This window comes from Lissotriton vulgaris, chromosome 5 (genome assembly GCF_964263255.1).
Source record: "Lissotriton vulgaris chromosome 5, aLisVul1.2, whole genome shotgun sequence".
NCBI classification, from domain to species: Eukaryota; Metazoa; Chordata; class Amphibia; order Caudata; family Salamandridae; genus Lissotriton; species Lissotriton vulgaris.
In genome coordinates, this window is record NC_141693.1 from 1,469,745,396 (window position 1) to 1,469,889,574 (window position 144,179).

General features: G+C 46.8%; 1 protein-coding gene across 1 annotated transcript; it reads left to right on the plus strand.

Annotated features, from left to right (window-relative positions):
- Window positions 1–19,679: 19,679 nt before the first annotated feature.
- Window positions 19,680–90,098, plus strand: NUCKS1 (nuclear casein kinase and cyclin dependent kinase substrate 1). The gene is made up of 8 exons (XM_086923431.1): window positions 19,680–19,967; window positions 39,300–39,343; window positions 46,123–46,216; window positions 46,354–46,415; window positions 47,089–47,241; window positions 47,416–47,562; window positions 48,373–48,522; window positions 87,189–90,098. The coding sequence occupies exons 1-8, from the start codon at window positions 19,951–19,953 to the stop codon at window positions 87,458–87,460; spliced, it is 939 nt and encodes a 312-aa protein (XP_086779557.1). The 5' UTR covers window positions 19,680–19,950; the 3' UTR covers window positions 87,461–90,098.
- Window positions 90,099–144,179: the final 54,081 nt, after the last annotated feature.

The following is a 144,179-nucleotide window of genomic DNA, read 5'->3' on the forward strand; positions in this document are numbered from 1 at the left end:
TTTACAGGTAAAAGTTTTGATAGGCAGGTGCCTAACCTCCATTGGATGAACAGTTTCCGTGCTAAAATGGGGAAAATAATGTCCATAAAACCTTCAAAATTATAGGAATTTTTGGAGTCTAAGAAACGATCTGTTAAGGTGCCCGTTATTGGGTGGAGATACCTGAATAAATAAGCTTTTTTCCTTATGTATCTCCACCAGTCTTTTACGGGAAACCCTTTGGCAGCCTTGTTCAGGAACGAGATTGACTCGAGATCGCTCGAGATTGACTGTGTCCCTGTGGAGGTGAGCTCGCTACAGGAGTAGCTGGGAGCCTACGCGCTGTTTGTTTGGGGCATTCCTTGTCTTGGTGAACCGGCCGCAGAGGAGGTGAGAGGCGCGGCGAGCGGGACTGCGAGGTCCAGCATCCATAGTAACATCGTCAGCTGGTTCCTCTTCCCGCCACGCCCCCCCCGCCTGGAAAGCTCTTTACTTCTCGCGGCCCCCGCTTCGCGGGTGCCGCTCGAGATTGACTGTGTCCCTGTGGAGGTGAGCTCGCTACAGGAGTAGCTGGGAGCCTACGCGCTGTTTGTTTGGGGCATTCCTTGTCTTGGTGAACCGGCCGCAGAGGAGGTGAGAGGCGCGGCGAGCGGGACTGCGAGGTCCAGCATCCATAGTAACATCGTCAGCTGGTTCCTCTTCCCGCCGCGCCGCGCCCCCTCCCAGTGCCACACCCCCCTGTCATACTTAGGCGCACCTAGGCACGCGCATCGCGGGACGCGCGCGGGGCGATGACCGGGCAAAGAGCGGGCCGTTTTAGGCCGTTAGAGGCCGGCAGAGACCGGACCGGGCCACCCCTCTGACGCTCTCTTCCCCCCAGCCCCACTACATTTACTCTGCAATGGCGACCAGAACCTCACGGAGTAAGTCTGCTCAGCAAGGATTAAGTACTTTGGAAAAATTCTTCCCAAAGGCGAGTGTTCTAGTTAGCAAATGCCAATCAGTCACAGAAACGCACCTTGAGATGGGTTCCGAAAGCGTGTTTCTGGATCAAGGGGATGCCTTTTCTACAGATGCTAGTACATCTATGCCACCGGACGCCACTCATATGTCTCTAATGGACAGTATTGATCAGACCATAGAGTCGGTCCTCCAGCAGTTGAGGACTCCCTTAGCGCAGAGGGATAGGAACTCTTCCCGGCCATCTGGGATTTCTGAACACTCTGCCACTCCGGACAATATGGGAGCAGACATGCAGGAAACGGGACAGGCTGTCCTGCTCATAGAGCCTGCAGGCAGTGGAATGGTACAACCCCCAAAAAGGAAAAGGCCCAGGAAACTAAGGAAGGCAAAAAGGGCCAAAGTTGATATTATCGAGCCTAACCAGGATGTCAGTACAGACATTTCGGCCTCCCCTGACCTTACCCTGTCAGGGTCTAGGTCAGATCACCTGGCCTCCCCAGCACCTGAGACCCCATCTTTAACCTCGGGCCCATTCATCTTTGGTGGGGTAACTCCAAATAGTACTGATACAATAATCAACTCACTTATAGTAACCATTAAGGAATTGCTAACCCCTATTTCAGCCAAATTGGACGCCATAGAGAGTAGACTTAAGTCCTTGGAAAACCTCCAAACAAGGAAGAGCCCTGGGTCAGCTACTGATGTACCTGTGGCTGCCCAGGTCTGTTCTGGGAATAGACCGCTGTCCCCTGTATTGTCCCAGGTCCCTAATACGGTACTGCAGAGTACAAATGGTGCGTCTGCTTCTCAGAAGCACACAGTGCCACCTCCAGTGCCTAGGCCCCCTGTCCCGGCTCCTAGGAGATCTAAGCAACCTCCTGCGCCATTACCAGGGGTGGCAGTGAATTCCACTAATGGCCCCATTGGTGGTACCACTCCCCTCCCTGATAGGCGCAGGGTGGTCAATTTGCCCCCAGAAGCAGTCCCATATACAGCAATTATGGTGGGAGTACCTGAGTTAACTGGTGATACTAGGGAGCCTCAAGACTCCTTACGAAATAAAGTCTTAAGCTGGCTTAGTATTAATAGGCCGCTCCCACCAAACCTGAAAGGTGAGGTCTTGATGGTCAGGAGGATCCCTTGGATTGGCCTTACCCCAAAGAATAGGGCAGGGGATTGCATTATCGTAAGTTTCAAAAGCCCACATGTCGCCAACTACATTTGCAATTGGCTTGTAAGGCCTGACAAGTCCAATATTGAGTTAGTACCCCTATCACACTTCTACCCTAATGTTGGTAGCACTGAGGGAGGGTGTGAGAAGGGGTGGACTAGAGTAGGCTTTGCTGTAGATGGCTCACGTTATAGACCAAGGCATTACTTACCACCTGGACAGGCCAATTTCATTCATCATAACAGATTTTCTTGCCTAGATCAGGTCGACTGACCACAAACCGGGGAGATCTCCTTCAGCCCTGGGAAGATGGTGGACGAGGTGCAAAGTTGGGGGGGACCGAGAATAGCCCCAGTAACTGAACATGACCCACAGGATATTGCTAAAGATCGAACGGCTAACATGGATGATAGTCTGGGCCAGCAGGGGCCCCCACCAAACACCGGGTTTGGCCACATTTTGCAACCTGGGGTCGCGGAATTGGTTGGGCCATCGTCCTCTGAGGTGTGCAACATTGCTCCCCTAGACATCTACCCACCCCTAGCCGCTGTGCAAATTCCTACCATAGATCAAGGTACTATACCATCAGACCCGGGGCTGAGAATTCTCTCCTGGAATGTGGCAGGAATTGCAAATAAGGAAGGCTCACCGGAGTGGGATCTGCTAGTGGGTAGCAGTGATATCCTCCTTTTGCAGGAAACATGGGCGAGGGGTAGCCAAACCAGGAGAGGGTTTGAAATATTTGAAATCCCTGCTAAATGGAGTGGGAAGGGGAGACCGTCAGGTGGCTTGGCAATCTGGATTGCGAGTCACACTGGATGTCAGGCAGAACAGGTCCCTACGTTCTCGCAGGACATTCAGTGTGTTCGGCTCAAGTGGCCTGGCAAACCTCCGTGGGCTATTGTTAATGTCTACTCGCGACCAGTTGCCGCTCTAAATGAATCACCGACCCTACATGATCTATCCTCCTTTTTGGGTCAACTTCCGGGAGACTTCAAGGTGGTGCTTGGAGGAGACTTCAACTGCCACTTTGAACCCCTGGAGGGTCTTCTGGAGGGTGCCCTCACGACCGAGGATGATTACTGGGGGGTTCCACCCTCGTCTTCCCCCCACCCCAAAGCCTGGTCCCCCCTAGCAATACAACTCATGTCCCTTACCCTGAACTACGCACTGAGGGCTTGTAATGGTCGTACCCCTTCCGACACCCCCTCAGTGTGTACTTTTAACAGGAGGGGCCATGAGTCGAGGCTTGATTACATCATGCTAGATATTACGCTCTGGCCAAAAGTCCTCGACTTTAGGGTAATAAAGAGGTCTGATAGTGACCACAACGCCCTCTGTTTAAACATCCAGTGGCCCTTGCCCCCAGCGGGCATATCCGTAGAAAGTGGAGGAGAAGATACGGGGGATTTGCTCCTTACAACAAACAGGCGTCGGGTTAAGTGGGGGAAGATTGTGAGTTCAGAAGAGGCTATTAGCAAGCTATACGAGTTGGCACTCCCCAGGTTCATGGAGGTGGAAGCACTTCTAAATGAATCATGTACCCCGGAATATAATGAGAAACTGGGCAACATACATCTGGATTTAGTGAGGGACTTGGCCGAGTTATTTCATCCAGAGGTGCCAATCAGAAAGAAAAGGACCCACGCTCCCACTTGGTATACCTCCTCCTGTAGGGCAGCAAAATCTGAACTTATTGCTGCAATAAAAGAGGGGTCCAATAAGGACAAGGTACGTGACCTTAGGAAGCATTACAAATCAGTGATGGCGACTGCCAGGACTGAGTGGGACTGGAACCACTGGCAGGACCTTCACGATGCCCTAAAAGTCAGGGACTCTAGGAAATTTTGGGCCCTTGTAAATAATGGGATAGGGCAACTAAAAGAAGCAACTGAACCCAACATTGCCCCTGTGGTGTGGGAGGCCCACTTTGGGGCTCTTTACCAAGACACTAATTCCTGCCCTGACTCAGCTGTGTTGGCTCCCTTAGGCTCCCATGACTCTCGCATGGAACTATCCCTGGGGGAAGTGAAGGTGGCCCTAGAGCACTTATCGTTGGGGAAGGCACCAGGTCTGGATAGGTTACCCGGGGATCTTTTTAGGCATCACCCGGACATCTGGGGCCCTTACCTCCTCATCCTTTTTAATGCCATTCTAGGAGGTATGGCAATCCCCGGGTCTTGGCTGGGGGCAGAGATTGTCCCGATCCACAAGAAAGGTTCCACTCTGCTCCCCGCCAATTACAGGCCTATTAGCCTAATAGATGTACCCCAAAAGCTTTTTGCGCGCCTCATCCTTAACCACCTCTTGGACTGGGCGGAGGACAATGACATCATGAGCCCCCTTCAGGCTGGCTTCAGAAAGAACACGTCGACCATGGACCAGATCTTCCGACTCCTTCTCCTATATTGGAAGACGGTCACGCTAGAGGGAGGAAGGCTGTACATGGTCTTCGTGGATCTGAGGTCAGCCTTTGACCTAGTCCCAAGAGGGAAACTATGGGAGGTCTTGCAAAATCTAGGAGTACCCCCCCACCTCCTTAGTATTATCATCAGGTTGCACGAGAACAACTATGCACAAGTGAGGTGTGGGAGGGATGGCAAGCTCTCGGGTAAATTCCCGGTCCGTCGAGGAGTCAGGCAGGGCTGTGTACTGGCGCCGACCCTGTTCTGTCTTTTCATTAACAGTGTCATCCAACATCTTGACACTGTTAAGGACAACGATGCTCCGCTCTTGGCAGGCAGGAGGGTCCCGGCAATAATGTTTGCTGACGATACCCTCCTGCTTTCCAAATCCCCCATGGGTATTCAGAGGATTGTGGATGGTTTTGGCCTTTTCTGTCACCAACATGGGCTGGAGGTGAATACGGAAAAAACTAAGTTTATGATTTTTAACCCTCCCGCCAAGGCCAGACCAAACCCTAAACTGGGGGATGTTAGTCTTGAGAGGGTTTCAACTTTTATATATCTAGGGGTCACACTCCAAGAAAATTTGTCCTGGGACTGCCAAATAGCGAGATCTAGGCTGAAACTCTCCCAGCTATCGGGCGCACTCCTGAAGGTGGCTAATAAGTCCACCTTTAAGCCCGTAAGCCCGGCCTTGGAAACATACAGGTCACAAGCAAAGGCAGCAGCCATGTATGGTAGTGAGTTGTGGGGACACAAAGCAGGGAAGGCTCTGGCAGGGGTGGAAAATAGTTTTCTGAGACGCTTACTTGCTCTCCCGCAAGGAACACCACTCCTCCCCCTAAGACTTGACCTGGGCCTTCCCTCTATTGCCGAAGACCTCCTGTCAAAACCTGTGAAGTTTTGGCACCGGATATGGAGCACCAAGGAACTGCACCACTACAGACAAGATCTTATGCATGTAATGAGACTGAATGCTAACAGCAACATTCCCTGGCTGGCTTTTATTAAGGCGGAACTCTTTAGCTTGAATCTGTCAGATTTATGGGATGACCCAGTCCAGGGCTGCCAAAGGATCACGCGTAAATCTCTTGTACAGCTGTATAAAAACAAAAACCTCGTTGACATGGACAATGCTCATAATAGCGGCACCTTGACGGGACGTTTTTTAGAATCCAAAAATTCTTATGCTTTTGAACCCTTTATGGATTTTATTTTTCCTTTGCTGGCAAGGAAATTGTTCCTTCAATGGAGGTTTGGTACACTCCCCACCAAAGTATTTACCAGCAAATGGTCCTTAGGGGGTGACAAACTTTGCCCATGCTGTAAAGACCAGGAGGAAGACGACCTACACATAATGTTTGTCTGCCACGCTTATCAGAGACCTAGGAAGCGTTGGATAGCACCGTTGTGTCGGAACCTGGGCTTCAGGAAATACCTGCAGGCCTACAGGGTCATGAAAACTAACACTCTGGGCCACATTGTCTTTGCTATGTCAAAATACTTAATGGCAGCATGGACAATAAGGAAGAAAATGTCCCCATGAACTGGAACTACCTTGCATTTAGTCCATGTGGGTTCAGCAGAAAGCTTTTTTATATGTAAATACTGTCTTTTAAATATATGTATTGTATTTTATTGCATCTTTTATGGCCTATGTGGCCGAAATAAAGAATTTTTGGAATTGGAATTGGAATTGGAATAACTGCCACACCTGTAACAAATCAAATGGCTAAACCAATCCAATCCAAAAATTCTTTATTTCGATCATTTAGACCATAAAAGATACAATAAAACATTCAACATTTAAAACGTTCACCATTAAAAAAGAACATTCCCTAATATAAACAACATTACAATTCCTTAGAAAACTGTTCATGAGATTAGTACTTTACAGTTCATATCAGTGGTCAGACTTTTAAGAGTTTATTTCTTATCTGGTACATGCCTAGTATGTATTTGGCAACTGCAAAGACTATGTGAGGCAAAGTGCTGGTTTTCAATATTCTGTAAGAGTGCAAATGGCTCCTTATGCCCAAATTCCTGCACAATGGCACAAGCCAATATTTCCTAGGTCTATTGTAGGCTGGGCAGAAGAACAGAACATGAATTTCCTCCTCATCGTGATCAGCGCACCCCTGACAGATTTTATCATCACTCTTTGTCCATTTACAGGTAAAAGTTTTGATAGGCAGGTGCCTAACCTCCATTGGATGAACAGTTTCCGTGCTAAAATGGGGAAAATAATGTCCATAAAACCTTCAAAATTATAGGAATTTTTGGAGTCTAAGAAACGATCTGTTAAGGTGCCCGTTATTGGGTGGAGATACCTGAATAAATAAGCTTTTTTCCTTATGTATCTCCACCAGTCTTTTACGGGAAACCCTTTGGCAGCCTTGTTCAGGAACAGCCCATAATTCCTGGAGTCTTAGGTGATAAAGTTATTTCTTAATGAAAGCCAACCAAAGAATTCTGTCTCGCTTATTCAAGTTCATTACGTGTATGAGATCTTTCCTGTAATGAGCAAGCTCGCTAGTGGTCCACAGCCTGTGCCAGAATCTCAGAGGTTTAATTCAAGATCCTCAGCTATGGAGGGAAGACCCACATCAAGTCTCAAGGGGAGCAGGGGTGTGCCACGGGGGAGGGCCAAGAGGCGTCTTAGGAAGTTGTTTTCTACACTTAGAAGTTCTACCCCAGCTTTGTACCCCCACAACTCGCTACCATAAGAAGCGGCCGCTTTGGCTTGAGTTTTATACATTTCTATTGCCGGGCTAATGGGTTTATAGGTAGAAGTATTAGCAACCTTCAAAATTGCACCGGACAATTGACTAAGCTTGAGCCGGGATCTTGCTATTTGTGTCTCGGACAAGACGGAAGTCCTCATCCTGGGATCCTCACCCTCCGCCTGGGACGACTCCTGGTGGCCCCCCGCCCTAGGCAGCGCACCCCAACCAACAGACCACGCACGCAACCTAGGCTTCATCCTGGACTCCTCCCTCTCCATGACCAGACAAGTCAACGCCGTCTCCTCGTCGTGCTTCAACATCCTGCGCATGCTACGTAAGATCTTCCGGTGGATCCCCACCGAGACCAGGAAGACGGTCACCCAGGCCCTCGTCACCAGCCGTCTGGACTACGGCAACTCTCTCTACGCCGGAACCACCGCCAAACTCCAGAAGAGACTCCAATGGATCCAGAACGCCTCAGCACGACTCATCCTGGACATCCCCCGTCGCAGCCACATCTCCGGACACCTGAGAGACCTGCACTGGCTCCCGGTCAACAAGAGAATCACCTTCCGTCTCCTCACCCACGCACACAAAGCCCTACACAACCAAGGCCCAGGATACCTCAATAGCCGCCTCAACTTCTACGTTCCCAAACGCCAGCTTCGATCAACCGGCCACGCCCTCGCCACCGTCCCCCGCATCCGAAGAGCCACCACAGGGGGACGGTCCTTCTCCTACCTCGCCGCCAAGACATGGAACTCCCTCCCGACCCACCTCCGCCAGACCCAGGACCACCTCACCTTCAGGAAACAACTCAAGACCTGGCTGTTCGAGCAGTAGCGGACCCCCCCCCGTAGCGCCTTGAGACCCTCTGGGTGTGTAGTGCGCTATATAAATGCCCTGATTGATTGATTGTATCTCCCAGGAAAGGTTCTCATGTAGGGTTACACCCAGATACTGGAAGGTTTTTACCTTTTCCAGTTTGACTGAGCCCAGGGATGGATTCGGTCTGGTTTTGGGGGAGGGATTAAATATCATGAGTTTGGTCTTCTCTGTATTGATCTCTAGACCATATTTTCTACAGAAAAGACCAAAACCATCTAGGATCCGCCGCATCCCCATTGGTGATTTGGAAAGCAGGAGAGTATCATCGGCAAACATGATGGCCGGTACCCTCCTGCCTGCCAAAAAGGGAGTGTTGTTGTCCCTAACAGTGTCGAGATGGGATATGACACTGTTAACGTAGAGGCAGAACAGGGTTGGCGCCAAGACGCAACCCTGTCTTACCCCTCTAAGGACTGGGAACCTGGATGACAACGCTCCATCCTTCCCACACCTGACCTGTGCAAAATTATTAGTGTGAAGCCTAACAATGGCATGTAGTAAATGGGCGGGAACACCCAGCTCCTTTAGGACCTCCCAGAGCTTCTTGCGAGGGATCAAGTCAAAGGCTGACCTCAGGTCCACGAACACCATGTATAGCCTCCCACCCTCGATCCTCACAGTTTTCCAATAGAGGAGTATGAGGCGGAAAATCTGGTCCATGGTGGACGTGTTTTTCCTGAAGTCAGCCTGGAGGGGACTCAGAATGTCATTTTCCTCCATCCAATCCAGAAGCTGGTCCAGGAGAAGGCGGGAAAATAGTTTTTGGGGGACATCTATGAGGCTGATCGGCCTGTAGTTGGCTGGGAGGAGAGGAGAGCCCTTTTTGAAGATGGGCACTATCTCTGCCCCCAGCCAAGTACTAGGGATCTCCATACCTCCCGCGATAGAATTAAACAAAATGAGGAAGTACGGGCCCCATATCTCTGGATGATGTCTAAAAAGGTCACCGGGCAATCTGTCTAATCCTGGGGCCTTTCCCTTTGCCAATCTCTCTATTGCACAAACCACATCGCCAAGGGTGAATTCTAGTCCAGCTGCAGGATTGGATATAACATCCAGGTCCACATTAATGGTAGGTTCAGTGGTATCTTGATACAATTTGCCAAAGTGATCTTCCCAAACGGAAGATGCAATGTTCGGCTCCACTGCAGCCTTTGGTTCACCTGTACCTATATTTACTAGGGACCAGAATTTTCTAGAGTCCCTCGCTTCTAGCGCTTTGGAGAGATCCTGCCACCTGTTCCAATCCCATTCCGACCTAGCCTCTGCCATGGCTACCCAATAGTTCCGCCTAAGCACAGCGACCTTTCCCTTATCAGGACCTGCTTTTAATGTAGCTATTAATTCTGACTTAATCTTTCTGCAGGAAGAATTATACCAGTTAGAGGTTCGGGTCTTTTTCTTCCGCGGGACTACCACTGGATAAAAAACCTCACTAAGATTTCCCACAAGGTCTACATGAATTTGGGCTACTTTCTCATTATAATTCAGTGGTCTGGGCTGATTAATTAGTGCGTCCAGATCATTGAGTTTAGGGAGAGCTAATTCATAGATTTTAGTTATGCTCTCTTCCGAATTAAACAATTTCCCCCATTTTACCCTACGCCTGTTAGAGCTGAGAATCAGATTCCCTGGATCGTCTCTGGGATTTTCGGATGATGATACACCAACAGGTACAGGATGCACCATATCTAATAGAAGTGCGTTATGGTCGCTGTCTGTTCTTATGATTACCTTAAAGTCTTGGACCTTAGACCACAGACCAATATCCACAAAGATATAGTCCAGCCTCGATTCATGGTCCTTCCTATTGAAGGTACACAATGAAGGGATGTAGGACGGGGTACGTCCATTACAGGCCCTTAATGCATGCTGTAACAACGCAAGTTTTAAAACGCATTCCATTACAACGCATTACACTGGGGGGGTTCTGGATAGTGAATAGTTTAATTTACTATTCCAACAACAGTCCCCGTGGACACTAGGGAAGGTGTTGGATAGTAAATTAAAACTATTCCCTATCCTAGAGCGCCCCCCAGTGTAATGCGTGTAATGGTTTTAGTTTTAAAGTCTGCGTTGTAATAGCACTTCGTGCTAAAAGTTGCGTTATAAAGGTTGTTCCCCAAAATTTAGTGTTATGGTCATGAGTTGTACTGCAAGCGGGGACCAAGATTTGGAGTGAGGGGATTGAAATGGCGGAACGCCCCAGAAGTCATCTTCAGCAGTAAGAGCACCCTCCCTTAGACCTTCCAGTGGTTCAAAGTGGCAGTTAAAATCTCCGCCCATCACCAACTTGTAATCACTGGGAAGTTGACCCAGGAAAGATGATAGTTCTTCTAGAGTTGGTGATTCCGCAGTCACACTAACTGGGCGAGAGTAAACATTAATAATTGCCAGATTTAGCACATTAGGCCACCTGAGTAGAACACACTGTATGTCTTGTGAAGATGTCGGAACATTCTCCGCAATACACCCAATGTGACTAGTTACCCAGATCGCCAAACCACCCGAAGGCCTCCCTTTGCCACTCCATCTGGCTTTCATTTCAAAAACTGCATACCCTACTCTACACAGGGGTTCCCTGGCCCATGTCTCTTGGAAAAGACAAATATCACTACTGCCAACTAAAGAATCCCAGTCATTTGTGTGTAATTTATTAGCAATACCCGCCACATTCCAGGAGAGGACTTTTAGAGTTTCGGTTGTAGGTTTTATTCCCAGCCCCCAATGCTCTCTGGTTCAATATCTGGTAAAGGAACTGCGGGCCCTTGTAGTGATGTTTCTAGTAGGGGTAGGGCAGCAGATGGTATGTTTAGGCCAGACGGGGCTAGACATGATCGACTATGTCCAGATACATTACCCGATAGGTTACTTACTCGGCCCCGGAAGCAGGAAGGGGTTAGGTTTACCTGAGGGGTTGGGACAATTTCTCGAATGATGACATTTGTATCGCCAACAGAAACACTGGTGATATTTCGGGTACATCTTATGGGTGCATCCTTTCGAAGTCAATCAACCTGATCAAGGCAACTAAATCTGTTTGGGTGTACGTAGGTGCCATGGGCAGGAATAACATTACGGGCGGGCCTATATCTTGACCCGTCAACAGCAAACCCAACTCTTGTCCAACCATTGTTCTTCCTTCCGGTCAAATCACGTACATTCGGGTAGAAGTATGACAGTGGGACCAATTCTATAGAAGTATTTCCTGAACCCCCTAGCCAATTACATATATAAGTTGCAACTTGGGGGCTCTTGAAGCTTACAATTATGCAGTCCCCCATACTTTTCTTGGCGGTGTACCCAACCCACGGGACCCTTCTAACCATAAGAACCTCTCCTCTGAGATTAGGTGGTAAGGGCCTTTGGATATGTAACCAACTGATAACCTTATTGCGTAAAGAATCATAAGATTCTACTGCGTCATTGGTAAGTTCAGGTACCCCCATCAGGATCACAGTATAGGCTGCCGCCTCCGGAGGTAGGTTAACTGCTTTACGCCGATTGTTAAAACTAGGCGGCCGAAGTGGGCTGTTTCATTTGTTGGCCTCTCCTGGCCAAGTGAACTGGCCGGAGCAGGTAGCTTCGACCGCCTTACAGTTGGTACAGGAGGCAATTGCCTGGGAAGGGGTACATGGACAGAGTGTGGGACCGGGTCTGTACTCCTATTTTCACCAGTGGTAACTATTATTGGATTAGGGCCCACAGTAGTTGAAACAATAGGGGAATGGGAAGTCCCAGCTTTATCCACATGTCCTCCATGTGAGCTTACTCTTACTCTTGGCCCTATCTGGTCGCCACCACTACCGCCTAGTCTTTCTATAGCTAGAAGTCTGGCCTCTATAGAGTCTAGTTTAAGAGAGAGGGGATCTAGGAGACTTTTAAGGATACCAGTGAGTGTGCTTATAATATGCTCTGAAGTATTGGGAACTACCCCGCCAAAAACAAAAGGACCAGTGTGAGTAGTGATAGGTGTGGGGGGGAAGGATGCTTGCTGTTTCCAAATCGTTCCCCGTTACAGATGTTCCAGGGAAAACTAGGCTGTCCTCTACGGTATTCACAGGGGATTCAACTTTAGTCCTTTTAGCGCCATTGGATTTTCTAGATCTTTTTCTTTTCAGGGCTGCGTCCTTTCTATTACCCATGTGTTCGGTTAACGTGAGACCATCCCCATGAGCCCTAGATGGAACTAACTCCACAATAGGGGAAGATTCCACCTCGTCAGTGTTACGTGGTGAGTCTCGATCCCTTTGGGAGTTAGATGGTGTCCTTAGCCGTTGTAGGACAGTCTCTATGGTTTGGTCAATGCTGTCCATAAGTGATAAATGCGTGGCATTGAGTGATAAAAATGACCTAACATTGGATGATGACCCCGGTGAAGCCAAATGTGATTGCTCTATACCCTCCGCAATTTGGTTCTCCAGCACAGTGAGACCCTTATTGACCACTTTGTTAGCCTTAGCTAGAAAATTATCTAAAGTACCTGAGGCCATATTGTTGGCCTTACTTCTTGTTTCTCTGGTGGCCATTTTATTAGCTCCAAGTATCTCGGGAGCCAGACGGGTCAGTCAGTAAACCAGGGAGTCGGACGTTAGAACGTTAGGGGAGTAGCCCGGTCCGGTCTCTACTGTTCTCTAACGGCCTCAAACGGCCCGGGCTTTGCCCCGCGCGCGTCGGGATTCCACTTAAGTACCGGCAGAGGCTGGAGGCGGAGCACGCCCGGGAAGAGGCACCAGCTGTGGTTGAAAGGGAGAGTGCTGGTCCTCGCAGTCCCGGGCGTCCGCAGTTGCTCCTCGCAATCAGGAACTTCCCCGTTTTCTCCAAGGCACAGCGTAACCGAGTGCAGGTAACTCAGCAATAGTTCCTTTAACCCCAGGCAGGGAAACGAAGTTCAACAATCCAGTGACTGCTGCGAGCGGCTGCCGCGAAGCGGGGGCCGCGAGCAGTAATGAGGCAGAGGCTGGAGGCGGAGCACGCCTGGGAAGAGGCACCAGCTGTGGTTGAAAGGGAGAATGCTGGTCCTCACATATATACTTCATATAATTGTCTTCATAATATATTGAGACATTTTCTTCATGTCTGCCCCATGCATTTCGGGCATCTGCCCTTCATCAGGGGCCTAACTTCTGTATGCTCAAAGTTCGGATCCACATACGGGAAGGTAATAATCGGAATGTATGCGGAGAACGATCATAATCTCTGTGACGGATGGCAGTAGTAGACACCAAGTGAAGGCAGATGCCCGAAATGCATTGGGCAGACATGAAGAAAATGTCTCAAAATATTATGAAGAAAATAATATGAAGCATATAATTCAACTGACAAAGAATAAAAGACAACTACTCTTGAATTACAATTATTGACTTTTTATTGAAAAAACAGAAGAAATTTTCTCTCCGAGTGCTTCAAGGAGACGTTACTCCCAAGGGATCTAACGCTATTTCAGACTTAGTGACTGCAATACACACCGAAGGAGAAAAGTGGTCATCAAGATCCAAAATTGCTAATTTAAATACATCTAAATCCCATTCAGTTCTTTCGTGCCTATGCAATTCATTAAATATGCGTAACCCTTCAGATCCCAAGGAACACAATAGCATTCTTTTTTTCTCTCAGGGGAAAATACACCATTGACATCTTCCAAGTTCGCAATATAATTTAAACAAGCATTTACAATGCAATGGTTTCGCCTTTGGAAAAGTTAGAGTTATTGGCATTGTAAATGACAAAATTTGTATTTATGTGTTGGTTTTGAAAACAGATAAATAAATGGAATTGCCATTTACATTGCCATTAGCTTAATCTCTGCAGTCACTCTGCACTCTCTAGCACTCCCTAGCACTTCCTACTCACTCTGCACTCTCTAGCACTCCCTACTCACTCTGCACTCCCTATGCACTCTGCACTCCCTCTGCACTCCCTATGCACTCCCTCTGCACTCCCTCTGCACTCCCTCTGCACTTCCCATGCACTCCCCATGCACTCCCCATGCACTCTGCACTCCCTATGCACTCTGCACTCCCTATGCACTCTGCACTCCCTATGCACAGTGTTTTAAAAGAATCAAACCAAAGATTAGTGACGTCTAGGGCTAACAAACATTTACAATGCAATGGTTTCGCCTTTGGAAAAGTTAGAGTTATTGGCATTGTAAATGACAAAATCTGTATTTATGTGTTGGTTTTGAAAATAGATAAATAAATGGCATTGCCATTTACATTGCCATTAGCTTAATCTCTGCAGTCACTCTGCACTCTCTAGCACTCCCTAGCACTTCCTACTCACTCTGCACTCTCTAGCACTCCCTAGAACTCCCTACTCACTCTGCACTCTCTAGCACTCCCTACTCACTCTGCACTCTCTAGCACTCCCTACTCACTCTGCACTCTCTAGCACTCCCTACTCACTCTGCACTCCCTATGCATTCTGCACTCCCTATGCACTCTGCACTCCCTATGCACTCTGCACTCCCTATGCACTCTGCACTCCCTATGCACTCTGCACTCCCTATGCACTCTGCACTCCCTATGCACTCTGCACGCCCTATGCACTCGGCACTCCCTATGCACTCTGCACTCCCTATGCACTCTGCACTCCCTATGCACTCTGCCCTCCCTATGCACTCTGCCCTCCCTATGCACTCTGCCCTCCCTATGCACTCTGCCCTCCCTATGCACTCTCTTCAAGTTCCAACAAAATGGAGCGGTCAAATGACCACATCCTAGGAGAGACCTTGGACAAACCTTCCAATCTTAAACAAACTGCAGTGTGATCTGATAAGTGTATAGGAGAATAGTTAATCGATTTTACTACATTCTTCCAAGACTGACTGACCAAAATGAAATCAATCCTTGATTTGTGGTGATATTTATGATTGTAAAATGAAACGCCTAGCTGCTGACCTGACCTAACCCCCCATATGTCCAAAAAACCATACTGTCTCATTCCTTCTACTAGAAAAGACCTAGTTTTAGAGGCTATTTGCGCACAACTGTTAGGAGATTTATCCAAAAAAGGATCTAACACTATATTAAAATCACCTGCAAAAATAATCGGGCTGAGTAGAGCAGTAAATGTAAAAAAATGGACGCGCTGTTGAGCTTGACGGTCTCTGCTTTAGTTTGTTTGCTGGCCTCAATGTATTGAACTTTTGTTAGATCTTCAGTACGGTTTGTGTTCCCTGCGTCCTCAGATGGATGAAGTGACAGAAACAGCTCAGTTAGAAGAGCGTTTCACTGTAGAATTAAAAATCTCCCCGGCTGTAGTGGACACTCCGTTTTCCTACTCTCTCCCACCTCTGCCTGCTGCCCTCCTCGTATCTCTGTGTCCAGCACCCAATACTTCAGTCTCTCCATGGAGTCACCCCCTTCCTTCATGTGGCTAGCTTCACAATTCCCCGTCACTCAATGCTACGGTAACGAAGCACCTTCAAGTTGCAGCAGTAGCCTTTTGACATATAGGCCCTATACAAACGGTAAATGAATAATATAATGTACGTCACCACAGGCCGCTGGTTGAGACACTTTAGAGGTAATGGGTAGACTACACGTGGTACTTACATTGTTCGAGGTTCTAGTTTTGCGCCAATATGTGAGAGATGGGGTGTGACGCAGCAGTGTGTGCGGTATTTACATATCTTCATTGCCTCTCTTGTTCATCCACGCTGCCCCTGGTGCCTCTGGGCGTTGCTTCCAGGCAGTGACAGTGCAGCTGGCCCCTGAAGATGTATTGCACGGTATACACACACTTTTACACATGGCAAGGATGAGACAGGGGGCCCGGCTGCACAGCTGTCAGACCGCCCCCTCCCAAACCCCACCCCCACCCCACTTCTAATCCCTCCAGATCCCAAGCAAGGCCGGTTGGCAGATTTTTATGCCCTCGGGAAGCTCAATACGATAAAGAACCTTGTTGGGGGATGGGGGGAGGACGCCTCCCTTCTCTTCCCTGGAAACAGTTAAAGGTGCTCTGCGAGTTGCCCTGCAGCCGGGTCCATGTGCAGCAGCTGCGCGGCTCTCAAAGCGCTCTTAAAGGCATACACAGAGAGGAATTAGTGACTACTCATCTGCACTGCTGGCAACCCAATGGAGACAACCAACCCCGGAGACTTCTTTCAGGCTTTTTTTTTATCACGGAAGCAACTGTTCGTGATGTTTTAAGAGTGGAGGATACAGCACTGATTCTTTTGCAAAGTAATTATGTTTACAGCCATCTTGCACTGGTTTGCTTTTTGGATTTTTGAAAAATCTCGGATTCGATCCCGAGTTTCGGCAGAACCTTTATGATGAGTAAGAAATCACCCAGTTTTGCTCAAAAACGTGCAAAGAAAAGGTGGATTTAACAACTTTAATATTTTATAATTGGCTTTCATCTGGCCCCGCAAGTGATGATAGAAGCTTGTAGCCAGTACAGTGGTGTGCATCTTCCATTGTGCAAATTTCCAAGGCACACATTTCGATTGTGTCCGTCCTTTTCGTGTTTCCTTCTGGCGTGGGTTTCATTGCACGAGCGGACATTGCGCACGCATATGATTTGTGATAGGCAAATCCTACAAGTGCGATAAGAGAATCCGGGCAGGTTCTGGGTGAGCTTGCATTGTATGTTTGAGCTTGTGAAGGGGGCAGCATGGACGTTTCCGGTTCAAGGAATAGAATGGACACTTTGATAGTGCATTGCACATTCTCGTGCACAACACGCAAGCACCTCTAGGATTCTTCGTTATCTGGCCACCAGATTTTACTGGAACCTTCTTTCTCATCAGAGAAAAAGAAAGGTTCATGCCGGCGAGTTTAAAAAATAAATAAATAAATACATTAAAAAAAAGGAATATTTAAAAGGACTGTGTCGAGTAGGCAGCGCTCCCAACAAGGCGAAATGAAATAAATAAAAGCACCTGCGGGCACACGGACAGGGGGCGCGGGGGGGCGGGAACGGGCACAGGACAGCGAGGGGGGGGGGGAGGGCGGGAACGGCGCACGGACAGGGGGGGCGGGAACGGGCACAGGACAAAATGCATAAACTTACAAAGTGAAAACACATGCTCCTTACCTGATCGCCTTGTGGGAAATTAACATGGAGAAACAACCGACATTGCTAAGAAGAAATATGCGCCTGTAAATTGAGTGACCTACCGCTCCTCTTTCGAAATCGGTGTACATCGCTTTATCAAGAAGGTTTTTCTCGCTGCTTCTCTCGGTGCCGATGAGCGTGGTGTAAACGTAGTCATCGGTGCCTGCAAACCACTGGCTTCCAGTCGCCACGGTCACAGTGTAGGACGGCATTGCAAACTACTCGCCGCAGAGCAGTGGTGCGTCCTCTTCGACTGAAGGGAGTATGCCGAAACTGTGAGGTTTCGCTTTCCTCCTTGAGGCGCTGAGGGTATCTTGCCCTGCCTTAGCACGGCTGCCTGCTGCCTTCAGCTATGCCCTGATATTGGTAATCTCTTTGTTTCCCAGCACCTTTTGCTGCCAGGTCTCACAGAGAAATAATGTCACCAGCGCAGCACTCGCTGTAATGGCAGTAGAGTTATGAAAATAAGCGTGGAGCCCTGAAAAGCAGAAGTTGTCTGCCCCGCCCCCTCTTCCGCCGTACATAGAAAGTTTGGGAAGCATGTTTTAGTTTTACAAGGTGCATTCTGACTGCGCTTAACTGGTAGGTTCTGTCACGTATTGAGTACCTGTACTTTTCTAATTTGAAAAGGAGTAAGTAGAAGCAATAAGAGTTTTTGAAAGATTTTTTTTTTGCCAGCATATGTCACAAAGATAAAAAAAAAAGAAACAGCCTAAATAATGTAGGGGACATAATATTTGCATTAACAGTTTTAAATAAAAAAAAAAAAAAACAAGCACCTACGAGGACACGGGGGGCGGGAGAGGACACGGACGGCGGGAGGGGGCGGGAGAGGACACGGACGGCGGGCGGGAGAGGACACGGACGGCGGGCGGGAGAGGACACGGACGGCGGAAGGGGGGCGGGAGAGGACACGGACGGCGGGAGGGGGGCGGGAGAGGACACGAACGGCGGGAGGGGGGCGGGAGAGGACACGAACGGCGGAAGGGGGGCGGGAGAGGACACGAACGGCGGGAGGGGGGCGGGAGAGGACACGAACGGCGGAAGAGGACACGGACGGCGGAAGGGGGGCGGGAGAGGACACGGGCGGCGGGAGGGGGGCGGGAGAGGGCACGAACGGCGGGAGAGGACACGGACGGCGGAAGGGAGGCGGGAAACGTGCACAGGACAGCGAGGGGGGGGGAAGGATCACGGCGCATGCACATTTCTAAACAAAATGCTCCTTACCTGATCGCCTCGTGGGAACTCGAATCTTGCAGCCAACTCCAACAACAAACACTTAGCAAAAGAAGAAAACAGGCGGACTCCCCCCAAAAAAATAACACACACCCACCACCGTGATGACGAACAGAAGTGGGTGGAGAGGGAAAAAATGTCGGGAATGCCCCCGAATCTGGTCCGGCCTTGACGGACAGATCTCTGTTCCAATGGCTAGCCTCCATTTATGGAGCTAGCCAATGGAACAGAGGGGCGTAATCAAGTCCCCCTAACTGAAGACTAGAGATTTCTCTGGGGGCGGAGCTTACACTCCGTGCCCCAGGCGAAACCTAAAAATATTCTTTCCAGTCCAGCCATGGTACTTCAGGTTCCCCAGTAATTCTTTTGGAGAGTTAATGTATAAGTTAGATAAATTGACATCTCCTGCTGCGTTTGATCTTGAGGAATTTGCTTCAGTTGACATGCTTTACAAACAATTGGTGATAAATATTTGAGAAAAGGAGGCCGTTCTGAAGGTGTAGGTAACACACTATCTAAAGCACAAATGTAAAGGGTGGAGCCAAAATGTGCCAAATAAATAAACAAATGATCGGCTGTGCCCATTGCTTCGCCAAAAATTGTAGTAGTTCCATTGTTATAATAAATAAGTGTAGCAATCACACTTAATATGTAGAAATTTAAACAATTTATTTAAAGTAGAAGAGTACAAAAATGCATGCAGCTCAGTGGGGAATAGCTCGCAGAATGAATCATAACATTCTTCAATCCTGTTGGAACCAATACATTCCATTACATCCCATACACTCTTTTACATACTAGGAATTGTAACAAGAGATATGTTAAAGCGATATACCCATTACTTCAAGAGCCTTCCCGCCAAATTTACGCCGAATCCTCTGACGAATGTGCTGACACAAAGCGGCAACCTTGAAAGTTAAAATATAGCTTTGTGTCGGCTTTACAAACCATGACGAGGGGAATTATATGGAACAGAGTTGCTAACGCCCGGAATATGTTTTCAATCAGCTCAAGCTCGCGTGTCGAACATGCAACAAAAATTGCAAAGACCACCCGTGACCCTCCATGTTGGTGTTTCAGTAGCGCTTTCTCAACTTAACTTAGTGTCTATCCGCGCGCTTCTCTGTCCTGCTCCATGGAAGGCGGGAACAACGCGCCCCCTCCTTTCCCACTGATGGACAGCCGGCCGCCCGATCGGAAATTCGAAGCCGCCAATAGGGCGCGGCGCATCTTACTAGACGGCCCAATGATAACTGAGCGCGAGCACTCTGAGGGGCGGGAGTACTTGATGTAGCAGCAAGGTTAGGCTGAGAAGCTGCAGTTTTCTGTTTGTTTTATTTCCTTCCATTTTACCTACGGGGGCTTGTAAGAACAAGGGAGGAGGAAACGCCATCGCCCCCGGTCCTTTCCCAAGGACCCTCCGTCTTATTGGAAACCTTCGAGTTTTAATCAGAGGCCGACCATCCGTCCAAGGACCAGCAGTATCCGAAACACCGTGAAACAAGCGTGCGCCATGGCGAGGCCCGTCAGGTGAGTCTTCCACGGGAGTGGAGCCTTTTTCGAGTGCTCCGGTACCAGAAGGCCTGGATGCGCCTGAAACTGTGATTAAGTCAAGGCGTGTGTGGCCGAGTCCTTGTGAGACGGGTACTTGTGAGAGATAGTTAGCCCCAACGGTTGAGGCGCTAAAGCCTGTTCGTGTATGTCAGTGTGGTTTGGGGTGCAACTTTGAGGAGGGTGAGGCTGGAGCATGCCATATTGACCTGCTTGAAAGCTTAGCACATACTTTCTGCAGGAGCCTAGGAGGTACATTTGGGTCAAGCTACCTACCTGGATGCGAGATCCGTGAACGCATGATTGGCAGGTACGCTGTCTATTGCGCAAAGTTCGGGCGCTGCGAAAGGTTTTTCTCTCGCCTTTAAATCTATGGCTGGATCTTGGAGGGACGCGACCCCCTTCCCATTGTATACAGGCTCGTATACCTGCCTTAATACGTTTTCATGCCCGCATGTTTCACGATGTGTGCAATCACCTTATCCTAGCTTACGGCTGCATTACCCTGTCTTATCATCTGGCCTTTCCGCACCCGCCTGGTGGTGTCTGTATAGGGAACAATCACACCCGTGTTTTCCAGATTGTCCCCCACAATTGAGAGACATTTTGCAAAGGCAACGCAAGTCCTTGACCTGAAGACATTTTCTCAATTGCAAAGAACACCGTGAACTAGGGTGGGCGTGGCCATATTAAACCCAAGAGGCGGTACTCCTTTACTTAGAAGGCGGACGCTTCTGGTAGGCTAATATCACCATTCGAAAATGTAGGGGCTAATTTACTAGCCCCCATGCGCTGTCACCTTGTATCACGTAATAAGTGTCGCACCGATGGCCCAAGGCGCTTATAAACCAAAATATTTGTAACTGGTGTGTAGATGTGCCAGTTGAATGTAAAATTATTTCCCATTTAAATTTGTGGTCCATGTACTTATTGTGACCATTGTTTAGGTGCGTGAAGCAGTTTATGTTTTCATTTATTTTTTAATTCTATTTTGAAGCCCACCTTCACTCGAAGGCACCTCGGCTATAAATATAGTTCAACTAATAGTTATGACTGGGCTGTAGGCGGAACGGGGTGTGCTGTGCTTCTGTGAGTGGCCCAAATCACCCAATTTGCTGTTGGTGTACAGTGTCCCATTCCTCTTAAGCCCACAGCAGCCTGAGCCACTCGCTGCATCCAGTCGGAGGGAGGTTAGTCATATCTTGGCAACCTCCTTTAAGGTTTACTCTACATCTGTGCTGAATTTTCTTAGTGTCCACAACCGTTAATGAATGATATCGGCAAGCTACCTCTTCACCCGTTTCCATTATTTATTTTGGTACCGCTGTGGAGTTTCAACCCGGATGCTCGCCGTTTGACGACTTGGCATGCCATTTATTTGGTACACTCAGCATCACTTTACTGCTTGTCTTTTTTCTTAGGAACAAGCCTGTACAAGTTTGCCCTTCCACTTGTTCCTCCACGCCGTGCTGAATGCAAGATCATAGTTGACACCATTTCCACTCTCCCAAGACTCTCCTGAAAAATCCTATGAAGTCTCGATTCTATTAACCTTCCAGAGGAAGCATTTGGCATTCCAATACCAGTCAGGTCAAGTTAATTCTAGATGACCCCTATGACTACAGCTCCTGCCTATTACCCACATTCCATGCCCTCGGTTCATTTCCCTACGGGAGCCTCAACAATTCAATCACCCCAAAATTTACCTCCTGGCAACTTGGCTCCAGCACCCTTGATCGTGCTAAGAGAACACCAATCCCAATACATTTAGCACAGTGAATCAAATAGTGACTGGGACTACTGAGTTCTAGATCGATAAAAGTTTTGTTATATCACCAAAGTCTCAAAGTAAACAATACAGGGTCTATATTAAGAAAGAGAAGATCTGAGGACCATGGCAGAAATGTGTGATTGCGTATGTAAGAAAATAGGAAGGGATAAGTGGTATTATTTGGCTTCACATGGATGGGAGAAGATAGAGGGGGTGTATAAGAAGCAGACTTCAAGTTTGGGTGATTTCAAATCTGGTCAAATGTTGAGATGAACTGACGTTGTATGGACTTGTTGGAAACCAAATTAAAATATAAAAAGGACATTTCAGAAGAAAACAAATGCCATGAAGGCACAGATGCAGAGTACAAAGTCAGAGAATGTAGTTTTTCCACAGCTATGGTGGGCTAAAAATCTGGGTTTTGTAAAAGACTCGCAGGCTATTATTATATGGTACATCCTTTGTTGATACCACTCAGCAAGCAGAACCTATAAAGTCAATAGAATTTATGAACGTTTCAATGTTAATAAAGCTCCTCTGTGACCAGTCCCCTTCCTTCTTTTATAAAACCTGAGAACTCCAACTTAAGCATAATGTCCCTTAAAAAAAAAAATGGAACACATTACGAAACCTCTCCAAAAAAATATTCTTTCTTTGTCAAAATCCCATAGCAAAACCAGAACCTTAAACTTGACCTGATAAAGAAACAATCAAATAACTAGGGATTGGTCCTAACTGGGAGGGATAATATTAGCCTCTGTGCCTTTAATAAGATCTACATTTTCAGCCTACCATAGCTTTGGAAAATCTGTATGTAAAGACAGAGAGAGGCCCATATTATGCAAGTTTAAATCTTAACAACCAAGCCACTTGCTGCACTCCCATCAGGTTTTAAATAGAAATGTCTGGACATAGAATCAGAAGACTAATCAGGTCAAAATGTTTTGCAAATTGCCGCCCATCATATACGCCTTAAAGGCAGCAGCTCTCCTTACAGAGTGAGATCCAAACAAATTTACATCCACACAAGATCTTTGCATTATCTCTTTCACCCATCTTGCTAAAGCTGTTGAAGAAACAGGTTTATGATGGTGTCTAAAAGAAATCGGCAGTTGGCCTACCTCAGAAGGTCTACGCAAAGACTTTCTTCCCTCATACTCCTACACACACCGAACCACACACAGTTTTTCTTTCTTCAAACTAAGGATAACAAAATTGAAGCAGTTGTTTTAGTTCTCTGCTTTAAAGAAAACATACGCCTTCTGGTGCTTATAATCTAAAAGACGCCTCCAGAGCACGCACATCTGACACTCAACAAAAAGATACCAGGCATAACATGGGCAACTTTAAGAACAAATCTTTCAAACTAATATTTTGATTTCTGTCCCAAATTTCTAAGAATCTCAAATTCTTTGAAACATCCGATAAGGAAATTTCCAGAACCTGGAGATTTAGTCATCCTGATGCTCCTCAGCAGCCTTTTCACCATCACATCCTGACCCACAGATAACCCATTCACCAGAACTTGCCCAGCTGCAATAGCCGACCTATAAATATTTACAGTCCTGTAAGCCATTCTTTTTGCAAATAATTCATACAAAAAAATAATCACTTGCACTACATCAACTAAAACGAGATCATGGACCCTTTCCACACACCTGCATACCCATTTACTCCATGCCAATTTATATGCTTTCCTTGTCCCTAGAGAACACTACTTCTCAATAAGTCTAGAAGCCTCTGATGAAAGCCTAGGCTTTCTCCAAACCCACCTGAAAGTTTCCATGCCACTAATATTAACTGATCTGCACTGATCAGACTGAATTTCTCCCTGAGGGCTTTGCAGTATTTCTGGAAAAGTTGGCAGCAACACTGGAAAGTCTACAGCCATTTCCAGCATGATTGGATACCACGCCTGAGATCTTCATAACTGAGTTACTACTACCACTTATACCATCAGTCTCTGAATCATTCCTGTCACCCTTCCGCTTACTGCAAAAGGGGGAAAGGCATAAGGGTGAAGTACACTCTATTCCTGGAGAAAAGCATCTATCTTTGCAGCTTCAGGGTCCGGACGCCAGCTGAAAAACTTCTGCACCTGAGCTTTCAGCCTGTTCGCAAAGATATTCACCAGAAACGTACCCCATAACCTGTACTATTCCCTGAAAACACCTCTGTCCAACATCCATTCGCTCAAATCGTGGAAATTCCTTGAAAACCAATCTGATCGTCAACCCTGAGATGTTCTGCTTGTACATTCGGACCCCTTTCCATACAATACTCCCAAAATATTTTTGCCAAATCTGACAGTCCCTTCAATTGTGGACCGCCCAACCTGTTTACACACTGTCCATCCTTAACATAACCAAACTTTTTAAAGTTTGATCTCCAAAATACATTATTGCAAAAGATCCCGCTAATAACTCCAATCAATTTTATATGCAGCACCTTCCGATCCATCCAGCGACCACCAGTCCTTGATTTTTATTATTTTTTATTTTTTTTGTAACATCGTTTTTATTGCAGAACCAAATCATACATATATCATACGGTTATGGGCAGTTCACCACTGCAGCAATGTGACGGAGAATTTGCTCAAGCGTATCACTTACACAGCCAATAAGCCCACACCCCGAAGGCCGGGCGGCGTCAACTCGTTATACAGCTTTAGCAGTTGCCCCCGGGTTCTTGTAGTCCTTATGCCAAGATATCTGCGGTCTGCTTTTGCATTTTCACCCCTCCCTCCCCCTCACTTCCAGCCCACCCAGAGCCCCAACCCCCCCCCCCCCCCCCCCCCCCTCGTGCCTGTGCCTGGATCTCTAAGTAGCATAGGTTCTGGTGGTTGCAAGGAGGAATATATCGTTCGCTAAGAGTGTGTACCTGGTGTGCTGGTGGGGTCTTCAGTTTCTGAAGCAGTGTTCCCCCCCCCCCCCCCTCTTCCTCTCCCGGTCCATCGCGGAGCGCCTGCACTAATGTCTCCCATGCCGTCGCCCTTTCCAGCGCCTTCTCGTCTGCAGTGCGTCTGGCTAGTTGATACCTCAGGGTGCTTTCGCTCGCCGCCCATTTAAGACCTTCATTGTACCACCGTTGGTATGTGGGTCCCTTCCTGGATTTCCAGTTCCTAGTGATTTCCCGCTTGGCTAGGATTAAGCCCATGTCTATAAATTTGCTAGTCGTCTTATTCTTGGGTGTGTGAGGAAACCAGTGCAGTACTCCCACCGCTTTAGTGTATTGCAATTCCCTGTCCGTAGCGTTATTCATTGCCTCTCCTATCTCCCGCCAGTAGTCCCGCAGTTGGGGGCAATCCCACAGCATGTGTCCCAAATCTGCCTCTGCAGTATTGCATCTAGGGCAAGCCGCGTTCTGCACACCAAAGTATTTCCCCAGTTTCCCCGGGGTGAGGTATGCCCTATGGAGGATGTAGAAGTGTATCAATTGAAATCTGGCATTTCTCGTGCTCTTTCTCGCTCGCCGTAGTAGTTGCGCCCAGGTGATGTCAGGGATCTCCATCTGGAGATCCAGTTCCCATTTAGCTTTCAGTGCCGTGAGTGGTTGTAGTGTTTCTCGCGACATTCGGGAATAGAGGCAGGTTACTGCCTTGTAAGTACCAGCTGCCATCATTGTGTACTGACAGGCCATAGACGTAGCGGGTTCTTGCAACCCCTCCCCCCAGTGTTCCTGCATGGCTCTTGTCACAGCGGCATGCATCAGGTAGTCACCTCCTAGGCAGGTCGAAGCGTTCCTGCAGGGTCTGGAACAGGAGTAATACCCCATCCTCATATAGATCACCCAACATCTGCAAACCTTCATCTTCCCAACCCTGCAGTCACGACCAGTCTCCACCGTGAGCGAGTGCCGTCACCATCCCCAGCGTCACCATACCCAGCGGGATCTCCGGTGCGTACATTCGACGAACCCCTGCTCTCCGCCGCGCCCGGTTCCAGCACAGCCTGAACGTCTGCTCCTCCAGGGATAGGTCTCTGACGAGGAGCCTTTGTTGCAAAGTAATGTACGCAAGCACATGCCGTGGGGTGCCCTAGTCTCTGTCCGGTTCCGGACCTCGATACACCTTCGCTACCTCTTGTGTAAAGGCCTGTAACTGAGCCGCCAGGTAGTAACACTCGAAGTCTGGCGCTGCCATGCCCCCCTCATCCTTGGGTCGAAATGAAGTGTCCAGCGCTATCCTGCGTCTGCCTGCTCCCCATAGGAAGGCTATCACCAGTGATCTTAACTGTCGGAAAATAGAGCCCGGTATCCACACCGGCAACGTGCGGAAGTAGTAGAGCAGCCGGGGAAACGCTATCATCTTTAGTAGGGAGAAACGGCCCGTCACCGAGAGCGGAAGAGTGGCCCAAAAGGCCATGCTTCCCTTCAGCGCATTAATACAGCGGACCACATTGCCGTCCAACATGTCTGCCGCCGAGTGGTGTATATGTGTGTATATATATATATATATATATATATATATATGTATGTATGTGTATGTATATATATGTATGTGTATATATATATGTATGTATATATGTGTATATGTGTATGTATGTATATATATATATATATATATATATATATATATATATATATATATATATATATATATATATATATATATATATATATATATATATATACCTAAATATTGTAAACAGCTAGGCTCCCATTTGAGTAACCGGAGATTGGCAGGTCGTCCTCCCCCCTCCGTAGCGGAAATAAGCAGGATTTGGTCCAGTTAACCTTCAAACCCGAAAGCCTCCCGAAAATTCCGAGGAGCAGCTTTGCTCCGTCCAGTTCCTCGTCCGCATTTGCCAAGAACAACAAAAGGTCGTCCGCGTATAATGAGATGGCCTGTGGCATTCCCCTATAAACGAGGCCCTTGTAATAGCGCCCTGCCCGGGCCTCCGCCACGAAAGGTTCCATCGCCAGTGCAAACAGCAGAGGAGATAGCGAGCACCCCTGCCTAGTTCCACGGCCCACTTGATACTGACTCGAGATGAGGGAGCCTAGCCGGACCTGCGCCGTGGCTGCCGTGTACAACACTTTGGTCCAGCCTATATAATTATCTCCCAGGCCGAAACTCTGCATCACCCTGTAGAGATACCCCCACTCCAGACTGTCGAACGCCTTCTCAATATCAATAGAGAACACCAAGGGCATAGTTGTTTCCGACAGTTGATCCTCGAGTAGCCGTGTTAGTCGGCGTATGTTGTTGGTAGTTTTCCGCGTGGGAATGAATCCTGATTGGTCCCTGTGTATCAGCAGCCTGTTGGCCAGTATTTTGCTCAGGATTTTATAGTCCGTCGTCAACATGGACAGCGGACGATATGAGGAGAGTTTACTGCCCTCCCTCCCAGGCTTCAGCAGAGGGATCATTAGCGCTTCACACATGGACTGAGGCAGCCTCCCTCTCGATTTTGCTTCGTTATAGACTGCTTGTAGTTGCGGGGCTAGGAACTCCAGGTATCTGCTATAAAACTCTATAGGCAGGCCATCTAACCCCGGGGTTTTGTTCCGAGCCATCTGTTTCACTGCACTGCTTATTTCCCCTAGTGTGATGTTCCTGCCCAGATCATCCGCCTGTTCCTGTTCCAGGCGCGGCAACCGCAACTCCTCCAGGAAGGAGTCAATGTCAGATTCTTGACCTTCCGACCCGCTCTCATACAACCTTTCGTAATATGCTCGGAACCTATCTAGGATCTCAGTTTGGGTATTGTAGATGTTCCCCCTTTCTCCTCGATAGTCCGGATCGGGTGGCTGCGCCTAGTCGGGTTAGCAAGCCAGGCAAGCATTGTTCCCGCCTTGTCACCCTCTGCATGCGCCTTAGTCAGGTAGATCTTGTGGTCAAAACTCCGTAGCCGTTCCATTTCCACCGCCACTGCTTCCTTGGCCTTGCTTACTGCGTCTTGGAGCTCGGGGTGATTAGGACGCTCCCGTTCAACTTTTCGCAACTCCTTTTCGGCCCTATCAAGGTCATCTAAGAGTGTTTTTGCGGGCACCCGTAGATGCCCCTATGCAATGCCCTCTGACAACAACCTTAAAGGCATCCCATTCCGTTGCCCTGGAGGACGCGGAACCACTGTTTTCCTCAAAATAACGAGTGAGTCTCTCGCCTAAGGCGTCCCTAAACTGTAAGTCGTCCAAGGTGCCCGGTCGCAGTTGCCAGGTCGGGACTCGGGAAGTTTCGGTCATCCAGTTTAGGGACAGCAGTAGGGGGTTGTGGTCAGACAGCGTGCGGGACAAATACTCCGCGGTCGCTACAGTGGGAAGTATGAGCGAGGAGCACAGAAACGCATCTAATCGAACGTGTAGGTCATGTAGACCAGAGTGGAATGAGCAACCCCTCATGGTAGGGTGTTGTGCCCTCCAAGCGTCTTCCAGACCCCATCTCCCCTGCCATTCTAGCCTGCGTTTTGCTATTCTATGTACTGGTGATGCGTTCAGTGGTGGGTGAGATCGATCTAATGTGGTGTCTGTTACTGAATTAAAGTCCCCACCCACGAGTATTGGACCTGTTAAGTAGCTTGCCTGATAACTTCGTCAGAAAGGCGGGTAGATCTATATTGCGGGCGTATACGCTGCATAATGATATGTCCCGACCTCTGAGCTTCCCATCTACGGCCACAAATCTGCCCTCTGGGTCTATCACCTGTTTAGTCATTTGGAAGGGAACCCCAGCCCGCACCCATATCAAAGCACCCCTTGCGAATGCAGAGTATGTCGTGTTGAACAACTGTCCCCTCCATCGCCTCTGCAGCGCTATGCCCTCCTGCTTCGTTAGGTGCGTCTCCTGCAGTAGCGCTATATGAACTCCTCTGCGGACTAAATAAGCATGAATCTTGTGCCTCCGCGCCATGGTGTGTAGGCCCCGCACGTTCCAGGTCACACATTTCAATGCGCCAGCGCTAGCCATTGCCCCTTGCATACCCGAACATGGTAATAACAGTTGTCTTCCAGGCGCTTATGTTGGCACTTCTCTGACTCCTCCTCCCCCCTCCCCCCAACAACTATTCCCCAAACCCCACCTCCCTCGCCTCGAGCCCCCGAACTACTCTCGGCAACCACCCCCCTAGAACAGGACCCATCTTTATCAAAATAGTTCCCATCCAAACTTTTACCAAAAAGGGTAACCGCCCCAGTCGCCAACACTATATTCCGCAGTCTCTACTGCAGTGACCTTAGGGGCCAGCAGGGCACAGCCCGATTCCGAGGGTGTTTGTTACACTATGACACTCCCGTCTCCTCCGCCCCACAATCCCCCCATTAACACTCACGTGTCTCCGAACTTCTACCAATTAGTGTTTTGGCCCCTATGGGCACAGTCCCCCCCCATGTTCAATGTGTGGTGTAGCCCTTGAAAGTCTTTCCCTTCAAGCTTCTACGATTTCCTCCGATGTGGCGTCCCGACCGGACCTCTAGCCCCACCAAGTTCCGAGAGGTACGTTTCTGATCCTGTTGCCTGTTCCTCAGATTCTGAGTCCTTACATGACTGGCTGCGCACTGAACCCGTCAGGTCCACCACCGCTTGAAGTGCTGCCTTCCTCTCCTCCTCCGTTTGCCACACCGTTGGTTTCCCAGTCCTTTGTCAGCGCTTCCAAAGGTGCTGTGATTTCCTGGTTGGTTGCTTCCGCTGTTCCTCCTCAGCTCTGAATCGAGCGCCATCCGTTCCGGCCTTGTAAGTATCCCACCACTCCCAGGCATCCGCTGATGTGGGGAAAAATGGTGTTTTGTTGTCCACCACAATTCTGAGCTTTTGCTGGGAAGAGGAGTGAGTACTTAATGCCCTCCACACGCAGCTCCCGTTTAATCTACAAGAAGGTAGCCGGAAGCTTCTGCGTCTCAAACGTGAAGTCTGGGAACAGTGTCCTTGTTATTGTCCACCTGGAAGGGACCTGCTTCCCTGGCTCTCTGCAACAGCCAGTCCCTGTCCTTATAGTGCAACAGTTTGATCACCACAGGGCGGGGTGGCTGGCCCGGGGCAGGCGGTCTGGCCGGGACCCTGTGCGCCCGTTCCAACGAGAAGAAAGGGGAAAGCCCTTCCGGCGCCACTTCAGTCCGCAACCAGTTATCAAGAAAACCCACCATGTCGTCCCCCTCCTTTTTTTCCGGAAGGCCCACCAAGCGGACGTTGTTGCGCCTACTACGATTTTCAGCATCCTCCGCTCGTCGTTCCAGCGCCTGTATTCGGTCCAGAGCATCGCCCAACCGACCTTCCATGGTTTTAGGCACCGGGACCAACTCTTGCAGGGTCACCTCCGTGCTCTTGACCCTGTCCTTTAGCTTATCATGGTCTGCTCGCAGGAGCCCCAAGCCTGTCGCCACTTGAGCAATGTCTTGTTGCAGGGCTTCCTTCGTGGCTGTGATCGCTTCCAGGATGCGGTCCTGCATTTGCTGTAGGTCCGTGTGACCCTTGTCTGCGCCATCCGTCGGGTCAGAGCTAGTGGCACCGTCCCCTTTCCCCTTCGTCTTCCCCATCTTGGATTGTGCTCTTGGCGATGATTTTCTTCGGAGACCCGAAGAGTAGGAGGGAGGCTCCCCGTTAGGCTGGGGCGAAAGTTAGGTCACACTTTCACTAGCGGCTCCGCCAGTTCTAGGCCGCGAGTTACAGCCAACTCCCACTGTCGCCTCTCCAGGCCGGCACCCTCTCCGCCTAGTGATCAGTTCTCAGTCGGCCTCTCAGCTCACCAGCGCAGGCCATTCCGGGCAGTTGTTCAGGGTAACATCGGGTCCCCTCCAGCCACCTCAAGGTACGCGCCTCACCAGGGAATGGAGGGTTCTCCAACCTATTCCAGCGCGTCGGCTTGTAGGCCCTCAGCAATCGTTGAAGCTCTGGGTTGGGTAGGGTCACTCTCCTCGCCGTTCGGGCTGCTACCCTCGAGGTCCGGCGGCGCAGTAGGCTCTACCACCGTCAGGGTCTCATGGCGAACCTCCAGTGAGCTCTCCTCCTCAGGCCGCAAGTCCCCTCGGGTCCGCGACCGCACTCGGGTCCTCTCCCAGGACTTTCGGGCCTGCTTGCAGCGGGAGTACCGGGTTTCCACCAATCTTCAGTCGAGGTCCTGCATGTCCCCAGTGCAAGCAGAGCGAACGGTCTATTGAGGCCCTCGCAGGTTAACACTTGGGGTGCCGCCCCTCCTAGAACTAGGGTTCATGCGCTCTACGTCCCCTATCCAAATTTGGGCCGCGCTCCGGGTGCAGGGCTCTGTAGAGGCCGTTCCTCTTTGTAATCAGGGGGGAAGTCTCCCCTCTCTAGCTGATGCAGTGTAGTGGGAGTCCTGTTCGTCGTCCTCGCAGCCCTTCTTTGTTCGCGAGGTCTTCAGCTTTGGTTTCCCGGAGTTGCCGCCATCTTAGGTGCGCCTCGGGGAAGCCCGCCAGTCACCTATCACCGTCTCCCCCAAGCGAAGTATGGGATGTCGTGTGCAAGCTCCTCGGTTGCGGGCTCCTAGCGACCCTTCCGGCGACGTCCCCGATTCTGCCGGCTCTCTCAAAGCGGAGATCGTCGAGCTTCCTCTGTCTGCGACAGCGCCAGTTCAGACCTCAAGCCGCCATCTTAGGTCGAAGCGCCTCGTCCCACGGACCATTCACAAAGTCGGGTTTCCGCGTTGATTAGCGGCAGATAACTGCAAACACTGGGTCCCGTCGCTCCACCGATGCCTTCAGCTGACAGAGCAATTGTTTTCCGTCGGAATCCCCCCTAGTGGGGCCTCAAGTGATCTGGGGGGCAGGCGCTGTCCTAAAGAAGCAGCATGCTGATAACAGTGCTTTGTTTTTAGTAACAAAAAAAATGAGCGGCAGTAAGCCGCTCTGTAATGTATTATAACAACTTTTGTCATTTATATTCCGGCTGGCAGAAGGTGTCAAAAGGAAAGGGACTCCAAATATTCCAAACCGCCACCCCCTTTCTAATAATCAAAATGTGGATACTTTCACACGTTCGAAAGGCCTACCTGACCAGAATGGTATGTTTTACAATTCTATATTTAATTGGGTTTGTAAAACGGTAACAACTTAACTGCAATGTTTAAAAATAAGTCTAGATGTTTTTAGGCATTGCCAGTTAAATAGAATAATTGTGAAAAATTAAGGGAGTCCAGTGATTCCTCCCCTGGAGGGGGATAGCATAAAGTTGGAAGACCACTGCTCTAATACCACAGCTCCTTTCGAAATTAACTCCTGTATTTCCATATATATCAATCTGATCCGTGGAGAAAATTAACCTTCTGCATAAATCTCTGTATTGGATTTTCCACAAACTCTATGTGAAACCCTATTACTGTCTCCAAAAGGTTCCCCTGTTATATGCACCCTCTTTGGATAAAACCGGGCAAGTCTGCTGCCCAATTTTAAGGTGCTAACAGAAGGTCTACTCTTACCTGAAGAAAATCTGGGCCTTTTGTCACCCTGGGTACTCCTTCCCATGTGCCCTCTGTCTTTGAGGTTAAAATCTGTCACTGCGATAGGATTGGTGACCTTGGTAATTCCTGTAACCTTGTGCAAAGGAGCCTCTGGTAATGTCCTGTCCACGGCGGAGGTACCAACTCCTTGTTCTCCCAGCCTTCACAAAGACATTCTCCTGAGAGATCTTTCTGGGACTTCTGAAGAGAGCACAAAACCCCAACAGATTTCGAAATATCTTTAATGAAAGCATCACCAAAGAGCAGACCATTTGCTGATGGCTTCTCTTCTTTATGCACCAGAGCCACCAATTTTAGATCGATTTTTAATAAGATGCGTCTATCATTAAAGATTACAGTATTTGCATTGGCTAACAGCAAGCTGCCCTTTGTGTTCACTGACACAACTCATTCTTACAATAAACCTAGGACTCCTCAGCCATACCAAATATTTTTGTGACCGGTCCACAACAGCTAACACTGTCTTGACAAGACCTAATGCCCTTGATCACTGTTGTAAATAGGACGGTGATAGATGACAGGATACTTCTAGTTGATTACATGTAGATTTAATGTAGGACACAGCTGAGTACACAACCTCGCCAGCTGACCTGACCATCAACTGACACAGGTAGAACACTCTGGTACAGGTTAGAACACTCACAGGTATTCAGGAAGGCTGAGAAGGTGAAAACACTAAGGAAGGGCTAATGACTACTGTCAGCCATATTACAAGAAGAATCAATGTACAACACATCTCCCTCCTTTACAGAAAAGAAATGAAACTAACATAAAAATAAAGCTTGATGCATGGGAGACAACAACAATAATAATAACGGAAAGGAGGCCTAAGACGACTTGAACAAATTTTTAGTTCATGAAGGCAAAAGAGCATATTAGGGCAAAGAGTGTAAAAGTGAAGTGTGAGGTGAGACACAACACTTAAAACAACTAATGGGCATCACCACTACCTACTCCCCTTAGACTGACAAAACAGGAAAAAGATAGTGCACTCCCTCCAATCTGTCTTTGACCAGCAAAACAGGAAGAGACAGTCCACTCTCTCAAATCTGTTTCCGTCCACCAACACTTTACACTCTGAGTTGAAGATAGAGAGTTCAACATACGCCTTTGTGCTTTATAGATACCACATTCTTACATAAACTTTGAATATTCCAAACGTAGGTACTCCTGAAGATTACGGAGTGCAGTATCACAAGCGATGTAAAGAAATTCATTTTCCTTCTTGAAGCTTTCACTTCAAAAGATGGATTCGTCCATCCTTACTGTAAATCTTGGAACCTTTGTCCCAAATACGGGCTTTCCGACTTTGCCTCCGTTGTGGACTTTTTGTCCAAACTCTGACCTAGGACCACTGTTCCCGTTGTGGACTTTCTGTCCAGACTCTCACTTGGGACCTTTGTCCCCGTTGTGGACTTTCCGTCCAGAGACTCACGTGGGACCAGGACCTTTGTTCCCGTTGTGGACTTGCCGTCCAGAGTCTCACCTGGGACCTCTGTCCCCGTTGTGGACTTTCCGTCCAGAGTCTCACCTGGGACCACTGTCCCCATTATGGACTTACCGTCCAGAGACTCACGTGGGACCAGGACCTTTGTTCCCGTTGTGGGCTTTCCGTCCAGAGTCTCACCTGGGACCTCTGTCCCCGTTGTGGACTTTCCGTCCAGAGTCTCACCTGGGACCACTGTCCCCATTATGGACTTACCGTCCAGAGACTCATGTGGGACCAGGACCTTTGTTCCCGTTGTGAACTCACTATCCAGAGTCTCACTTGGGACCTCTGTCCCCGATGTGGACCTTCCGTCGAGACTCTCACCTGGGACCTTTGTCCCGGTTGTGAACATTTTGTCCATCTTGCAAACTTGACTCCACTTGCATGACCATTGTCCATTGCTCTGTTTCCATACTTTGTTATCTTTTACTTCTGTCCCCTCGCTACTTTGGCTCAGTTATGGACTAATTTTGCTCTGCACTTTGGCTTTCAAAGGTTACACGCACCGTTAGATATTAGCCATTTGTCCTTAAATTCTCTGTCTTATAGATCCTAAGAAACGACTGCCAGCCATATTACAAGAAGAATCAATGTACAACAATCACCTTTCCCAACAATATACAAATCTTCACATCTAAATCTGGTGTTACTAACAGTCTGTTATCAACCGAGGGTCTGGAGCACTCAGACCTCAACCTTACTCGTACATCTTTTGGGACCTCTCTTCTCATCCAAAACTAAACCTATTCAGCGACATGCTCCGAGGGTGTCCACTATGGATATAATGTAAGCTTAATGAACAAGGGGTCAAATGTATGCAGACCGAAAGGATCCATAAGAGCCTCTTCCATTTTACTCCTATTACGATCTGATGAGATCTTCTCTTCAAAAGATCCCTGCTCCATGACCTCTGAATCAAAATCAGAAGAACTGCTAATCTCCACCTCCGCGCTCCCAGAGGATTAATTACAAACAAGCCTTTTATGCTTACAGCTTTTGGGACCCTTACTCTGATGTTTTCTGGGCCTTTCCCATGCCCAGCTTGTGTACCCTCAGCATCAACATTATCTCTCACCAGTCAGCAATCCTGTTTTATTTGAGCAGATTTCCTCTTTTTTTTTTTTTTGTCAAACCACGGTTAACATGTTTCTTTTTTCGTATTACTTTACCTCCTTTTCAAACATTTAACTCTGCGTCATTGGCAGACCTGAAACAATTTTCCTCACCAGGATTATCCTTACCAATCAAATCTTCCTATTTCTTTTCCATTCTATTTTAAACTTACATGATCCTTTCTGTTGCCAAAATGTATTTTTCCTTGTTCCATTCTTAAAACTATTAAATGTTCTTTAAATTCTGAAAAAGCTATTTAATCTGTTCTACTGCTGTATTGTCTTCATCAAACTTAAAACAGGGAAATTCTTTTGCAACACAAAGCTCCCGTAACATTTGATTAACCCTGTCCATTTCGTTCACATGAAATGATGTCCACAATAATCAGTGACTCGCATAAAAAACCCAAATGTGACTGCTAAAATGCACTTTTAGTGAAATAAGACAGTACCTACTCCAATTGCTGAGACGCATTACACCAAGCAGTTTAACAGTCTATACTCCCTCAAAGATGGCAGCTGGCTGACTGAGCGTGCCACTGTGAGGTGAGGCGACTGTTGCCTCAACCATTCTCCAACGCTCGCACACAGGTCAACAAAAGCGCACTATTGCGATTTTGTCTTTGTTAAATAAATAATAACATTTCCTCCTTTGTAAAACCAAAACAGTCAGTTTAATGCATATTTCCAGTATCGTAGTGTTCTGGATATTGCTCCTGCACGCTCCCCCACAACCCTGCATACTATGCAGAATGCCTAAATGAAACAGTCCCCTGCGCCTCGCCAAAGAGTTCATCACACAACCTGCTAGACAGCTACCTATTCCACTTGAAAAACCTGACAATCTTTCTTCATTACAACAACGCTCCAACACTGCTGTACGGCCTGCTGTGTTCACAGTGCGTCCTACTACCCCAAGACCTGAAATTCAGACAAGCCACACTACAAGGTTTGATAACCTGTACACCCACAAATAGTCCCACGGCTTGGCAGCCTAAAAGGCTATTTTAGACTACTTACCCCTCATGGACTCCAACTCATTGCTCAATTGTGACACAATAAATTATAAAAACTGTAATCATTCCATTTGCAAGAGAAAACAAATATAATAAACTTATCTGAGTTAGCAGCAGCAGTAAAAGAAGCAAGATGACTGGTCTCAGAGGAGTTTTGTTAACATTGAAATGTTCTTGAATTCTGTTGATTTTAAATATGCTGCTTAGTGGTGGCAATAAAGGATGTACTGCATAATATTGGTCTCTGGATCTGATATAAAATCAGACATTTAAATCCAGTCCCAATAAATGGAACTGTCCGCAACTTACGTAGAATGAGAAACCCCTCTAATGTCACTGTTAGAATCGTAAAGAAACCAACAACATCTCTAGTAGGAAAGGGAAGTCTGCCAATAATAGGACAGTAGTGTAAGGAAAAGTAATTTCTCTTCCCAACACCCCCATAATCATGGTTTTTATACACCATTTATCCATAAACAATGAGTGAAACTGCTGATTCATCATAGCATGACTAGCTATAACACACATTAGACCAATCAAAAGTAAGTTCCGTAGTTACATTTTTATAACGCTAACTCCTTTCTAAGGTAGTCGGGAATCTTCCATTTCTGCAGCAAAAGCAGACCGGAAATGTAAAATACAATATGAAGCGTTATCAGAGTGAACCCTTTAGTGTGCTAGCAAGCTTGCATCGCAACTTCATACAGAAATTTCTTTCAGAAAGGTACATCAGAGCACAATGGTAAGTTTAATCCACAATACATGCTCTCAAAGGAAACAAACAAATTGCATCACGTTATGCGGTGCTCTGCGAAAAATGTGGCGAGAGGAGACTCGCACAGGGGCTTTGTTTGGGAGGGGTGAATGAGCAGGGTGAGCAAAACACTAGAAATTGCATCTATCTAAATTTTTCGCTTCACTGAAATATGACATAACTAAACTGTCAATCACACTTCTGAACATTATAACTTGTTTTTAGTGCAACGTTTATACATTTGAAAAAACGTTAACAGACCTATCCCCAGTGAACCTTTGGTGGGCCATGCCATCCTGTCATCCTTCAGATCAGCCCTCTCCACCAGTTTCATTTTATTACTGGGTTTGACTTCATTTTATGTAGAAGTCATTTAAAATGCCATTGGTCCAGACTCCCTGATTATCGCATGGGCCCTTAACACCACATCTGTCATTTTACTCTAGCTACCATGTTCAGTGCCCTTTATTAGGTCCCACTTGGGCCACTTAAAACCATGTCCCCATAAAACAAATTTTGCAGTATGAAAATGGAGGGTACCCTTTTTTGGCCTATATCCCCCCACACCTGAATAACAATCTTGAAAAGTGGGGGCTTGGACGTTACACATCTCAATTGGTAGACCCGGTGATAAACCTAACCTGTCAATTGTAGCTTTCAAGGATGGTTCAGGATGGGGCCTGATAGGTCTTGCCTCCACAAGTGCATAGTTGACCTGGAACCTCCTCCCACTATATGGAATTGAAGAGAAATTATAATTTTGCTTAAAAAATGTGGAGTTGGGTTTGCATTATTTGAGAGTTGTAACTTTAAGCGGCATTTGGCTTGTTTGGGCATATAATTGGGTAGCTTTGGGCTGGGGACAGGTCTCAAATTCTGGCAGCATTGTCTGTCTTCCTGAGGTTTCCACCACTGTTGAGGACTGTACAAGGGGGACCTCTGTTGTATTACACTTGCCACCATTTTCTATCTATGGCGCTGGATTTGATTGTAAATTAGGGAAGAGGAACTCTGTCTGAGAGGATACAGTCTTCTTCTTGCCTGGTTTCTCAAGTCAGTTATCTGTCTCCCACTTAATTTCTTACAGACACTCAGCCTTGGATTCTTCTGCATGCTAGGCTTCCTTGGTCTTCACCAGATTGCGGCTGCCTGCCAAAACAAAAGAAATTGAGCCCAGTGAGCTTCACCGGAATAACATTTCCAAACTCCACTCTTCAGCATCTTTTAGCCCTTCCTCAATCATCTGTAATCATGCTTGATTCCATCCTCCACTCCCTCCCTCGTGTGTGTTGCTGCTTCCCCCCTATATACCATCCTTCGTTGGTGGTCCATGCTCTCCAACTGCCATTAAAAAAGGCAATGATACGGACATCGTTGGTCGCGTCAAAGTACCCTCCCACCCCCACCCCCACACTCCCTGCCTTCCGTGTTGTTTCCCACCCTGTTTCTGCCCCCCAGCAATAAAAAAAAAACGCTGTGACAAATGACTGAATAAATATTATGTTGGCCAAAGATGTTTGATAAATCCTTATTTGTGGTAGGTACTAGCATCCCAAAAAAGTCTTAACGTTGATATGATTTATCACTTTGATTTAATCTGTGAAGCATTGGCGGAAATATTTAACATTGATAGGTCACCCAGTTTTGCTCCATTTTTCTATCCAACCGTATATCATTCACTGCGAAGGAGCTATGCCTCCTCCAAGCAAATAGAGATCCAAGTCAACGTGCCTAGAGTGGCTGCAAGATGTACTTTGCTTTTAGTCCCATAAATAGGGCACTAACTTATTGACGTGTTTTAAAAAAAAATATATATATATATATATATATATATTTACAGTTTATAAAACTCATCTAAAAAATTTGCACTACGGATACACGATCTGTCCACATTCTACTACTGGTAACACTGCTCAGGTGTGAAATAGATTAGTTTGATTTATGTGGTTTTTTTTAGAACACCTAGCTATAGAAGAAGGATTCATCTGCCTAAATTTAGAGGACATTTTAACGTTCATATAACCCCCATAATGGAACCCTCATCACGCTTCAAATTTGTTGGGTCTCAGTTGAGTGTACATCTAATTCAGCCTGACGCTGCCAAATTTACTGTTTTGCTTCTAGTCTTTGTTCTTCACACAACTCTTCTAGTGTGGTATCTTGTCAGGCTACACTTTGCTGCGTCTTTTGTTGTCTGAGTTTCTTCATGGTTGCCAGAATCACAGCTAGATATTTTAAACCGGGCCTTTTAGGACACCACCTCTTGGGTCCCACTTTCTACATGGAAAACCTACTTTCTTCTTGTTGAACTGTGTTCTGAACAACCCAGTCACAATCCAACCAGTATTAGAGTGCCCGTTGGAGACCTCTAAATCCGTACTTTTGTATTTTACGGGTGGTTAAGCTTTTGTTAATTCGAAAGGACATCTCTCCCCATAATTTTCAGCTGTAATAGGCAATATGTCCCTTCACCGAAATCTTTGGCAATTAACCTTGTATGTCTAGCACTGCAAGTAAATGTGGTGAGATGGTGAGGAAGCATGCTGAAACTGAAAGCAAGTCTGTTGACTGATTGGTCAAGAAATATAAACACACACCACCTGCTGCTTTTGCATCAATTTCTTTATATGTCCCACACGTCCAAATAGCATTTTTGCTTGATTTCTCACCCTGTACCAAAACGAAATCCACACTAAAAATATTGTAGATACAGTAATAGTCATGTGTGCATGTAAAACTTAGAAAACTTTTTCCACTCAACAGGAACAGGAAGGTGGTTGATTACTCGATGTACCAGGATTCTGATGGTAAGTGTTAATGCAAATCTCATCAGTTGAGGTACATTTATTACTTTATTTTGTAAGTACCTAGAAAAGTTCCCTAGACGCATGTTTTGCTATTTCTCATCAATCTTTTTATGCCCTATGTATGTAACAGATCAATATAGGTGCACGTTCTAGCCAGTCGCTATAGTCCTACCCGGGTCTGTATTTTCCATGTAATATAAGCTTTTGCGGCAAGACAGAAACTGGGTTCAGTATCTTTGAACGTCATGAATAATTAATGCTCGTGTGATCTATTACATTTAAAACAATTAAAATCCAAATCGATCAATCATAACCCTATATAAACAGGTTTTCCGCTTTTCTCTAATTCTGTCAGGACCTTGAGGCACAGATTGTGCTTTTCTTTCTTTGTTTAATAACATAACAGCCATGTCAACATATTTAAAAAAAAAGTCATTTCTTATAAACCTAGGGAACATAAAGATCAAAGGCAAGTCCAACATCCAATGGGCATCAGGAAGTGACCTCATCTGCTCGCAGCTGAGTGCAAGCTAAGTAGAGGGACTCTGATCCCCTTTGTTGCTCCATGTGATTTATTGTGTGGCTTTCAGTGTATTTGCCCCCTTACAGGTTCGGCAGTGCGCTACCTTTCACTTGGTAGCAGCCGCTTCGTTGTTCCTTTCACGTCCTCTTCGCAACCTTTTTCGGTTTATATGGGCTGGGCGAGCTGCAATACCCTGACCAATAGAGGGTGCGTATCCCTTGTCTCTCGCACCCTGCAAGACACTCCTGCTCAATGTCTCCGGATTGAACATCGCGTTGGACATCCACTTGCTGAGCTCCTCCATCCGCAGTGCTGTTTAGTTGGTTGGCCCGATTTAATGCCTGAAGCATAACACCCTGAGGTGTAAAACAGCCAGCTACAGCTCCCATTTCTTCTGGCAGACACTGCCCAGATGATTTTCTTTACTAGTGAGAGCCCAATGATAACTAAGAGTGAGTAGTGTCTGCTGGGGCCTATAAAGTCTTTAACCCCGAGTGCCTTACTGGGGGGATTGTATATTTTGAAAACAAGGGTACCCCATAAAGCGAACCTGGGGTGGAGACGTATTTTAGAAAAACAATGTTTCAAGGGTGGCCCAATGAGGTCCTTGAGAGAATAGAGCGTATAATTAATTCACGCTGGGGAGCTAAAAGTTAAGGTAAACATAAACTCATTTATTTTAATTTTTAGCATATATCATGGCGTTTCAGGTGCTCATAACGTGACACAAGTGAACATAGTGAAAACGAAACAAAATGTCACACAACAACAAGGTATAAACCACAAAAATATATACAATAGAGTGGGAGTATTTCCTTGGGTGGGTCGACGACGTTTCGATCTATATTAATTTTAGATCATCTTTAGGACTGATGGGAGCTTCCTGAAATCTCTAGCTGGATATGATAGTGGAATAATCCATCTTGACAGAATAGTAGTAGCTTGAATCGGTATAGTTTCTGATTTTGTATACAATTACAATGAGAGTCCAATGGTCATGGTAGTGACTATCCGGCAGTAGCGATAGGGTATTCTGTAAGCACTTGAATGGATCACCTCGTTCCTCACCGGAAGAACCCAGAGAGTCCGCCTTCCTCCATTCAAGTCCGAAGCCTCTGAACTCATCTGCGGAGTACCTCAAGGATCCTCACTCAGCCCCACCCTTTTCAACGTATACATGAGCCCCCTCGCGGCCATCGCACGCCAACACAACCTCAACATCATCTCTTACGCGGACGACACTCAACTGATCCTTTCTCTCACCAATGACCCCAGCACCGCCAAAACTAACCTACACGAAGGAATGAAAGAAGTTGCTGAATGGATGAAACAAAGCCGTCTGAAACTGAACTCAGACAAAACAGAAGTCCTCATCTTAGGTACATCCCCCTCTGCTTGGGACGACTCCTGGTGGCCGGAAGCCCTCGGAAAAGCACCCATCCCGACAGACCACGCACGGAACCTTGGCGTCATCCTGGATTCTTCACTCTCAATGAACAGACAAGTCAGCGCCGTATCCTCTTCCTGCTTCAACATTCTTCGCATGCTCAGAAAAACATTTCGCTGGATCCCCTCCGAAACAAGGAAAACAGTCACCCACGCTCTGGTCACGAGCCGACTGGACTACGGAAACACCCTCTACGCAGGTACCACCGCTAAACTCCAGAAGAAACTCCAACGAATCCAAAACGCCTCAGCCAGGCTCATTTTAGACATCCCACGCAACGAACACATTTCTGGTCACCTTAAAGACCTCCACTGGCTACCCGTCAATAAAAGGATCACTTTCCGTCTGCTTACCCACGCACACAAATCACTCTACGACATCGGACCAGATTGCCTCAACTCTCGACTATCCTTCTACACCCCCTCCCGCCAACTACGTTCTTCCAGCCAAGCCCTCGCCACTGTACCTCGCATCAACAAGACCACCATGGGAGGCAGATCCTTTTCTTACCTGGCTGCTAAAACATGGAACTCACTCCCCGCTTACCTTCGCCTCACCCAGAACCACCTAGCGTTCAGAAAGCAGCTTAAAACATGGTTATTTGACAAATAATCTTCCTCCCCTTCCTAAGCGCCTTGAAACCCTCTGGGTATGTAGTGCGCTATACAAATTTCATGACTTGACTTGACTTGACTTGTAAGTCCGAGTCGTTACAAAATTCTGTGTGTCTGGTCAATTGATCAGAGTTGGTTATATTCGGGTCCTTCTGAAGAGTCTGATCAGAGTTGGTTATATTTGGGTCCTTCTGAAGTGAGTCTGATTTAAAAACGTGGCCCAGAATTGGGGACCCGAATACCGGCTTGCTCGCTGTGGAAGAAGTTAATTGGTCCTTCTTAAACCGAACCGCATGGAGTCAATCTCGGCGGTCTGGCAGCTGAAAACGGGGGTCCGAGTGCCTTGCTGCTTAGCTGCTCATTAATATAAATTATTGGGGATTGTAGCTCCGCTACCTCTTTATCAAGGGTTCTTGGGCTCCACCCCCCCCCCCAGCCTATGTCCAATCTAGATGCTCTTATGGGCCTACGGTTCCTGGGGCCACTGCCTCTGATGGATCTCATACTGGATTCGATGGACTTAGACCACAAAATGATGGTCCTGGAGATCTGTGTCCAATCCTCCTGCGGATCGCAATCCGATCGATTATGCATCCTTGCTCTTCTGTATTGTTACCAGGCGATATCTGTGGCAAGGGTGACTACACAAACCTCTCAATAAGGATATACGGAACCCCAACTCTGGATTGCAAGATGGCAGTCATGCCCGAGATTGACACCGAAATTGGCCCCCTTTTTGGCCAAGTTTCAGGGATCAAATAAAAATTGTAGATAACTCCCAGGGGTGTCATGTCATCGTAATCTGGACATAATGGGTCCATTGATGAAGATATTGGACATGGCGGAAGATGCTAAGGCTTCAGGGGCACTCAATTCCCTAGAGGTGCTATCCAGCTGGGCGCAAGGAGCCATCACTCTCTTTTGTAATGCCAATTGTGCCATCTCAGTGAAGAGGCCCAGGTCATTGCTGATAAAAATAGATCCCAAACTCTGTGAGCTGGAGACGTCTGAGGCCAAGGTAGCACAGGGCAGGCCTGATCCATTCGTCGAGGATCTCGGAAAGTTAGCCTACTTTTCATTCACTTGATAAGGCCCAGTAGTCTATCAAACGGATCTTTAATACTTGTGTTTTTCACCTTGGCCGTCCGCAACAAGGGGTTCTTAGCAAGACGTATTCAATCGCCTGCCTCCAACAGGGGCTAGCCTTCTCAAAGAGCAGTGGCAAGATTCCTCCTGCTTCATAGGCCTCTACCCAACTTAAGGGCGTGCAAGACACTAAAGCGCCGCACAACGTATCAAGGGGTGGAGGCACTTCCACCAGCACACACAGGGTTTCTACCCCTCAACTCCCACAGGCGCTTGAGGGGTCCTCTGGCCCATTTCATGGACAAATGGAGGGCTCTTACATCAGACACCTGGATGCTCCAAACAGTTCAAGAGTTCCACATAGAATTCGATTTGCCTCCTTTCCAACAGGTTTCTCCATGCCCTCTTTACTTCTCCCAACAAGAGACCATCCTTATTCAGGTGGAGATTCAGGAACTCCCCACCCAAGGGGCCGTTTGTCCATCCTCCCCTCACCCTTCTGGGTTCTTAAACAATCTGTTCTGGTGGAAAAACGGGACGGGGTCATTGCCCAGTGATCATCCTCCTGGAATTCAACGAGTATTTGGTCTTCAGCCACTTCAAAATTAAGGACATCTATCTTCTTCTGGATCTGTGGAGACGCAATGATTGGATGGTCAGGCTAGACCTCAAGGACGCTTACCTTACGGACTCGTCAGTTCCTCCCGTTTCAGTGACAGGGCCAAATTTTCAAATTCACCTCTGCCTTTTGACCTCTCGCTAGTGTTTCACCAAGGTTCTCAACCTAGTAGTCGAGCACCTGAGGGCTTCTGGGTGTGCATGTTAGTGTATCTAGAGGATATGCTTCTCATGGATCAATGTCCTCGCACATTGTCCGCACATCTGGAGATGGAGATGGGCCTGCTCCAATCCCTTATGTTCATTGTCATTTGCGAGAAGTCAGCACTCCTTCATCTTGAACCGTCACCTTGCTGGGTTTCGTGACCAACACGGTGGGGGCTACAGAGTCTTCCATCCTGGAAGATGGCCAAAATACAACACGAGGTGCGAAGAACCCTGTTGAAGCCACAGACTACCCTCCGTCAGATTGCCAGGACGTTGGGTCTCTTGTGGTCCTCCAAACGGGCCATTTTCCTAGGCCCCCTTCATTTTTGGGCCTACAACGGTTGAAAGTGTTTCAGCTGCATCATGGTCTAAAGTCCTTCCAGTATGTTCTCCTCTCTGAAGAGGCAAAGGAGAAACTCTGTTTGTGGCTCTCCCACATGGAGGCCTGGAATGGGGCACACCATTTTTGGCTCCCTACCAGATCTAGTGATCACATCCGAAGCCACTGGCACGAGTTGAGGCGCACGTTGTGGGGGGTTCACCACAGGCGGCTGATGGTCCACCTACAAATCTATTGCTTAAAATTGATGGCAGGCTCCTTCTTAGTTAACTGCTGGTCCAAGGGCCGGGCCCAATGCCGCGTTTTTCTGAAAATGGGCAGTGTTGTGGTCCGATACATCAATCATCTGGGGTGGATAGGAGCTAGCAATAAGCCCCTTTCCGGCAAACAATTGTCTGCCAAAATTGCCTTCCTAATATGTCTGATCTTGTGCAGAAGAGTTTCGGATGTCAGGGCCTTTGATATTACGGGGAGGACTTTTACTCTGGATGATGTCTCTTTTCATGTTGCTATACGGCCAAAGTGCAAATGCCGCCTGATCTTGTAACCTGCCTTTTTCGATTCCCCCAAAGTTTTATGCTTGGTCCGATGTATCGAGGCTTATGAAGCCAGGACTGTGGAACTTCGCTCCTATGGGGAAAGGCACTTGGTAATTGCTCTGCGGAAGCAGTTTAGGGCAGTCTTGTCCCCGACCATCGCAAGATGGGTTCAATGGGACGTGCAAGAAGCCAGAATTGATATAAAGTGTTTGGGGCTCATTCTTCCGTAGGAGCTGTGGTTTCAAAAGCTTTTGCTATTGGAGCTCACTTGCAGAATATTTTGAACGCAGCAGACCTGCCTTTGGTTTTGACCTTTCAGAGATTTTATTTCAAACCAGTCTCCTCTATTGCAGCTATGGTGGTGGGTACGCTTTAAACTAGCATAATCCTCGCCTCCTGGCATAGAATTAAACATCTCTAGCTAACTTAATGGAAAGTATCAATTCTATTAAGGACACTGAGACAAGGGTTGTCCTGCCCAATGATACATTGTGATAACCCAAAACGATTGGCTCTTGTTATGGATGTAAGCAATGTGCTTTGAAGTCACAGTAGTACATGTATCCCATTGTGGTTAAGCTTGTAAGTTAGGAATCCTTGATCCATATGTTAATGGCTGTAACGTTAGTAGTATTTTTACTTGAGCGGTCTACATGGGTTAAAATCGACCTGTTGATTATTGCAGGAACAGACTTCTGAAAAGGAGTAGTATCTTTCCTTTCACTGGCTGCATCTGTCTCAGGAAGAAAGAGGGTAAGAGAAGAGTGACAAAGGGTGATGTCACTCCCTGTTGCCTTTTGGATGTTGGGCTTAACCTACTTTGATTATCATTTTCCATTGGTTTATGGGAAATGAAGTTTTTCTTATAATATGTTGACATGGCTGTTATGTTAGTAACGAAGAAAGAAAGCATAATCCTTGCATCCGTGTCCTTACTAGAACGCCAACTTTCCGTTACATTAGCTTGGAAAGTTTTCATTGTGCATAGGAATTTATATACATTTAAGGTATGTGTCACTTAGCGTTTGTTGCTGGGTACATACTCATTTTCGGATTTGGATAGTTTGACACTGTCTGTTTTCACGGACAGTGCTCATAATGGCTCTTTTTAGAATGTCTTCTCCCATCACCCCTAAACTCTACATTGTATGCTTCTCTGCATATACTTTGAAATAAGACATGAAGGTTCCTTACACTAGTATGCACATCACTACAGTTTATGGCCAAGCTTGCACTTAAGAAAATGAGTAGAGGCTTTCCTGTCACTCCTAGAAATGCTAATTGCCCATAGTTTACACAAACACTTTTCTCAATTTTGTTATCTTTAATCTTGACAACCGATGAATTAGACCTGCCAATTCATATTGTGAATGTCCATGGTTTAAGATTACTTTTGTTTTGTAAGATGAGGATACAGCACCACCTGCCAAGAAGGTCAGACCAGCTGCCCGGGATACTAAAAATAAGAAGCGGCCCATTAAGAACTCAAAGGAGGAAAGGTAGGAGCTCACTTCTTTATATAGTCTTTTTATTTAAATTAAGTTGCGATGGTAAGGAAAGTATGCTGGTAATATGGACAGTGCCACCCTTGAGTTGCTTGTGTATGTATAACTGGAAATGTTCTTCTGATTCCCAGTGAAGGTTCAGAGACTGAGGACAAAGATTTGAAGACAAAGGAGGAAGATGATAACTCAGCAGGTATTTCTTAGTTTATCACTCAAACAAGAGACTTATTTTTTTTGCTGACCTCTTAATCTTTCTTGCTCAATACATAGCTTTGTCTCATTTGGCTTTCACAAGCAAAACTTGTGGATTTTTAGAATTCCATGTGTTTGAGTCTGCCAATAAATCTTCAGCTGTTGAGAAACTAGTACGTAGTGTAAAGAGCTGCGATGGTAGGGCTGATTGTGTTGGGCTGAGCTAGATGCTTTAGTGGATGTCAGCTTATGTAGTCTTGGCTCATGGATACAATGAACATGTATTTATGACCGGTTCTATTGTCTAGTGGAATCTCTAGTGCATATATTTTGGGCCATGGCTTCATCCCAGAGTTTGGTGGAAGTTAAAATGAACCAAGCATAGCTCTTTGATTCATTTTTTTTTTTTAAGACTTGCATTTTGGTGGTAGCTACCTGCAAAGGTATTCTGCTTTTCTATTGTAAATTGTACTTTTTGAAATTGTTAATCACTTACATTTTGTGGGGCAACCAATTTTAGTGAACAAAATTTAATCAACCATTTGTTTTTCTGAACTTGGAACCTCTTAACAAGAAGCATGGCGATTTTCAATTAAAGTGTGGATTTGTTTTATATAAAAATGTTACCAGCACCATAAATGTCACCACTCAAAACCATCTCACCTGTCTTTCAGACGATTTTGGCAGTGATGAAGAAGACTTGGCAGGTGATGGGAAAGGTGACAGCGACTATGGAAGCCCTAAGAAGGTTAAAACAAAAGAAAAGAAAGCTAAGCCTGAAAAAGTGAAGAAACCAGTCTCCAAGCCTAAAAAAAAGGCTGACCCAGGTGAGCACTTTAGTCTTAAGTGGTTCTGTGTAAACAGAGGTCCAGTATAATTTGAACAGCAAGTGCCAGAGCAGGGTTTTGCCAGCAGCCTTGGTTTCCTTTACATCTGTAGGGGGTTCTAATTTTTAGATGTAATGGACTCATCTATTTTGATATTATTTTTTTGTACCACAGAAGACAGCGATGAGGATAAGGACCGGAAAATAGTACGCCAGCAGCGTCAGGCTGCTTCCAAAGCAGTGTCCAAGCAGCGGGAGATGCTAATTGAAGATGCAGGAAGTGAAGAGAAGGAAGAAGACGATGAAGCTCAGTTCCTGGATAGTGAGTTAAATGTGCTAAATGTGCTTATTCCTTTAGCCATGGTCCTTTCCCGCCTTGACTATGGCAACCTTTTGTACACTGGTGTTCCTGCCTATGACCTTCGGCGACTACAGCTGGTTCAAAACCAGGCCGCCCGACTGGTCTATAATCTCCCCAAGTCTCATCACGTCACCCCTTTACTTAAAGCCTTGCATTGGCTTCCCATCCGGGAACGCTCCCTCTTCAAGATGGGTTGCATAACGTTCCAGGCCCGGGCAGGGACGGCCCCTGCCTTTATCAATTCTGAAATTAAGGCCTACATCCCCTGCAGAGAGCTGCGCTCCTCCTCCCAATCTCTTCTTTCTGTTCCTCGTTTTAGGGAGAAGAAATCGGGAGGTATGACATTTTCTACCCTTGCCCCGCCTTTTAGAATACTCTTCCCCTTTCCCTCAATTCCTCCCCCCACTACTTAGAGTTCCGAAAAGCTCTCAAGACATTCCTCTTCTCTCAAGCTTTTCCACATTAGCAGCCTCCTTCCCGCCCTGCCCATGGGACTGCAACCGCTTGGTAAACGTGCGCTTTATAAATATTTTTAAATTCAATTCAAATACCCTTTATCAAACAATCTAATGTTGGAGTGCGAGGCAACTTTTGTCCAAGTCATGGGGGCTTACTCTTAATATGAAAGAGTGCATTTTGGGCTAGCATCCTATCTAGTATGTTAAAAGACTTCGTTCTTTCCCTGAAAACTTAAGTTCTGTTTTCCTTAACTAGCATTTGTGTCCCCTCTGACCATGGTTTTCTTTTCTTGCATCTTTTTTTTGATGACAGAGGAGTCTGGCAGTGATGACGACTTCATGATTGAAGATGATGATGACAGTGATTATGGTGGATCCAAGAAGAAGAGTAAGAAAGTGGTGAAGCGACCTAAACCAGAGCGGAAAGAAAAGAAGTTGCCGAAACCTCGGCTAAAAGCCACTGGTAAGAGTGCTTTGGTGAGCTAGAGTTTTCCCACTCTGGTGAAAAAGTTAGAGGTGGTTTGTTTTGGGTCCACTATGGTTCTTCTGCAGAAAGCACTTTAACAACACATCTTAAAAATATTTGCGCCTTTTGTCAGATTGTTTGAATCCGATGAATTTATGGCAGTTAGTATGCCAACAAATTTTTAGGTCTTACCTAAGCAGCGAGTGCACTCTCCCTGCAAGACATCCTGCATTTACAATGTTGGCTTCAAGCACCTCCCATCTTTTTCATTGGTTCCTGTTACTGCTTTTGTAAAGGCCTGCTTTTGTTTGGTGAATACGCTTATTAGTCCAAATGGAGGGACTAATGACATTATAGTGTTTTAGAACCTTCCATGGAGGCTACCCCTGTTACATATGTTCTTACTCTTTTTGGTATTTGTTACTTATTGTGCACTGTTTTGTTTGTTTTGCCTCTGCTCCTTTTGGATTGTAGTTATTTTGGGCTTGACTCCAGCGAAATCGCTTATTTTATCAGCACGGTGCCCGCTTCACAGCCGTCGCACTAAATGTTTCGTGAAGCACAGCGTGATAAAACAAAGGTGCACAGCTGCTTTATTGTCCCGTGCGGCACATGGCGGCTGTCTGCCTTTCTTCTCTATTTATTTACTGTGGCAACATTCATCTTTAACATGGCGGCTGCCTGTGTCTCCTGCTCCCCTGGTACAGAAGGGCATTTTGTTTTGTCATCAAACTTTTTGTACCAAGACTGCTACAAACAACTCTGACCGCACCCACAAAGCTGATCAAGCAGGCCCCACGGGAACTCAGGGTGGTGGAATACAGTGGCTGCACTGCAGAGCGTGTCCTCTAGACTACCCAGGGGCTTGTCAGTACCACACAGACACGCGTTGTCACTAGTATAGTAAAGGTAGCGATGCTACCATTGCCTGTCACTGTCTTGGACATACATTACTCCTTTTTGGTATGTGTTATGCATCATCAAACCTCCCACCCCGCCCCCATCCCGGTATTAAGTCAGGAAGTGTTAGAAGCCGTCCACACGGCACCCGCTGTGCATGGTACTAACCTCACCCACCCAAAAAAAGTGTTAGATTAAAAAGGTGATCAGGGATGTTAATGTAATAGGCTCCAGGTGAAATGCTGGGGGGCAAAAGAGGTTCAGTGCCTAATGTAGGAGAAACCCATTTAAACACAAGTTAATGTCTCCCATAGCTGCTGTGAATGGCAATTAAATAGCAAAGCGAGTTTAAGTGGTCTAATCCGTGGCGCACAATTATAATCTCAACATACAGATTTTACTGTAGCTCATTAAAGGTCCCTATTTTGTGGGAGCGCGTACCAAATCACACTTTTTTTTTCATTATCATTTTTGATTCCTGGATATTTATGCCTCCAGAGACGGCCAATTAAAATGTAACTACATTTCAGCTCGTTTCTGAAGCATACGGTCTTGTGCCCTAATTAAAATGCAACGTATATGGCACCCTATATCAGAAGCAGACTGCCTCGTGTTAAATTGATTGCATGATACAATTGTCTGAGAGGTCAATGGAACTAGAGTGAAGTCCTTCACTCGCGAGGGAGGTCTTTTTTTAAAAGGATATCGCAATATGAGGCTGGCAAAGTCCATTGTATTCTGTCATTGTAAAGACCCAGGGAGTAGGCAGAACAATAAAATACTCCCCACTTTTAGCCATTGTGCAGCAAATGGCAGAGCAAAGCAAGTAATCCTGACCTTTCCTAGGAAGGCCAGTGGAACTCGACACCTCAAAGAAAATTTGCAAATAATAGAGCAGAATGGTATTTTTACAGCATGATTTTAAAAGCACGTGGTCAAAAACTGCACATGTATTCCTTTTATTCTTTCAGTGTTCGTCTGCTTCCTTTCTATTATTACTTATTTTCGCTTTCATTCCTCCTTTTTTCTTTTGTCCTGTTTTCTTTCAGTCCACAGTATGAATTATAGGATTCAGGCATATTAGCAGGTGATATTTGCTGCTTTATGAATCGGCCAGAGGTACAAGGCATATTCTTCCCTCCTCCTGACTCAGTCACTGTCCTGTTATTTTACACGAGCAGATGTTTCTGCAAGTGGTAGCCATCGCCTGTGACAATCAGAAAGTGGGATTGGGTGTGGGGTGGTTCAGCTGCACTACCCATGGCGGGAATTACACCTCTTTAGAGCTGTGTTTTAAGAAATGTGTCTTTTCTAACTTGTCATTGATTAGTTGTCTCTCTGGCCCACGGTTTACTTTGCTGGGAAAACTCGTTATAGGACGCCGATTTATCCTCCTTAAAACCAAGTTTTGGGTTCGGTTGCACTGAAGTTGACCATGAAATTCGATGACCACTCTTTAAGAGGAGGTCTGCGACGTAGAGTGAACAAGTATCACCCGTAAGGGTCTCTAGGTGCTGGTGGCAGTCGGGAAGATTAAGCAAGCTATTGCCCAGAGTCAAATGGTGCTGGGCTAATGTGCCGGGGATCGAACCGTGTTCCCCAGATTCCGGAGTCAGTCGCCCTGGCCGCGGCGCCACACCTGCTCAGCAACACCCCACAGATCTACAGAATCATCCGGTTATTTCCAGCGAGTATATCCGGTTGATCACTCATGGTTAAAATAATCCTTTCATTACAACACCATATCGGTGATTTCAATCCCGGTGACAGGCCATTGCATCTGAGCTTTTACATGACGTCCTCTAACAAAACGCCACTCAGTTGTAGTATTTCAGGTCCCTCTATATTCCACCCAACTGCCCCATATCATGCTCCACTTCCTCTGGTAACCACGGCTTTGGTACAACACCTTTTCAGTTGCACAGCACCATTCACGGTCCGCTTCCCATTCCGTGACCCCTGGGGAATGTCGCGCTCCCCACGCCCAGGCAATATTACTTTTGGCTACGTAACTGCTATCATTCGCCATATCCTTGTGTATTTTGGCCATGGAGTTTCCCATCACACATCATATATGCCATCGAGCTTCTAACATGATCTCCTGACCCATCACCCCAGACATCACCAGTGTTATCCCATTCTATTGCATTTCGGTACTGTTGGATTCAGGGGCCGGCCCAAAGTATGTGAAAATAGGTGCCCATCGTCCAATTGTCAGTGTAGGTACGGCCCATTTGGTGTAGCAGTGCTCTAGAGGTGTATGATCTGTGCAGAATTCGGAGTTTTATAAGGTGAAAATGTGCTCTCGTAGCCACCTCCCGCCAACTACGTTCTTCCAGCCAAGCCCTCGCCACTGTACCTCGCATCAACAAGACCACCATGGGAGGCAGATCCTTCTCATACCTGGCTGCTAAAACATGGAACTCACTCCCCGCTTACCTTCGCCTTACCCAGAACCACCTAGCATTCAGAAAGCAACTTAAAACGTGGATATTTGACAAGTAATCCTCCTCCCCTATCTAAGCGCCTTGAGACCCTCTGGGTATGTAGTGCGCTATATAAATTCTCTGACTTGACTTGACTTGACATTTGCCCAGTCGTCCTCCTCTAGGGTGCCTACTTCAGCCTCCCGGAGTGCCCCAAGGGGGCATAGGGTATTGGTAATTTGTTTTGTCAATGAGGGAAGTGGCCTTCTCTGGGATCGGATATAACACCCTATACTTGAACAGTGTGTGTTCCGGTATCTGTTAGCTCACCGGGATATGGGTTTGCAATGTATGCTTTAGTTGCAAATATCTCATTCCGAATCGGGCATTTACTACTCCGCTTGCATGTCAGCGAACCTCACAATCGTTTGTCCTCACCAAACGTCTCCTAAGTAGTCCATCCTCATTAACAGAAACCCTTCAGTCTACCAGCCTCTTGTAGGAGGTCACTATCCCACAGGGGAGTCCTTTCAGTTAATCTGCCCTCCCAGGCCAGGAATAGGGGGCCATATTATCAAGAACAGGCGCTAAAATTATCGCCGCTTTATCGGCAGGAAACTGCCGCTAAAGAGGCGATAATGGGCTTGATAATGTCCTTGTGAATTCCCATAGCAGCCCAGGTTCTGGTATTAACCTGGGCTGCTATTGGAATTCACAAGGGCATATTATCAAGCCCATTATCGCCGATTTAGCGGCAGATGCCCTCCGATAAAGCGGCGATAATTTTATCGCCTGTTCTTGATAAGCCCCTTAGTCTTTTCCCTCCATATGCGCACTGTTTGTGTGTGCGTCTGTAAGCTGTGTTCTGTTTTTATACGGTAAAGTGTTTCAGGGTACCCCCTCCGCCTCATTGAGTGGTGGTCAACCCTATAGGGGTTTTCGCCCTGCAAACACCCAGTCATTAATTGTGGCCATATTTGCTGCCTAGTAGTACTTCCTGATGTCTGGAATTGCTAGTCCTCCCTCAATCACTCCCCTCTGCAGCTTGTGGAGGGCTACCCTGGAACTTCCCCCATCCCATAGAAGCTGTCTTTTTTTGTTGTCAATCTTTAAAAAAAAAAAAGTCGGACGGTATTGTGCAGAAGGTGTTCTGGAGGACATACACGAGGCGCTGGAGCATCATCATTTTAAACAGGACAACTCTTCCCATCAATGTGACGGGCAGTGTCCTCCAATGTAACTTTACCACTAGATGGCAGGGTCAGAGTGGGCCAGGCCAACACAAACAAAAGGGACTTAGCCCAGTTCATCCGATTGTCAGAGTAACTGCAGAACAATTGGATTATATGAAGTATGCAATTAGTTCATTCAAGACTGGGGGTTTGTGGCATATAACAGTATGCCATCGGCATATAGCAATATTTATCTCCCAATTCCCCCCCCCCCCCAACCCCCTGCTGCCCCTGCCCTCCCCTTTTTATTATACTTCTCAGCAGGTCTCCCTTAACCCACTCCGCCAGGGGATCTACCGCGCCACGTTCACTCATACCCTGGCCAGAGGGTTTGTGTATAGTAGCCAAACCCAGGCACAGAACAGTGGGCCAAATCCAAACCTTTCCAGAACCGCAAACCAGTATGCCCACTCAATACTACTAAACGTCATACGGGCGTCCAACGAGATGAGCACTGCAACTTCGTTGGTAATATGTAGTACACCATACAGACTATAATTAAGCCTGGCACTTCTATGGGGCATAAAACCCGATTGATCGGGTGTGAATTGTGGATGTTAAGTCTGGTCGCTATTACCTTGGCCAGCATATTCTGTAATGAGATTGTCCAATAGGAAGGACAGTAGTCCGTGGGCTTGTCGTGTTTTGGAATGACCACAATTGTGGCTGTTGTTGGTCCACTGGTAGGCTCCCCTGCTCCAATGCCTCCTGAGGTTAAGCATATGTGAGGCCACCAACGACTCCACTCCCTTGTACAGTTCAGCCGGCAGGCAATTTGGTCCAGCTGCCTTTCTAGACTGTCAGTCTCTAATCGCGCTATATATTTCCTTTACCTCAGCCCCTCCCTCTCACTCCCTTCTTTTCCAATTTAGCATCCTAATCAACTCTATTAAATCCGGGTCTCCTCTAGATCCATGTCCCTCTTCTATCCTGTGCGCCTTAAAAGAGGTTATTACTTCCCCTCTCACAGACCTGTGCAATTCCATCTTCCAAACGGGTATATACCCTGAAATCTGGAAAACTGCGATCATCAAGCCCTTGCTAAAGAAACCTTCCCTGGACCCCTCTGATTCAGTCAACTCCCCTTCCAAAATATTCGAAGCCATCATGAATAAACAGCTGGCGAATTTCTTTGATTGCCATCAGCTCCTAGATGACACCCAGTTTGGTTTCAGGAAGGGCCATGGGACTGAGACTGCTTTGATAAAGGCCTCAGATGAGATCGGGACCATACTGGACCAGGCCGGGGCAGCGATCCTGGTTCTTCTAGATCTCTGCCGCCTTTGACACAGTCGATCATTCCATCCTGATCGACCGTGTCACCTCCCTGGGAGTGACCCACCGTGCCAGGGACCTCATTGCCTCCTTTTTGGCTAATCGTACCCAGGCAGTAAAACTAGGCTCCTTCTACTCGCCAACATTTACCCTACCGTGTGGGGTGCCGCAGGGCTATGCACTAAGCCCCACTTTATTTAATATATATGTGGCAGATTTGGCGAGAGTCATTAAAGCTCATGGTCCCCGCTTAACCACCTATGCGGATGATACCTAATTGGTGTTGGCGATACACAAAGATGGGCCAGCTGTGGCTGCAAGATTTCAGGAAGGAATAAGGACCATCAGTTCGTGGATGTCTAGTAATTGCTTGAAGCTAAACACGGACAAGACCGAGGTTATGACCTTTGGCAACCTTGCACCAGAATGGTCCTCTAGCTGGTGGCCCAGTGAAATGGGTCCACCCCCGACCCCGGTTGCCAAGGTCAGAAACCTCGGCGTTGTGTTTGACGATAAGCTGCTGTTCAAACCTCATGTGAACAAGGTGGTCTCTTCATCTTTCTTCATGCTAAGAAAAATCAGAAAACTGCTGCCATACCTCCCGTCGGGAGCTGGGAAAACTTTGATTTCCACCCTTGTCTTCTCAAAATTGGACTATGGCAATGCCCTTTTTCTTGGCACACAGGAACAGATTCTAGCTAAAATGCAGTCTGTGCAAAATGCAGCGGCCAGAATTCTGCTTGATATCCCCAGTCTCCGCTCAACCTCCATGGCCATACACCATTTGCATTGGCTAAGAGTTGAGAATCGCATAAAATTTAAAGCTCTTTGCATTGCTTACAAAGCTATTCATGACACCGGACCAAGGTTCCTCAAAGATGCTTTTCGAATTTATGCCCCAAAGATACCTTCGCTCTGCTAGTACCTATCTTCTTGCTGTCCCGCGTACCAGAACCGCCAGCTGGGGAGACCGGCGTTTCCTAGTAGCCACCCCCAAGCTGTGGAACTCCCTTCCTCTGCCCATTAAAACCAGTCCAACCCTCACTATCTTCCGAAAACTTTGTTATTTGATCAATGATTTTAAGGTAGCTTCATCTCAGGAGTCCGATCTGCGCCGAGACACCCTCGGGTATTTACACGCAATAAAAATCTCATAAACATAATGTCCTTATCCTCCAAATTAAATATGGGGAGGTGAGCATCGTAGAGGATTTCAGCACAGTCTATTCGATGCAGACTTATACAGTTGTTCATTGTAATCCGCAAACACTGCAGCTATCTATTCGCCTGTCTTACAAATCTCTCTGTGCTGTGCACAGATCTCTAATACCCAGTTCCTTTCTTTTGTCCTTTTTGTTTCCAGCCAGGCCATTAGTGTGTTGGCTTTATCTCCAACCTCAAAGATTCTTCTCTTAGTTGCCCTGGCCGGTACCCTGGCTTTCTCTAACGCAGTATCATGCATTTCCTGTTTGATACAGATTTGATGACTAACCTGTACGTCTGGTATCCCAGACTGCCTAGCTGTGGTTTCTAGCCAAATGATTTCCCTCTTCAGTGCTTCATATTGAAGTATTGGCACCTTCTCTCCTGTCCACCCCCATCCCCCTGCCAAGGCCTCTGCATGCACCCTTTGCACCGATTTGTACGCCTCCCGCAACACACACAGCGAGCACACAGTGCCCACATTATCTCTGAAATATTGCTCCGTTCGTTCTCTTAACTTGTCTCGGACCTGTTCATCTTTGAGGAGCCATGGGTTCAGTTGGTGCTGCAAAGTGTATGTTCTAGTTGGTCACTGCAGTCGTACCTTGACAGGAGAGTGGTCAGATATACCGAAGCGTTCATGTCCCCACTCAACACCAGGGCACTGAATAGGGGCTCCTGTAGTAGTGTGCTAAGCATGGGCAAGGGGCCGGCATGCAGTCTCGTGGCACATACACTGAACATACATTTATAACTCGACCCTCGCTTGCGCTCATAAGTTCCACATATCTGTCCATCCGATTGTGCCACACCCTGCTAGGTATAAAGGGAAGGGCTGTTTTGGATAATATCCCTACTCCTTGTGAACCTGTTGTGAACCCCGCGTGTGCCAGTAGTTTGGACCCAAATCTGTCTGGAGCTTTGCACAGGGGTGTGGAGTTTTTAAAATCTACTTGGCCAAGGGACAAAATGCTGCTGAGATCTACATGGCCTGTAAAATCTACTTGTCCCTACATCAATTCTTGCCTTTCACATTTGAACCAGGAGTCTGCTTAATCTGTAAAAAAAAAAAAAAGCACCAAGCTTGTTATGTGAGCCTGGTGCGGGCGTTTATTTTTTTTACACGTTTTTGATATAGAGCAAACATGACCCGAAGGCGAGCACTTCTAATGAACACTGGGTGGGGGGGAGCAGGGTTGTTATGCGTGTGTGTGTGTGTGTGTGATGGGCATAGGGATCGTGGTTGGTAATATGGTGATGAAGCAGCCCCACTCTTTCTTCACAGTATGTGACATTTTTCTCCCTTTGCTCAGTCTTGAGTCTGTTACAGGAGTCCCTGGCCCTACTCCTTCTCATGCACTGTTCTGAATACTGTATGTAGGGGGCAGTGTGAGCATAGCAGATACAGTATGTGAGGCTGGAGAAGGTGCTTTTGGCTCAGTGGTCGAATAAGTGTATTATAAAAGAATGGGAACTGTTAGTTATGCTGCACAAAATGAATACAGGGTGAATGAGTCTGGGGTTGCGGTCAAAGCAGTAGCAAAAAAATATATATATCTATTTAACTTTTTTTGGTCTTTCACCTTCAGGTAGTACAGTAATGGACAGCTTTAATGAAAATTAAATGCAGGTTATAAAAGCATCTGCCAGTTTCTGCAGTTATCCTCCAGTTTTATCACATTCCCGTGGCATGGTTGCACATGTTGCTGCTAACAGAGCAGAAGTGTGAAAGGTGTCACTTCCACTGATGTTTGTTGGGCAGGCACACTACACTGAAGTCTGTGGCCCGCCTTCTGGGTAACTATGAATCGATTTAGAGGTGAAAGACGCAGGAATGCTGGTACATAATTCCAAGAATCTGGACGGGCAAGAAGTGAACACAGTTTGTGCAAATGTTAAAATCTTAGTATCCATGATACGACTTCTGCTCAGGGAGATAACATCATGCAAGATCACTTTTTTCAGTAGTTCAGTTATTGATAACCATGCTACCGAACTCCTAGGCCTTCCCTTCCCTGGATTCTGCTGGCCATTTAAAACAAGGCTGTCTGGGAGCTTTATTATCTGAGGGCTCTGAATTTTTTTCGGGTATGGGAGTGCTTCTATCTGCCCTTTGTTCAAATGAATCCATCATTCTGGAAACCCTCCCACTTACTAGGAATTTTGTCATAGAAAAAGTCAGAGGATGTGGCTCAGAACAAGAATAGCAACACCTCTGTACCTCCACGGCAGCACATTTCCATTTATTGAGCCTTCAGCACTCGTACCTGATGAACAGGCCACGCACACCAAACTGACCTGTCTACTTGAGGGCCTCGAATACTGGGGAAGGGGAATCCTTAAAAAGGAACCAAAAAGTAAAAGAATGAATTGCCACAAATACCCATATTTTCACATTTGAAGGAGGATACCCTTTAGACAAACTGGATGCTGAAGTCTGTCCTTTTTGTGAGAGGAAGGATGAATAGATACGCCGAAACATCTACAAACATTCCAATGACTTACGGGCCACATACATATTTCTGGTTTGGAGTTTAGCAGGCCAGAGAGCAATATGATCTTTCTGGCAGTATATTACACTCCGTTAAAACTTTACAAGGAGTGGAAGCAGAGTCGAAGTCTGCCGCGCCGAAGACTAAAGTCAAGGTGGTCGAGCCGAGTGCGTCGGCGCCGAAGATGGTCGACACCAGCGAAGGACTCGGCGACCCGAAGAAAGCTCTCGGTGACCCGAAGAAAGGACTCAGTGACCCGAAGGTTCTCGAGACTCCGCGTCAACAGGACAGGGCCAAGAGCGGCACACCCCGAGAGTCTACTCCTGGTGAGGCCTCGAAGGATCCCGTCGAACCGGCGCGCCCGTCCGCCCCTTTCACCAAGAAGGTGACTGACTCCTTACAGCGCATCCGGGAGAAGGCCTCATCGGTCGGACCAAAGGATCCTCCGCCTCCGAAGCCGGTCAAGAAACCTCACAAGGCGTCAACGCCCATTCACTTTACATTGCCGCCAAAGGTGGCGCCGAAGGCTTTCACTCCTAAGGCGGTCGCCAGCGTCCCCGAGAAGGTTTCCTCGGCGCCGAAGTCGTCGACGGTGGCCCCCACCCCAAAGCCTCGACGACCTTCAGTAGACGAGCAACAAGAACACTTTATTGATGCGGAAGTGGGCAGGCTTTCCCTCCACAAGCGGAAAATTGCCCCAGAACATCCAATGGAGTCCTACAAGATTCCTCTGAAGAAAAAGAAGGACTCTGCTTCCACTCCTGTCTTGGTGGAACCACTTTCTCCACAGACTCATGTTTCGCCCACTTACTCTGATGTGGACGCTGGGGAGGGCGATGATGAGGATGAGTACAGCTATCCCGTCTATACAGACCCTGAGGATGCCTATGAACCCTGGGCCGCTGGTGCTGACCCAGGTGATCCTCATTCAGGACAAGATCCTCAACTATATTCTGTGAAGACGTCTCCTACAGAAGACTCTGCAGTATTCAATGCCCTCATTGAACGGGCAGCTAACAATCAACGTCCAGCTCCATGCTGACCCTATTGACGTCTATTTCCTTTTTGATACCTTCTTAGTCTCGGAGAGAACTGTCAAGACTCTGCCTATGTTGAAAGGTGTCTTAAAACATGCTGGAGAGATCTTTAAAGAGCCTACCAGGGCGAGGGTGATAAACCCTAGGATAGAAAAGAAGTATAAGTCGGCGCCTACTGATCATACCTACATCAAAGGACAGTTGCCTCTGGACTCTCTTGTCGTCTCGAATGCCCGGAAGAGGGCTAATTCTCAGACTACGGGTGATGCTCCTCCCCCAGACAAAGAATCTTAGGTCTTTGAGGCATCAGGGAAAAGGGTAGCAGCACAAGCGGCCAACATCTGGCGCATTTCAAATACAAAAGCGCTTCTGGCGAGGTATGACAGGGCACACTATGATATTCGAGACCCTGTTGCAGCACCTGCCTGATGAATACAAGGAGGCAGCTGAGATGCTTATTCAGGAAGGGAAGCTGATCTCTAATGCTTTAATTAAGTGCGCTCTGGACGTGGCTGACACCGCAGCCAGGGCTGTCAACACTAGTGTTATGCTACGACGACATGCCTGGCTGAGAATCTCTGGATTTAAGCCAGAGATACAAACCACCATCCTTAATCAAACAGTGAATCCAGATCACCTGTTTGGCCCAGAGGTTGACACCACCTTAGAAAAGATTAAGAAGGGCACTGAAACTGCTAAATCCATCGGTGCCTTACAGTCCCAGTAGTTTCGGGGTGGGTCTTTTCGTCGCTCAAGCACTAGGGGCGTTTCCAGAGGCCTGCTCTCCCAAACCCCGCAGTACTACAAAGGCAACACTCAGTCCACATACACCAACAAGAGTCGAGGTGGATATCGTGGTAACAGCGCCAAGGGCAGAGGTCGTGGGAACAACAACTCCAGATCCTCTGCCACCAACAAACAGTGACGCCTTGTCACTGCCCCCAGGCCACGCAACACCGGTCGGGGGGGGAGACTCCAGCAGTTCCTGCCGGTCTGGAGAACCATCACCACAGACCGGTGGGTCAGAAAACTTATACAATACGATTATTGTCTGGAGTTAACATCCACTCCACCCAACATACCCCCAAGACATCGTCCTATGTCTGCCGAGCATTTGCACTTATTGCAGCAGGAGGTCATCGTCATGCTGCAAAAAGGAGCAATAGAGCTCGTGCCTGTGCAGGAAAGAGGCACAGGGGTCTACTCCCTGTACTTCTTAATACCAAAGAAGGACGGGTCCCTCAGGCCCATCCTGGACCTCAGGCCCCTCAACCAGTACCTCCTGTCGGAGCACTTCCATATGCTGACCCTGCAGCAAGTGCTCCCGTTGCTCAGTCAGGGGGATTTTCTCGCAACTTTAGACCTAAAGGATGCGTATTTTCACATTCCACTGCACCCATCACACAGAAAGTACCTCCGGTTCACCATCCAAAACCAACACTACCAGTTCAATGTTTTACCTTTCGGAGTCACCACGGCACCCAGGGTGTTCACAAAGTGCCTAGCGACAGTGGCAGCGCACCTAAGGAGACGGAACATCCAGGTCTACCCTTATCTGGACGACTGGCTCATCCAGGCGAAGTCAGCCCAGCAGTGTGCCGCTCACGTGTCCCACACCATTCACCTCCTTCACGATCTGGGATTCTCGCTGAATTATCCAAAATCCCACCTCCAGCCCGCCCACATACGACAGTATCTGGGTGCGACGATAAACACTCTGGCAGCCACAGCACAGCCGAATTCAGTGAGGGTCAGCAGCATTCAATCGCTGATACAGTAGTTCAGACCTCAACACTCGCTTCCAGGAAGAGTGTTCATGCAGTTGATAGGCATGATGGCCTCCTGCATCTCCATAGTACCGCACGTGAGACTACATATGCGTCTGCTTCAGGAGTGCTTAGCACGTCAGTGGACTCAGGCTCACGGACAGTTGAAAGACCTAGTGTTGGTGATCGGTCGGGCATACAACTGCATTGGTGGAATCCACAAAACCTTTGCAAGGGACGACTGTTCCAAGAGCCTGTGCCACAGATCATCCTGACAACGGACGCTTCTCTCCAGGGATGGGGAGCTCATGTACTCCATTACACTGTGCAGGGACTATGGACGCAACGGCAACGGAAGATGCATATCAATGTTCTGGAACTGATGGCAATCTTCATGGCACTAAAAGCTTTCAAAGTACATCTGTGCAACAAGGTCGTGTTGATCCGGACAGACAACATGACAGCCATGTACTACGTTCAGAAACAGGGAGGTACCCACTCTCTGCAGCTGTCTCATCTGGCTCAGAGCATGTGGAAGTGGGCCATTCAGAGGAACATCTTCCTCATGGCAGAACACCTCCCAGGCAAGGACAATCAGATGGTGAACCTGCTCAGCAGGTACAGCCACCAAATGCACGAGTGTACTCCACCCGTACTTCCAAAAGTGGGGTCATCCAGAGATAGACCTGTTCGCCACAAGGGAGAACGCAAAATGCCAAAGCTTCGCCGCCAGGTTTCCACACCCACAGTCGCAGGGCAATGCGATATGGATGAACTGGTCAGGCAGATTTGCGTACGCTTTTCCCCCAGCACCTCTGATACCGCTGGTGGCACGCAAACTCAGGCAGCACTCGATGACTCTCATCCTGGTTGCTCCAACGTGGGCTCGCCAACCATGGTACACCACGTTTCTAGAACTGTCCGTGGTACCGCATCAGAGGCTACGCCTCACACCCAGCCTTCTGACGCAGAGCCATGGCGACATTCAGCATCTAGATCTGGCGCAGCTCAACCTGGCGATCTGGCTCCTGAGGTCTTGGGGATTGGCTACCTAAACTTGCCTCCGGACTGCATGGACATCATCCGGGAGGCGATGAAGCCCACCACTAGAGCATGCTACGCGGCGAAGTGGAAGCGGTTTGTCATTTACTGTGCAGACCACAACATTAACCTGCTAGATGCATCTATTCAGAACATCATTTGTTATCTTTTCCATCTGTACAAATGTAATTTGGCTTATGCTTCCATTCGCATACATCTATCTGCGATGGTTGCTTATCTTCAAAACAGGCAGCACCTCTCACTTTTCAGGGTGCCTGCTATTAAAGCCTTTCTAGAAGGGCTCAGGCGAGTTATTCCTCCGCGGACTCTGCCAGCTCTGGAGTGGAACCTCAATGTGGTCCTCACCAGGCTGATGGGTCCCCCCTTTGAACCGCTGCATTCCTGCGAGATTCAATTCTTGACATGGAAAGTGGCTTTCCTTATAGCGATTACATCGCTGCAACGAGTTAGTGAGCTCCAGGCACTAACTATACAAGAGCCATTTATTCAAATTCATTCCAACAGGGTGGTGCTTCGCACTAACCCTAAATTCCTTCCTAAGGTAGTATCTCAATTCCATATTAACCAAACTATTGAATTACCTGTGTTCTTCCAAAATCCTGAGTCATTGGCGGAGAGAATGCTCCACACCCTTGACGTCAAAAGGGCCTTGATGAATTCCATTGATAGGACCAAGGATTTTAGGAAGTTAAACAACTCTTTGTTGCCTTTGCGCCACAAAACAAAGGTAACCCCATTTCCAAAGCTGGTATAGCTAGGTGGATAGTTAAATGTATTCAGATCTGCTATCTGAAAGCCAAACGTACTCTCACCATTCCACCACGGGCCCACTCCACCAGAAAGTTGGGGGCCTCCATGGCTTTCCTTGGAAATATCCCTTTGGAAGACATATGTAGAGCAGCCACATGGTCTACCACACACACACACATTTCCAAAGCATTATTGTGTTGATGTGCACTCCAAACAGCAGGCAGCTGTAGGGCAGGCTGTTCTGAAAACACTTTTCCAAACTGCTGCAGCTGGCACGGGCGGCCGCCGCTAATGGAGGGATTGCTATGTATTCTATGCACAGATATGAATTCAGCAGCCCACATGCCTCGAACCGAATAGGCTACTTACCAGTATGCATCTGTTCTTGGCATGTAGGGCTGCTGACATTCATATCGCCCGCCCTCCTCCCCGGCGCCTGTAGCAGCTGCAGAATTCACACATACTTTTAGCATGGTCATCATTCACTTAGTTTCACTCCATCTTGGTCACAATGGCTAAAAACAATCTGAGGATGGAGTCGATGCCCATGCGCACTGTAGTCCAGGGGAGGAGCCCCCTATCTCGTGATACTTCGAAGACTCTTCCAGGACAACAATGTGCAATCAACCGGACCCAACACTAGGCGGCGATCTATGCACAGATATGAATGTCAGCGCGTGGACACGCCGGTGCGCGTAACTCGGCGCTTTACAAATGTCCCTATTATTATTATTATTATTATTATTATTATTATTATTATTATTATTATTATTATTATTATTACATGCCAAGAACAGATGCATACTGGTAAGAAGCATATTCGTCTTGTCAGCCTACTACAGATTATTATAAGGCACTGCTTTTGTATATATAATTACCGTGGGACTCCCTCCTTGGTGACGGGGAATGATTCAGGCATGTGAATCATATACCAATACTCGATAACCGTAGTTACAGGTAAGTAACTTCTTTTCATATTCAACGTCTACATTCCGGTATCGGAGAGTACTGCCCCACTCGATCCTATGCTGGTTTAGTTTAGTGTCCATTTGGAGGCTTCGCATTTTGCCACCACTGGCTTTGGGGGCTATGCAGTAATTGGCCCCGGGGATGCTGTTGTGATGCTAATCACTACTGCTGTGCGTGATTTCAGTTTAACTGCTCTTAAGGTCACGGGGTGACAGTCACTACTGATAGCCTCTTGCATCTTCCATTACAGAGTAGAGGGGTTGAGAAGGGGGGTAACGAGGCAGGAGTTCTCTTAGTAAAGGGTGGGGGCAGGGGAGCAGCAAGTGCATATACTTCGAGGGAGATCCCCCCCCCCCCCCCCCCCCCCATACATATATTCAACATAAAAGTCTCGTAAATGTGTACCTTAAGTGCAAGTACGGCTCTACAAAGCACTGATGACATGACACAAAGGCAGGCCATCCGGCAGCTGAAGAGATGCTGCACTAAGGTGCTGCTCTAAGGTGCTGGACGTCTGCACACCAGCACTCACAGGCAGTGATGCAGTGCACACACACTGCCGGTCTCCTCTACTGCTCCTATTTGCTGCCGACACTCGCCATAATACCAGGAGAAGCACTGCACACCGACCTGCTCAAAGGCAGCCTCTCAGCCTTCGTTGTGTTAGTATTGTTGCAGCACGCCTGGCGGGAAAGGGGCGTTTGAATCTGCTCTGCGCCGACCAATTAACAGGTGCAGTCAACCCGGCTATGGCACTGCTCCAATAGCAGCGATTAGGTCAATATGAGCCCGCCCTTCCTGCAGCCACAAGAACGCCTCACTTGACGCTTTCCGTGACAGCAGGCAATGAGTTTCTATTGATGATTAGAGCGAGTTGGTTACAAGAAGCTACACCTTCTAAGCGGTCATTATGGCAGTGCTTATTTTTAATCTAAATGTAAGCCTCGCAGCGGTCGGCTACAAACTACCACTAGCTGAGAGAGACGAATGTTTCACTCCCCCAGCCAATCACTGGCTAGGCTCGAGCCCAGTCATGGGTTGCTATCCAATCAGAGGCCTCTAACGGGTCTCTGGCTCTCTTCCAGCCTTTCTGATTGGCTGTGGGTACTATGGGCCTGTGTATTACTTACGTGATTTAATGTCTACTTGTCCGTGGGACAAAATAGACATTAAATCTTCTTGCCCGTCACAAAAAACATGGCTCTGGTGTCGGCGATATGATTTCCCCTCCCCTGTTTGCAGGAGTTGCTTTTCAGATGTGTTTCCTGTAGTAGGATTATATGTGGTTGTGGGACTTCGGACCGGGGTTGCGACAGTATTGCGGGGTTCTCAAAAAGATTCGCACACACTGGGGTACTGGGTAGTGCAGGTTTTATTGCTTTATACAGGCGTCGTTTGCGAATAGGCACTCTGTAAAAGGGTAGGGGTGAGTCCGCCTCCTCCGTTCTGGCCCGACCTCCTATTCCTCGCCAGTCCCAAGGTCTTCTGGGCGTTGTAGGCCTTTTCCCTGCCGTCCTGCTGGCCTTTGGGCTCCGGTATCCCAGAAAGGAAAGAAAGAAAACAAAGTACGCTTCAGTACTAGTGCTGAGCCAAACGTTCCACGGGTAAGGGAGTGAGGGGAATCACACGTGCAAGACCCAAGTCTGACTGTGGGACGTGAACCCTTGAGAAAGCCCCAAGGGTGTGTAGGGGGGGTTTTACTTTATGCGGGTTTCCCTCGGCTACCCGTTTCCCACGCTCTGGTGTCGGACCGTACCTGGGTGAGCCACACTTCCGTGTTAGTGTGGCTGGGCGATGCGCGTCCCGCAGAGCCCCCTGGCTTCTCGCGGTACTCCACCTCAGGTCTGTAGACTGGTCCCGCCGCCGGCTTCCTCCTTGGAATCGTCCCGTAACTCAGACTCGTCTCCGACTCCGTCCGGCTCCACCTTCCTGCTTTCTCTCCGCTCTCCTTGTCCTCCGACCTCCGATCTTGATCTTCCTCCGACCTCCACTCTTGATCTTCCTCCGACCTCCGCTCTTGATCTTCCTCCGACCTCCACTCTTGATCTTCCTCCGACCTCCGCTCTTGATCTTCCTCCGACCTCCGCTCTTGATCTTCCTCCGACCTCCGCTCTTGATCTTCCTCCGACCTCCGCTCTCGATCTTCCTCCTCCTCCGTCCACTCGACTCCGCTCTCTCTCCACTCGCTCCACCAACCTCCAACTCCACCTCCGGGTGTCTCGCACCCCTGGCTGGACTCCGGAATGGGTTTTACTTCGTCGGGACGGGCGTGGCGCCAATCCGTCTCCGCCCCCTTAAAGGTGTAGTCCTGTAGGCTCACGGCTGCAGGGTGTCTCCGGACGATGTCAGGGGTATTCCAGGCCTCGGTGTTCTGTGAAGAGAAAGTAGACACATTACTAGGCAGACCAGGGGGGCCCTCGTCGGGGTCCCCCGCGTCACACATCCCCCCCCTAGGATTCTCCCGATCGGGGAGAGGGTAACGAGACAGAAAGTCCGCATGGACGTTCTCGGCCCCCTTCTGGTGCCGGACCTGAAACCGAAAGGGCTGCAAGGCCAGGAACCAGCGCATGACGCGAGGGTTGTTCGAAATGTTCCGAGCCATCCATATGAGAGGGGCATGGTCCGTGTACAACAGGAAAGAGCGCCCTTCAAGGTAGTAGCGTAGCTTGTCCACCGCCCACCTGATGGCCAGGCACTCCTTTTCAATAGTCGGGTACCTAACCTCCCTTGGAAACAGCTTCCGACTGATGTAGAGAATGGGGCGGAGACCCCCCTCCCCAGAGTCCTGGGACAACACCGCCCCGATACCAAAGTCAGAGGCATCCGTATGCAATACAAAAGGCTTGTTAAAGTTGGGCGAAGTAAGAACCGGCCTGGTGGTGATGGCTTTTTTTAGGGTCTGGAAGGCAGTCCACATGGCCGGCGACGGGTTGTGGAAGTCCAGGCGGGCCTTGGTTTTCCTGAGGGTATTGGTCAGGGGCGCCGCGACCTCAGAAAAGGAGGGAATAAAACGCCGGTAATACCCTACCAAACCCAAAAAGGCACGCATGTCCTTAAGAGACTTCGGAAACGGGGTTTCCGCGATAGCCCGAACCTTTTCTACCTGAGGTTCAATGAGTCCGTGACCTAGAAGGTACCCCAAATATTTCACTTTATGGTACCCGATCCTGGACTTCCTGGAATTGACATGTAGACCCGCCGATTCGAGCAAACTGAACACGGTATCCAGATGTTGCAAGTGTGTCTCCCAGGAGGGACTGAAGATGATGATGTCATCAAGATAAGCGGAGCAATATTGATGATGCCCCCTTAGAACCGTGTTCATGAGTCTCTGGAACGTGGCGGGCGCCCCATGTAGACCGAAGGGCAAAACCGTAAACTCGAACAGCCCCTCCGAGGTGGAAAAGGCCGTCTTTTTCCTGTCCTCTTCGCGCAGGGGCACCTGCCAGTACCCCTTCGTCAGGTCCAGAGTACTGATATATTTTGCCTCCCCGAGTTTCTCGATGAGCTCATCGATCCGGGGTATGGGGTAGGAATCACAAGCCGACACTTCGTTTAATGCCCGGAAGTCCATGCAAAAACGGCTGCTGCCGTCGGGTTTGGGCACCATGACTATGGGCGACGACCACTCACTCCGGGAAGGCCGTATCACCCCTAACCTGAGCATTTCTGCCACCTCTTTCGCTATGGCCTCCCGCTTAGCCTCAGGGATTCTATACGGTCGTTGCTTGACCACGGTACCAGGCGGCGTCTCAATTCGGTGCTCAGCCAAAGAGGTTTTTCCCGGAAGGTCCGAGAAGATGGATGCGTGTTTCCTCAGTACCGGACGGAGGCCCTTCTGCTCAGCCTCAAACAATTCCTCGCTGACAACCAAGTCCTCCATCGTGGAGCTGAGGGACTTGGCGGGATTCAGGACCAGATGGGCCGCCCTGGGTGGGGTTCCCAGCCATTTTTTTAGGAGATTTATGTGAAAAATCTGAGTCTTTCTGCTGGTAAGACGGAGACGATAGGTCGTTTTACCGATCGTCTCAATGACCTCATAGGGGCCCTGCCACTCGTTACTAAACTTTTTGGACATTGATGGCAGCAACACCAGGGCCCAGTCACCTACTTTTAGCGACCTCCACTTTTTCCCCTTGTTATAATGGGTCTGTTGGTGCTTCTGACTGTCCTCCAAGTGTGTAAACGCGAGTTCCCTGATCTTTCCTAATTTGTTCCTCAGATTCGAGCTGTATTCGAGAAGACTTCTTATTTCACCGCCTTGTTCCTTTTCCCACATATCCTTTGTCATATCCAGCAAGCTCCGCGGCTGTCTCCCATACAGCATCTCGAAAGAGGAACACCCCAAGCTGCTTTGTCGCTGGCCCCTGATCACATATAGGGCTACGGGCAACAGGGAGTCCCAGTCGGAGTGGTTTACCTCGACCATTTTCTTCAGGACCGTTTTCAAGGTCCTGTTGTAACGTTCAACCAGCCCATCCGTTTGTGGGTGGTACACGGACGTCTTGATCTGGTGTAAGCCCAACAATTGGCAAACCTCCTGCATAACCTTGGACATGAATGGGGTCCCCTGGTCCGTGAGGATTTCTTTAGGGAACCCAACTCGAGAAAACAACTCGAGGAATTTGTCGGCAATGTTCCTGGAGGTGGGGGACTTTAGAGGAAACGCCTCAGGAAATCTAGTGGCGTAGTCCACGATAACGAGGGCATATCTAAACCCTTTTTTTGTGGTTGTCAAAGGGCCTATTAGATCCATCCCCACTCTCTCGAATGGGGTCCCAATGACTGGCAGAGGTTGTAAGGGCACCGCCACCGGACGTTGGGCATTCTTCCGTTGACATAGGTCACAGGTTTGACAATGTTTTTTTATGTCGCTGTAGATACCCGGCCAGTAGAAGTTCCGGAGGACATTCTGGGTCGTTTTTTCGCTCCCGATGTGTCCCGCCAGTAGGTGGGTATGGGCATAGTACATTATTTGGTCGCGGAAACAGACCGGTACCAGCAGTTGCATCGGGTCATCCTTAGAGGGTACTCTATACAAAAGTTCTTCTTTTATCAGAAAGTGGGGGTAGGAGAGACTAGGATTAGTTAAGTTAGCATGGGCCTGTTCCCAAGCATTGATGAGGGTCTCGTCATTGGCCTGGGCAAACCGGAAAGATCTATCTCCTTCCCAAGGACCCGTGGACAGCAAGTTGGGTAGAGACTCTCCCTGTTCCTTGTCTCGGCCCAGCCGGCGTTTGAAGAGGTTCAGGAAGTTCGGGTTATCGGTGCCCAAGATCAACGGTTCGGGTAGGGCATCCATGACCCCCACTTTCACTACCATCTGTTCCATCCCCTCTAGACCTAGCGGAATGTTAGCCACTGGATACTCCTTTACGTCCCCATGTACGCATTTGATGTACACACTGTTCTCTGGTACTAACTGTTCAGGAGTCACATATATCCCTTGTATGACGGATTGCTTGCAGCCAGAATCAAGAAGGGCCCTAACCATCACCCCATTAACAGAAACACTCACATGAAAGGAGCCTCCTAGCTCAGCCGAGTACAACACTGACTTTGGCAGATAGTTAACGTCCATTGGTTCTTCATGCGCTCTTTTCAGGGGGCACAGACGGGCTATGTGGCCCCACTGGCCACAATCGAAACACTGTGGGCCCCGGAAAGGGGGATGATCGCCAGCCGGGGGTCGGGGTGGAGGAGGGAGGGGTCCCGACGATGCCCTTGGTCTTCGCTCGGGTCTTGTCGGTCCTTTGCTTGGCTTCTCTGGTTCCGCATTATGTAGACGGGGTTGGGCCCGGGCGTAGGTGGTGGCCATCTCCATGGCTTGAGCCGTGTTCAAATTAGAGTGCTGGCGTAGCCACCGCTGTGTCCCATATGGAAGGGCTTCTAAATACTGTTCAAGGTAGATTCTGTCCATGATTTGCTCCTTGGTGCTTGTGGATGGGGTGAGCCACTTGTCGGCCGCGGTTTTTAAACGAAAGAACAAGGTCTTGGGGTTGTCACCAGCTTGTCCCCTCTCCTTACGGAACCTGACCCTATAGGCTTCGGCATCTAAGCCTAGGTGATCCAAAATCACAGTTTTGATTTGGGCATACGGGGTAGTACCGTTGTTGTTCGCGACCTGATAGGCTGCTTGGGCCTCTCCACTCAACAACGGGGCCAGGAAAAACGGCCACTTGTCCACAGTCCATCCACAAGCAAGGGCCACCCTTTCAAAATTAGTCAGAAAAGCGTCTGGGTCCTCCCCCGGGACATATTTTTGCAGGGATATGCCTGCGGGCGTGGGGTTAGCCCTGGTCTCACGTACGGTGACCGTGGCCGGGTCTCCCGTTACTCTCATTCCTTCCAATTGTTGTACTACTGAACTCCGGAACGTATCCCGGTCTAATTGGGCTGCCGCTAGCTGTTGCTCCACTGCCCATGCCAGCTGTTCTTGGCCCTTCACGAGGGCTTGCAGGATCGCATCCATCGTTGTGTCCTCGATGCTGCTCCCGGTTACAATGCCCGCATTCTCCACCACTTGTGGGACTTCGGACCGGGGTTGCGACAGTATTGCGGGGTTCTCAAAAAGATTCGCACACACTGGGGTACTGGGTAGTGCAGGTTTTATTGCTTTATACAGGCGTCGTTTGCGAATAGGCACTCTGTAAAAGGGTAGGGGTGAGTCCGCCTCCTCCGTTCTGGCCCGACCTCCTATTCCTCGCCAGTCCCAAGGTCTTCTGGGCGTTGTAGGCCTTTTCCCTGCCGTCCTGCTGGCCTTTGGGCTCCGGTATCCCAGAAAGGAAAGAAAGAAAACAAAGTACGCTTCAGTACTAGTGCTGAGCCAAACGTTCCACGGGTAAGGGAGTGAGGGGAATCACACGTGCAAGACCCAAGTCTGACTGTGGGACGTGAACCCTTGAGAAAGCCCCAAGGGTGTGTAGGGGGGGTTTTACTTTATGCGGGTTTCCCTCGGCTACCCGTTTCCCACGCTCTGGTGTCGGACCGTACCTGGGTGAGCCACACTTCCGTGTTAGTGTGGCTGGGCGATGCGCGTCCCGCAGAGCCCCCTGGCTTCTCGCGGTACTCCACCTCAGGTCTGTAGACTGGTCCCGCCGCCGGCTTCCTCCTTGGAATCGTCCCGTAACTCAGACTCGTCTCCGACTCCGTCCGGCTCCACCTTCCTGCTTTCTCTCCGCTCTCCTTGTCCTCCGACCTCCGATCTTGATCTTCCTCCGACCTCCACTCTTGATCTTCCTCCGACCTCCGCTCTTGATCTTCCTCCGACCTCCGCTCTTGATCTTCCTCCGACCTCCGCTCTTGATCTTCCTCCGACCTCCGCTCTTGATCTTCCTCCGACCTCCGCTCTTGATCTTCCTCCGACCTCCGCTCTTGATCTTCCTCCGACCTCCGCTCTCGATCTTCCTCCTCCTCCGTCCACTCGACTCCGCTCTCTCTCCACTCGCTCCACCAACCTCCAACTCCACCTCCGGGTGTCTCGCACCCCTGGCTGGACTCCGGAATGGGTTTTACTTCGTCGGGACGGGCGTGGCGCCAATCCGTCTCCGCCCCCTTAAAGGTGTAGTCCTGTAGGCTCACGGCTGCAGGGTGTCTCCGGACGATGTCAGGGGTATTCCAGGCCTCGGTGTTCTGTGAAGAGAAAGTAGACACATTACTAGGCAGACCAGGGGGGCCCTCGTCGGGGTCCCCCGCGTCACAGTGGTGCATGTCTGCGTTGACGGGGCTCGAAAAATCCACTCATTTGCAAGTCACATTCAATAAGGACGAGCTAATTTTAGGTCCTACTGGCCTTTCTGGCGAGTAGGAAGACAAACTGACACCTGACCTCTGCCTCTGAAAGCTGAGCAAATGTGACAAAATAGCAGGATTTAAAGGCATCTTTATTGCTCACAAAGTGCATGAGCAATAAAGTTTTTTAAATCTTGTTAACTTGTCACATTTGCTCAGCTTTCAGAGTCCGAGGTAAAGCGCATTTCAGTTAGGTCGAGTAGATGTTTCACGTTACTAGACCTGCAGGTCTGGTACAATTATGATTTTTCGAGCCCTGTAGTACCATTGTACGCTCAGTTTTATTTCTAAGACTGTTTACGATCCAGGTCGTGATTCTCAAAGCAAATCTGTGTCACTGAAGGAGCGGAGGGTTCGCTCCACTAGCTAAAGGAGTCATATGGATCGTCATGGTGGAAGTTTGATTGGTGTTTGGCTATGCCGGTGGCAATTGAAGGAGTCACTCCCCACCCCCCTCATGCTAGACGGTCCTGTTCCCCTGTGCGCGCCATGCAAAACCTCCTACACAACAGTAAAACTGTGCCAGCTTGAATGTGGCTATCCAACCCCTGGGCATACAACTGCCCCCCTGCCTGCTACCCTGTACTGTGGGCACAAAACCTCCCACCACCCTAATTTGCAGAGTGCCTGTCGCCCCATAACAAAACCACCAAAAATTGGCTAGGCTTGAGCTACTTGCAAGCCCGCTAGACACTCCCTCCAGCCCCCCTGCCCCTTCCAATGCACTGGATTGGTGCACCTACAACATAAGCCAAAGCAATCTATAAAGAAGTCCTATTTTAGAAATGGAAATCTTAAGCTGTGTCTCCAGTCCCAGTCCATGCCTCTGCCTCGTCGGGGTGATATCTTCACCCCTGTCCCACGTGTCTGCTTGGGTCGCCCAATGTTTCGACCATGTCCGATGGTGCTCCAGGTGGTATCCTCATTTCCTTCGGGCTGTTGGGGTATCTGTACTACTAGAAAGTCCTTCTCCATTATCTGCGGTTATGTCTATCTCAGCTGTTGCCGACCTATCTCTGCCTTTATTTGTGTGTTGCGATCGTCCTGCTGTCCTCCATCCATTAAATCCCCTACCTCCTCCAGGAATGGAGAACTACCACACCTTGCCATCCGCTGCAATCTGGAGTGTTGCACGTGAGAGTATAAAGAATTTGACGTTGACTTCTTTGGCCCGAAGGGCCTTCACCTCGAAAAACGGTTGTAGTTTCTGTTGCACCTTCTGTTGGGTGAAGTCTGGGAAGAAAGGGATAACAGCATTTTCATACTTTAGCGCGAAGGGCTCCGAGCAGACTGCAGAATCACATCTCTGTTAAGATGAATATTCTTACTATTATGGGGCACGTTGAATCGCGCAGCTGGGTGTCAAGGAGCCTATGGGCCCGTTCCATGGGAAGTACTTAGACCGGCCCCAGGACTGGAGCGTGTTAATTATGAGATCTTCCACTAATAGGTCCATGGCCGGTCTCTGCGGATTCTGGTACCCCAATGATTCGAACGTTATTGCGTCTGGAGCGGCCCTCCTTGGTCTTCCAACTTGGCCTCCAGCTCCTTGGTTGTGACGGGCAGTTACAGAAACTGTTCTGGATAACCTGTGTCTGATGCTAGTCCAGCTGTGACCACCCCCCACCTGGGATCACATGTTCCGCAGATAAGCCCTCCGCTCAGCAGGGAGACCTTCACCATTACCGAGTCTATGCTCCTGGCCAGGTCAGACTTAACACCCTGCATAGCTCCCAGTACATCTGGCAGCGTGGGAGGACGAGATCCCGGAGTCAAGCCCCACCTCCATCATCCCGTATCCTGGGGCCAGCTCCTTTAGGCAGGGCGGGCTTGCCCAGTTTTGTTTGAGCACAAGGCAGTACTATTAATCAGTAGAGTTACATGATACTAAACCTCGAGGTAGCTGCATTAACATGCTTGTGGTGGTCAATTGATCTGACCCTATTTATTTTAGGGCATAGGTGCTACTTTACACTGACCTTTGTGAAAAAATTATCTTCTCGCATTAAGTGTTTCTCCTCACTACCCCCTGGTGGTGGATTGACTGCACTGCAGTGCTTGATCCACTATGTCCATCATCCCGGGAGCACTGAGCCTCTCTGGCATGCTGACATTTCTTTTTGTTGGAACAGATTTCTCGGATGGCTTGGCGCACTCTCTCCATTACAGCTGCCAGTAATCCAAATTGTGGTTATAAGCCTTATTATTCTAACCTCAAAAATAATGGAGGCTCTGTGGGCACAGTAGTCTCTGGTACTCACTCCTCCAGTTACTAGGAAATGGTCTCGGCTCACGGGGTGAACATGCACTGCGAGGCCAGTTTGCCGTTGTTAGAGAGGCTACCCCCTCTCATCTCGCAATTCCACTGGCCCCTCTCATTCCTCCCTTATACTGCCTTGTCACACATGCTACCTTCATTTACCTCCTCATGCTGTGGACTTGTCCACCTCTTTCCTCCCCCCCACCCCCTCGGGTGCCCCTCCTACTCTTTCCTCCCTCTCGTGTACTCTCACACTTCTCTCGCGCTCTCACCCATTCTTCCTGCCTCTTTCATATTAGTTCACTTCAGGTCTTCACGCACTGTTTCTTTCGTGAGCCTATCGAAGATTTCCGTCCCTCAACCCCACGCTCTCCTCTTCTTGAGGTGTCTTTTGCATACCCAGGCACCCTCTTTATGCGTCTATGGCCTGCTCTCACTTATCTTTCTCACACTTTCTGCTCCTCTGTCTGGAGTTTATTCACCACTTTGTGCACACACTACCTCTCCCTCTCTATCTTCCTTTCTGTCTATTCTGTGCAGCTCACTAATATCTATTCATCATGCCACATAATTCCACTACACAAATACACTACACAGTTCCACCCCACACAATTCTGCTACCAACGATGCAAATTCAACCCACATAGTTCAACTCCAAACCACATACATCCACTCCAAACCAAAACGCATGGGTAAAAGACATTGCCATTTACAATGTCAATATCTCTAACTCTCACAAATGCAAGACTGATTGCATTGCAGATGCTTGTTCTAGATTTATCTTGGTGACAAATAGTCAACTTGCAAATAAGTTCATAATTGCTCCAGTAAATGGAATTCATAAAAGAAATGAAAGCTACACCAGTAGAAAAGATGCACAGGTTGCTATCCGAGACATCAATACTAACATTTATGGGGCGGATGTTAGTTTTCTTCTGAAATTCACTGACAAACTTTATGTAGAATTCAGATTCAGTTTGTTTTAATTACTTAATATAGTTTAAAAAAAATTATACTGAACATCACTCATTGTATTTCAAAGAAAACAATGTTTTCAGGACACCTAAAGAGAATGCTATGAAATGATAAAGATGCTCTAAGTTTGGTGGAAACTTGGAAGCTAACCCAGCCGCACCAAGAGGAAAACTGCATCCGGCTTAACAGATAACAGCGGGTCATTCAGAGAACTATTGCAACCCTCTCAGGGTTAAAAAAAACAAACAAAAAAAAACATTTCGCTTATCTGGCGAGGGGGCTTTGCCTTCACGGATGCGGATTCAGCTCTCTCCGGCCGCGCTGTCCCTGGCAACTCGAGCGCTGAGGGAGCTGAGAGCATCGGCGGTGTCTGTCCGACACGTAACGAGGCTGGATTCAAGGCAGCAGAATACGGCACAAACTTCCCAAACCATCGGACGTCTCTGTAAACATGCCTCCAAAGGGGAATACTGTGAAAGCTGCGGAGGGGCCCGGAGTAGCGAAACCTGTCTCCGTGACCGTCGCACTGGGGCGAAGCAGTCCCTGGAATCCAGCGCCGACTGTGATCTGGATCGACAAGCATGGCTGCTCAAGGCTGGTAGCCAGGGGGAGAGAACAGCACAGAGCGGAGTCAACGAGCAGAGGTCGGAGAAAGGTGCACGTAGCAGAATTCCAATCGTTCCTGGGATGTTTGGAGGTAAGGGAAACAACACCCTCCAAGCGCAGGAACCCAGACTGCCCACTAGCAAGGGCAAAAGCGCCAGCAACGCTATGAGCACTAACATAAATGCCAAAACTCCCAAGGACACGGGGGGAAAAAGAAGACCAGGGGGATAAAAGGGATAATGATACTCAGTGTGCTTTACTTTTCCCCTGAGGCGGAAAGCCGAGGGTTAGGCTGATTATTTTAAAAACGGTTTCAATGGTGTTGTAGTTGCGTCTTCTCTTATCTTGGAAGATTAACTTTCCCCTTTTTAATTACACTTACTCCTGCCCGTGCAGCTCCTAGAACCCTGGTCCACGCGCAGCGATTGGCAGCTGACTCGATCGGACACAGGGACAGCCGCCATCTTGGGTTGGAACATGGGTAGCGCTCCAGTCTTGCGACGCCTCCCGCCCTCCCAGGTACAAAACAGGCCCGCTCTCTCGCGCGCACATGCTCAGTGTGCTTTACTTTTCCCCTGAGGCGGAAAGCCGGGGGTTAGGCTGATTATTTTAAAAACTGTTTCTATGGTGTTGTAGTTGCGTCGTCTCTTTTCTGGGAAGATTAACTTTCCCCATTTTAATTACACTTACTCCTGCCCGTGCAGCTCCTAGAACCCTGGTCCACGCACAGCGATTGGCAGCTGACACGATCGGACACAGGGACGGCCGCCATCTTGGGTTGGAACAAGGGTAGCGCTCCAGTCTTGCGACGCCTCCCACCCTTCTCCACTAGTATATGAATAACAACAGGTCCCGTTCGCGCAGCGGGCGGCCGCGACAATGGCGTGCCAAAGGAAAGCCAGTCTGTGCCCGTCCGCGCCAGGCGCTGTTCAATTACTATCTCCCCGTCCTTACCAGGTAAGCGAGCTTATGAATCTCACTATGCCCATAGGCTGTCCTTGTAGGATTGACATGGCTAAAATTAGAAGACCATACTCGTGCAGATCCTGTCAGTGGTCCTCACCCTGGGCTCCAGTTAAGACACATTCCCCCCCAAATAATACTACTGCGACTACGTCACATTTCAAAGGGGGGCTAATAAATTCTCGCTCCATGGGCTGCCACAGTCAAGATATAAATGATCTTACTGTAGACTCAAATTTAGACTGTCTCTTCATAACCGAGACATGGCTGACAGAGTCCAGCAACCCGGACGTTGCAGCTGCCCTTCCACCTGGCTACACTATCTTCCGACAGGATAGAATGAAAGGAAAAGGAGGAGTAGCGGTGGTGCTCAAAAGCCATATAAAATGTCACACCTTTACTTTAGCTCCCCTAAAAGGGGTTGAAGGTTTGGGCTTTTCTATCAAGCTAAATGATTCATCTTCCTTTTCAGGCGGCTTGATTTATCGCCCTCCAGGTAGTGCCTTGGCGTTTTTAGACTCACTAAGTGACTCCTTAGGACAATTCTTAGTTGGCTATCCACATTTTACATTTTTGGGTGACTTTAATTTACAATTGGAATCTACATCTGACACACAGGCACTGAATTTTCTCCAAACCTTGGAGATTTTCGACCTTCAACAAACAGTCACACAGCTCACCCATAAAGCCGGCCACACCTTGGACGGAATATGCACACATTTTCCCCTCTTAGAGACTCAGCCCCCTGTCCCGCAGATTTGGTCAGACCACTTTTTGGTCCCCTTTCACATTAAGCTCTCACAGCCCCAACCTCTAGTCAAACTGACTCATAATTTAGGGAACCATGTTAACTGGACGCGAGTAGAGGCTAACTTGAAGCTTAACCCTATTGTTGCCGCACTTATCCCCACCATGCCTGGTGATGCTGCCCAGGGCTGCAAATGCTTTCATACGTGGATGCGACAGGAGATTAAGGGCAGAGTTCCACAGAATCGCCCTCAAGGAAAAGGGAAAAAAGGGAAGATAAAATGCCCCTTGGTTTACACCTGAGCTAAGCAAAACTTCGTCTATTGTGCAAAAAAAAAAGAACGTAGCTGGCGAAAAACGAATGACCTGACAGAAAGAAGCCTGTATACCTGGCAGAGGAAAATTGACCTCACGGCGATTAAAATAGCTAAGAAGAACTTTTAGATCAATGCTATTAATACAGCCAAACAAAAGCAAAAAAAGTTATTCTCCATTGTCAAGTAATTTACCCATCCCAGAGCCCTACAACCAGAAATTCCACCTTCCTTAGAATTCTGCAATCAGATTGCGCATTTCTTTGAAGAAAAAATCTCACTAATACAAAAGGACTTCCAAGCTCCTTGTCAAGTCTTGTTCGCTACTCCATCGGACTGTGGAGAGAACCTGAAGGGCTGTCTTAGAACTTTCACGGTCACGCTCCTCCAGACCCGGGAGGCAATCATGTCATGTAAATCTGGTGCCCCCTCGGATTCATGTCCCCCTAGAATCCTCCACCAATTAATTGAGGTGGTCAACCCCATCATAAATGAGATTGTTAATGCTTCCCTGAGCGCAGGCATTGTGCCTAGCGAATGGAAGCATGCTATCGTGAGACCTCTCGAAAAAAGCAAATAAATCCCCTACAGACCTTGGTAACTTGCGCCCGATTTCACTCCTCCCCGTTCTGGGTAAGATCACTGAACAAATGGTCCATAAAGAATTAAAAAATGAGGTAGACCCACATCATATCCTTCATCCTCAACAATCGGGTTTCCGTTCACACCACTCTACGGAATCTGCCCTGATTGAACTCACTGATTCAATAAAGCTTTTACAAGATCAGGGGAAGAATGTCGTCCTGATCTTATTAGATCTTACGGCGGCGTTCGATACCATCTCCCACTCCCTATTGATTGATCTACTTAGAGATCTAGGAATCACAGATGTTGCATTGGATTGGATAATCTCCTTCCTGGCAGACAGGTCTCAGACCATCTCTCTGGGCACTTTTCTTTCCAAAGAGAAGGTACATTCTGGAGTCCCTCAGGGCTCAATATTGAGCCATTTATTGTTCAATATATACATGGTCCCTCTCATCTCCTTAATGGAGTCATACGGCATATTAGTAACATTATATGCCGATGACACTCAGCTTATTGTTCCCTTGGAGAACAATTCTACAGATGCTGAGTTGAATTTGAAGAAATGTTTAAGAGCTGTTTTCTGCTGGATTGATCAAAACCATCTTAAATGCAACACCAGTAAGACTGAAATTCTTCCCATGGGTAAAAACCCCAATTCTGTCCCAGCAAATGGTGGCCTGAGTACATCCCTGCGTCACCGCAAGTAGTTGCATCAGCGAGGAATCTTGGCGTCCTATTTGACGCCGAATTATCCTTCGACCAACATGTCAGGAATGTTGCAGGAAGCTGCTTTAATATCATTAAGTCACTGAAAAAGTTATTAGACTTCCTCCCCATAGACTCAAGAAAGGCAGTGGCAGTGGCCTTAATCCTTGCACGTCTTGATTATTGCAACGGTCTGATGGCAGGCGTTAAAAAGAAAAACACTCTCAGAAAACTCCAAAGCGTGCAACACGTAGCAGCTAGATTTGTTCTCAAGGTACCTAGGAGATCTGCCTCGCCGCCCTCAAAACCCTTCATTGGTTACCACTCCCCTAAAGAATACTGTTTAAAATCTTAATTATAGCATTCCGTGCATTCAATGACACTGGCCCGATTTTTATCTCATCAAACGGTTTCCACACTACAATCCCGTAAGGACCTTAAGATCCTCGGGTCAGAACCTGATCAAGCCGTTAAAATTCAAACTTAAGACTAAAGGAGGCAAGTCTTTGTCTTTTTTTATCTGGTAAAGCGTGGAATTCTATTCCCAACCATCTCAGATCCCTAACCCAGGAAAACCAATTTAGTAAACATCTCAAAACGTGGATTTATTCTCTTTCTGACGATTACGTAATGTCCTTCATATAGTCTCCTCTCTGTTTCCGATCTTTGCACTCTGTTTACTTAGCGCCAGGATGCTCCTTTCGGAGCGATTGTTTGCGATTTAGAAATACAAATATCGAGGCAAAAAATACTATTGGTATGAGCAACTCTGTCAAGACAGCTAGCACAGGGGTTGAGGAAATCAATGGACTTGCTAACGAATTAGCTAACATCTTTACCAATGCCCCCCCTAATACACCCCCAAGTCTAATGGTGACCTGAAACTGTTACTTGCTGAGGAATCTCTTGCGGAGCATGAGGGGCAATCAAGAGATCAGTCGGAGGCTGAGGGCGACAAGCAACCACGTGTTCCATCCGATATACTCCTCCAGGATCAACCCGAACTTAAAGGTACTCCGACCCCAGAAACTGACAGATTCTTCTCAATGACGGATGAATCTGACATCTCAGAAGAGAGCTGGAAAAGCAGCTTGGGGGAGTCCTCTTCAGACAGTGGAAGCCCTACCCAAAAACCCGACACGCAGAGGCGTGTTCCTTTCCGCACCAAAAGGAAAGGTTTAAAAAATCTGGGGGAAGATCAGGGATTTACCTCTGAAGGCAGCCAGTCGAATCGGCTGAAATGGGATTATTCGGGCTCACACCTAACAGAGGCCCAGGGGTCTGAAATGCTACAGGCGCAGGATAGCACCATCGAGGCAAACTGAACAAAAGGCGCTCAAGGTGGTCATCCATCTATGGCTATGATCTACACTACCTTAAAACAAATCCAGTCTGAAGCCCGCCAAGAACCCGAGCACACGCGGCTACCAGAAAACTCCAGGGCGCTGTTAGAAAGGTTAACAAGACTTGCTCAGAGATCAGTGAACGGAGTCCTGCACTGGAGGAACGCATAGTGCACCTGGAAGCAAGCGTGGATAACTCGGACAAACAAACAGCCTCTAACGAAAACCGAATGAACGACGTCCTCTGGAAGTTGGAGGATTTTGTGAACAGACCGAGAAGGAATTATCTACGGCTTTTAGGAATTGCAGAAAAAGAGGAAGGCGATGATCTCCGGGGTTTTGTATTAAAGCTGTTTCGAGGGGCCTTTCCCGAGCTAGCCCAGTGGAACTGGGAGGCCGATATACAAAGGGTCCACAGGTTCCCCCTAATGCTCAAGAAGAGACCAGGCCAAGAAGAAAAGCCAAGAGTCATTTTGATCTTCTTTGGGAACTTTTTACTGCGACAAGCCATCTTTGAGAAAGCAAGGCCGGATGCGAGGATCTGCATCAGGACATTCCTTTTTTGTACGCCCGGACTTTTGTCATCCAACTGTAGAGAGAAGATTGAGACTCCGCTCTCTTATCACTCCTATTCAACAGCAGGGATGTGAGGTTTTTCTTTTGAACCCTGCTAGGTTGAAAGTTAATCGCAAGGGGTCGATCAGAATGTTTACATCAGAAATTCAAGCACAGGAGTATCTGAGTGAACTCACGAATAGGGATGTAAGGAAATATGGGTTAAGTTGGTGAGAAACGGGTGCACACAGGTTGGGCAGGCTTTTTTTTCTTTCTTTGGTATAATTCTGGTTAATTCTCTTTTTCAGATTTATAAGAGTGGTCGTGAGAGGGAGCAGCTAGGGGTGCAACAACATGCAGGAGGCATCCCAAAGGTCTACGGACCTATTTTGCCACTTTGAAGGGAGGGGGTGGGCAGGGCAGGGAGCGGGGTGGGATTCCGGGAAAGGGGAAAGTAGGTTACTCACGGGGCTTGGGATTGCACAATTTTGCTATTATACAGGGTGGTTTGTTTTGGACAGTATCACTAAGGTATAAATGAAGAAAATTAGAATAGCCTCTATTAATATATGTGGTTTAAATGATCCTCAAAAAAGAGTGAGTGTGGCTGTGCAATTCTTCAGCGCCGATATCTTATGTATCCAGGAAACACACATTGAGGGCAGCAGAAAAAGTCTACTCGAGCTGTCTGGGTATTATGTTGTAGCCAACACATCGCAAGAGACTCTCACGAAAGGGGTGGTTATTTTGGCTAGGATTGGGACAAAAAGCTGTCTTACTTTTACACAATGCAAGGCGGATAGTCTGGGCAGATGGGTCAAAGTACAGGGGTATATGGGGAATAAAGGTTCACCCTGTGCTCGGTTTATGGCTAAGTGCTAGATGATCCAGCACTATTTGATTGGCGCAACTCCGAATTAGTAGGTTGGACTTTGCCCATAATCTTTTGCGGAGACCTAAATATGCACTTGAATTGTCAGGTAGCCTCCAGGAAATCAGTTTATCAGGGTAGGAAGCCCAAAGTGTTTAAGTCTTTGTCACAACTGCAAGCAATGCATGGTCTAGAGGACTTGTGGGCATTGCTTAGGGGGTCCGAATTAGGGTATATATATTTCTCAGCACCGCATAGGGTACATGCTAGGTTGGACTATTTTTTGGTATCACAAGAGATCGCCACAAAGAGTAACATTGAACTATTCCCAAAGGTTATGTCCGACCACGACCCCCTGGGGATCGAACTAGAGATTGAGTTCCCTTTCAGGCAGACCCGGTGGACTTTTAACAGACCCAGAATATACCCGGCAGATTAGGGAGTGGATCCCTAGGTTTATGGAGGATAATGTGGGAAGTACTAACCCAAGTAATGTGTGGGACACCATGAAAGCAGGACTAAGAGGTGAATCTAACCGGTTTGGGTGGGAGTCTCAAAGAGGAGAAAAGCCTGCTGCAAACACAATATAGAGATCTAGGCGCGGCAGAGGACCAACTTATACAGGCATTGTCTGCTGGCCTGGCGGCCAAGGCAATGCAGGTAAAAGTTACAATCGCCAGAGCTTCAATTACACAAACCTCAGCCAAGAAAGCAGCTGGCAAATATATGGCGTGGAAAACCCGGGTCTATGAAAGCAGTTAGAGAATAGGTCACATGCTAGCAACACGTAGAAGGGAAAAAATAGCCCACGCAGGAATTAAGGAGATCAGAGACCCGGGGGTGGGTCTGGTTTCAGACTAAAAGGATATCATCTCAGCGTTCCAGGAATTCTATCAAAAGCTGTACACCGAGGATGCCCAGGGAGGTCCACAGGAAATTCAGGAACATCTCTCAGGGATAGCCGTGGACCAGCTCTCGGGGGCAGAACGAGAGATTAGACGAACCAATTACACGGGAAGAGCTCTCAACAGCTATAGATATGTCCCCCTCAGGTAAAGCTACCGGTCCAGACTTAATTCCAGGGGAGTTTTATTAAAAATTTAAAGATCAGATCATGGGTTTGATGCTGGAAGTTTTCCAAAGGGCTCAAAGGGACCTGGCTACCACAGTCTCTTGGAGAGGGGCAAACATTATAGTATTCCCAAAAAAGGGTACACCCCTAGTCGAACTGGGATCCTATAGGCCAATAACACTCTTGAACAGTGACCTTAAGATCTACTCAAAAACGTTGGCTAATAGGCTGTCATCAATCATAGGTAAACTAGTTTCTCCATTCCAGCATGGATTTGTACCTGGGAGGGGCACGGTAGGTCCTATAAGAAGAATTATCACTCTGCTTGACTTGGCAAAGGTGTCTGGAGACAGTGTCGCAGCCATTTTTCTTGATACAGAGAAGGCTTTTGACAGGGTCTCCTGGCTCTTTTTGTGGGCCACTATGGTAAGGCAGGGTCTGGGTAGTCATCAATGCAATAGGCTCCATGTACCAAAACCCCGAAGCTAGGATTACGATATGGGTGGGGAGTCGGATATAATCAAAATCACTCGTGGCTCTACGCAGGTGTGCCCGTGCTCCCCCCTATTGTTCGCGCTATACGCGCTATACATCGACCCATTCACCAGGATAATCATAGTGAATTATAATATCAGGGCATTTCCAATGCCAGGGGGGGGGGGGGTCAAAAATCTTAGCATATGCCGACAATCTAGCCGTAACCGCACTAACCCCGCGATTTCAATAAAGGAAGTGGAACTCGAGGCCCAAAAGTTCGGAGCAGTCTCTGGCTATTTTTTAAACCGGGGTAAAACCATGATTGTTAAAAATTCTTGGGCAGCCTTGGTGGGTAGTAGTTACTGACACGGCTAGATACTTGGGGTGGACATCTCCGCAAATGTAGACGAAATCATGCAATGTAACCTGGAGCCCTTGCTTTGTAAGACTAAAGTGGACTTCAATAGAATGAACAGTTTAAATCTGACATTATTGGGAAGATGTAACGTGATGAAGATGCTGTTTCTGCCTAGAATCCTATACTTCTTTAGGTCAATCCCGCTGGAGGTTAACAAACTTTGGCTCTCCGCCTTTAATCAAGCTATTTCTAAATTTCTCTGGGCTGGGAAACACCAGCGGAGAGCGCTGAAATATATGACATTACTTAAGACGCGAGGCGGGTGGTCTGTCCCAGATATCCAGATATTTTATTGGGCTGTGAATTTATGCCAGATGACTGACCTGCTAGGGAAAGGCTCCTTAGATGTGCCAGTCAGCTCTTATCCATCTATTTACAGGTTGCTGCTCGGAAGTGAGGCAAAAGGCTGCTTGATGCGGCACATCGACTTTGCCTATTTTAAGAGTCAAGTTCAAGGTCTTGCTGGGCGCCTTTAAAATCTGGACGGCGATTAGGAAAAAACTTAAGATGAATAGGATTTATAGGTATACACCCTTACAAAATAATTCACTCCTACCTGAAATTTTTAATGATGGCTATATGGAACTTTGGAGGGAGAAAGGAATCGGATCCATTGGGGACTTAATGAGGGATAATACAATTTTATCATTTGACGCCGTAAAAGGAAAGGGTAACAATCAGTTTTTTAAGTTTCTACAGATTAGCGATTTTTTGTCAAAATTCAGAGCTTTAACATTCCCCTGATGGAGGCTGCATTGGGGACTCCAGGGGTATCTATATCCAACTACTACACACTGCTCAGCGAAACTATGGAGGACGACCTCACTAAACATAAGGATAGATGGCAGGACAAGGTCCAGGCGGATATAGGAGTGTGTGAGGATTCCTTGCTGCTACGCTAACAGCAGCTATTTCCGCCAATATACAGGTTCAATGTTTTAAAACATGGATGAATCTATATATTACACATTCTCGGATCTTTAAAAGGGGGGGCTCTACAGGTATCTACTGTCCTCGTTGTGGAGTGCTCACCGCCGACAGTGTCCATATGATATGTTTGCGACCTGCCCCTGTTTAACTGAATTGATTGACAAATCAAATCATGAACTATAATATTCTGCTGTCTCCGCAAGTTATCTTGCTGGGGGTAAGCAACCAGGCTCTGACGGCGCCTAGCAAGACCTTGCTCTTTATTATGATGGCGGTTTTCTGGCTCTCCATTGCAACTATTTGGCTAGACAAAGATCCCCCCTCAGTGCACTGCTGGCTGGGGAAACTTCTAGCTACTTACTGGTGGGAGAAAGAGATATACAAACGCAGAGGTTTGAGAGCAAGGAAAAGAGGCGGGGGGGGGGGGGATATCTGGCCCCCCAATCAGCACCTGGATTAATGAAGCTATGTTGTAAAACCTTTTTTGAGGAGAACGGTCATACTGGGGTGAAACAATTTGGACACGGCGGTTTTATCTCACCTTTTGCTTTTTCTTCTTTTTTTTTTCCTATTCTTTTTCATTCTTTGTCGCAATCTGACTTTATTTTTTTTATTTTTTTGGCTTTTGTACTCCATGGTCCGGGGGCAAGGGTGTGTGTGTGTGGGGGGGGGGGGTGAAAAACAGAAACTGAACTCAGACATTATGCTTTGCTTGCATGACATGTATCTTGTGTAATTTTTCTTTCTTATTCTCTTGTATATGTAGCTAGCATTTTAATATGATTGACTAAAGAAAAAAAATTATATATAAAAAAAAAGAAATGACTTTGGTTTCAAAATGAGTCTAGCTAGTTTTGCCTCAGCCTAGTTTCCCCATGTTTAGATATTTAATAATTTGTCTCTTTCCTAATGTTGTTTTAAGGCCGTTCTTCATTGCGTTCCTATATTTTAAGTTCATATACCTTCTCAACTTCCACACCCTTCACAGTGGTTTTTAATGCTTCTTAAGTTTTCCTAGTATGAGTAGGAATACGTCAAGCAGGTATCGGTAGGTATTTCTTTTCACCACTTCTGCTACCATCCTTCCATATCCACATTTTTCAACTGCGTATTAGTAGGACATAACTAAATTGTTGCGAACTAACTGCGTTGGTGAGCATAGTGTGAGTATGACCTTTTTAGGCAAAATAAGAGGAGAGAAATGTTTTGGTAGTGACCGTGTCCTTTGGAGCGAGGATTGTGTGCCCCTTCTCTTTTGTCACCAGTTAAGACAGAAAGGTAGTAGCTACCTCTTCCGCAATCTCTACTGCTCATTTGTGCTAACCAAACTAAAATCCTGCCCTAGCACCAAACCATGAAACCGGTTAGGATAGTGGAGTTTAATGTTGAATGAGTGGTTTCTGCCGCTGCAGTTTTTATTGCTTCTTGTTGAGGGGTCCCAGCCTGAGTAGAATTAAATCAAACGTGTCTATCTATGAGACAGACTGCGGAGTACTGTAGTTAAGTGTAAAGATTGTGATTTTGGCACCATTCCTCCTGCTCCCATCCTTCCAAACATTTTTACAACTGTGTGTTAATAGGCCATAACTGTAAATTGTTACAAGTTAACTGCAGTGTCAAGCTTAAAGCAAAAGAACTGGAGGAAAATATTTTGGTATTGAACGTGTGCCCCTTCACTTTTGTCACCAGTTAAGACCGGAATATAGTATCCAGACCTTCTGCAAAATCTTCCTTCTGCGTGTGCTAACCAGATTACTATTGTGCTCTGGCACAAACCAGCTGCACAATTTAGTCCTTGATTTTTAAACAAAACATTGTTTTTTAAATAAACTCTTACTGGCCCAATATTGACGCTGTCTGTTTAGAACAGGGGTCTCCAAACCGGTCCTGGAGGGCCGGATCCATGCCAGATTTTTTAAATAACTACATGTATTTCAATGAGGATATCTAAAAAATCTGGCATGGATCCGGCCCTTCCAGGGCCGGTTTGGAGACCCCTGGTTTAGAACTACAACACCTCTTGTCATTTTCTCCCCCAACTTTTAATACTGTGACAATATTACCCCCCTTCCTTGGTCAAGCAACCCCTACTCCATGCCCATCCTGCAGTAAGATACTATTTAATCTCATTGCAAATAAGTACTAATTATCCATCTGCAATTAGTATTACAGGGCATTTCTGCTGTCAGGGATGTAACGTTCCAAATGTGTCCCTCGAATAATGGAGTTTGATTCGATTTTGGTGTAGTTGAGCATCGATTGTACTTTAATTGTTTATTTTGGGGAGGCAGAGGTGTAATCCAGTAGGCTGAATTGCTTCCTATGTGTTGTAAGTAGCTAGTAACCAGCACTGTGGAATCTTAAATTATACTGACAATTTAATGAAAAACAAACTGCAAGCAACAATCCATACTTGAAGTTTTTGATTTGTAAGTTGGACAAGCCAAAAAAAACTCACTTGAAGAATCAACCTGTTGGTAGACCTTCTAGATCTCCTGAAAGGTCTCTTTTTCATTGCTCCTAATCCCCAATAGAGCAGGAACCAGGCCACTTAAACAGTAAGGCTTAGCTCCAAAATCAAACTGATATATACCACTAGTTTGCTTCACGTGCATCTTTGCTATGCTTTTTCCTTCTATACCCTTCTTTCATGGCTATAGGAGCATTCTTCAGACTACCCTAAATATGATTCCAAAAGGTCATTTAGATTGTTTTGCTGCGTTTATTAACCTACTCTTATCATTTGCTGTCTAATTCTTTTATTGTAGGCACTTTAGATCTTTTTACTTTAGCCTGGTAGAAGTTTGACTGGGTTTGATGTGCCTTCACCAATTTGCCTTGGCTGTAGTAGAATTGCAATAATTGACAATCTGGGTATGTTGCTACTAGTTTTTAGATTGGGGTCTAATTATTATAATTTTTTTTTAAATTCCTAGTTACTCCCAGTCCAGTGAAAAGCAAAGTGAAAGCGCGTCCAGCTCCTACTCCCAAGGCTACAAAGGAGAAGTCTCCTCCTCCGAAAGATGAAGAGGAGGATGAACCAGAGGATGAAGAGGAAGAAGAAGATGAAGAACCAGAAAGCCCACAACCAGAAAAGAAGAAATCTGTAAGCCCCTTAGAAAAAAAGAAATCTGTCGACCCTCCAGCAGAGAAATCTGGAGACGAAGAGGAAGGCTCTGATGAAGAGCCCCAATCCGCTGAGGATTAAGAAGCCACATTGGGCAATAGATGGGGTTTTTATATAAAAAAAAATAAGAAAAAAATATTGAAGGGGAAATGAATTGGCTTTGACTTGACGTTTGGGCTTTAAATGCTGTTTTTTTTTTTTTTTTTTTTTACATTTTAATAAAAGGACTACGCAAGTATTGGAATGATGCCATTGGTCATTTACTGATGGCTGTCATTGCTTTTCCCAATGGCCAATCAAAGCCTCTTCAATGTCTTGTTTAGGTTGCTTATTTGCTATCTAATTTTGTGCTGAAGATACTTGGGCAGACTATTGGGAGGCTATTATATTCCAGTGTATTTGAAGTGCAGGTTATGAGGCGTTTTATTGTTAATGAATTGCGGTTTGACTTGTACATTTCAAAACTTCATGATAAAGATTCTGTCTGCTTCCCTTGTACAAATGGATGATGACTCATGATATTTTGCCACATGAGTTCCTGCTTGCTGTTTTTGGCACTTGGCATAGAGTTTGATAGGGTGACCTTAATAAAGGTAACTCTGTATATGATAGTTGGAGAGATGCAGTATTGCTTCAGATCACCCGTGGCTAATCCAGCCTCCGTTGTTAAATTTAATGCCCACCACCCCTCCCTTTGAGCCGGTTCCTTTTTTATTTTTAACACTACTTCAGTTTCAAAGAAACCTACGCTTGAACCAGAACTACCAATGCTTCTGCCCTCCTCCAGGACATTAAAAAGAACTGAGATTGTAACGCATAGCACAGAATTCTTTTCTGCAGGCTGTTGGGTATGGGCGTTACTTTTTTCAGGTTAACATACGTTTGCTTTTCTTGTACGAAGAACCTATTTACTTCCGGCACCTGTGTACGTAAAACCGAATTGTTATTTAGGCAGTGTACATGGTAAAACGAGAATTTGTGAATAAGGTTGCATAGCTTTGATAATAGTTGGTCAGGCAACCTCATGGTTAGTTTGGACCATCTGTGTTTCAACTTTCTTTTTTTTGGGTTGTGTTCTTTGATCTGAGCTCAAAATTGTAACTGATCATATCTTGTTTTTGTTGTATTTATCTACTTCTTAATTTGTTAGGGATGGGGAGAAGGGCTGGAAATGTGCTTGTAGTTTTACAAGTGCCTATTGGCTAAATGTGAGTAGTTTTTTCGACTTCTTTTTGAAATGGGCCTTGATTGCCAGGCAACAATTTATGGAGTGTATTCCAACGGAATTTATTTTTGTAACCAGGTGTGTACATTGGGGGAGGGGAGATTTAGCATGAAGCAAGCACAACATTAATCATGGAGCGATTTATTAAGGATTTCTTTAATCTGTCACTGATCAAGTTATAGTAGCTGCAGATTATTCAAAGCCTTAATTGTTTGTTAGAAGCTACTCTGTATTCTGATTCAAACCTTTTAAAGCAGACCAAGCTAGTTTTAACCTTGCAATCAGATGTGCCTTGCAGTGCCAAGGGTGTTTGTGACATTGCTGTTTTTCTGTATGCAGTCACAAGGCAAAGAAAGGCCTGTTCGGAGGAAATAGGCATGTATTATAAATGTGTATTGGCAGATGTAGGATTTTCGGAGGTTATGAAAGAAATCACTTTCTAGCCTACTCGCCACCTCCTCCCTCTCAAAAAACGAACTGCCTCGTTGTTGGTGGCGTGGTTGAATATTTGTATTCTATTTAAGGCTTTTGAATAAAGGTATGCACATTCCTCTTCAAAACTGTTTGACGAGACAGAATCAGACTGGCAGTTTTTCAGTTTACCACTAACCTTTGGGTGGCATCCTGGATCGGTTCTCTAGATGCTCCAAAACTGATGAGCTGTTTTTTGTTGTGTTTTAAGTGACTTGCCTTTTTTGTGGTGATGTTGGTCTGCACACATGCAAGTCTGTGCTTCCTGGGTAGAGGTTTAGTTGACTTAGAGAACTGGTTATTTGCTCATTTGAATAATGGTTTAGTAAACAGTCAGCCCTCCAACTGTTATCTGAACTTAATACAGTTATTGCTTTATCTATTGAACAGAGGCATAATTATTGAAGGGATGCAATATTTATTTCTAGAAACTTCTTGATTTCTAGATTGATCCCTCAAATGTTACTCTTAGTGTTGAGATTGTGAGGTAGGCTTGAGGCTGGGCCTGTGACCTAGCTGCAACGATTACTAGCTTTGAGATTCCTTTCCCCGCTTCCTGTGAGGGTGTGTCTAGTCATTGGTCTGCTTTCTTCGGTTTAATTTTTTTAACATTATTTGTGCGGGTGGAAGTATTTGAAGTCTGGGGTGGGGCAGGATAACTTGGGATACCTTGACAGTGCTGAAATCTGACGCATGGTACTAGGAGATCAGTTTCAATGTGATGTTTTTATTTAAAAAAAAAAACTATATATACATTCAAAAATATCGTGGATGGGGATGAAGTAAACCAGAGCTATGTTGGCCAAGTTTGTAAAATTTTAGATGCAGTCCTTGCGTTTGCTTTGAAATTTGTGTGCTAGTCTTTGTGATAGTTTTAATTTTCCCATTCTGTGGTCTGTGTACCTACAAAGAAAATAAAATTGCTTTGCTTTTATTAAAGCGTTTTTAAGGCCATGTACCAGCCCCAGAGCTTCTGTTTTATGTATGTGTACTCTTTGCTTGTATTTTGTATTAAAAAGAAAAGAGAATTGTTTTGTGATGACTCCTAATTTTTTTTAATGGAAAAGCAGTGGCTAGAAGAGATCAGTAGTAAAGGACTACGTGGGACATGTCTTGTTGAACCATGTCCCACTATTTTCCCTTACAAAGAAAGTTTAAGTACTTTGTTGTTGCTGACGGCTGTCCTGTCCAACTTGTTTGTAGCAAATAGCTTTCACTGTATTGCCTTGGGTTTGGCGAAGATATGCCATGTTTATTGTTGTAGATCCTGTGGTAAGAAACTTTGGTCACATATAACAGCAGAAATGATATTAATAGGATCAATTATATATACTTCAGAGGAACCTACCAATGAACTAGAAGTTGGGAGTGCTTGTCTTGATGATGGATGCCATATAATAGCCATAAATCCTCATCGGCCACCCATGTAAAGTACCTGATGCTTCTTTACCATTACTGCTGCATTTGTTGGGGGGGCATGTATGTTTTGCCTAATTGTCAAATATTTTCTGTTCAAGTTTTCCATAAACATTTGAGTCTTCAATTTGGTAGGTATGGCTAGATACTGTGATTGTCACATTTCCAGACGGAGCTATATGGTGACTGGAAACTCAAGTGAGACTTGCAAAAGGCAAACCCAGCAGTAAGATTTGACCATCTTAGAGGTCCAAGGCTTCCTATTGTCGAATTTTGTATTACAGCGGCCCAGTCTTTGCACATCTTTTATCACAGGATCCTCAGTGATGCTAATACATTTTGATTCTCGAAACAGTTAAAACAAAGAACTCCAAATGAAAAGACAAATACCCATGTAAAGGTGATAATTGCTGTGTAAATTACAGTAGAAGGAAGATACCATATGCACATTAAAAGTTGGTCTCTAATACCTAATGCAGAATTGCTGCTCAAAATCCGTTTCCGTTGTCAATGAGAAGATACTACAATGCATGCATTTTCCTTTTTGGTATTTTCTCGTTGACAACGGAAAAGGATTTTGAGCAGCAAATCTGTTTTGGGTATTAGAAACAAACTTTTATGGGCATTTGGTATCTTACTTGTACTGTAATTTACACAGCAATTATCACCTTTCCATGGGAATTTGTCTTTTCATTTGGAGTCTCCTTCGGCTTAAAATGTAGCGGTCATATAAATAAATCTCACAATTGACCTCTAGAAATCCAGCAGGCAATACTTGGAATTTATTTCCATTCCTCTTTTTTTCCAGCCAGTGAAGAATCACTGAACATAGAGTTCTGTTAACTACATTCCTGTTTTGTATTTTTCGCATTTTCTTTTCCCACACCTTGCTCACAGATTGGGTTTTCAGTGAACTGTATATTTTCCTCTCATTTTGATGGTATTGCGTGTGTTTTCGATCACGATTTTGTGTTGAGTATTTGGCAGGTAGCCGGGCTGATGAGAGGTGTTACCTCGAAACCGGTCCGGTCCTCGGATGCTTGATTCCGTTCTGGGAAGGACATGGCTTTTGTAGTTCGGACTGGACCCATGGGGCACAGGGTCAGAGCTGATTTGCATATCGCCATTGTCTAACCCAGGGTGGTGTGGAGTGCAAAAAAACGATGGATTAGGACCCAGATCTTTTGACTGGGTTGAATGTGTGACATTGATCCACATTCGGTCCATCACCTGTTGTTTTTGCAATCAAATTTAGCAGCACAAATATAAAAATTTAGCGGCACAAATATGGATATTTTGCGGCACTTTATTTTACTACTAATAATTCATTTTCAGCTTTAAAACAATGAAACTGTTTTAGCAGAGTATTCCACTTTGAAATAGGCCCTGATGTGATGTGATGATGAGCAAGGGTTTTTTGCTGGGCTGCAAATCAGGATCTTTAGCTCACAGGGGCAGCCTATAATACTAGTGCAGAGTTACATCTTTAAGCACCCATAGTGTGGTGTCGTGGAGATAAAGAGCTGTACCATAGGGATGGGGCGCATTTGTCATCCAGGGGCCACGAGCTCTTCATTCACACAGTCTTATGGGGCCATCACTGAAGCAATCTGGCGAAGGTAGGGTGAGTTGCCAATGAACTCTTTCCCCTGATGTGGAATTTCTAGCAAGCAAAAAAAAAAGGGGGCTATCCAAAACATTTGGGATGATTTCCTGGATTCTGGAGAGGTTGCACTGCAATAGAAAAGACGGTCATCGGTTTTTGCTGTACAATTTTTGCACTGGTTCTTGCGTCTTGTATCCTCCTAACCAATTTCTACTTACCTAAAGTTTTAATTTCTCGCTGGAATAATGTGGAAAAAGGCTAAGTCTTGGTGGAACCACCAGAACCGAAGTTCTCTCTCTCCCTGGGATATGGTTTCAGTGGGGGCAGCGACTGGCCGGTTGTGAGCGCACTGTAAAAAGATCTTCCTTTATATAATGTCGTGAAAGGTACAGCGTATTGCTAAAAACAAAGGTGCAGCATAATGAATGGCACTGTGAAAATTGCAGCCTACAAATAGCGAGTATTCAGCTGCAGTTTTCATAGATGTGGGAAATTTAACTACAGAATTTTCCGGACAGAGCATTCGATACAGTGATAAATCTAGCCCCATCGCATGCTACAGGGCCCACTTCATAGGCAGCAACATAATACTTAATTTAACAGCATGTACAGATACAAGTATTTAATCTTGTGAAAAAAATAAACTCTTATCGACCCAGTACAAACCATATTTTCTGGAGAAATAAATAAAATAGGTGTCATCCTAACATGAAGCAGGCACTTATGTAAAAATCGCGGCATTTTTACAAAAGTGCTGATTTCACGGCAAACAGCGAAATCCTGGAGGGTCTGTTTATTGGCATTTTTATTATACATGAAAATCAACTGTAATGAAATACCAAGTACTCCACTCTCAAATATTATACTAAATAGGATCCCAAAAAGAAACCATCAAAAATGTAACAAAGAATGAAAGAAAATAGGAAAATAAAAACCAATAAGTAATATAAGAACCATCTTGCTTATCAAATATAGTTTAAGCAATGCCTGAGGTAACCTTTCCCCACTTATAACATAACACAACCCACAAAGAAATAAATTGTCACCTGCCTCAAACATTTAATCACGGACTCAGATTACAGATGAAAGCACTCCAATTGCCATCACGGATAAGCGGATAAAAGAAGTATACCCCCTGTAAGAGTTTAACTAGGCTCAACAATGGACCCCCAAACCTTGTGAGTATCTGGATTTGAACTTGAACCTTGTAAATTAGGCGTTCATATGTAGCTACCCGGTAAGCTTCGGCTAGTCATTCTTGATGGGAGGGCACCTGTAATGTACAACAATGCCACAATATGCGGCCACCGGCATCTGAGTCAATGAAAAGTCATATTAACCAAAGCAACAGAATCCTGTAACAAGGCCAGCAGGTCCAACTCTTTAAAATGAATAAAACTAGTTGATTGTAGCATCTACCATACATGGTGCCAATAGAGATCCAAATCAGGGCATGACCAATGAATGTGGCACAAATCATATGCAACATCTGGACACCTCAAACATACCGCACTAGGAAGCAGACGATCCTTATAACTTGGAAAGAGGCTGATACCAATGAAAGAGCATTTCGAAATAGGCTATTTTCCTGTAAATGTAAATTGATACTTGTATAGCGCACTACTCACCCGCAAGGGTCTCAAGGCGCTTGTACGAATACCGCTGTCGAACCCATCCTGGCTTTCCCTGTGAGGCGTCCACTCCTGGGAACCCCCAAGGTGGAGGCCAGGCATCCTTAGCGTTGTGGGGGCTGTTGTGGAGATTAAGCAAGCTTTTGCCCAGAGTTGCAGAGTGGGACTCCATGATTGGAATAGGCACTGAGGCGAGAATTATCAGGTCCGTGCAATTTTTGAGCCCAAGACCCGCCGAGGCGGGGAATTGAACCCTGGTCCCGGGCCAGACCTCTGCATCAGGGTCTACCGCTCTAACCATTGAGCCACACTTCTCCTGGCGGCCTTCTGCCTGGTAATTCTGCAGCATTTAATGCCCCCTTGTGACACCACACTGGGGGTGGGACCACCCCACCCCCCCCAGTGAGCCTTGCGGCTGAATTGTTGTAGGAACTTTAAAAGAGGCACCGCTTCCCGCAGGGAGAGTTATTTTCCTGGCGGCCTCCTGCTCATGAATTCTGCTGCATTCTACACCTGCTTGTTACACTGCACTGGAGTCTTACTATGTCACCCAGTGAGCATTGGGGCTGACTCTCCTCAGGAGGTTTAAAAGCAGCGCCTGCATCCCGCAACGTGGGACGTGCCGGGCGTGTACCAAGGCCAAGACAGACCTGTCATGCACAGAAGAGGCTGGGCCACTCCTCTAGGATTTGCCATCCAGTATTACGCCACATTCTCTTGAGGTCCCTGTCTGAACTTTAAGGTACTGGTTTACTTGAATATTATTGTGAACTTCACCTCCCCTGCGTTACTTAGATTTGTGGTCTTGAGTTTTCAACTTACTCAATGGGGAAAACGAAAAGCTACGTAGCCTATTACACATCACTGATGAGCTATCCACTAACTCCAGACTTGGTTGCTCCGCTTTGAATAATCACCATCTCCACTCACTCCTTCCACTCACTCCCAAAAGAGTGGGTGTACCTGGCTCCCCCCTCACCGCCCATATTCTGAGGTCTCTATCCCACACACCCCATAGGTCGGCCTTTGCTCTGCACCCTAATGACCCTTCTTGCCCCTCCAGATGTAGAGAATCCCTGTCTGATGGGGATATTCATTCTCCTACTTTCAAAAGATCCGGCACATCCCTCCACCATATCAAACTTGCAACACATTTGAATCCATTCCCACAGGGAGGAGTCAAGATGGCGGGTTGAACGCCGCCGAGTGGAGACGCTGCATGTGGGGTCTGCTCCTGTAAACCGCGTTTACGTTGCCCTAATGCACGAATGCACGAATTCTACATAATGGAGCTCTAACGGAGAACGGAGAAGGAGAAGGAAAATTTAACGGGTTCGCTGGCGACTTTTTGTACTTACTGAAAAGGAGCGAGAGGAATAGCTGGAGACCGGCGCCTGGCGGGATCGATGCTGTGGGAGTTGCTGCAGCACAGCAGGAGCTCGCTCCGCTCCTGGAGCCGAGCAGTGAGCTTCATTCGAGCTACACCGCCCTCTACTTTTTCGGTAAGCTGGGCGTTCCCAGCGTTGACTCAGGGCACACACCTGAGAGCTATCCCAGGAACACGGCGAAAGCTGCAAAGGCTGCAGAGATTTACTGAAGCGGCGGAATCGGCGGAATTGGCGGAAACAGCAGTGGTGTACGAGTCGATGTCCTCTCGCCAGACCAGATCCAGGAAGACCGCTCTGGCACTTAAAAAAGCACCTACAGGTACTATGACTGCGGTGGCTGTAGGGGTAACGGTGGTAATCTCCCTGGGGGATAAGAACGAGACTTTACAAACATCTTCAAGTGGGACTTGTAACCCCGGTTTGAATGTTCATGGGGCTAATAATGGTGCTAAAAAAATAGAAAGTGACGTCGGTAAGAGTTTGTGCCCAGGGATGATATTTGATTCCACTGCTGCCGTAAAGGGAAACATCAGGGGCGAGTTAAATGTGGATTCAAGTTTAACAGAGACGCTGCCTGCCGGCAAACATAAGAGGAATGAGAATGGCAAAGGCGATAAAAATAAAAATGAAGAAATACATGCCAGAATTAAAGAACCATGCAATAAATCTGGAGAGGCTCAAGCAGAGAAGAGTACTCAGGAAACTATTCAGGATAACGGGCTTGCTACTGAGAGACGGGGTGGTAAGAAAGGATCGGATAAACTATCCATGGATAAGGGGCCTACAAACTCAGTAATCAAGGAAACTAGTGAAACGAAGCTGGACTATGTTAGTGAAACTGCGAACGATACAGAGACTGATTTAACTAATAAACCACTACATATGGCACAAGATCAACTGGGAGGCTCTGAGCTTTCTAACGCTAGCAATAAGATAGTTGTAAAGACTGATAAACCTAAATCAAAAGAGAAGGAGAAGGAGAGAGAGGGTGTGATTGATTTAGGACAGGAATCTGGGACTAAATCAGATGAAGACTCAAATGTTGACTATGAGGAGATTTCGGAACAAGAAGAGGAAGGGCCTAATGAGACTCCCAAAGCGATAACTAATAAAAAACTGGTTCCAAGGAAAGCTAAGAGAAAGGTTAAGACGAAACAAAAAAACCTCCTATTAAAAGCAACGGGTAAAGAAATGGTAGAAAATAAAAGGAGTCGATTAATTGACGACAGCCCTTTGAGAAGGTGGATAGAAGCTAAAGGCGGAGTAAAGAATATGGCCTTAAGACTCTCGGGGGCCAGTCCTGACGAACTCAATGGGCAGTTGAGTAAAATTCAAGAGGATAATTTAAGTAATGCTATAAGCTTAAATTTGGACAGACCCATGGATCCACTAACCGACTCTAATTTAAATGTACTTCCCTTGAATCAGGAGGTCTCTAGTAATACGACCATAGTCTCTGAAGAAGAGAATGATGACTTAAATGTTGTGACACATTCAGAGACACCTAGAGTTTCTCCTATTCCTAGTGGTACTTCAGATACCTCTATGTTGCATACCATACCAAATGAGGCTGAGAAATCAAGTGTGGAACAAAATCTCGAGCTTTCAAATCTTAATAGCGAGGAGATAAACGAAGTCGAGGAAACTATAGTATCCAGTCTGAGGAAAATGCAGACACAACTAGATCAAATAGATCATAACTCTGATGATAATCCAGGAAAAGTAATGGAATCAGACTCTTTGGTTGATGTGTCAGCAGGTACAAATATAAATCTGCAAGAAACAATACCTGGTGGGTCTATAGTACAAGCTAGAAACTCCTCTCCGCCATGCACTTCTGATACCTCCAATCCCACACCACCAAAAGGCATATCAATGGAGGCAATTATGCAGACTTTGTTAGATCAGAGGGTGGAGAGTCAACAACAATACCTCCAACTAAGAGAGGATAACATTAAAATGCAAGGAACCATGAGGGATATCTGCCAAAATCTAGGAGGAATAAGCAAAGAAATAGAAGATATTAAAACACGAATAGTGGAGGTGGAAGAAGATGTTAACCATGCTACTTCAACTATTAAACAGAATACTTCTAGAGTGTCCCTGCTGGAAACCAAAGTGGAAGATTTGGAAAATAGGGCCCGAAGACAAAATCTTAGATTATTTGGGATACCGGAAGGTATTGAGGGGTCAGACCCGAGAGCTTTTGTGGTCAAACTTTTCCAAAGGGCCTTCGTTGATCTCGCGGATTGGGACTCTCAACTCCAGAGAGTACACAGACTCCCGTTAGTTCAAAGGAATACTAATAGTAAATTTCCAAGACCTTTTTTGATTTACTTTGGCAATTTTCTTTTGCGACAAGCAGTAGCACTAAAAGCAAAACCAAATAATCCTGTAACTGTTGATAATTTCACTTTTTTTGTGAAGTCTGATTTAACTAAGGTAACTATGGATAAACGGTGGGAACTTCGGAAATTAATTGATGCCTTTAAAAATATAGGATGTTTGGCCTTCCTTCAAGAGCCTGCTCGCCTTAAAGTCATTCGGGATGGACAAGTGGCCTTTTTCACCGATCCCCTATCTGCGGAACAATGTTTGGAAAAATTCTCATGTGATAATGAAAGAAGAAAGCAAAAAGAAAAAGAGAATTAGGGCTATACTCTTTTTTTTCCCCTTTTTTTTTCTGCTAAAGTATAGGAAGGTAGATTAGATACAGCCATATGTTTATACCCTCTACTCTCTTTCTTTTTTCTATCCTCTATTTTGTGCGATATTTTGAATGTGAGTTAAAATATAGATACAAAAGGCATGAATCAACTTAGGTTTGAGCAACCACTCATGTATGCTTCTTCACAGAGCTGCCACTCCAGCGGCAGCAATGCTAGAGGGGAGCTCCCCCCCAAGGAACGGGGCGCTGCAAGGGAGGGGGTGGGGTTGCCACAAGGGCAAGGGTGGCAAAGGGAGTCGTGGGTGGGGGCGGTGATAAAAGTGAAAAATGTGTTTGCAAGATTTGACGTTTTATTTTTTTTCAAGAAAAGTAGGAATGTAATGTTAATGAAGGGCAAAACAGGGAGGAATAGGAGTACATTATGTATAAGACTAATATTAAATAAATGCTTAAGTTAAGAATTTTATGTTGGAATGTAGATGGCCTAAATAACAAAAGTAAAAGAAATTTAGTACAAGAAGAGATTAAAATGTATAACCCTAACATAGTGCTGCTGACAGAAACTCATATAAAATATCAAGATAGAAAGTTGCTAACACAACTAGGTTACGAATTGGTTATTTGTACTTCGCTGAATGAGACCATAAGGGGGGTTGCTATTTTAAAACAAAGAACACTTCAATTAGACATAAGGAAAACTGCCACAGATAATAGAGGTAGCTGGGCAATAACACAGATTCAAGGGGCTAAAGCTAAACTAGTATTCTGTGTGGTATATGGCCCAAATATTGATAAGCCTAAAATCTATGAAGATTTAAGTTTAGAACTACTAGAATGGGAAGGGGAAATTATTATTGCTGGAGACTTTAATTGTGTGATGAACTATAAATTGGATTCTACGGGGCCAATGAATTATAAGAGAATGCACAAAGTAAGAGCTGCAATTTTAGAACTTGCAAGACTAAACAATATTAGAGACTTATGGCGATCCAAACATCCAAAGGTGCCAGGTTTTACTTATTATTCTGCCCCGCATAGATCATGTTCTAGGATTGATATGATATGGGCCTCTGAACGTATCTTAGAAAATTGCATGATTGAAATCTGTCCCAAAGTAACATCAGATCATAATCCTCTTCTTGTGGAAATTAATATTGAAAATCAGAATGTAAAATTAAGAAAATTTACTTTTCCTAGACACTTATTGGTTGACCCAACATTCATTACATTAATCAAAAATCATATACAGGAATTTATTGTGCAAAATATTAACTCAGCTAGCATTAATACTGTATGGGACACCTGCAAGTGTAGCATCAGAGGGTGTGTCCAACAGTATGTATATAGGCTTAATGCAGAAAATCGCAATAAGAATAAGGATATGACATCTAAATTATCAGATGTGGAATTACAATTGGCTGAAGCAACATTGCAATCAAAAAATAATATTGATTTGATTAGAACACAATTAGCGGGACTACAAGCAGGACTTAGGAAAACGCTAAGGGAAAGATATGCAGTAAGATTACATAAATACAAATTAGATCAATACGAAGGCGGCGACTGTATTGGAAAAATATTAGCCTTTAAAACTGCAGATAGGAAAGCGAAAACTAGAATAAAGGAAATAATTGGGTCAGATTTAGTGTTATATGGGCAAGAGGATCAAATTTTAAATCAATTTGTTAAATTTTACCAACATTTATATACCCCAGAGGAGTTACCGAGTAAAATAGAGATTGAAAAATATCTTGATCAACATCTAGGCTCATCGCGAGAACTTAACCATGAAATAATTCAACATCTAAACTCAAATATTACTACTGAGGAGATTAAAATAGCTATCGAACATCTACCCTTAGGCAAGGCGGTTGGTGAAGATTGTATACCAGGAGAATTTTATAAACTCTGCTATCAAGAGTTGGCTCCATTACTACAAACAGTTATTAACTCTATTATTGTTTCTAAACAAGCTCCTTCTTCATGGAAACTCGCTAAAATTATATTTTTTCTGAAAAAGGGGAAGCCAGAAAAAGAGTGTGGTTCGTATCGGCCCATATCTCTACTAAATTCCGATGTGAAAATTTTTGCTAAAATCCTAGCTAATCGGCTAGCGCCCCATATGCCTGACATTGTCAATCCCCAACAGCATGGCTTTGTGATGGGTAGAGATACCACTATGCATGTTAATACCTCAATAACCGCCTTGGATGTAGCAGAAACCACTAACACCCCACTCGGTATGATAATGTTAGATGCTGAAAAGGCATTTGACCGAGTGGGGTGGGATTATCTGTGGACGGTATTAAGTAAAATGGGCATAAATGGTTCTTACTTAGACTGGGTTAAGTCAATCTATGATGAACCACGGGCCGTGATTAGCTATGGAGGTACAGATTCTAATAATTTTAAGATTGCTAGAGGTACAAGACAGGGATGCCCCCTCTCACCATTATTATTTGCTTTATCCTTAGAACCTTTTTTAAATGCTTTAAATGACCAAACTAATATAATACCTGCTCAACATGGGGATACAACCCTCAAATTAACTGCCTTTGCGGATGATATCGCAATATATACATCGGATGTTTGTAAGACTATGCCTGCAATTATAGAGGAAGCACACAAGTATGGGAAAATCTCTGGGTATAAATTAAATGTTAACAAAACCCAAATCATACTTAACTATACTCCGGCTACATGCACTTATAAAACCTGTAAAGAAGCCGTATATTTAGGTATAAAGCTCATGGCTAAAGTGGAGAAAATTGTTGAAATAAATTATGGGTCATTTCTCAAAGAAACAACTGCGAGCTTTAAAAAATGGCATAAGATACCTTTGAGTTTATTAGGGAGACTAAATCTGATCAAAATGAAAATTTTACCTAAGCTACTTTATTTGTGTAGAGCTATACCGCTACAGCCAAATAAGCTGTTTTTTAAGAAATTAGATGGCATCTGTAGCAGCTTTATCTGGGGGTATAAAAAGGCACGAAGAGCGGTAAAATTTTTGACATTACCTATTTCTAAGGGGGGACTTACTTTTCCGGATTTTAATCTTTACTTTTTAGCTACTTTTCTTTTGCGCATTAGGAGCCTATTAAAAAATACTCCTTCTTTATTTTTTCACCAGTATATGTTGGGGGCAGATGCCAACCAATTTCTATTACGTGTCCATGACCCTAATTACTTTAAAAGAGTAAAATTCAAGACGGCTAAGCATGCTATTAGAATTTGGGACAAAATACTGCACATTAGTAACTGCTCATTTTACAACGCTGAGCTTAGACTATGGAATAATCCTGGCATTTTTTCGGATGGCTTGGGTAATCGGTGGATGAGACTGGATATAAACACATTAGGAGACCTGTATGGTATCAATGGTTTGATGGATTTTGAGAGTTTAAAAATTATAAATGGGCTTACGGATGATATGCACTTTAAATATAGACAACTTAGAGATTTTTTTGGGAACAAATTGAAGATAATGGAAGTCAAACAATCTGAAATTCTTGAGGGTATTTATTCAGAAAAAACTAAATCACTGATTAAATGGGGATATCAATGGCTCATTAAGGAGAAGGGAGAAAACACAACTCAAATCGCAGCTAAATGGTCTCGTAGATTAGATCAAAATATTAATTCAGTCCACATTGGTAATGCCCTAACCCACTTGAATGATATAGTTCACTCTTCCAATCTGAAAATGCAACTATATAGGACAGTCACTGAACTATATTATACGCCACAAAGAATATCCAGCTGGGCACAAGGTAATTCTTTGACAGATAAATCCAGGTGTGCTAAATGTAACACTGCCGCGGCTGGAATTGAACATATGTTATTTTACTGCCCCGCACTCTCAAATTTTTGGAATCGTATATCATACCATCTTCAATTTAATCAAATAAGTTCAATGGATCTTACGGCACAATGGGTTTTGTTAGATATTCAAGATAGGAACTGTCCCAATAAAGATCTTTTAACGATTTTGCTAGCATGTGCTAGATTAATTATAGCCAGGGTCTGGATTTCTAAAGAACCCCCCAAGGTTGCAGATTGGCTATCATTTGTGTATGAAATTAGAACTATGGAGCTTTCTCTAGCTAAACTTAGAGGTCCTAAAGCCCTTCAGAGGAAAGAAAAGATATGGAAGAGTTTTTTTGATGGTCAAGAGCTGTGATTAGGCCTAATCTGGTTTTTCTGTCTTATTAGTTTATTATTTTATTAGTAGAATCAATGTGAAGTTTGATCTATGAAATACTTTATATTGTTTCCATTCCTCTATTTTATTTGTTGTTTGTAGCGATGGTAATTGTATGTTAATTATGGAACTGATTTGTCATGAATACTGTCACTTCTTGCAAACAATAAAAACGATTTAAAAAAAAAAAGAATCCATTCCCACTGATCCCTTAAGGGAACCTAGGCCAAATACCAGAACTTTAAATGAGCACAACCTCACGAAAGTCACCACCACTCTACCTGAACCAACGGACATCAACAAAAGACTCCAATGCGTGCTCCTAAACTAGATTCTGTTTTTATTTTTTGATTTTTCTGAAAACCTTTATTGAAAAGTTCTGCATCATACAGTATGCATCAGTAACATGGCACAACACCAGAGGGAAGGAATCAAACAAATCAAGGCATTATCCTGTACAGTACTAGAATCACATTGAAAAGCTAAATAGAGCAGGGATACGGTAATAGCGGCACCGCTGAGGAATGAGCAGGACTGACTCCAGAGCACTTGGATTGGAAGAAAGCTACTGACCAGCACCGGCAGCTGCTTTGGGCGAAGTGACGGTGGGGGGTGTGGGAGAGGCAGACTGGCTGGGAGGAGAATAGGCATGAGGGTATGTCACCAGGGGGCCTCCCAATATATATCAGGAGGATGAGATCTGGCAGGCATAAGGTCCCAGAATTCCGATAGTAGGGTCTGACACATAGAGGCGTCCTCGAGCCACTGGGCAAATTTAGGTGCCTGTCTGCACCACACACAATGCCGCGCGAGAATAAGCAGCATTAAAGTCAGATGGTGAGTGGAGTCCGAGCAGAATTTAACTAAGCTCAATGGGCATTACAGTCGGTCAGGCCAAATCGGCGAGGAGGTGATCTCCGATAGCTGCGCAGACCTCCTGCCAGAAATCCGACACTAGGGCATAGCCAGGCCAAATGAGCGAAGTCCGCAGCAGGGGCAGAGCAGCGCAGGCATCGATCATTGGGGATGAGTCCCAGTTTGTGTAGCTGAGCTGGGGTGCGGTAAACCCTGTGTAAATATTTGAAGTGTATTAGACAAAGGCGGTAATTGGGTAATAGCTTTTTAGTCTGTTTGCAACAGTAAAGCCAATCAGCTTGGGGAATGTCCTTACCCCACGTGAGCACGATTGGTGGAGATGGAAGCAGTCGACAAAGTGATTGCATTTCATTTGGGCATCAACGGAGGAGGCTGGGGGAAAGGGATGTAACTCCCTGCAGATAGCCCACAGCTGATAAAAGAGCAAAGTATCCAGACGGCCTGAGGAGGCTGGAAGAGAGTAGAAAGAATATAGAGCCGCCAGTGTCACAAGGCCAAGACGGGTAGCATGCATGGACATGCCAGATGGTTGGAGAGTAGGGAATGTAGGCTGACCTACAATCTGCATGGTGTTGGCAGATAGCATGGTGGAATTAGAGAGGCGACGCAGACCCAGCGAAGTGTCTCAACCGTGTCGACCTCAGCCCGTGGGTGGGCGGCTGGGGCGAACAGAGCAGTATTCAAAGGCCAAGGGGCTGCGAGGTCAGTCTCGGCTGCGACATGTGGCTGAAATAGAGAGGGGTGAATCCAGAAGTGAAGAAAGCTGGCCTGAGCACATAAGGTGTAGAGTTTGAAATCTGAAGCGCCCATACCGCCAACTGACATGGGGAGTGCATGGATGTCGTAGGCAATCCTGGGTTGCTTGCCGGCACACATGAGAGATATGATCAGGGAGCGGAGTCTATCAAAAATAGCAAAGTCAGTAGTAGGGGGATATTCAAAAAGAGGTAAAGAAACTTCGGGAGGACCACCATCATGGCGATAGTGATCTGACCAGCCAGGGATAAGGGAAGTCTGTTCCAGTGAGATTTTAGACTAGCCAATCCACCGTGCGCCCAAAATTTGCACGCCATAGATCATCCAGGTCTCTACTCTGCCAAATACCCAGCTAGCGCGTGGGGCAGGAGGTCCACACGAACGGGAAGTCAGGGGCAAAAGGCTTAGTAGCATCCATAAGAGGGAACAGAACTGACTTGTTCCAGATCGCTGAACTGTGTTATCTCACGCACCAGAGGGCTGAGATTGTCTTGGGGTGGCGGAAGTATAGTGTAATGTCATCCACATACATACATAGAAACCAAAAGGGCAAGGGTAGAAAAGCCAATACCACTCGGAGTGTGGTGTTGCTGAGTGGCCAGTGGCTCCATCGCAATGGTGAAGAGCATAGGGGAAAGTGGGGACCCCTGCCGAGTACCCTGCTCAACCAGAATGGGATTGGAGATCTGGCCGTTGACGGTCAGCGGGGCTGGTGTAGAGGAGTGATATCTTACGAATTAAAATGTCACTAAAGCGGAAGGTGGGGTAAAAGAAAAAGAATAAAAAGGGCCACTCAATGGTATCAAAAGCCTTGGTGGAATCGAGAAGAGCAGTGACAGCTGGAAGGCTAGGGTTAGTCTGATGGAGGACAGAAAATAATTCGAAGATTGAGAAGTGGTGTGACCGGGAATGAAGCCTGACTTGTCAGGAAGCACAATAGTGGGCATAAGGAGGAGAAGTCAGGAGGCCAGTAACTTAGCAAAGATTTTGTTGTCTGTTAATCAAGGACATGAGAGCAGTAATATAAGATGCAGGCCGAGAGGGACGGAGAGGGTTGGCCAGGGTCTTACCAGGCTGGTCACCCTCACTGAAATGGTGAGCCCGGGCCTCCCTACCAAGGAAAGAGTTCCCGATTAGCCTCCTCCGCGAACTCTGTTTTCCGCGCAGGACCATTAGATTCTTGGGGCTTGGATCGTTTGCCTGAACAGCGTCCAGGGCCTTAATCTCTGCCTCGAGCCTCCTTAAAGAGGAACAGATGGAGCAAAGGATGCCAGATTGTTTGGAGATAGTCGCCTCTGATGACGGTCTTGAAATCTTTCCACAGGGTGGATGCCGAATCTATGGAGCCGAGGTTAAAGTCGAAATAGTTAGAAATAGAGGTTTGGATTTCAGCACAGAAAACTGTCTCGGAGCGCTAAGAGGGAGCCTCCTGGAGAAAGCACACTGAGGAGTGGGGAAGGTGTAGCCCGAGCTGGACTGGTGCATGATCAGAGCGAGTAAGAGCCATGTTAGTAGCGGAGGTGAGCCAAGTGAGGACATCCGGGGAGGTGATCCAGAGATCTATGTGAGACCAACAGCCGCGGGGGCCGGTGACGCAAGTACCCTCCCGGGCCTTGGGCCATAAGTGACGCCAGGCATCGAATAGTGAGATGTCGATAAGGATTGATTGAAGGAGAGCAGAGGAGCGGGGTGGGATAAGTGTGGGCCAGAGCGATCCAAGGCAGCAGAAAGCGTGACATTAAAATCTTGTTGGTAACAGATGGGTTTCTTGTAGTCCACTTTATGGCAAATTAAATGGGAGTGAATTAGCCTTGCCTTGCGATGGTCATTGAGCTCGCAAATATTCCAGGTCCAGCATGCAGAGTCAGTCATTAAACGCTATTCAAGGGAGGCGTGGAGTGGCAAGTTCAGTCCGTGACCTAGATCTGGTTTTTGTAGCAATAGTAGGTGTATCTACATACATGTGCTGAGCAGTCATAGTGAAGTGCAATTGAGCCAGCGCCTACATATGTAGTCTGTCCATGAGGAGCGTCAGTGAAATGGGAAGAAGGGTAAAACCAACAGCGTCGAACCAGGAGGTGCGAGCCAACAAAATTGTGAGGTGCATCGTACAGGCATATAACCATAAACTAACATAAAAGTACAGTGTTGTGTGCCGAAGAGAAACACAAAATGAGAACAGGAAAACTTGAGCAGCCCACAAACCCTACCTTCTCCCATGCACCCAAGAAGATGCAATACAATAGTCCAAAAAGGAGAAGACCATTTCCTAACAGACCCTCAATCCCACCCCCACAACCAAAGAACATTACCAAGAGACCCTCCACTCCCGCACCCTCTCCAACCCCCTAATCAGGCTGAGACTCCACCCATTCCCACCCCAGGAACCCACAACTTGGAAAAAGGGAAACCATGGTGAATAAGGGAATTCTCCTGTGAGGGCCTAGCAGGACTCTGCAAACTCCCCTGCAGGAGAGCAGGTTGGCCAAGCTACCGGAGCTTCAGACAACGTAGTGAAATAGAAAGTCATAGGAGCACAACCAGTTAATCATTGTCACAAAGGTGGTCCGGTGCAGCAATTTGGGAGCTAAAAGGCGAGGTGCGGTGAGTTTTATCGAGTTTCTTGGCAAAAACGAGAGCGTCTCTGGGATCTGAAAAAACATGTCTTTGCACCCTACCGGACCCTCAACTTTGCCTGGTATGCCAATGAGTAGGTGACTTGGTGGTTTTGGAGAATTCTCTTGACTGGGAGGAATTCACGTTTGGCCGCTTGTACTGCAATGGTGTAGTCTGGATAGAATGAGAGCGAATTGCCCTGGTGACGTCTTACGCCCTTGTCTCGGGCCGCACGTAAAATAGCATTGCGGTCTCTGAAATTCGAAATCTTTGCAATTATGGGGCGAGTAGGCAATCTGGGGCCCGGACGTGGGCCGAGGGAGTGATGCGCCCGTTCAACAATAAAGACGGGGGAGAGAACGTCACCAAAGAGTTCCCTGAGGAGCTGCTCCACAAAGTCCTCCATGCGGGAGATATTGGTGGATTCGGGCACTCCAGTGATTCGGAGGTTGTTTTGCAGGGAGCGGGCCTCCAAATCCTCATTTTTATTCAGAATAATGTCAAGGATTTTCTCCATTTGCAGCAGCTTCTGGCGATCCTGAGTTGTGGCGTCCTCCGCGTCTGACACCCTGGACTCAACATATAGGAGACTGGAATCGTGAGAGTCCACCCGGGCCTTGACTGAGACCAGACGTGCGGAGAGTTGGTCCAGTTGAGCCGTGAATCTAGTGACCCCGGACTTGACATTGAGCATGGTCTTCGTCACGAGTCAGCTGGGCCTCCATATTGGTTGCGGGATCACCGCAATCTGATCCTGCACCGTCTTAGTGCGTAGATCTACGCTGCTCGAAGCAGATTTTGGGTTGTTTTTCGTCAGACCTCCCCATGGTAGGTTAAGACAGGAAAAAAAGTCAAACCCGGGAATAGGAGAGGAGAGGAGAGGTGAGGTGTGCCAAGGTGTGCAGGCGTAGTTAGCACGGATTGTGAGGGCAGTTGCCCAGCAGACACCAACTGTAAGGGTGGCAGGAACTTTGTCTCTAGGGGGTGGCAGCAGTCAGTCCAGGCCACTAGAAGACTGTTTAATGGCAGAGCGGTGTGGCAGGATTCGCTGGATGCAAAACGACATCCCGCCAAGATAGCACAGGTAGGTTAGAATATGTGACCCGGGGACCCACTGAAAAACCAGCCGGTAGACCAACGGATCACTGAGACTGAGGGAGCAAATTTGATTAGCATAGAAAGCTCCAAAGGGTGCCCCACAATCCATGCTTCCATAGTCACCAGCCAAGGGTATAGGCCTCAGTACCACATCAGCTTGAAACCGGCAGTGCGAAAGAGGTGTCACTACAAGCAGAAGGCAAGGCATGCCCTAGAATTCCAGGTTGACAAAGCACCCCCTGTAAATAGCCACACGCTAGCAGATGCCAGCTGCGAAGAGGAGGGGCAGGCCCCAGGTTATGCGTGACGGTGAAAGGAGCTCAGGGCAAGGCGTGGTGAAATTGTGTTGACGGCCTCTGGGGTGAGGCGCAGAGGCCCGGGTACAGATGTGCGGCTCACCGGCTGATGACTAATCACAGTGCCGAGGCCGGCAGGGACTTCAGCGATTAGAAACGCATCAGGTGCAGGGGGGAGTTACAGCAGGAAGGCCCCTGAAGAACGGGGCTGACGGCAGTAAGTGTGTGCCCTGGGCGGCACGATGACGGTGTGGCAGGCCGCCAAAGGTGTCAGCCAGGGTGGATGCTTTGCGTAGCTTCGCACGCGTCGTGAGGCCCGTAGCCAGTGGCGCCGGAGCAAGAGGAAGTGTAACTGGGCGTTAGATCAGCACAAGGCCCGGGCCAAGCGGCGGTACTACGTGTGTGCCCCTACCCCGCCACAAACTGCCCCGCAACAGCTGCACTCACCGGGAGTAGTCGGGAATCCTCAGGAACCCCCACAGGCAGCTCGAGGTGTCTGGCCACACAGCAGGCCGCAGCGGGAGGAGGACCGGCTCGCCCAGCGCTGCGATCAGACGGCCGTACACGGCCCCTGCAGGCTAAAAGCAGCATCGGACTGTGCCTCAGGCACCAACGGAGCAGGAGATGTTGGTTGTGGGTAAAATAAATGCCGTCATCTGCAGGATTTTAACGGATTATGTGCTTGGCCAGCAAAGCCTGGCCAAGCACATAATCTGGAATCTGGGGCGGAGCCGCGCCGGGCAGTCGTGATCCATCTCGGCTCCCGGCTCCGGCGCTGCTCGGGAGCTTGGTTTGGCGGTTCCCCAGTGGCCCGGGGGCTGTTTTCGGCACCCATAGGAAGCGGAAGGTGCAGGGCACCTGCGGGGCTGCTCCGATCGCCCCTGGTGCCGCTGTAGCGGCTGGATCTGTGAGGAGACGCGAGGAGAGGACGGCCGCGGGCAAAATGGCGGCCGGAGCCCTGATGAGAGCGCCGATGACCTCAACTCTCTGTGGGAGGTACGCTTGACGGGCGAAATCTGAGGGACGCAGGGGCTGCCTCTAGTTGAGGATAGTCTCCGGGGGCCTCTGTAGCGGCAAGATACCGGGGGCGGCCCCGGTTACAATCTGCCTTCCCACGCCTGCCTGACCTTAAAATGGCGGCCGGGTGTGACTTGCAACTATCGGTCGGCGCCTCTACTTGACCATCTGGCCCCAGCGCTTACTGCCTCTCCCATAGGCGAGCCCGCAAGCTCTCTCTGTGTCTCATACCTGCGGGGTGAGCCCTCTTCAAGGATCCCTGGCAGTGACCCTCGCCTGCATCTACCCCTACGATCTACCGGACAGTTGCAGTGCCTTATTGTGAGGTGCCCACCCGACGACAACAACCCGGGAGGTAGGGTCGCTGGCTGCTCGCTGATTCCTAGCGGAGCCTCCCGCTAACATACCTGGGCAGGGGGTGCACAACTGGCCCCTAGTGCTGCGGCGGCTCCCCCTCGCACCACCCTCCTTGCAACTCGCCTGGACCTAAGATGGCGGCCGCCAGTGACCGCAGAGCGAAGATAGCCGCCACGCGGGGCCTGCTCTTAACATGCCTGGGCAGCGCCCCATGGCCAACGCGTGACCGCACCAACACCTCCACCACCTTGCGCACTTTCACGCCCACCGAGCCGGATGACCGCAGGCTCTCCAAGATGGCGACGCACCTGCGGCTGGCCTCCAACTTCATCTCCCACCTGGGCTTCCACCTTCTCTCCTGGACTTCTTGTCTTTTGTTCTGTCCTGACCGACACCCTGCTGCTGTGGTCAGACAGTTTCTCTGGACTCTAGCCCTCCTCCCACTCCCTCATCCTTAACCCTTTTCCCCGTGGATGATCCTCAAATGTTTCTTCCCTTTGCTTCATCTCCCACCTGGGCTCCCACCTTCTCTCCTGGACTTCTGGACTTTTGTTCTGTCCTGACCGACACTTTGCTGCTGTTTTCGGACAGTTTCTCTGGACTCTAGCCCTCCTACCATGCCCTTGGCCTTAACCCTTTTCCCCGTGGATGATCCTCAAATGTTTCCTCTCTGTTGCGCTTCCCCTTCTCTCCATACCCTTGCATCCCTCCCACCCTCCCTTTGTGCTGTGACTGCATCCACACTTATGGAACTCTGCTCTTTGACTTATTGTAATAACACTAATTAATGGTATTTGCTTTAGACCTTGCACCATATACCATTCCTATGTGACTCTTAGAGCTTATCCAGTCATATCCCCTCCCTATGTATATAGAGATAACTCTAATCACTAGTGTATGCAGTAGACCTTTGACCGATTGCAATAATGCTAAGCTTTGGTATTCGCTGAAGACCTTACACCATATACCACCCCTATGCGTCTCCTAGAGTTTAACTAGTCGTATCCCTTCCTATGTGTATGTAGTTGACTCTTATCACTAGTGTTTGCAGTGGACCTTTGTACTCTCTACCACCCCTATGTGACCCTTAGAGTGTTTCCAGTCATATCCCTCTTGTGTAGATAGAAGATAACTCTAATGACTAGTATCCTATGTGATTCTTAGATTGTATCCATGTGTATCCCCTCCCTGTGTTTAGAGTTATAGCTGTAACGACTAGTCGCCTGTTGGAATATAGCCAGGTGTATCCCTTCCCATGTGTGAAGAGATAACCCTACTCACTAGAACAAAAAGAAACGTGCTCCTGAAATGTGTAACGTAACTGATTCTATGTAAAGTGCTTTGATAACATGTAACTGAACTAGTGCTATGTAAAGCGCTTTGATAACCTAATCGGTTCAAGTTCCTGAAATGTGTAACGTAACTGATTCTATGTAAACTGCTGTGATAACATGTAACGGAACTGGTGCTATGTAAAGCGCTCTGATAACCTAATCGGTTCAAGTTCGCGCTATAGAAAACTCTAAAAATAAATAAATAAATAAATAAAATAAATAAAGCCCACTCAGTGCGGCCATCTTGCAGCCGGCCAAGCCACGCCCCCCAACTGTAGATCGTTACAGCAGATAATTGATGGATGGATGCTGACAATGCATTCTCCCCCAGTCAACAAAAGATATGGGTTAAATCAATTGTTCTTTTGCCCACTACGCAACCCCAGTTTGGACCCAGCCATATGCAAATCAGTCTTGACCCTGTGCCCCATGGGAACAGTCTGGACCGAAAACAAGCATCCTGGGACCGGTTTCAGGGTATGTCACCCTTCCTTAGCCAGGCTAGCTAGAATCCAGTGGCACAGTCAGTCAACTGTTGTTTTTGCATTTATCGTCCAGAGTGGGACGCGTATGCCCAGATGTGGGTCCTGTGCTCTCCATGCCACTGGAATCAAGTTATCCTGGCTGAAGAGGGGTGAAACCCTGAAACCGGTCCTAGGATGCTTGTTTCCAGTCCAGAGAGGACCTGACTTGGGAGTTCAGGCTGGACTGTTACCATGAGGCACACGGTCAGGACTGATTTGCATATGACTGAGTTCAAACTGGAATGGCATGGTGAGCAAAAAAGATGGGTTTAGGCCCAGATCTCTGTACTGGGGTGAATGTATGACATTGTTCTGCATTATGTCCATCAACTGTTTTTTTTTTTTTTTGATAACTTTATTTCGGTCAATGACCATAAAAGTGCAATAATATGTACAGGCACAGAAATAAAACCTAAATACATTGAGATAAAAAAGTTATTAAACTTTGGTTATCAAAGATAAGAAAAAAGTGAGAAGCAATAGTCCGTTATTTCTTATTAATAAAAACAGTTCTTCTCCGCCACATGCCAAGTAAAAATCGGGAGACAGCAAAAACAATGGATGGGGCGGTATCGTAGGTTAAAACTCTGCAAGCTTGTACACAATGTCTGAAACCCAGGTTTTTGCATAATGGGATAATCCAGCATTTCCGATTTTCACTATATGCCGGACAGAAAAAGAAGATATGTACAATGTCTTCCCTACAGTATTTACAAGCAGGGCAGTTGGCCTCCATCGTTTTTGCCCATCTGGATGTCAATGCCCCAATCGGTATAGAGCCGTGCCTCAGTTGGATGTATAGTTTTCTTGCAAGCGGAGGCTGCACTAGGTCCAGAAACACCTCTGTCCTGGATTCGGCTTTCATCAGTAGGAACTCAGTAGACAGCCTGCCCAGGGAAGTTGAACAATGTAGCATTTTGAGGTTATGCGATCTTACAGCCGCCACTAATACAGTCCTTTGCATCCTCATGCAGCTGTCCTCCGGTGTATCCCAAAGTTGGGGTAGGCCAATTTGGTAGAGGAGAGCCTTTACATGTGCCAACCAGGGTATGTTCTTATTCTTTAGCTGCACCCAAATTGTAATGAACTCTACTCTAAAGGATACAAGCTCCGGCACAGACCAGAGCCTTCTCCAGTAGAGCAGAGGTCGTGCAGCTACCAAATCGTTAATGGGTTCCAAGCCCAAATCTAAGCGTAGTGGTACGAGGGGCGTACTTTGGGGGAGAGCAACTAGATGTCGCATGAAGGCCTGCTCGACCTTCAGTAAGTTGCATACATTCGTGTGTCTAAAAAGTTCTGCAGCGTACAAAGCTGCAGACCTGACCTGTGTTTTGTATATCTCAAGGGCAGGGGTAACTGGTTTAAAAGTTGAGGCTCTGTGGAGTCTGCCTATGCCTCCCATAATCTGTGCAAGTCTCGGGGAAGATTTAGAAACCTGGTGGTCCCATGTAAAGTGCTCAGTCAAAGTCACCCCCAGGTATATAAAGGTCTTGACTCGCTCTAGTGGAGTTCCATTCATTGTGGGATTTGGGTGGGTGTGCTTCGGGGATTGAAGATCATGAACTTGGTTTTCTCCAAGTTGACCGCCAATCCCTGCGAGGCACAAAAGGAGACAAACCCGTCCAGGACCCGCTGGATGCCCGATGATGTCCGCGACAACAACAAAGTGTCGTCCGCGAACATTAGAGCGGGCACCCTACCAGTAGCCAGGCATGGAGCATCGTTGTCCCTGACACAATTAAGTTTATCTATCAGGCCATTAACATACAAACTGAAAAGAGTGGGGGCCAGTACGCAACCCTGGCGTACGCCCCGGGTGACAGGGAAGCGGGCTGATAATTCCCCACACCTCACCTGAGCGTAATTCCCGGTGTGAAGTCTGATTAGGGCATCTAATAAGTAGGGAGGGAGACCAAGTTCCTCCAGCACCGTCCAGAGCCTCTCCCTAGGAACCAGATCGAATGCGGCCCGCAGGTCCACAAAGACAAGGTAAAGGCTGCCACCCTCTACTCTTGCAGTTTTCCAATATAGGACCTGGAGCCGAAAGATCTGGTCCAAAGTCGAGACCCCTGATCTAAATCCAGCTTGGAGGGTGGTTCAAAGTTTTATTCTCCTCCATCCAGCCCAATAATCTATAGAGTAGGATTCGGCCCATCAGTTTCTGGGTGGTGTCAAGTAAGCTAATTGGTCTGTAGTTGGATGGGACGAGCGGGCAGCCCTTATTAAAGATCGGAACAATCTCAGCTCCTAGCCTGGTCTCAGGTAATGAAGAACCCTGTTAAACCATATTAAACAAGACCATCAGGTATGGAGCCCAGAATTTTGGCTGGGAATGAAAAAGATCTCCCGGGAGCTTGTCAAGACCCGGGGCTTTATTCAGAAGCAGTCTCTCAATTGCCAATTCAACTTCCCTGAGTGAGATGGGGTCTAAGCTATTGGTGGCGGTCCTATTATGGGCATCCTGTTGCTCTAACAGGAATCCAGGGCCCAAGGCCTCCGGCAGTCTACACTCGTGCAGGGGGTCTGGGGCTTTGGAAATCTTGGGAACTTACATGGTGTCCTGTTTTTGCATTTGTCACCCAGAGTGGGACGGGTATGCCCAGATGTGGGTCCTGTGCTCTCCATGTCACTGGAATCCAGCTATCCTGGCTGAAAATGGGTAAAACCCCAACGCCGGTCCTAGGAGGCTTGTTTTCAGTCCAGGGAGGACCTGGCTTGGCAGTTCGGGCTGGACTGTTCCCATGAGGCACAGGGTCAAGACTGATTTCCATATGGCTGAGTTCAAACTGGAATAGCATGGTGAGCAAAAAAAGATGGGTTTAGGCCCAGATCTCTGTACTGGGGTGAATGTATGACATTTTTCTGCATTGTGTCCATCAACTGTTGTTTTTGCATTAGCCCTAAACTGTAGATCGGCTGTTAAACACTCTGCTGACATTGCCGACCTCATCCATGCTCAGGATCTGGACCTTGTCATGTTGACGGAAACCTGCATAAATAACTCGGCTGCTCTCATCCTGGACTTCTTAATGCCTCACAATTCTGATATCATTCGGTTGGGCAGAAAAAGTGGTCAAGCTGGAGGCATTGTATGTTTACATCGTAGCAATCTAACGGTGAAAGTACTTCATGCCGACCTTCTGCCGTCTTGTGAATACCTAGCATTGAAGTGACTGGTTGCAAAAATCACACATGCAAACTGCACATGTTTTACCACCCCCCTCGCGACAACCTCCCCTTCACAGAACAGATCATGGACATCGCAGATTTCCATGGCACTCAGATTTTCCTGGGAGATTTCAACCTTCACTGGAATGATGTAAATGATGTGGTGGTCAATGGCCTTAAATCCTTCCTACTTGACTTCAACCTAATCCAAATCTGTGACAGACCTACTAGTCTCAAAGGAGCTACCTTAGATCTTGTCATTGATAAGCCCAACTCCAGCCTCCTGGATTCAATCCTCTCATGTGATTGGACAGACCACTATTGCATCACCTTCCTTATCCTGTAATCGATAAGAGCAAGTAGACCCCAGCCTAAGAACCCAAAACCGCTCTCTGCGATAACATCCTGCCTCCCCATTGAACATGTCTGATGTCCACGACCTTACGGCCCACTATAACCACTCAATGCTTAATGTACTAGGCTCTGTTGCACCACTACAGCTTAAAAGAATTTCCTCTAAACTCTCAAAACCATGGTTTAAAGATAGTCTTAATTCCGAAAGAAGAAATCTAAGATTTACAGAAAGGCTGTGGCGGCCCTATCCCTTCCTTGAGCATCTCTACCACTCGAGATCCCTGAGAAGCGTATACAATAAACACATCAGATGCTCGAAGGCCACCTTTTTCAGAACTCAACTTGACCAAGCAAAAAACTGTCCAAAAAACTGTTCGAACTCATCAAGTCCCAAGCTAAGTCATCCTAACCTCTCATCACTGGGTCAAGGGACACTGCCGGACTGTGAAGAATTCGCTGATTTCTTCACAGATAAGACTATTAAGATTGAGACTGAATTGCGCTCTGCCCGTGATCACCTGTCAATCAGTCCACTGCTCACCCTCAGTCCCCCAGGCTTGGATATCACAACCCTCTAACTTCTAACCTTTTGCCGGAAGTTGGATCCTCCTTACTAGGATCGTCCGTGCATCACTTCAGCAAGGTGCTATTCTGGATTGCCTAAAATCTGGTCAAGTTACCCCGATTCTAAAGAAACCAACTGCTGATCCCACGGACCTTCATAACTTTCGCCAAATCTCTAATATTCCCACTATGGCAAAGCTCCTGGAGAAATCTGTCCTTGCCCAACCTTGTAATCACATCGACCATTTCCAACTCCTGGACCTATGCTAATCTGATTTCCGCCCGGGCCATAGTACAAAGTCTGCGCTAACCCACATTGTTGATGATGTGCTAAGAATGTTGGACCATAATGAGTCGTGCCTATTCTTGACCTTCCATCCGCTTTTGATACTGTCAAACACAATAACCTAATTGACCTCCTGGAACACCGGATGGGGCTGTCTGGGCCTGTACTAAACTGGTTCTCTTCGTTCTTTCAGAACAGATCCCAAAGCTTCAAGGTGAACCAATGCCAGTCCCATACTGCACCGGTCACTCTGGGGGGTTCCCCAAGGTTCAGCACTCTCCCATGCTCTTTAACTTCTTCATGGAGCCTCTGACAGAAATTCTGAAATTGTCCTGAATGCACTATCATATGTATGTGGACGATACCAAACTATGCTTGAAGATCGCCTCCCCAGAGGACCTACAGTCCCTCAACTCAGTCCTGCTGGAAACACAAAGCTGGCTGACATGTAACAATCTGAAGCTAAATGCTCTAAAAACTGAGTTCCTCCTAATCTCACCCCACAAACCATCTCCGGTCATGGAACAATGGCTGAATCAGCTTACTGCTCTTAACTGTAGACCTCACCTTGTGGATTTGGCATCCTCTCTGGGAATTATATTAGACAAAAGTCTGAACATGCAGAAACACATCAGTTCCCTCACCAAAGGAGCGAACTTCCAACTCAGCATCTCAAGGAAGCTCGAACACTTTCTCCCTGCTTGTGACCTAAAGGTTGCAGTGCAAGCATTTGTGATCTCAAAGCTGGACCATGGTAGTGCAACGCTTTGCGGCCTGCCCAGAGTGTAGACTGCTCCTCTTAGGGTGGCCCTCAATTCTGCTGCTAGGCTCATCACTGGCACCAGAAAATACAACCACATTTCTCTGGCCTTGATCGCCCTGAATTGGCTTCCATATAAAGCTCAGATACATTTAAAAAATGCATGCATGGCACACAAAGTTACCCACTTCAAGACCCAACAGTACCTCGCTCAGAAACTGGAGCTCTCATGTGGTTCGAGAGCCTCCAGAAGCGCCAGCACCCTATTGCTCAAACCATAAAAATTCAAGGAAAAAAATATTTATAATCGAGCCTTCTGCGGTATGGCTCAGAGGATTTGGAACTCACTTCCCACCGATGTAAGGGTGAACCCTTCCACTGTCCTCTTCAAAAAAGAAGTCAAAGGGCTCCTGATTAATACATTTCTCCCTCAGGCTGGCTTGTTCACTTGATTCTGGGGCTATAACCGTTGATTTGTGGCCCAGCTGCCTGGCTCACGAGAAGGTCTGACATAAGACTGAATTTTTCGCTTTGTTTCTGTTTTGTTTGCTTGTACCCCTCTTGCCGCATAATCTGTAAAGTGCTCTGATACCCTCAGTGGTCATGTTCGCCAGCTAGACTCTATCCCAGTGCCTCAGTCTTCCTCCTCTCAAAATGCGGCAGTACTTTGGCTTTACAACCATACTGGATCTAATCACAATCTATGTGACAAAAATTCTCTTTGTTGCAGGATTGGAGGGATTGTGCCGCTGCCTCCACAGTTTTGGGCCGACTGTATCATCGTAAACTTTTGCTACCCCCCAACTGTTAAGGTGACCCTATTTTAGTCCAAGCAAGGTGTCCAATGCCCGACTCAATAAAAGCTCTCTCTTTGGGTCTTTTCTAAAGGCATTTGGTGTCACCTGCCCCTACTGATTGCACGTCTGTTTCCTCACCAAAACCGCTATTTGGATCAGCCTTTGCATTGGAGCAGGTATGTGGTCTTGGCAAACGTTGAGGACATTGACTGACAAAGGGTGAAGGCATGTGCCCACAACAATGCTTTGGCCATGAACTCCCCAACTTCTGTGGGCCCTAATCTGAACTTGCCTCCGCCTGATGGGTGTGAAGTTTATGCAGGCCTTTGAGCTTAGATGAGGCCCCAAAAATGTTGTCACAATGATTAATCTTTATGATAACGATTTTTCCTGCACGGATAATAGGATTCTGTGTAGCTTGTTCTCTTGTATTGATGAATTCGCAATTAATCAAGCTGACCCGAGGGTTTTTTTTAAATTAATTGTTGCTGGTGACTTGAATGCAAAAGGGGACTTTTTGCTTTCTTTATCTTTGTTTTTTCCAACTTTGCCAATAGATTGAAGCCTTGGACCCAAGAGGACACTTGTATGTTTTCTTGTTACCCCATGACCTGAGTAGCGCGGTACCAGCTCAAGCAATTGTCAATACCTCAGCTCATACCGGGAGAGGTGGTGGGTCAATAATAGACTCACAGAGTTTGCAAGCCCTTATTGCTGAAGGGAGAGTTCGCCCCACTCCCCACAATGACCATAACCCCCTTTCCAAGGAACATATATTATCAGGGGGAGTAAACAGCCCTTGGTCACCAAGATGCAGGGCGCAGACTCGTCTGAGACTCTGATGATTTGCATGGTGTAACGATCTAGCTTCCTACTGAATGTGCTGATCTAGTGGCAGTGTACATCTGAGGTATTAGGGCCCCTAGATATATTGACACGTTTTATCAATCTAACTGCATATTAGGGTCCTCTTGTCAAAGCCGATACACACCAAGCTTAGAAATAAGAAGTCCTGGCTTGACAAGGTATGCTGAACATTCAACAAAAAGCTATGCTCAGCATTGAAACAAGTCCCAACGGATCAGAGGGCCATTAGCACTTGCAGAAAGAATTACATTCTGGCCCTAAAAAAAATAGGAGCGCTGAGCTGAGGTTCGAGAAGTGAGATACATTAGTGGTAGCTCGCCAGGCAAGGGACAAACAGGCCTTTTGGAAAACAGTTAGAGCAGCTTCTGCTCCAGGAGACATCCCCGATCTAGTGGCTACCCACATTGGCCCAGACAGGTGGACAGATCATTGTAGTAAAATATACTTGGCTAGCATCCCTTGTAGTGAGGACAGGCTGTTGGTCATACCGGTACCCTTGCACCTCCGCTTTACTGTTGAGGAAGTCCTTAAGGTTATCCAAAATAGCCCTATAAATAAAGGCAGTGGGCCGGTTAGGGTGCCCATGGACATATTCAAAGTTAATCTGGGAACTGGTCACCACTTTTAATGTCTTTAACTGTGTAACTGCGTGCAAAGTAGGCATCCCACCGACTTGGCGCCAGTCAGTTATTGTTCCAGGCCCATTTCTCTCCTTGACTCTGCCACAAAATAATTAGGTGTATTATATGGATCGCCTGCTAGAGTGGACATTGGAGAGAATAATATTTCTGCTGCCCAATATGGCTTTAGAAAAGGCCTTGGCACTATTGATCAGTGTTTAAACCTCTACCTGCTAGTAGCTAAATACAGGGACGCCAAGGGTAGCTCTCCAGCTGGCATTTATGGATTTGTCGAGTGCCTTTAACTCTGTTATTCGGTCAAAGCTGTGGAACATTTGAACATCTTTTGGCCTGGAGGCTGGCCTAGTTGCTTTCTTGCACCATCTTTACAGAGACTTGAAAGCATCTGTTAGCAAACGGTGAGTGTTCCTCTACTTTTTTTGGTCAATTGTGGGGTTAGACAGGTGTGCGTGCTTGCTCCAATCCTGTTTTTGCTCTACATAAATTATCTTGAACTGGCGCTTGTGGATGCACCTTCTGTTAACAACAAGCCCATTTTGGGTCTCCTCTATGCGGATGACCCCGTACTACTGGGCAGGACTGCAAACAGCCTGAAGGTATTCATAACAAGCTTTTTAGCTTTATGGAGAAATTAGATTTGCAGGCCAACTTTTCTATGACTTATATAGTGGTATGCCATCCCAAACACATGCCCTATGAGCATAGGGGAAATGTATTGCAAGAGTGAGCCAGTTTTTTTATTTGGGACCGACATTTGATGAGGCGTGTTCTTGGGCTCAATGCTTTGGGAATAGTATAGGTTGTTACTCTCAAGCAGTTGGTTCTATTTTTTTTCCCCTTGCCAGGACTTGGGGGGTGGGGGAGAGTAAAACAGTTAACCCACTCTTGCAAATATGTGAGCAAGTGCCTCCGTTCTTTGACCTACAGTTCGGGGATATTGGGCTACAGGATCATAAGCAGGGTACAAGTTGAAAGAGAATAGAGTCTTTAGGCGGATTTTGGTAGTACCTCTCACAACCCCCCACTTTATCGCCCAGCAAGAGCTTGGCTTGGAACATGTGGAGGACCAGTTAAATCTTGTCCCTCTAGTATTATGGTGCTCAAAGTACATTGCGCATTAGGCAAATAATGCACTACATTATTATAACTTTAATAGGTACCTTAATAAATCTATGAATTAGCCATGTATTTGATTGTTTAAAGGAATATAAGCAACAACTCAACCACCTGTTTCGGATAGAGACTATTACCCACAGATTCCTGACCTTGTGAATTCCCCCAGATGCCAGCCTGGATCTGGAAAATTTTGATAGCAATTCCCTCTTTCGTTGAAGTGCCATTGTGGTGCATGGGATATGTCTAGCCCTGCCCTGGATGTGACATTGGGGCCACTATATCTGCTCCACCTAAGTGTGCTGACGTTATTTTCCTTTCTTTCCCACCTTGCAACATGGATCTGGAGCTCCATCAAATCTGGTTACGCTGATAGTTTTTCTTTCCCTCAAATCTTTTTCTGTGTGCAAGGTGCATGCCCCCTTACAAACACAATGTTTAAAACTTGCAAGAACTGCAACTGTCAAATGTTGGTAACAGACACTCCTGATTCTTATCTTAGGCGCTTTGACTCCTTGTCTTGCGAGAACGAGTAGGAATGCTTTTTGTGACCATAAAGCTAACCTTGCTGTCGCCGAACTTGGGAGGAAGATGAAGCAGGACTGGGCCTGTTCAAAGGCGAGGAAGCTATCTTACTCCTGTGGCCGATCTTGCAACTTGTCTCCAAGCACAAGAAGTTGAGGCTTGGGTCTCCTTCGTCCTGCTACATCCACGTTAGGAGTCGTATAACATCCTGGGAACCACCAGGACATGGAGTCGCAGTCCCCCACCCCTCTGAATCGGTTTCACAATTGATAACAATGTAACCCAACTTCCTCAGGCCATCAGTGACGCCTCAACAACTCCATGATTTTAATCTCACCTTGGACAATATTTTCACCCCATACATCCCTCTCGAGCACTTTCAGGCCCCAAGCATCCGAGGTGGCCTCCAGTCTGGTTGCTGCCAGTGAATATGTCTGCAACACGGCCTGCACCACCCAACCTCGCTTTGAGGCTGGCCCCATCTCTGAGGTCATCTCCTCATTACACCAGCCCACCAAGACGTTCAGCGACATCTCTGGAACTGCGCAGGACGCTGCAATGGGTCTCAATGCCCGCACCAACGTCATTGATGTCAGAAATGTCGCTGATCGTTTTATTGGACTCAAACTCATTTTCTACCACTCAAGGTTGCACATTGCACACCTGCATTTCTATTTGGACCCAGAAACCTCTCAATCTCATACTGAGTATTTCGATGATGACATTACCTATGATGACGAAAACCTATTTCTGGATCTGCAGGATGCTAATGAACTGGATACATCTCTGGACATTGGTCTTTCCTCCCTTATTCGGAGTATGGCAACAAAGGACTCTGCCTCCTTCACAACAGTGATAAAGAGGGCAGCAAAAGTTTTATTTTTCACTGAGAGTCTTAATGCAGGCCAAATGAGCCAAGAACCTGCGCTTCCCTTCACTGAGGCCCTATCTGATAGTCACTTTGAAGCTCCTAGTTGATAGGCAAGGCAGCATCGACTTGATTCCGGGGACCCATCTGGCACCCCACCCCAGAGAGCTTGGTAGTACAGGTGTCCAAGAGTCACCTTAACCCTAATGCTTTTTTTTTTTTACCACTCCTTCTGACGGGTTGTCAAAATGCATGAAGATGTTCGCCATGTGTATGTTTTCCTCTGTCATCCTTGCCCTCCAGTCTGTCAATACTACTTGTTTCCTGTGGAGGTATTCGCCTGCGTTGTGGGATATAGTGGCAGACATTTTGCTAGCTGTTCCAGATAACATATGGTCAGTCCTCCAATGTCTCATCTCAAATTACCAAGATGCAGCAAATTACTCCATTTGCTCTGGATTTGACAAGGTAGACTGTTGGGTAGGGCAGTTGGGAGCTGCGCTGTACTTTAGTGCCACATCTGGATTTGCTTTACAGGCTTCTCGTCCGATGTTCAACAATCCTTGATGAACATGCCCTTTGGTGGCTCTAGGCTGTTTGGAGCAAAAGCTGACTTAGACAGATTTAAAGGGAAGAAAGCCACTCCACTCTCTATGCCTAGCTTCTCCTGTTCTGCAGTTCCCGCATCAAACTCATCCGTTTGAGGATGCAGCATGGGATAAAAGCACAGGCAACTTCCCTATATATGTTTTGACATCAAGAAGCCTCCTAGTCTTTTTGAGGTAAGACTGGGAAGCCAGAAATCAAGCCAACAGCATCCAGGCCTCCAGGGGTAACATTCTACCCAAATTTAAGCCCCCCCAAACCATCCTAGGATGGCTGTTTCTGGTCCGGAGAGGACCTGGCGAAGCAATTTGGGTTGGATTGTTCCTATGGGGAGCAGGGTCAAGACTGATTTGCAAATTGCTAGGTTCAAACTGGAATGGCGTGGTGAGCAAATAGATTAAGGCCCTAATCTCTGTACTGGGGGTGAGTGTATGACCTTGTTCAGCATTCCATCTATAGTTTGTTCTTTTTGCAAACTCCTTTCAGTCACACCTGGTAGTACACCCTGGCCCAAGTTTGCCTACCTTGGATCCGGGAGACAGGATTGTGGCATTAGGTTTGCTGGATGCACATTTCCAAGTTGCCACCACACAGTCTCACAGACACTGCCTGCAGTTTCAGTTAGATACAAAATACAGTGGTCCTAAACCTTATTTAGATAGGACACAAATCATTAATCCACACCGGTTGGTCAAATGAGTGGGTGAATGTTAAGAACAATTGAATTTGTAAAGTTCACAATACTTAATACCTTATTCATACATTCAATCAAAAGAGTGCAACAAACCAAGACCAAATTCACCATTCAATTTATTTTACTTTTTGTATTTAGCTGGTGATATATAGTATTTCAATATTCTTAGACAGAGAAGGTTGCACCAAGGGGGGAACGTGCGTAGGTAAGTAGTGCTCAGTGTGAATTGGTGAGTAGGAAAGTAATAAGGAAAAAATAGAAGAAGGGCAATTTACATATTTTGTCACAACGAGACAGGTTGTAAATCAGCTGCCTAGCTAGCATAGACACATTTATAATATATGGTAGTGTTCAACTAGTTCGTTCAAGTACACATTAGAAGGTTTATGCACAATATGGGGTACAAAAAGGAGTTCTAGGCCTTCCCAAAGGGCGTTGACGTTTCGACCCGTCTTAGGGCTCAGGAGTAGTTTACGGCCTCGGCCGTGCGGGTCTTCATCAGGACAGGGGCGGGTGGGGGAGAACAACCTTAAACAAGGGGCTTGGTCAGCTAAGAAATAAAGGTTGCGGTCAGGTTTGTTGCATAATTTATTTTATTTATTTATTTATACCATTTATAAAGCGCACTGTTACCGAGCGGTGTCCTGGCGCTGAAATGATATCTCCCCTAGGTGAAAGTCGGTTCCTAAAGGCCAAAAAGCCAGGTTTTAATATTTTTCTTGAAGGCCATCAGGTTCGTACTTTGCTTCAAGGCCAAGGGCAGAGCATTCCAGGCCGAGTAAGCTCCAGAGATGAAGCTTCTGCCTCCCCATCGTGCTTTCCTAGTCCGATTAATCTTAACTAGCCCTTTGTTGGCCGACCTCAACTGTCTGCCTAGTGTGTACAGTTGAAAGTGCTGTTGGAGAAAAGATGGACCCAGTCCATGAACTGCCTTGTACACAATACACAATGATTTAAACATTATCCGTTTGCGCACCAGAAGCCAATGCAGTTTTCTCAGTTCCTGTGCCACCGGCGCAAACTTGGGCAGACCTGTAATCAGACGTACGGCCGCATTTTGCAGCACCTGCAGTTTATTGAGCAGCCCCTGCTGGGCTTCCAGGAAGAGACTGTTGCAGTAATCAAGGCGGGAGAGCACAAGTGCTGTCACCGCCGTTTTCCTGCTACTGTCTGAAAATGACAATGCAAAAGCAAAAAAGTGGGGGGCCCCAGCTAAGGGCCATCGCTTACCCTCCGTGTGGTACCTAACGAGTAAGCCTCAATGAAGCGTGGGTAACGTGCACACCATTAGTGTGAAATAAGCGGCAATCCCAGCCGGTGATTGCGATAGGTAACTGGAAGAATTCAACCAAAAAAGGGGGAGATCAGTAATACTACAAGGTAGGGCCAAAGAAGTACCTAATTCCAACAGTGATTGTGCTGAAAACAAAGTTTGTACCTCTAAGTCAATAGTCTCACGCTGCGGGGAGGCGCCATCATATTCTGCATGAGTTCAATAATTGCGAGTGAATCAGTGAAAAGGAGAGGAACATTAATCACTCTCCAAATGCGGCAATAAGGAGTTAAATAGGAGACCAGCCAAATGTCTCCGATATGAATTACCTTGAATCGTTCAAAACGGCATGCGCGTTCGTAAACTAATCCGGCGTTTAGACGAGTGCAGCTCAATCTGCCTCGTTGATAAAGCCGGCTGCCGCGTGTGTACGTGCGGATGTGCTCACCGGTGTTTGAACAGTGATTGAAAAAAGACTACTGGAGACATAATGGGCAAGGTCCCGGTGGTGATAAATTGAAAGAAAGATGCGAGAGTGAACGGTCACAAGGTGACCACTACAATTATTTACAACATTATGAACAAAACAATTCAACATACAATATAGACCAATACCATCAGATTTCAAATAGCGAACGTGATCAGTATTTACAAGGGATGGTTATTACAATGATTCATAATAGACACATGGTGAAAGAGTAGGGATATTGGTGTATGTACAGTAAGATAATTACAAATAGGTATTTTACAAAGCCCATTGCAGAGAGATTACTCCAAAACACAGAATGGCAATGTATAGAGTAATGTGAATTACTCCAAAACACAGAGAGGCAAAGTAAACAATAATGTGACCTCATAACTTAACGATGTAATGCATAAAGGCTAGGCAGGCCCGGCAGGAGCCTGATGTGCCAAGTAATTCTCTGAGTACACTAGAGCCCTAGTGTCTCGGATTGGGAGTCTAAAGGGCGAAGGTAGCGGTCAGCCTTTGCTTAGGGCAATGGCATGTCTACTGATTTCTTCAGATTCATTCAGGCCCCGTGCAATCGTGTCCAGGGAGTGTATCCACTTACACTCACATTTACTCAATACGCTGGAGAAATTACTACCCCTCGGGTTAGGTCTAACCCTCTCTATTACCCACCATCTGAGACTGTCAGCACTATGTTCGAAGGTAGAGAAATGTTCAACTAGGGGTGCGCCCTGCACCTTGCATCTGATCCGGCTGCAGTGCTGAAGGATGCGGCACTTGATTTTCTGCATTGTCTGCCCTACGTACATGAAGCCACAGGGGCAGCAGATGGCATAGATCACTCCGGCAGAGTTACAATTACTTTGGTCCTGAAGTTTGTATGTCTGACCATTGTGTGTAAATTCATACTTGTCAGTGGTCATATGGCAGGCTTTACAAAGCCACCCTTGTGGTGACCCTTGACCGGTGAAAGGCCCCAGAGTGTGGTTTGTCCCGTAGTGCACGGTAGTGGTAGTAATGATTTAACCACTTAGTCCCTGACACTTTTACCCTTCCTGAAGGCATGGAGTGGGGGGCATGTTGACCAATTCATCCATTAACAGGTGCCAGTGTTTATTGATCGTTTTTTTGATTGCGTTACTTTTGGTATTGAACGTTGTGACGCAGACCAAGCGTTCATCACTGGTATTTTTAGTCTTGGACCAACAAATGCTCTCTATGGTTGTGCCAGGCCCTTCTGAGTGCTTTTTTGAGTAAGCTGATAGGGTAACCCCATTCCAGAAGTCTTGTTAGAAGACCTGCAGATTCAGTGAAATAGTCCTCCTTTTTGGAACAATTCCTCCGTAACCTAAAAAATTGGCCGAAGGGTAAGTTGTCCCTGAGGTTACGGGTGTGATGGCTGGTGTACCTTAGCAGTGTATTGCGCTCACTACTATTTCTTTCCTGGATCGTGTGTAGTTTTCCAGACTCTGCCTTGATCGTAATGTCCAGAAAGTTAATGGCCATTCTGTCATATTCTAATTTAAACTGTATGTCGGTTGAGCAGGAATTGAGCCATGTGTGAAACAGTCCTAGTTGGCCAGAGTCCCCCTCCCAGATAATTAAAACGTCGTCGATATACCGACGCCACAATTTGATGCAATTGTGGTATGGATTGTTGGGGCTCAAGATGAATTCTTGTTCATATTCGTGCATGTAGATGATGGCCAGGTTGGGGGCAAAGCTGGCCTCCATCGCTATGCCCTTGGTTTGCTCATAGTGGTTACCTTGGAAGTAGAAAAAACTCTTAGTCATGGCTATGCTCAGTAGGTCAATGATGAAGTCAGTGGGGACCTTATGTGGTGTAGGCCTGCGGTTCAACACTAGTTCCATGCATTTAAGGTCTGAGGCTTGTGGGATATTCGTGTAAAAGGCAGAAATATCCATAGTAGCTAGTAAGTTCGTGTTGGTGTCGTGTAGGCGCTCGTCCACAATTTGTATGGTTTGCATTGTGTCCCTGCGGTAGGCAGATGTATTCTCAGCTATTAGTTTTAGGAACACATCGATATATTTACATAAAGGTTCCAGGATGGAGCCACAGCCGGAGATTATAGGTGTTCCCGGCGGGTCTTGCATACTTTTGTAGATCTTGGGCAGGGTGTAAATTGTGGGCATCCTGGGGTGTTTGTTGTTAAGGTAATCGAATTCTGGCTTACTGAGATAACCTCAGTCAAGGGCCTTCTGAGTCACACAGGCTATCTTTTTCGCAATACCCTTGGTCGGATCCTTGTTGAGTTTATCATAGTTGCCTCTGATGGCTAACTGACAATATTTCTTTTTTGTAGTCCTCCGTGTTCTGTACCACCCTTGTCAGCAGGCTTTATAACGATCTCACTATTAGTTTTTAAAGATGTCACGGCTTCTCTTTCTTCTTTGCTGACATTATACTTTATATAATGTCGTTCAGCAAGGATGGCATTCACATCCTTCATCACTACTTGTTTGTAGGCTAGAAGCTTGGGTGTCATCAAGTGAGTGGGAGGGTTGAATGTGGAAGGGGGCATACGTCCACTACCTGAGAAACTGTGTTTAGAAGGTATTTTGAGGAAGTAGTGCTTCAGGCTGAGTTTGCAAAAGAATTGGTATAGTTCTAACTTAAGATTGAAATTGTTAGGCATAGATGTGGGGACAAAGGACAGGCCTTTAGCCAGTATCTCTTGTTCGTTAGGCTTGAGTGTGTAGTCAGATAAGTTGACTATGGGGTTGGCAGGTGTGTATGTTACCATCTGTAATGCTGCTGTCGGGTCTGTACGTCCCCGTGTGTCTCCTGTTGGAAATGAATCTGTCTCCTCCCCCTGCCTCTGCCTTGATTCCATCCCGTTGTTCTCGTTCACCTGGGGCGGCCCCAGGAGCGTCCTACTCCTCTCTGTCCCCACCAAGGTTCCTCTCCTAAAAAAGATTGTTGGTCTGTGTTGCTGTGGCTTGAGGTAGATGTTTCTGTACTTGGCCCCGGGCGATCGGTCTTACTATCTGAACCACTCCCTACTGATGATCCAGAGAAGACTAAAAATACCAGTGATGAACGCAGAAAATCAAGTGCCTCATCCATCAGCACAGCAGCCGGATCAGATGCAAGGTTCAGAGCGCACCCCTAGTTGAACATTTCTCCACCTTCAAACATAGTGCTGACAGTCTCAGATGGTGGGTAATAGAGATGTTTAGACCTTACCCGAGGGGTGGTAATTTCTCCAGCGTATTGAGTAAACGTGAGTGTAGGTGGATACACTCCCTAGACACGATTGCACAGGGCCTGAATGAATCTGAGGAAATCAGTAGACAGGTCATTGCCCTAAGCAACGGCTGACCACTACCTTCACCCTTTAGACTCCCAATCCGGGCACTATAGGCCTCCGAGACACTAGGGCTCTAATGTACTCAGAGAATTACTTGGCACATCAGGCTCCTGCCGGGCCTGCCTAGCCTTTACGCATTACATCGTTAATTTATGAGGTCATATTACTGTTTACTTTGCCTCTCTTTGTTTTGGAGTAATTCACATTACTGTATACATTGCCATTCTGTGTTTTGGAGTAATCTCTCTGCAAAATGCTTTGTAAAATACCTATTTGTAATTATCTTACTGTACATACACCAATATCCCTACGCTTTCACCATATGTGTACTATGAATCATTGTAATAACCATCCCTTGTAAATACTGTTCACGTTCGCTATTTGAAATCTGATGGTATTGGTGGTATTTTTCTATATTGTATGTTGAATTGTTTTGTTATTATTGTTGTAAATAATTGTAGTTGTCACCTTGTGACCGTTCGCTCTCGCATCTTTCTTTCAGTTTATCCCCACCAGGACCTTGCCCGTTATGTCTCCGGTAGTCTTTTTTCAATCACTGTTCAAACACCGGTGAGCACGTCCGCACGTACACACGCGGCAGCCGGCTTTATCAACGAGGCAGATTGAGCTGCGCTCGTCTAAGCGCCGGATCAGTTTACGAACATGCATGGCGTTTTGAACGATTCAAGGTATTTGACATCGGAGCCATTTGGCTGGTCTTCTTTTTAACTCCTTATTGCCCCATTTGGAGAGTCATTAATGTCCTCTCCTTTTCACTTTCCAGTTGCCGATTCACTCGCAATCATTGAACTCCTGCAGAACATGAGGGCCCCTCACCGCAGCATGAGACTATTGACTTAGAGGTACGAACTTTGTTTTCAGCCCAGTCGCTGTTGGATTTAGGTACATTTTTGGCCCTACCCTGTAGTATTACTGATCTCCCTTTTTTTGGTTGAATTTCTTCCAGTTACCTATTGCAATCACTGGCTGGGATTGTCGCTTAGTTCACACTAATGGTGTGGACATTACCCACACTTCATTGAGACCTACTCGTTGGGTACCACACGGAGGGTAAGCAATGGCCCTTAACTGGAGCCCCCCACTTTTTTGCTTTAGTATTGTCATTATGCAACAAACCTGACCACAACCTTTATTTCTTAGGTGACCAAGCCCCTTGTTCAAGGTTGTTCTCCCCCACCCCGCCCCTGTCCTGATGAAGACCCGCACGGTCGAGGCACTCAACTACCCCTGAGCTTTAAGCCCGGTCGAAATATCAACACCCTTTAGAAAGGCCTAGACCTCTTTTTTGTACCCTATATCGTGCATAAACTTTCTAATGTGTACTTGAACAAACTAGTTGAACACTAACATATATTATAAATGTGGCTAGGCTAGCTAGGCAGGTGATTTACAACCTGTCTCGTTGTGACAAAATATGTAAAGTGCCCTTCTTTTATTTTTTCCTTATTACTTTCCTACTCACCAATTCACACTGAGCACTACTTACCTACGCACGTTCCCCCCTTGGTGCAACCTTCTCTGTCTAAGAATATTGAAGTATTACAATTGAAATACTATATATATCACCAGCTAAATACAAAAAGTAAAATAATTTGAATGGTGAATTTGGTCTTGGTTTGTTGCACTCTTTTCATTGAATGTATGAATAAGGTATTAAGTTTTGTGAACTTTACCAATTCAATTGTTCTTAACGTTCACCCACTCATTTGACCAACCAGTATGGATTAAGGATTTGTATCCTATCTAAATAAGGTTTAGGACCACTGTATTTTGTATCTAATTGTACCCAGGTCCAGGACCATAGCTGGGTAAACCCCTTTTTTTGAAAGTGCGGTTTCAGTTAAGCAAGATCACTTACAGTTCTCTGTGCTCCTCTTTGGCCTTACTAGGGCACCTGGAGTGTTCACGAAAGTGGTGATGGTGATCGCAGTCCATCTGTGGAGTCTGGGACTACCGGTCTTCCCATACATTGACAACTGACTGTTGAAGAAGGGCTATCCTCAAACAGTCATAAGTCACTTCCAGACGAACTGTTGATGTTGTTTGGGTTTTCCATCAGCATGCTGACATCACACCTGACTCCTTCACAGTGGCCCCCTTTTATCTGAGCCATCCCTTCCGAGTCTTCCCTCTGCCTCAACGCGCCAAGGATTTTCAGGCTATGACGCCTATGTTGCAACCCTTGACCTGGAACTCAGTGAGCGCACCAAGACTTCTGGGCCCCTACATTCTGCTTGTAAAACAACCCAAGTGGCATATATGGACTCTGCAGTGGGCTCAGAAGTGGCATGAGTACCAAGTAGACATGTCAAAGTCTATCCAGGAGGTGAAGGAGACTTCAAAAGACCTGCAGAGGTGGCTACTTGATTGCAGTTGGAGCAGCGGCAGCTCCCTCTCCCTAACCCTCCCAGAGCTGATGGTGGTGACAGATATATTGCTGCCTGGTTGGTGAGATCATCTGAGAGATATGGAGATCAGAAGACTTTGATCTCTGGTGGAAGCTTCCTTTTACATCAACCTGCTCGAATTGCAAGCAATTCGCTTAGCACTTAAAGGCGTTCCTCCTGACCATCAAAGAGGAACAAATACAGGTTCTCACTGACAACATGACTGCCATATGGTATTGCAACACAGGGCAGTGTGGGATCATAAGTTTTGTGCCAGGAGGCTCTTATGTCCCTGGAAGTGGCTGAATGTTCAGGGTATTTCCCAAATTACCCAGCACCTGGCAGGATCTTTAAATACAAGGGCAGCCAAACTCAGCCACTGTTACCTAGCGGATCACGATTGGCAGTGAGACTCGTAGGTGGCACAGGGCATCTTCCAGCAGTGCCCGATCTATTTGCCACCTCAGAGTTGGTGTAATGTCGAAGGTTTCAAGTGTTGGAGTTCCCAAGGCAGTTCTCCCTCGGAGACCTCTTCAGTTTTAGTTAGGGCATCCTGTATCCCTTTTCACCCTATCTCTTTTGCTCAGAGTGCTCACAAGATCAAGGAAGACTGGCCCAAGTCATCCTAGTGGCTCGGGACTAGGCGAGGAGGTACTTGGAACTTCTGGCCATGATCATTTGTCCTCTTATCAGCCTTTAAACACTGGTCACAGCAGCAGGGCTGGGTCCTGGATCCACGCCTGCACAAGTTGCACCTCCATGTGTCAAGATTGATTGGTGACATTTGATTGCTTTTGATCTCATTCCTGAAGTGGTCATCTTGGCAACCTGGCATCCATCCATCCACCAAAACGGTATACTCGGGAGACTGGGATAATTTTGTGGTCTTCTATTCCCTCACCCTGTAACATTCAACCCTTGAATGCAAAGTTGTCTGACATCTTGTTTTCTTTATCTTTAGCCCTGCAAGGCATTGCTGTGGCAACAGTTAAGGGTTATCTTCTGGCCTTTTTACATGTGCCAGATCAGCCATCGTTTTTCAGATCACCTGTTGTGATGTGTTTCTTGAAATGGCTTTCTCGCATGTTTTTGCCAACACCTTTTGTGATGTTGCAGTGGGACCTTAATTTGGTTCTCGCTTACCCATTGTGCACGTCCTTAGAATTGATGCATAGCTGTCCTCTACACCTGTTGATCATTGAGACTGTATTCCTCATCACCATTACATTTGCAAAGAGAGTAGGCGAACACCAGGCCATGTCTGTCCAACAGCGCTACTTCTCCCCAGACAAATTGGTCCTTTGGAGAAAAAACTTGTTGTTACTTTCATATCGGAGAGTCCATCATCCTGCCAGTTTCCTACGCTTGACCTCACCCCTCTGAGGAGGACGAACAGCTCCACCTTCTTGACCATGAGAGGGTCTTCAGTTCTTACTCTGGATGGCCAGAAATGATCTTTTAGAAGATTAACTATTAGTGGGTTTCTCCAGTGTGAAAAATGGGAAAGCAGTGCAAAGGAGAACCATATCACAATGGATTGTGCTATGCATGAAGATCTTTTATGGGCTAGCCAAAAAGTTGCCCCTGCAAGACTTGCATGCACATTCCACCAGAGCGAAGGCTGCTACCACTGCACTGGAGTGCCATGTGCCACTCTTAGACATCTGTCAGGCTGCTATGTTGACATTTCGCCATTTTTTCATGACGCACTATTGCCTTGACAACCAGGTCTGACAGTACAGGCATTTCGCTCAGTCTTTCCTGCAGGATTTCCTGCTCTGAGTCATTCCACAGGCCCACCACCTGGGGTGGTTCTGCTTTGGCATGTATTCAGAAGGTGAAGAATTTGCAGTTAGAAGTCTCTGTCAGAAGCACAGGTTACTTGTTACCTATTCTGGTTGGGAGTCTCTAACCACAGATTCCTTACCGACCCACCTCCTCCCCGTTCTGTGGAATGGTGTCACACAGTCCATTAATAAGATCCCAATCTAGAGATCTGCAAACGTGCATGTTTTGATTTTGATGGGCTCTGCATCCAACAGCGCAGGCAGAGACTGAAAAAAATAAAAAACTGACACCAGTGCGTGGAGGTGGTGCAGATATAATGGCCCCTGCATCACATCCCCTGAATTTGTTCTAATAGGGCTTAATTTAATGTGATAGTCTCACATTCGAATATTTCTGCGTCTGAATCTTGTGTAATATTAATATTGAGACTATTGAAAGATTTCATCTGGTTCCCTTTCGAGTTCTAAAAATGGTGCGGTTGGTATAGTTACATTATCAACCGTTTTTTCACTATTACTTGTTGCTCTGCAAAGAATTGATTGCTCTTAAGTTTTGTGAATTTAGTCTGAGCGAGACTCTGCAACATAATGATCAGTTGCACAGTAATCAGTGATTTCAGGGGTTGCCCTTGTGCTGTATACAGGATGGAGAGTACTGTGTGCCCAGCCCCAATCACATTCTTTTTCTCCTGAGTATTATCACTGTTCGTGTTCCTTTCGACATCCGCACCAGCCAGGATTACAATAAACTGGACTGAACTCTTTCATCAATTCCAATTTTGTATTTGTTGTCTGGCTTAAAACTATCATGTGTAAATTGCAAATACTGCAACAGAATAAGACCCGATTGATCGTGCAACTCTCTCCAGCCTGAGAGGTCTGGCACATATATAACAATGCGGGGGCGGGATTTTGATCGATCTCTTATCACCTTGATCTAAACCCCGTTCTGGTCGGCTGAACCTTTGTTGCCTGTCTTTGAGGAAAGAAGGTGCATCTCTTACCAGGTTAGTTCAGCCAATAATGGACTCCGCTCGGAAGAACCACAAACAACTTCTAGCTTTCAAGGATTTATTATAAAGTTAGGGTGAGTTGCAAGTACAAGCATCTCAGCATAATATTCACCAGATACATGGGTACGATTACATACATGTGCTCTCTGAAAACCCTCAGACGAGCAAAGAAAACTACCAAAACTAGCTCCAATATTAATAGAGCTGCAAGCATAGACACATATTGTGATCTCTCAATCATTTACAGGCGGAGTAAAAGGTCAGGTTAGGCTGTCCCTACCCTGCTCTGGATGGTATCCCTACTTAACAGAATCCCAACCTACCAAAAGGTGTCAGCGGTGAATGACTCCCTAGGGAGATCACCCACTCTTAGTCTCTAGATCAAAACCTATAATTGCCGGTCATGACCCCTCTCTGCCTACCCATCCGCTCTCTAAAGGGTCCTCAGGCGTCTGCTCTAACTCCACCCAGGGGTGCTGTCCCTAATACAAAAACACAATCTCATTTGAGACGCCCCTCGAGAGACGCCCCTCACGTGATGTCGCTTCTGGCTTTTTCCATGGTTTTCTTCATTGGGGCCTCGTGCGTTAGAGTTGACCTTGCTTCTCAGACTCTTCTCCGGCCCGCTGATACCCCTCAAACATTCCTAAACCCTCCTCCAGGTCTGGTTCATTTCCCTGAACAACCTTCTATTCATTCCGCGTATAATTGGATCCCCCTTCCCATTTGTAGACAGACATCTGCAGCCAGGATCCCAATTCTCATAAACTTCTAACAGAAGTTTGCAACATTCCGTCTCGGCGCACTTGGCTCATACTAATACGTGTAAATCAAACATGGCTAAACATTTCAGGCCTACAACATTTCTCATAGTGATTATATTCTTCAAATCCTTCATTAATCAACATCATGTTAATAGTCTGCTTTATGATTATATAAACACATCTATATAATATAAACCTATTGCATACCTAACTACTAAATATCATTTAGTGCAACCCACGTCGTGCAAATGAATACCTTTCCCAAACCCTTTCAGCTCTGGCCCTGAGGCCTACTCCGTTCTGTGCTTACAGCATGTCATTCTTTCATTTTAGCAGCTACACGACATGGATTCAGGATTAATCACGTCTAATAAGGTTATACATGTTCACACATTTCTGCATTAGTTCCACTTCTACGTAAATCTCTGGATTAACTACACATTTCGGAATATAAGTGAATATAATGTTAGCACTCATGGCATTTCTCTTCATGATAGTGCGTACTACGTGTAAGTGTGATGCACTGCTACAATTCGTTCAGTTTGCGCTCTCTCAGTTCCCCCCTTTGATGACCTATAGGGGTCATCACCAACATTTAAACTGAACTAATTGCTAATGTTCCTCGCTTCTGTGTTTCCAGAGCCCTCAGGCTCCTATACTGATTGTCTTGTATTGCAGCTAATCTCTGTAGCTGTTCTCTCTGGGCTCTCTCCAATCTCTTTGATCTATACCATTTGTATGCCCTCCCCAATCCCCACAACATGATCACACAGATCAATATTATGATGATGGGTTTCAGCACATACCATACGAAGCTCTTTCCCAAGTTGGCGAACCAACCTCCAACGTCACCCATTCCATGGCCCACCTTTTCCCAAACATTTTCTCTACTCAGGTCTTCGATCTCCTTGTGGATATTAGTTATATTCATGATAACTTTCTCCAGGGGCTTTGAATTGTCTGGAATGTAAGTACAACATTCCTGGACCTTCAAAGCCTTACAGACTCCGCCCTCCTTTGCTAGCAGGACGTCTAATGCAAGACGGTTTTGGAGTACCATAGCCCTTATCGATTGCATCTCTCCTTCCACCAGCATTAAGGACCTTGCAGTGCTAGCAGACAACCTGTCTACGACTGTTGCCAGTCGTCTAATTTTGACATCATTGAGAATCAGTCCTAAAAGAGGAAATACGGCTCCAAATACATCTCCAACCATTTCCGCATTTCCCAGGTCTCTTCTCCCCCTTACTTAAGCCTTGCCCTCGATGATCTCTAAGTCTTGGGCATGGTATATTTTGGGGAAGATAATTGCCAAATAACATGAGCCATACCAGTTGTCAGGCAGTCTCACGTAAGCATTTCTTCCACACACAAAATATACATTTGGAATCACTTGCATTCCTTTCAAGAAATCTTTGGTATAATATTCTAAATTGAAAGCATGTTCACAACTGACTTCTCCTACGTATACATTTTCATAATACGTTTTGGCTCTATGAAGACATAACTTTCCTCTCTGCGCTTTATCCAAAGCTATTGGACCACTACTACCCTTTCTCTTGTGTGCCTTCTCTTCCTCGGTCCAATCTGTTTTCCATTGTCCTGATTTTTTCAAAATCTTCTGCCTTCTGTATCGATCATCCACCTGCCCTATAAACTTTTTCTCGACCTCTGACACCTTGCATGTCAAATTATTTCTGCGGGCATGTGAAGTATCTAAGGTAATCCAAGGAATGAAAAACTTGGCCAATCTGTCTTCACTCTTCCAGTAGTCCCATTTATTCATTTGTTTGTAATTTGGGACTTCTGGTAACACTGAATCATAATTGGAGAAATAGTATTCAAAACTATCTCTCCCATAAAATATACTAAGCAATAAGCTACATGTAATGCCATAAGTCAGCGGGAGGTGATGGTATCTAATGCCTTCATCTACAGACGCCGGCAACTGCATGCAAACATAGCAGTCCTTAACCTCCATGGCATCCACATATTCATACAGAAGTTTAGCATAAGCGTTTGACCTAAAGTCACCTTGGGACTCATCCATATGTAATCTGCGGGCTTCTGCTGCTAATAACGCCTTTTCCTGTATATTTTCTCCTTTCTCACCAGCAACAGTGGGTTTTGGTGTCACCACAGACTTCTCATCTGGTACCCTTGCCTCCCCCTCATGTCCCACTACATATGAAACTGTTACGACTAAAGCTATCAGAAGTATCACTCCTACAATTAGTGTGCCTATTATACATTTGGCCCTATGACTCGGGGTGCCTGCTTCCATTTCGTCAGACTGTAGGATTCTCTTCCTTATTTCAACACAAAGCTCTTTTCTTCTCGTCCCTTTACAGTCTCTTTTGTTCCTTCAGTCTTTAAAACCCCACAACTGGAAGCTGGCAACTCCTTTGCAAAAGTCTTTTAAAGCTTCAACACAGACAGCCCTAGCCCTTCTCCGTCAACTTATGGGAAGGTCCCTAAGAATTTCTGCTTCCTAGGCGCTAGGTAATCTTCTTCTTCTTAATTATTTACAAAAGTCTTTAAGCATCCACAATCAGGCTTGGGCCTGCGGCTTGAACGGCATAGTTCAGTATTTCCAGGCGAAGAGTGTGCTCTTCATGGCTTGTTATCTTTGTTCCAAAGTCAGGGAATTGCAATTCTGTGAAAAACATGTGCTTTAACTTGCTGAGGCGGGGAGGGCTGGGGAGTGTGAAAGTTAGTGACCCTTCTGCTTCGACTCCGGGTACTAACAGCTATACTTCCACTGTGATGATGGGCTCAGAACTGGACACCACCACCGCTCGTATCCTCCCTGTCTCCCGTTCCAAAGACATTTGTCGCCAGATATGTCCACTCAGGAGTGGCGTATCTTCTGCTGGGCACACGTACTCTTCTTGATCTTCTTAGATCCGGTGCTTCAGAGCCCTGAGCACCTTCTTCCTGGTCTGAATCTTCGGATATTGGAGGGAGGGTTCTCTCTGGAGTCGACCTCAGGCTTGAACTCCTTCTTTGAGGCCAGCTGGCTTCTCCACGTCTCACCCTCCTGCTCCTTGTCCTCCTGCTTTGTTCTCGCTCTCTTTCAGCCGGGTCAGTATCCGATTCGTACTCCCAGCTACTTTCTCCTTCAGTAGCGTCGTCTGTTTCGCTGTTGTACTGACCGTCCTCAGCTTGGTCAGACTCGTTCCCTGCTTCTTCAGGCACCTCTACAGCTTGGCTAGCCCCCTCTATGGCTTCTCGGTCCACAGCTGGACTTCCATCCGAGAGAGGAGCTGTTTCTTCCAGAGGTGCTGGAACCCTCCGCGTATGCGACGCGTGGATCCAATTGGGCAGGCCTCCCACCTTCACTGCGGTGTTCGTGATCAGGATGATCTGGTAGGGTCCTCGCCAGCGAACATCCAGGCAGCTTCTTCTCACGTGCTTTCGTACAAGCACCCAGTCTCCAGGGTACAGGTCATGGCACGGCTCCTGGCACGACGGAACTTCGGCAGCCTGCACCTGAAGGGACACAGAATGAATGGCGTCAGACAGCCCCTTACAATAGTCCAGGATCATATCATCTGTGATGTTTAACAATGCAGCAGTGGGTACAGATGGCAGCCTCATTGCTCTCCCCATTAACACCTCGTGAGGTGACAATCCCGTTCTTCTATCTGGGGTACTACGGAGGCTCATAAGGACCAATGGCAGAGCATCAGGCCAACTCAGGGACGTTGATGAACACATCTTAGCAATTCGAGCTTTAATGGTGCTATTTATCTGCTCCACGATTCCTGATGCTTCTGGTCGGTAACTACAATGCAATTTCTGGTCTATATTCAGGGCTGCACAAATCATCTTCACAAGCTCGCTGTTGAAATGCGTCCCCCTATCTGATTCCAAAGAGGCCGGCACCCCGAATCTGGGGATGAGTTCCCTGAGCAGTAACTTGGCTACTGTGAGGGTGTCACACCTACGTGTAGGGTATGCCTCGACCCATCTGGAAAATACGCAAACCACCACCAAAACATAACGGAGGCCGTTGCACCTTGGCATTTCAATGAAATCTAACTGCATCCGATTGAATGGACCTCCAGACCTCCCTATGTGGCTCAGTGCGACTGGTGTTCTTTTTCCTACATTCAGCTGCTGACAGGTCACACAACGTTGGCACACCGCTTCAGCTGCTACTCTGAATTTAGGGTTGTACCACGTTTGTCTGAATACTCTCATCATAGCGTCTCTCCCTAAGTGTACTGGACCATGGATCTGTCTAGCCATTGGGCTCACCAGCTCATTGGGTAACACTGCCCTTCCATCTGCCGAGACCCAGAAGTGAGCCTCACCCATCACACATCCTGCCTTTTCCCATGTTTGCTTTTCAAAATCGGGTGCGTTATCTTGCATGCACTTCAGCTCGTCCCAAGTGTCGACAGTTTCCAATATCATGGCTAATTCAGTTCTTACATTTATTCCACCCACTTCCACCTCTGTGAAAGAGTATCCTTGCTCCGCGCAGTACCTCGCAACTTCGTCGGCATATCTGTTGCCTTGTGACACGAAGTCCATATTTCGAGTATGAGCGGTGCACTTCACGACTGCAATCCCTGCTGGACATTGCAAAGCTTCTAACAGTAGACGCACAAACTCTCCATTTCGAATGGGAGAGCCTGAAGACGTCATGTAACCTCTCTGAGACCATAACTGCCCGTAATCATGAACTACCCCATAACCGTATTGGCTGTCGGTGTATATGGTGACTCGAATTTGGTTGCTTGCCAGGCAGGCACGCGTTCATGCAATAATCTCGGCTACCTGAGCGGAGTGTACTCCTTCCAGGCATCCAGCTTCCACAATTCCAGAAATTGTACAAACAGCGTAAGCTGCTCTCAACTGCCCAACTTCGTCTCTTACACATGAGCCATCAACGAAGAAAATTTCATCGGGGTCAGTCAGTGGCTCATCCACAATGTCGGGTCTCGGTTTGGTGCATAGTTCAGTCACATCGAGGCAATCATGGTCTGTACATTCATCATCATCGATATCACTTGGGAGAGGCATCAAGGTAGCAGGGTTCAAAACAGAGCATCTCTTGAGGGTCACGTTCTCTGCAGCAAGAATGACTTGCTCATAGCGCGTGAGCCTGCTGTTGGTCAGATGCTGTGTTTTGGTCCTAGTCATCAACAGTTCAACCGAGTGGGGCACGTACACCTCTAACGGGTGCCCCATCACGATGTTCTCGCAACGCTCGATACTGACACCTGTTGCAGCAACGGATTTGAGACATCCGGGCAACGCTGCGGCTACTGGGTCTAACGTAGCCGAGAAATAGGCAACTGGTCTACGGGCATTCCCATGAATTTGGACCAACACAGATAACGCACAACCCTCTCTCTCACAACAGTAAAGCAAGAATGGTTTATCGTAATCAGGCATTCCCAGAGCAGGAGCACGACACAGGTCCTCTCTCAGCTGCAGGAACGCCATCAAACAGTCTTTGTCCCATGGTACCGGATCACTCACCTCCTTGTGCGTCAGTTTTTGCAAGGGTTTTGCTTTCAGTGAAAAGTTCGCGATCCACTGTCGGCAATAACCCACCATCCCTAGAAACATCCTGACTTCTCTCTGTGTCTTTGGCGCATTCATTTTCATGATCGCCTCTATTCGGTCTGGTGACACTTTTCGTTTACCCTTCTCTATTCTGTGTCCCAAGTACTGCACTTCTGTCAAGCAGTACTGCAATTTTCCCGGGGACACCTTGTGCCCATTTACAGCTAGGTGATTTAGCAAAGCAATGGAATCCTCCCTGCAAGCTTCCTCTGTCTCTGACGCCACAAGGAGATCGTCTATGTACTGGACCAGAACTGACTTCTGGGGCAGTACCAGACTTTCAAGATTCTTCTTCAACAGCTGGTTAAAGATCGATGGGCTTTCTGTATACCCCTGGGGGATACGACACCATGTTAATACGCGATTTTCCAGCTTAAAAGCGAAAAGGAAATGGCTATCCTCATCCAATGGGATCGAGAAGAAAGCCTGGCAAAGATCAATCACAGTGAACCATTCGGCTTGGAACGGTATCTGAAACAGTATCACTGATGGATTCGGTACCACTGGACAACATGAGACAACTATGTTATTAATCTTTCGGAGGTCCTGCACTATTCGGAATTTCCCATTTGGTTTCTGCAAGCCCATAATCGGGGAGTTACATGGACTACCCACGATTTCCTTCAGTATTCCCTGCTTAATCATGGACTCGATCACTGGTTTTATGCCTGCAATCGTTTCTGGAGTCAATTTATATTGGGGTGTTCTTGGAAACTCAGCGTGCGGTTTCACTACTATTTTCACTGGGTCTACTCCCTTGACCAGTCCGATCTCTTCCCCAGTGAAATCCCACACTTCTGGTGCTACGGTCTCTCTCAGATCCCATGGGAGCTCATCCACGGTCAAAGTAGGATACAACTCCACACATATTCTGGAATTTGCGACTTTGAAGTCCGCATCGTCATCATTGGTCAACACCTCCACTCCTTGAGGTGTACAATATATTGTGCAATTCAATTTACACAAAAGGTCTCTTCCTAACAGACATACAGGACTAGAATCGCAAACCACAAACTGATGCTCATCGCTGTATTTCCCTATTTTCACCTGCACTGGTTCTGTCAATTGGCTAGTCATTCTCCTGTTCGCGACCCCCACCACTTGTATAGTCTCTCCAGACATGGGCAGGCCTGGAACTGCGGCTGATCTTATCGTGGATCGAGTGGCTCCTGTGTCCACTAGGAAGGTCGTGGGGCACCCTGCCACTTCTGCCTCCACGTAGGGTCCCCTTTGGTCCACATCTAAGGCTGCCCCGAGGGTGCAGTCTTCTCTTTCTACTCTCTGTCCTGTTAGCGGATCGATGTAATAGCATTCCTCTCCTCCTACAAACAGCGGCATCTGTCTATATGTCTTACCCATGGTCCCTACTCTGGGTGGCTGGGGGAACTGGGCTCGTGGAGGTGGAGTCCCCCCTTTGAGCACCTTTCCTTGGTAGGGTATAACCCCTCTCGCTGGAGTTCTCTGAACCTCTTCCTCCTCTATCTCCTGTTCCCCAATTTCAACGTTGTAGGGACACTCGCGTTTCCAATGCCCCACCTCGTTACACTGGTGGCACCGAGTCGTTTTCTTTAATGCGGCTATATCCACCCTTGGTCTAAAGGTGGAGTTCTCCTCATTGCCCTTGCTCTGGCCATACTGTTTCTTACCCCCAGTTCCTGTTCCCTGCTGCTGTTGCTGCTGTCCACCCTTACCAGCTGCCTGCATCTGCACCACCATCAGTTTTTCTTTTAACTTCTTTGCCTTGGAGTCTATCTCATCACAGCAGTACCTGGCATATCTCAGGATTTCATCTAAAGGTTTATTTTGCCAACAAATTAAGTGTTGCTGAATCATTAAGCTAATATCCGGTCTTAGACCCAGGACAAACTTAGACACGAACTGCCCAATGTCTTTCGGGTCCATTACATCCAACCCACTATATTGTTTAAACGCTTTCAGCAATCTCTCATAATATTCATGAACAGTCTCCTTGGGTTCTTGTCTAGTTCGATCTATTTTGACCCAATCTATGTCCTGCATTGGCACCTTGTCCTTCAGCCAAGTCATCACTCTCTCATATTTTACCATTACCGTCTCGGACGGCCCATTAGTCCTTGCATCCCTTTCTGGTTCTGATGTGGGCCACTCGGCGCTAACCTTACATGCGGTCCACAGATCTCCTGGTACTACTATATCAAATAGTGTATTCAGATCTATCCACAGTACCTTGGAGATTTTCACGAACCTCTCCACTTGCTTATACCACTCAACGGGGTTCTCCCTTAATTTTGGGAAAGAGTTAGTAAAGGCTGCTAAGTCCCCCCTACTCCATGGCACATGCACATAGTTCCCATTCGCAACCTCACGCAAAGGGTATGCCTCTACTCTTTGTAATCCTCCTGGTGTCGTACCAAGCATGCTTCTCCTGACGGTCCCCTTCTTGGACCACCTTTCCTCCCACTTATCCAGTGCCCTCCACGTCCTTATTCCCGTGATCAGTTCCCTTATGTGCGTTTTCAATCCTATTGTTCTTCTCTCATCTAAGTCTCGATCTGAGTAATGTAGCCTGTGGTTACCCTGTAACGCTTTAGTCCGTGACAGGTCCACCATATATTTGCCTGCTAGTTCAACTAATTTCTCATGGATCGCTCTCGCCTTCCGGGTGATGTCCTTTGCCATGAACAGTATTTCATCCTGCTCATACATCTCCATTCTTTCTAGGGGCAAGATACCATCTACCATGTCATCCAGATCTGACTTTAAGCTGGCGACATCGAGTCTCTTGGCTTTTATCTCTGCTCGCAGTATGTCTTTTGAAGGGGGTTCACTGGCCTCTCTGCCATCCCAACTCCGAGCCCTACGCTTGGGCTCCGGAGAGTTAAGGAGAGCCCTACCTTCCTCCCATCTCTCTAAATCCCACGCTCGGCCATCCTGCCTGGGGAGGTGATGAAACACAGGCCTGTTTCCCCCTATCCCATTTTGTCCATTCTCTTTGGCTCCCCTTCCTTCATGGCAAGGTTCACCGTGGTTCTCTACCCTGCCCTCATTCTCTCGTAGTCTAGTGTCACTCAGTATCTGGTAAGATCCTTCCCGGTTCCCCATATCCCCTGGACTGCGTTCCTGTCCGTAATCACAGGGGTCTTGGCGAGACCTCTCGCAACTCCCGTTCTGTCCACTATTCCCAGACATATAGTGGGTGCACTTGAAACTGTTTCTATACTCCTGCGTCCTCCGGTCTCCTTCACTGTGTATTGCGCGAGACATCCCCCCACACTCGGGGCCCCTGTTTTCCAGGTCTGACCTCCCTCTCCTTCTGATAGGGCAAGTGTCCCCTCTCCTGTCCTGTTCCTTCCCGTCCCACTCTGGACTGTTTTCACCAGCCCCACAGTGAGTCCGGGTCCTACTATCCTGGCTTTCCCTACCAGCTTCCGCTGTTATGATGCTCTTGTGAGCCTCTACGGCCTCGTCCCACTTCCTCATGTACTCACTTAGCTCCTGGAAGGATTTTCGTCCTGATCCCCTCAGATCCTCCGGCCATCTAGGGCCCCCCGGATCTCCTGTCTGATCTACTGCTGTATGTACTGGGGTGCTCCACTCTCTCGGTCTTGGCAACTGACTTGGGGAGTTGATCGTATCGTTCCTCCTTGCCATCCCTGCTCTTTCCCTGTCCCTCCGTACCTGTTCCTCCCCTCTAGCTCTTTCTGGGTCATAAATCGATACTATAGGGCCTATAGTAACAGGTACTTGCAGGGCATCTGGTAGTGCGTAAGATGTGGCACACTCCGTTTCCGGCCGTTGTACCACAAACCTTCCGACCACCTGCTGCACCGGACTAGGTTGGGGCAGGTCCTTCTTTGCAGTGGGATCCCAATCAGTAATGGGAAGCGGTCCATTCTCCCCTATGCTGGCCCCCCCCCCCCCTTCTGTCCCGTCTTTTCCTGTTTCTTTGTGATGCGGGGGTGGCCTATCTGTCAGTAACCTATTTATTAGGCTATCATCTGTCTCGCTCTCTTCATCTTCTTCTAATGGACTTTTGTTCCCTGGCATTTCCAACACTGGGTACAGTTTATTTACTTCAATGTTATGCACTCTCCATCTTTTAGCATCCGCATCCCATTTGGCATCCTGCACTGCTCTTACCGATCGTTTCACCCTTTCTTGTCGTCTATTCAGGTTCCTCTCGTGCGCTGCCCTAATCCATGCATTGAGAGCTTCAAACTGGGTTGGTCTAGGCATGGGTCTTATTGAGGTCATGACTGCTTTCAATCTATGTAGCACCTCTAATCTGAACGTCCCATACTTTGGAAACGTCAGTTCCTCATTTCCCTCTGTAATCTTACTCCACTCTGATATCCACATTATTGTATGGAGCCCAACATTTGCCGCCATATAATAAGCCGGCGTACCCTCCGGCGGGGCTTCTTCCCCTTCATAAGATCTCCGCCTCTCTCTTTTAAACGCCGCTCTTAACCATTTAAAACACTTCATGATTATACGCACAATTTCCAGCCTCACTATTCTGTTTACTTCCTGATGACAATCCACCAATCCTAGCGCGGCTTTGCTAGCTGGCCTATCACAGCGCGGTCTTGCTCCGGCCGGCCAATCCCAGCGCGGCACTTCCTGACGTCACTCGTCTCCGCTTTGCAGCAGCACCCCTCCTTTCTCAACTCGTCTCCCGGTCATGCATGCGTCCCATTCATACGCCGAAAAATGACTACTTCCGACCAAGCCGTCACTTCTCTTGACTGTACATACACAGTCTATCTGTAATTGTCATACCAATTGACGAAACGTCCTCCGTCTCTCTGATAGGTTGCTTACACACAGTAACTTCCGACCAGCGTCCGTTACTCACACACTCACTCTTACGTTCCCCCTATCACGGTCCTGCGGGCGATCAATGGTACCTCATGACCCCCTTCACTCTGGTTTGACAATTACTCTGGATGTCCGATACACCCGAACCACTTAAGCTCTCCTTGAACTTAAGATTTTCACCGGTTGCGCGCGCTCACAACCTGTTCCACAATCACTCTACAGGCATTCAACTCCGCCAGACATTACAACATAGATACAGCACAAAAACACCGCAATCTAACACGCATGACCCTTTATACTCACTCTCGACCGATACTGCTGCTTTTCTGTCTTACGTCATCCGGACCTTCTTCGGCGGGCGGTTCTTCCGATCATCGATCTCTAGGGACCTTGGGGTAATCTAACCTGGCCTAGGTCACCTTCCTCAAGAAGGCAACCATCCTCTATAGCTACCAACTGCGGGGGCGGGATTTTGATCGATCTCTTATCACCTTGATCTAAACCCCGTTCTGGTCGGCTGAACCTTTGTTGCCTGTCTTTGAGGAAAGAAGGTGCATCTCTTACCAGGTTAGTTCAGCCAATAATGGACTCCGCTCGGAAGAACCACAAACAACTTCTAGCTTTCAAGGATTTATTATAAAG

What these genes read in the sequence shown, in the direction of transcription:
- NUCKS1 (XM_086923431.1), top strand. An exon ending in TAAAAAAAAGGCTGACCCAG is followed by an intron (nt 47,242 to 47,415) that starts GTGAGCACTTTA and finishes TTTGTACCACAG; the next exon opens with AAGACAGCGATGAGGATAAG. An exon ending in TGAAGCTCAGTTCCTGGATA is followed by an intron (nt 47,563 to 48,372) that starts GTGAGTTAAATG and finishes TTTTGATGACAG; the next exon opens with AGGAGTCTGGCAGTGATGAC.